Below are 126209 nucleotides of genomic sequence, written 5' to 3'. Positions count from 1 at the left end.
TAAAACAGTGTCCCCCCCCCCCCCCCGAGAGGTGATTGTTAAACATTTCTTACCAGCACACCCCACAGTGAACTGCTACATTGCAGGTTGTGAGATGTGGAGAATTTTAGATGCCGTGGTCTGAAAATGACAAAAATTTAGTGGACTCTTAGTTCCCGTCTTGCAACCTCCTAGTGACTAGCTGAAACAATTATCCAGTGACTAGCTGAAACAATTTCATCATATCAATGAAAAATGCAACAGGTTTACTACAGTACATGATGACATAGATCATCTCTGTGTTCCTTTCTTACAGCTTCTGGAACCTCCTTTGGAATGGATTCAAATCCTGCCTGTGGTATTTTTACAACCTATGTATCTGGAAGAGTCACTTAACCTCCTTATGCCTCAGTTGCCACAGTTGCTCAATTGCAAAATGAAGGATTTGGATTAGATGGCCTTTGAGGTCCCTTCTGGCTCCAGATCAAATATGTTCCTCTGGTTTTTAGATAGTTATAAAATGTCATCACCTTACACAAAAAAGAATGAGGAGAGTCCAGTAGGGTACCCAAGCTAAGAAGGAGAAGTGACTGACATAATAGAGGAATGTTTTATGGCCAGAGACTGTTAATGTAAGAGAGTAGAAAATGGGAAATGAAGAAGGCTCCATAAACTGTCAAGAATTAGATAGAGCAAAGAGAAAGGCAAAGAAGGTTGGATTGAGCAGGAAATTTTAATTAAAGGGAAATAGTAGGGACTCTAGTGAATTTGGAAAAATGAAAAGGAAGATGAGGTGTTGTTTAGTCTTTTTCAGTTGTGTCCCACTCTTCATGGCCCCTTTTAGGGAGTTTTCTTGGCAAAAATACTGGAATAGTTTGCCATTTCCTTCTCGAGCTCATTTTACAGATGAAGAAACTGAGACAAAAAGGGTTAAGTGACTTGTCCAGGGTCACACAGCTAGTAAATGTCTGAGACCAGGTTTGAATTTAGGCCCAGCACCCTATCCATTGCTCCACTTAGCTACCCCTAGGATAGGGTAGTGATGTCCATATCAATGGGAAAGAAAGACTAGGGTAAATAAGAACATGATAGCTAAAGGCTTAGAGAGTGTAAGAAAGATAAATGGAGAAAGATCAGAGAGAAATGGGATTATAAGTACAATATCTAGGGCATTTTCACATGTGTGAGTCCCTTGAATAACTTAGTTCACATTCAGGATTTTTGGTGAGACAAAATGATAATCGAACTACCTAGATTACTTTTATTTTTTTATTTTTAGTGAGGCAATTGGAGTTAAGTGACTTGCCCAGGGTCACACAGCTAGTGAGTGTGTAAAGTGTCTGAGGCCAGATTTGAACTCAAGTCCTCCTGAATCCAGGGCCAGTGCTCTATCCACTGTGCCACCTAGCTGCCCCTCTTGATTACTTTTTGTTAGTCACCCAGAGGACATATGTAGTTCAAAGAAAGGGCATTTAATGAAAGATCATTGTAAAATCTGCAGTAAAATATTCCAATTAGGGGCAAGCCCAATTCAGGCCAGTATCTTGTTATTTCAGGTTTAATAATGGAACTTAAAGAAGCACTCATAGGTCATTCAGTAGTTAAATGGAGAGTTGTTTCATCATCGCATAGAATAGATATTCAATAAAGATATTCAAGCACTTAGCTTGAGTAGCTGCAATCCTCTTCATCTCCATACAGACAAAACCTGGTCAGCATGGCAAAGTTTGGTAACAGCAACCTTAGTACCTTCTAAGTCTGAAAGCCTCCGAAGCCACATAGGTGGGCCTTTTTATGTCCTTAGGTGACTAGGAAGTCATATCCATATGATCATAAGCTACCAGGAAGCTGCATCAAGGGAGGCACAGGTTGAGCTTAGTCCCTGGCCAATCAAATCCCAGGGACAGCTTTGTCAACTTTCATGGAAAAACCAGCCTAACCTATGTTGGGTGGGGTAGGGCAGAAGAAGAAACCCTGGTAGACAGTGGTCCTATCACATTTCCCATCACATAAACCAGACAGAATGCCCACAGTCCAAGATTAAGCCTTTTCTTTTTCACTCCTATGTCTAGAGAAGAAGCAAAATCTTTTGTTAGAGATAACTAAATTAAGGTACAATATTCTTAGATACTCCCATGCAAATGAATTAAAGATAAAGCAAAAAGTAGGTTAAGGAGGCTAATGTTATACCCACCTAGTCTCTGTTCTTGTCTATGAGTGAATGAAAGAAAAAAGTATTTAGGCATTTGCTAGATACTGTGCTAAATTCTGAGGAGACAAAAAAGTAAAGACAGTCCCTTCCCTTATATTCTAATGGAAGGACACTTTGGTCCAGAAAGTTAAAGGGATGGCAAGTGGGGCTATAGGAGAGTAGGTCTATAATATGTCCCATTCAGGAACCATGTTATAGTTGATTCAGTCATCATTCATAGTGCCAGGCTATGCATCTAGGTGATGCAGTGGATAAGGTGCTGGGCCTGTAGTCAGGTAGACTCATCTTCCTGAATTAAAATCTGGCCTCAGATACTTATTAGCTGTGTGACCCTGGGCAAGTCACTTTTTGTTGTTATTGTTCCTCATCTGTAAAATGAGCTGGAGAAAGAAATGGCAAACCACTCCATTATCTTTACAAAGAAAACCCCAAATGGAGTTACAAATCACTTCATCCATCTGTGAATTTAGCATTCTATACATTAAAAAACCAATATAGAGAAACAATTATACTTTGAAATTCTCATTTATGCAGTTTATACAGTTTCTAAGTGTATCAGTGTGTTTTCCATTAAGGTCTGAACACACACACACACACACACACACACATAAATATAAAGCATATAGGTAGACATACAGATACATATATTATCTAACTTTAAATGATATCACATTATAATTTAGTTTTAGGATGAAATAAAATAAAATATGGATTTAAAATCACAAATGACATTATTCAAAACCTCAATTTCCCCAAGGGTCATTAACTACCAGCAATTTAAATTATAGACCCCACTTTTTTTATCCTTTTCACTTTTTTTTCATTTAGCTCCATTCCAAAGATTTATTGTGACAGCTTCACATTCTCATTTCCCTCTTAAAGTATTTCAGCATTTTAAAAATCTAACGCTAATTTGGAAATTTACAGCAAAGACATATTTCAGTTAAAAATTTAGTCTCTAATTAGCTTATAATACCATAAGTATCTACAAATCAGGAAAAAGGTTTCCTTTCTTTGCTTGTCTGTCTTTTATCTCTGTAACTCCAGTCTGCCCAGGGCTGAAATGACAGAGAGAAGGTAGCTTGCAGGTTTTTTCTTTCTTTTAGGCAAGTTTAGCATGAGAATATAGAAAGCTGCGAGATCTGTTTCAAATATGAAACTTCTAGGAGGTGAAGCCAAGATATCAGAGAAAAGGCAGCGACCATTCTGAGCTTTCCTCCGAATCCCTCCAAATACCTTTAAGCAATGCCATAAAATGATTCCTGGATGATTTCAGAAAGGCCTGGAAAGACTTATATGAACTGATATATACTGAAGTGAGCTGAACCAGGAGAACTTTTTGCACAGTGATAGCAATATTGTCCAATGAAGAACTGTGAATGACTTAACTATTCTCAGCAATACATCGAACCAAGACAATCCCAAGGGCTAATGATGAAGCATACTTTCCATCTCCAAAGAAAGAACTGATATTGATTGAACAGACTGAAGCATGCTATTTTTCACTTTTTTTCATTTTTTTCTTTTATTCAAGTTTTCTTATACAAAATTATTAATATGGTAATGTTTTACATAATTACACATGTATAACCTATATTTGATTACTGGGAAATGAGGAGAGGGGAGGAAAGGAAGCAGGAATAGAATTTGGAACTCAAAACTTTAAATAAAAATGTTTATTATTATTTTTAAAAAAACAGTTCCTGGAGCAGCAGAACTCACAAAAGGAAAGGGTGAAATTATTTTCCAGTCAAAGAAAATTTAGAAGGTTGGCAGGAAAGGTCTGTCCCAACTGAGTGAGAATGGAGCACAGCCCAGCTCAGGCTTGCCATCACAGACCAGGCCCTAGCAAACCAGAAGCAGGCCTTGGGAGCCACTGAATTAGCTATGGCAACGGCTGCATCCAGATCTCTCAGCCCAAAGATGGTAAGGGGGTCAAACAACTGATCAAGAGATTATAGGGCTCTTTGCTAGAACTGAGACAGGACTCTTGCTTTGCCCATACTCTGGTCTGGGTCATAGTCCTGGGTGGCAGTTCCAGGGTGAGGAGAAGCAGTAGCACATAGAGCTTGTGGCTGCAGTGGAAAAGGGACCCTTCTCACAATTCCAGGGCAGAATATAGTGCTTGTGGTCACTCACAGACCACAGGACAAGCCAGAAAAATAGTAAACACATCCCTCCTTAGATCATACCACCTTGGAAGAACTGAAAACTTACAGGTCCCTAGAAGTATTTATGAAAACAGATGCACAAAAGCCCTAAAGCTTGGGACAGTGCACCATTCACCATGGAAGCAGAGCCCTACTTTAACAAAGAGATAAAAAACAAGAAATAGACTGGGAATATGAGGAAACAACGGAAAAAATTCTGACCATAGAAAGTTACTATTATGACAAGGAAGCTCAAAACACTCAGAAGAAGATGACAAAGTCAAAGTTCCTATATCCAAAGTCCCCAAGAAAAATATGATTGGTCATGGAAGAACTTAAAAAAGTTTTTCAAAATCAAGTAAGAGAGGCAGAAGAAAAAATGGGAAGAGAAATGAGAGTGATGCGAGAAAATCATGAAAAAGTATCAACAGATTGGTAAAGAAGACACAAAAAATACTGAAGAAAATAATACCTTAAAAAACAGACTTGGGGTGGGGCCAAGATGACAGAGAAGAGACTGTGACTCCCACAAGCTCCAGATAAACCTGTCCACTCACACCCAAACAATGCGGTAACAAAAAACAAACCCAAACAAACAAACAAACAAAAACCAGAGCAACCTAATGCACATAAGAACAGAGTGAGACTATTTTGACTATTTTTCAGCAAAAGAGGACAATTGTGATCACCTACTGACCAGGCTGAACAGCTCAGCATGCAGTCCAGACCCATCCAGGAACAGACAGTGCTTCCAGTGCCCATCAGAGTCTTCAGCACCAGCAGTTTCTGAGGCTCCAATCACGGACTGGTGAGGGGGTTTGGCTGTAGGCTGGGGTGAAGTGGAGGCAGTCTCTGCTGGAGTTGGGGCAAAGCGCCCTGGGTCTGAACCAGTGGGCTGAATTGAGTGGTGGTGACCCAGTGGGGGAGGGGCACAGGCATGCCAAATTTCCTACCATAGAGAATCAGAGTTCAATCAGACTTCTGTTTCTGGGTCAAAGAGAAAGTGGCCGTCGTTACTCACAGTCCAGGCAAGCTTAGAAGAAGCCCAATCACCCCCTGGGCCACGCTGTAGCTTGAACAGTGTGTCTTGGAAGCAGCGCTACACTTTAAGAAGGAGTTAAAAGCCAAGAAATAGTCAGCCAGGATAAGTAGGCAGAGAAGGCAGAAGACCACTGAAAACTTCTTTGGGGGAAAGGTAGACCACAATACACCCTCAGAAGAAGATAATAACAGGGTCAAAGCTCTAACATTCAAAGCTTCCAAGAAAAATATGAATTGGTCTCAGGCCATGGAAGCTCTCAAAAGGAACTTTGAAGAGAAAGTAGGAGAGATAGAAGGAAGATTTAGAGAGATGGAGGGAAGAATGGAAAGAGAAATGAGAGCAATGAAGGAAAGTCATGAGAAAAAAGTCAACAGTTTGAAAAGCCAATTGGGAAAAGAAATAGAAAAACTCTCTCAAGAACATAATTTCCTAAGAATTAGGATTGAACAAATGGAAGTTAGTGACCTTATGAGAAATCAAGATACAGTAAAGCAAATCCAACTGAATAAAAAAATAGAGGGTGATATGAAATATCTCCTTGGAAAAACAGCTGACCTGGAAAACAGATCCAGGAGAGATAATTTGAAAATCATTGGACTACCTGAAAACCATGACCAAAATAAGAACTTATAAACTATCCTCCAAGAGATTGTCAGGGAAAATTGCCCTGATATTCTAGAAGCAGAAGGCAAAATAGAAATTGAAAGAATCCACTGATCCCTTCCTGAAAGAGATCCCGAGGAGATCTCCAGGAATATCATAGCCAAATTCCAGAGTTCCCTGGTCAAGGAGAAAATATTACAAGCAGCTAGAAAAAAGTAATTCAAATACTGTGGATCACCAATAAAGCTAAAACAAGATCTAGCAGCATCTACATTAAAGGATGTGAAGGCATGGGATATGATTTTCCAGAGGGCAAAGGAACTGGGACTATAGCCAAGAATCATGTACCCAGCAAAACTGAGTATACTCTTTCAGAGGAAAAAGTGGGACTTCAATGAAAAAGAGGTCTTTCAGGCATTTGTGATGAAAAGACCTGAACTGAATAGAAAATTTGACTTTCAAATACAAGACCCTGGAGGAGCATAAAAGGGTAAACAGGAAAAAGACTTTATGAGGGATATTAAAAGATCAAACTGTTGACATTTCTACATGGGAAGATAATACTTCAAATTCATAAGAACTATCTCAGTAAGGAATTCACAGAAGACACAGGTCTGAACTGAATATGAAGGGATGATATCTGTAAAGCATTTATGTTTTGTTCTTTGTGGGGCAGACAGGGTGGGGTATCTTGTGTCTGGAGCTGGATTTGGGCTTGGGACCTCCTGGGTCCAGGACTGGTGCTTTGTCCACTGTGTCACCTAACTCACCCATGATGACATCTTTAAAATAGGGTTGAGGTGTAAGAGGAATAGACTGGGGGAGGGGGAAGGGGAGAGATGGTCTGAGGAGAGGTAGTTCACATGAAGGAAACAAGAAAAAAGCTTATAATGGGGAGGGGAAGAGGGGGAAGGAGTTGGGATGTGAGTGAACCTTAATATCATCAGAATTGGCTCAAAGAGGGACTAACATACATACTCAAGTAAGTATAGTAATATATTTTTGCCCTGAGGGAGGGGAGGGAGATAAGGGGAGGGGTGTGGAAGAGGGGAAGGAGGGAAGGGCAGATTGGGGGAGAGAGCAGCAAAAAGCAAAACACTTTCAAGGAAGGTGAAGATGTTCTGCATTACTGCACAAGTATAACATATTGAGTTACTTGATTTCATAGGGAGGACTGAGGAGGGAGGGATGAAGAAAAATTTAGAACACAGAATTAGCTCAAAGACCTTAATCTCATCAGAGTGGGCTCAAGGAAGAAATAACATTCACACCCAATTGGGAAGAGTAATATATTTAACCCTACAGGAAAGTAGGAGGGGAAGAGGATGAGGAAGGAAGGGTGAAAAAAGGGAGTGCAGAGTGGGGGAGGGGGTAGTCAGAAATAAAACACTTTTGAGGAGGAATAGGTAAAAAGAAGATAGAAAATAGAGTAAATATCATTGGAAGGGACTAGGATAGAGGGAAATAGTTATGATGATTGATTATAATGGCAAAATGTATGGTACCTACTTTGCTGGGCTATTATGAAGAAAATTCTTTGTCAAGTTTAAGGTATTTTATTCAGGTTATGATGAAGAGGATACTATCTGAAAAACCTGGAAAGACCTACATGAACTGAAGCAGAGTGAAATATACTGTATACAAAATAACAGCAATAGTGTAAAATGATCTGCTGGGAAGCATGTGGTTATTTTCAGCAAGGCAATGGTCCAATCTAACCCTGAAGGACTTATGAAAATTGCAACTCATCTACAGAGAAAAAACTGATGGTATCTGAAAACAGATGGAAACACATTAAAAACATTTTTTTTCTTTTTTGACAATTCCTTAATCTGAAGTTTTGTTTTTTGATTGTTTAGTCTCACAACCTAGCTAATGTGGGAATGCTTTCCATGACTACTCATGTATAGCTTATTTTGAATTGCTTGAGTTCTTGGGGGGGGGGGGGGAGGAAAAGAAGTTGGAACACAAAGTTTTAAAAAATTGATGTCAAAATTTGTTTTTACATATATTTTGGAAAATAAAATTCTATTCAATTCATAAAAAACAAGAAAACTATCTTTAATTAAAATCTTATAAAAACTATATACATAACTGGAAAATAATAAAATACTTTTATGATAAAAAAGAAATACTTGTTGAGTGGCTGACCATTAAACACAGATCGGTATATCATTGAAATAAGGACTGTGAGTTTTATGACAGCAGATGGATTTAATTTAATTTAATCACCCCCCCCAAAACAACAACAACAAAACAAAACAACAAAACAACCCCAAAACCCCACCAGACTTGGCTAAATGGTAAAATAAGTACAAAAGGCCAATGAGAAAAATGCCTTAAAAAACAGAATTGGCCAAATGGAAAAAGAGGCACAAAAATTTACTGATGTAAAAAAACAAAACAAAACAAAACAAAACACACGCAAAAAAAAACCCCTCCTTAAAAATTAGAATTGGCCAAATGGAAAAGGAGGTACGAAAGCTCACTGATGAAAATAATTTCTTAAAAATTAGAATTGAGCAAATGGAAGAAAATGACTTTATGAGAAATAAAGAAACAATAAAACCAAATGAATGAAAAAATAGAAGACGATGTGAAATATCTCATTGGAAAAACAAATGACCTGAAAAATAAATTGAGGAGAGATAATTTAAAAATTATTGGGCTGCCTGAAAGCCATGATAATAAAAGGAGCCTTAGACATCGTATTCTAAGAAATTATTAAGGAAAACTGTCCTGATATTCTAGAACCAGAGGGTAAAATAGAAATTGAAAGAATCTACCAATCACCTTTTGAAAGAAATCCCAAAATGAAAACTCCTGGGGATAGTATAGCCAAATCCCAGGACTCCCAAGGCAAGGAGGAAATGTTATAAGCAGTCAAAAAGAAACAATTCAAATATCATGGAGCCACAGTTGGGATAACACAAGATGTAGCAGCTTCTATATTAAAGGATCAGATCACTTGGAATATGATATTATTAAGGGCATAGGAGCTAGGATCACAACCAAGAATTACCCAGCAAAACTTGAGTATAATCCTTCAGGGTGGAAAAGAGGACTTTTTAGAAATTTTGACTTTCAAATACAAGACTCAAGAGAAGCATAAAAAAGTAAACAGGAAAGGGAAATCGTAGGAGATTTAATAAGGTTAAATTGTTTACATTACTACATGGGAAGATGATACTTGTAACATAAGAACTTTCTCATTATTAGGGCAATTGGAAGGAGTATATATAGACAGAGGGCACAGGTATGAATTTAATATGAAGGGATGATATCTAAAAAATAAAATTAAGGGGTGGGAGAAAGGGAAAGGAGAGGTAGAATAAGGTAAATTATTTCATGGGCAAGAGGGGCAGCTAGGTAGCACAGTGGATAAAGCACCTGTCCTGGATTCAGGAGGACCTGAGTTCAAATCTGGCCTCAGACATTTGACATTTACTAGCTGTGTGACCCTGGGCAAGTCATTTAACCCTCATTGTTCAGCAAAAAACAAACTGACTAAAAAAGGAGAAACTTTATTTGCTCCACATTGCCATAGAATAAAATATAAACTTTTGGGAGCAGCTAGGTAGCACAGTGGATAAAACACCAGCCCTGGATTCAGGAGGACCTGAGTTCAAATCTCGCCTCAGACACTTGACACTTACTAGCTGTGTGACCTTGGGCAAGTCACTTAAACCTCATTACCCTGCAAAAAAAAAAAAGATGCAAGAAAAAACTTTTATAGTGGAGTGGGAAATGGGTGAGGTGGGGAGGGAATGAATGACCCTTACTCTCATCAGAATTGGCTCAAAGAGAGGATAACATACACAATTGGCTATAGAAATCTATCTTACCCTATAGGAAAGTAGATGGGAAAGGAAACAAAAGAAACAGTGTGTGTGATAGAAGGGAGGGAAGATTGGGGGAGGGGGTAGTCTGAAGTGAAACACTTTTGAGATGGATATGAAAGTAGAGAGAGAATAGAATAAATGGTGGTGATGGGGGGAGCAATACAATCATCCAAGACAATTCCTGAAGGACTTATGATGAAAAATGTTGTTCACCTCCAGAGAAAGAACTGATGGAGTCTGAATGCAGATTAAAGCATAGTTTTTTCCTTTCTTTATGTTTCTTGGTTTTAAAAAATTTTTTTGGTTTGTGTTTTTTTTCATAGAATGACTAATATATTTTACATGTTTATCAATTTACTTGCCTTCTCAATAAGAGAGGAGGAGAACAAGGGAAGGAGAGAATTTGGAATTCAAAATTTTAAAAAACCAAATCTTAAAAATTGTTTTTACATGTAATTGGGGGAAAATAAAACCTTAAATCAATTTTAAAAAAAGATATGTTCAGTATGCAAGCAAAACATAATGATCTCAAAGACAGAATGAGAAGAACATGACAAGATAAAAAAAAACATACACCATAATGCAGGAAATACAAGAAAAGAATTGCCCAGAACTTCTGAACATAGAAAATTTTAAAAAACCAAACAAACAATTGAAAGAATTAACAGATCACTTCCAGGGTGGAAAAACCCCTCAGGGTCACAAACTCCAAAAGATAGAGTGACTAACTAACAATTAAATTCAGAAACAAGTTCTTTAAGTCATCAGGAGAAGAACTTTCAAATACAAAGAAAAGAGCTTTCAAATAACAGAAGATTATACTGTGCTCATTTGAAAATCTAGGAGGAAATGGAATAATAAGTTCAGAAAAGGAATGGAATTCAGGATGCAGCCCAGAATGACCTACCATAGGTAACATCAATCTTTTTTTTTATGTATGGTTATGAACTTAACCATACATGAAAAAAAGATGGATATCCAATTATAAAGAGGAGTTTGAAATATTGTTTTTCACAAAATAAAATTTTATTTATTTATTTTTAAATATAATAAACATTTTTATTTATACTTTGGGGTTCTAATTTTTATCCCTCCTTCCCTTCCCCCCACCCAGGTGTCAAGCAGTCAGATATGAGTTATACATGTATGATTATGTAAAACATTGTCATTTTGTACAAGAAAACTTAATTAATAGAAAAAAATGAAAGTGAAAAATGGCATGCTTCAGTCTGTTCCATCAATATCAGTTCTTTCTTTGGAGGTAGATAGTATGTTTCATCAATAGTCCTTTGGGATTGTCTTGGATCATTGTATTGTTGAGAATAGTCAAATCACTCACAGTTCTTCAACAAACAATATTGCTAGTGCAGACCCAGCCCCAGCAAACCAGGCCTAGGAGCCTTTGAATCAGCAGGAACAGCAGCTGCTTCTGGAACTTAGCCCACAGATGGTGAGGGGATCAAGTGTTTAGCCAAGGGGAGATTACAGCGGTTTCTGCTGGTGTGGAGGCTCTGTTGTTTTGCCTATGCTCACATCTAGGTCACAGTCTTGGGAGGCAATCCCAGGCAGGGGAGGAGCACAAGCACACCAGAGCTTACAGCCACAGTGGAGGAAGACTCTGTTTTGGGTTCCAAGGCAGAGAAGTAGGTCTGTAGTTGTAGCCAGGAGAGTGGTGAACATACCTCTTCTTAAATCATACCACCTCGAAAGAACTAAAAACTTACAAATACCTAGAAGTATTTCTGAAAACAGCTGCACAAACACCCTGAAGCTTGGGACAGTGCTCCCTCCACCCTGGAATCAGTGCTCCACTTTAACAAAGAGTTAAAAGTCAGAAATAGGCTAGGAAAATGAGCAAACAGAAAAAATGCTGACCATAGAAAGTTTCTATGGTGACAAGGAAGATCAAAATACACCATCAGAAGAAGATAATAAAATCAAAGCTCCTATAGCCAAAGCTACCAAGAAAAATATGAATTGGTCTTAGGCCATAGAAGGGCTCAAAAAGGACTTTGAACATAAAGTAAGAGAGGTAGAGGAAAAAATGGAGAGAGAAATGAGAGTGGTCCAAGAAAGTTATGGGAAAAAAAGTCAACAGCTTGAAAAGCTGAATTTGTCAAATGGAAAAGGAGGTCCAAAGCTCTCTGAAGAAAATAATTCCTTAAAAATTAGGATTGAGCAAATGGAGGCTAATGACTTCATGAGAAATAAAGAAACAATAAAGCAAAACAAAAAGAATGAAAAAATAGAAGGCAATGTAAAATATCTCATTGGAAAGACAACTGACCTGGAAAATAGATCCAGGAAAGATAATTTGAAAATTACTGGACTACCTGAAAACCATGATCAAAAAAAGAGCCTAGACATCATCTTCTAAGAAATTGTAAGGGGAAATTGCCCTGATATTCTAGAAGCAGAAGGTAAAATAGAAATTGAAAGAATCCACCAATCACCTCCTGAAAGATATCCCAAAATGAAAACTAGGAATATTATAGCCAAATTCCAGAGTTCCCAGGTCAAGTAGAAAATATTGCAAGTAGCCAGAAAGAAACAATTCAAGTACTGTGGAGCCACAGTCAGGATAACACAAGATCTAGCAGCTTCTATATTAAAGGATCAAAGGGCTTGGAATATGATATTTCAGAAGTCAAAAGAACTGGGATTACAACCAAGGTGTTATACCCAGTCAAACTGAGTATAATCCTTTAGGGGGAAAATTGTTGTTGTTTGTCCTTTGTTCCTGAAGAGGACCATGGCATTGGGGTGATGTCATGAGTTGGAGTGAATTGGATTTAAGTTAGGGAAGGCTGTGCAAGGTCACCAACCTCACTCTCTCCTCCAGAGCTATCTAGATTCAGGGGCAAAATATATTTCAGGATGACTGGAGATGGCCTCAGATGTTTGAGGCAATTGGGCTTAAGTAACTTGCCCAGGGTCACACAGTTACTAAGTGTCTGAGGTTAAATTTGAAATCAGATCTTTCCAACTTCAGGCCCAGTGCTCTATCCACTGTGTCATCTAGCTGTTCCAGGGATAAAATGAATATTCAATGAAATACAGAATTTTCAAGCATTCCTGATGAAAAGAATAGAATTGAATAAAAAATTTAACTTTCAAATACAAGATTCAAGAAAAACATAAAAATGTAAACATGAAATAGAAACCATAAGATGTTTAATAAGGTTAAAATTTATGCATTTCCTACATGGGAAGATAATATTTGTAACTCCTAAGAACTTGATCATTATTAGGGCAGTTAGAAGTAGCATACATAGACATAGGGTATGGGTATGAGTTGACTATATTGAGATAGCTAAAAATAATAAAAATAATGGGTAAGAAAAAGGGGTGACTTTGATGGGATATCTTAAAAATAAAATTAAGGGGTGAGAAGAGAGATGCACTTGGAGAAGGGGGAAGGATACAATGGGGTAAATTATTTCACATAAAAGAGGCACAAAAGAACTTTTACATTAAAGGGAAAGAAGGGGTAGGGTAGACAACACTTGAAATAGCTCAGAGAGGGAATAATATACACTCTCAGTTGAGTATAGAAATCTATTTTACTCTATAGGGAAGTAGGAAGGCAAGTAAAGGAGGGTGCTGATGGAAGGGATAGTAGACCTATTTGCCTCAGTTTCCTCATCTGTAAAATAAGTTGTAGGAGAAAATGGCAAATCACTCCAGTATCTGGGCTAAGAAAACCCCAAATGAGGTTATGAAGGATTTGACATGATTGAAACGACTGAACAACATCCTATTAGAGTAATTGTGGTAGATTAGAACTTAATACAAATTGCAATTGCTTTTGGCATTAAGAAATATATTGGTTGTGTGACCTCTGTTTTATCCCAGTCTATTAATCTCTAAAATTTACCCTGTAAACCCTACCTTCAATTCATATCTCTGTGCACTATACCACATTACCCTAAGAGTCAAGAAACCTTAACTTAGTATATTAGGTAACTGTTCTAAGAGTAAAAACTACAGGGCAAACCATGTGAATCTGTAGGAAGAAGAAGCTGTTTAGACTGAGTTAACATAATGGGATATGGGTTCCTAAACTTGCCATTCAATTGCTAGTAAATACACAGGTATCCTTGAAATATCTCAGAAATGATAAGGGAATAATAATGCAGATGTGAAGTTTGTGGGGCAAATATATAAATCTATTAATTAGTAAGGTTAAAATCAGAAACATCTGTTTTGTTTTTAAGGAAAAGAAATTCAGTGGAATCAGTTATCTTAGAGGAGAATAACTGAACATTTTTCAGTCTTTTGTTGTCTGTTACAGTTGAAGCTAAATAATCATCTTTTAGTTAAATCCACTCACCTCTCTGGGTTGCTTGTGAGAAACAGACTCGGACACATAAAGTTTTTCTTTTTAGCTCTGTGTGCACAATTCTTATAGAAGCACAGACATACAGGGCCAAGAACAAGCAGATTGCTATTCTTAGTTTGGCCACTAGATGTCTCCAAAGACCAGAGTAAAGAGAGAAACAGTCACAAAGAAAGAGCTAACAAGGAAGAAAAAATTACGCTATACTGTATTTTGTTTGCCCTCTTTTGGCACAACTGGGAAGATTAACTTTCCTAACCTTTAATAGGAAGTACCCTTCTCAATTTTAAGATTGAGAGTCTCCTTGAAGAAGGAAAAATTTCTTCAAGGGTTTAAATAGCCTCTTGAAACAGCCCACCTTGAAAAAGGAATTCTTCAAGGTTTTAAACTCCTAAGGAGGATGGCTTGGACTTTATATTGCCAATTATCTCCAAATTATCACACCGAACACGAATAGCACCACAAGACAGACAGAAAAGCTCAATCTTTTCTCAACAAGGTGCTTACTGTTTCAGCTCGAAGAAATTGAGGCTAGAAGGCAGCCTAGTTCCTGGTTGTCTTCATAGGAAAAGCCCAGGGTGGCAAATTTCAACAGCGAGCTATGTGACCCTTGGCAAGTCATTTAACTCTGTTTGCCTCAGTTTCTTCATCTGTAAAATGAGCTGGAGAAGGAAATTGTAAACTACTCTTTGCCAAGAAAGATCAAATGGTGTCACAAAGAATCAGACATGACTATTGAACAACAAGAAGCAGTAATCAATAAATCGGGTCAATGGCCTCTCTCAATGACTAAAGACTTTGAGATAGGACTCACTAGCCTTAATATAGTCTTGGGGAAGATAGAGTTGGTGAAGACATCGTAATTGGTTACGGACCAACATGATTGGTTACATGAAAGAAAGTGAACTAGCACTCATGTGGGGCTAATAAACACTCCTTTCTGTCATTAAGGACATCTGGGACAGTGCATCCTGAGGATATTGAAATTGATCCATTTGATCAATTCTGCTTTTTAAGAAGTTCTTTCCTTTAGCAAATGTGCCTCTTTTACAATTAGGTAAATTTTTTTTTAATTTAGTATCCCTCTCTCCAATTACATGTAAAAACAATTTCAACATTCTTTTTTTTCTTCAAATTTTGAGTTCTATATTCTCTCCCTCTCCCCTCCACCCCCACCATTGAGAAGGCAAATAATTTTATATAGGTTATACACTTGTAATTATGCAAAACACATTTCCATGTAAGTTATGCTATGAAAGAAAACACAGATCAAAACCCCAAGAAAGAAGAAAAAGTATCCTTCATCTGCAAGTAGACTCTACCAGTTCTTTCCCCAGAGATGGACAGCACCTTTTATCATAAGTCTTTCATAATTGTCTTAGATCATTTTATTGCTGAGAATAGCTAAATTATTCACAGTAGATCATCATACAATATTGCTGTTACTGTGTACAATATTCTCCTGGTTCTGCTCATTTCATTTTGTATAAGTTCATGAAAGTCTTTCTAGATTTTTCTGAGAGTATTCTGTTTGTCATTTCTTATAGCACAATAGTATTCCAACACAATAATGTAGAAGAACTTGTTCAGCCATTCTCCAACTGACAGACATCCCTTCATTTTTAAATTTTGCACGCATTTTTGTTTTTATATCTTTGGGATATAAACCTAGTAGTGGTATTATTGGGTCAAAGGGTATGCACAGTTTTATAGCCCTTTGGGCATGGTTTCAAATTGCTCTCCAGAATGGTTGAATCAGTATACAACTTTACTAAGAGTGTGTTCATGTTTTAATTTTCCCATATCCTCTTTAACATTTATCATTTTCCTTTTCTGTCATCATAGTCAATCTGATAGGTATGTAGTTATTTTAATTTGCATTTCTCTAATCAATAGTGATTTAGAGTGTTTATATATTGATATATGTATATATATTTCAATATGTATATATGTATATCAATATGTATATGTATATATGTATATCAGATAGCTTTGATTACTTTGAAAACTGCCTGTTCATATTCTTTGACCATTTATCAATTGAGGAATGGCTCTTATTTCTATAAATTTGAATCCATTTTCTATATAATTGAGAAATAATGGCTTTATCAGATAATTTTGCTTTAATTTTTTTTTACACAGAGATGATGGAAATGTATTTCCCTCCATCCTATTTTCCCCTTGTTCATCCTATTCTTTCTCCTTTCACCCTGTCCATTCTCATAAAACCAGCTTCTAGTTTTATCTATTAATTCTATGATTTTCTTGCTTTCGATTTTATTAATTTCTCCTTTGATTTTCAGGCTTTCCAATTTGGTGTTTAGTTAGGGATTTTAAATTTGTTCATTTTCTATTTTTTTTTTAGTTGCATGCCCAATTCATTGATCTGCTTTTTCTCTATTTTATTGGTGTAAGCAGTTAGGGATATAAAATTTTCCCCTCAGTACCACTTTGGCTACATTCCATAAACTTTGATATGTTGTCTCATCATTGTAATTTTCTTTAATGAAATAATTATTTCTATGATTTGTTCTTTGATCCACTTGTTTTTTAGGATCAGATTATTTAATTTCCAATTGATTTTTAATCTCTTTCAATTATCCTTTATTAATGTAATTTTTATTGCATTATGATCTGAAAAGGATGAGTTTACTATTTTTGCTTTTCTGCATCAGGTTGTAAAGTTTTTATGCTCTAATATGTGGTCAGTTTTTGTTTAGATCCCATGTACTGTAAGAAGAAGGTATATTCCTTTCTATTCCCATTTAGTTTTCTCCAGAGATCTATCATAGCTAAATTTTCAAGAATTTTATTCATTTCCTGAACTTCTTTCTTGTTTATTTTTTGGTTAGATTTATCTAGTTTGGGGGCAGCTAGGTGGTGCAGTAGATAGAGCACTGGCCCTGGATTCAAGAAGACCTGAATTCAAATCCAGCCTCAGACACTTGACACTTGCTAGCTGTGTGACCCTGGGCAAGTCACTTAACCCCAATTGCATCACCAAAAAAAAAAAAAAAGATCTATCTAGTTCTGAGAGGGGAAGGTTAAGGTCCCCAACTAGTATAGTTTTATTATCTTTTTCCTTCTGTAACTCTTTCATCTTTTTCAAAAGTTTAGATGCTATATCATTCAGTGCATATATGTTAAGTATTGATATGACTTCATTGTCTAAGGTACTTTTCAGCAAGATATAGTTTCCTTTGTTTTACTGTTGCTTGATGTCTCATGGGGGCATTAACTTCTACTTTCCCAATTCTAATTTTTAAGGAATTATTTTCTTCATTGAGATTTTGTACCTCTTTTTCCATTTGGCCAATTCTGCCTTTTAAGGAATTTTCTTTGGTAAATTTTTGTACTCTCTTTCCATTTAGCCAATTCTTTGTGCCTCTTTTACCATTTGACCTATTCTGTTTTTAGGGTGTTATTTTCGTCAATAATTGTTGCTCCTCCTTTACCAAGCTATTGACTCTTTTTTTCATGATTTTCTTGCATCATTCTCATTTCTCTTCCCAATTTTTTCTCTACCTCTTTTACCTGATTAAAAAAAAAATCTTTTTTGAGCTCTTCCATAGCCTGGGGGCCAATTTATATTTTTCTTTGAGGCTTTTTGTTGTTGTTGTTTTCAATGTGGTGCAATGGGGGTTAAGTGACTTGCCCAGGGTCACACAGCTAGTAAATGCAAGTGTCTGAGGCTGGATTTGACCTCAGGTCCTCCTGAATCCAGTGTTAGTGCTTTATCCTCTGCGCCACCTAGCTGCCCCCCTTTCTTTGAGGCTTTGGATGTAGGGGTTTTGACTTTGTTGTCTTCTGAATTTGTGTTTTGATTTTCCTTGTCGCCATAGTAATTTTCTATAATCAGGATCTTTTTTTGCTGTTTGGTCATTTTCTAGTCTATTTCTTGACTTTCAACTCTATGCTAAACTGGGGTTCTGGTTCCGGAGTGGTGGAGGCACTGTCCCCAATTTCAGGATTTTTTGTGAATCTGTTTTCAGAGGTTTTTCTGGGAGACTGTAAGTTTTCAGTTTTTCCAAGGTGGTATGATCTAGGGGTAGGTATGTTTACTACTCTCCTGTACTGTGCACTGTTCAGTGAGCAACCACAAGCACTCTTTTCTACCCTAGAACTGTGACCAAGGTCCCTGCTGCTCCTCTGTGGCCACAAGCTCTGGCATGCTAGTGTTCCTCCTTGTTCTGAGATTGAGAGCCAGGTCTGTGACCCAGATCCAAGTATGGGCAAAGGAACACCTGTAATCTCCTTCTGACAAGTTGACTTACCCTCCTACCATCTGTGGGCCAAGAGGTCTGGAAATTGCCATGGTTGCCACTGATTTAGTCACCCCCCAAGGCCTGCTTCTGGTTTGCTTGGGCTCAGTCTGCACTGGCACAGCCTGCACTGGATTGTACTCCATTCTTACCTTGGTGTGACAGACCTTTCCTGCTGACCGTCTTGGTTGTCTTGGGCTAGAAAATTGTTTCACTCTGTCCTCTTATTTTTTTGTTTTTGATGCTCTAGAGTTTGTTCTGAGAAATTATTTAAGTGTTTTTTGGGGGGGTTCTCAACTGAATCTCTGCCTTTTCTCTGGCACCTTGGCTTCACCTCCCAATTCTGTTTTTAAGGTGTTAGTTTCTATTTTTTTTGTGCCTCTTTTATCCTTTTTTTGGTGAGGCAATTGGGGTTAAGTGACTTGCCCAGGGTCACACAGCTAGTAAGTGTTAAGGGTTTGAGGCTGGATTTGAACTCAGGTCCTCCTGAATCCAGGGCTGTGCCACCTAGCTGCCCCTTGTACCTTTTTTATCAAGCTGTTGTTTCTTTTTATAATTTTCTTGCATCGTTCTCATTTCTTTTCCCAATTTTTACTCTATCATTCTTATCTCTTTCTTTAGGTCTTCTTGCAATTCTTATTGTACTTATGTCTAAGTTGCATTTTTCTTTGAGGTTTTCCTTATAACTGTTTTCATATAGTTGTCCTCTTTTGAATTTGTTTCTTGATCTTCCCTGCCACCATATCTTTTTTATGATCAGGCTATTTTTGTGTTGTTTTCTCTTTTTCCCATTCTATTTCTTAATATTTAACTTTACATTAAAGTTGGACTTTGCTTACCTGGGTGTAGGGAGGCATTTTTCCAAACTTCAGGGTTTTTTTTTTTCCCCCTGCTATTTTCAGAGATAGTTCTGGGTGGGTTTCTGAAAGTTTTTAGTGCTTCTAAGGTAGTGTTATCCTGGGAGAGGTGTGGTAACTGCTCTCCTGATTTGCACTCCAGGAAGAATGCCTCTTTACCTGCAGTCTCAAGCGCTAGTGCTCCTCTTGGCCTTGGAAATGTGACCGGGGCTCTTGCTTTTCCATGTCTGACCATAATCTCTTTTCTCCACCCTGGAACTAGGACCCCAAACTGCATATGGGCAATGTAATTGACACACAGTGCCTAGTCCTGTGCCCAGTGCTAGCTCAGGGTCCCCTGTCATCTCTTTCTGATCAGTTGTTCAATCACCTTACTAATATTTGGTCTTAGAGCTCCTAAAGCTGCTGCTGCTTCTGACACAGCCACCTTCAAGACTCACCTCTGGTTACTGCTACATGCACTCTGTACTGGCTCCCACCTCAGTTTCACAGACCTCTTCTGCCCTCCTCAATTGTCTTGGGATGTCACCCTTATATTTTTTATATATTTGATGAATTATTTTAAAGTTGTTTGTAAGATAATGTTGGGAGAATTCAGCTGGGTTGCTGCCTCTAGTCTGCTATTTTGGCTTTGCCCTCACATATATGGTTTAGATATCTAAACAAGGGAGGGATAAAACAGAAGAAAAAACCATAAACAGATTTCCAAAATAAATATTGAGGCAAAAATTTGTTAAATAAAATATAAGGAAGGAGATTATAGCAATATGTCATACAATGATCATACACTATGACATTATGACATACTATTATACAGATTTATACCAGGAATGCAGGGATGGTTCTATATTAAGAAACTTATAAGGATAATTGACCATATCAATAACAAAATAACAAAAAATCATCTGATTATATCAATTGATGTAAGAAAAAGCTTTTGACAAATAGGTCCTTTTCCTTTTTTAAATCTCTTTGGGGTACAGATCTAGTAGTAGTATTGCTGAATCAAAGTGTATGCACAGTTTAATAGCTTTTGGGGCTATTTGCTACCCCAAAAAGATGAAAAGAAAAGGATAATTTTTCCCCTGAAGATTTCCAGGATTACTATTGTAAGTAGCAATCTAACATTAATTGGAAGTCTTGACTCACTATTGGATGAGGGTCCTCAAAGAATAGAATGGGGTTTGTCTTGTTTTGTTGTTTCCACATTACTATGCTTTAGATTGAAATAATTTTTCCCATTTATTAAGAATAGTACAAACTCAATAGCATTGAATCACACAGGTTCTGGAACATAAATTTCATACCAACAAGATACTGGATTCTTTATGTCCCTAGAGATAGCTTTGAATTTTATTTGATGAGTTTTCAGGAATCTTTCTATAGGAAGCATGTTAAAAGAAAGAAATTGTTATTGTAGATTGAAAGAGATATTATATTGATGGCAACAAGCAAATTAGAGTAAAATAATTAAAAGATAGAAAAAGAATATTAATCAAGCAATGTATTAGATTGTTGTTCATATACATTGATCCATAGAGATTATATTTTGTTTGCCTTGTAGGGTTTCCTGGACTTGTCCTACTGGCTTCAATCTTACATGAACTAGAAGTCTCTGGTGGCAATTTGATGAACCTCCTCAAAGAATTAAATGAGATTTAATTGCCTTGTTTCCCAAATTATATTCTTTTGCTTGAGATGAAAACAATCTAGTCCATTGATGAAGAGCAATGCAAATACTACGGAAGTTAATCAAGCAAGCCTTAAGACCATTTATTTGACTCCAAGAAACTACCCAATATCTGCTTCTATATCTATGTCCCTAGACATTGTACTGTGCTTTATTTGCTGAGATATCAGGAATAATCATATAGGTAGTATTCTAATAAAAATTTCATTGACTGCAATAACAAGCAAAGTAGAGTAAAAGATGTGAAATGTATTTAACTAAAGGAATGTAACGGATTATTGGTCACATATATCAATTCCTACTAATTATATTGATTTTCTGGTATGGTTTTCAGTGTCACTATTGGCCATAATCTGATATGAACTGGAAGTCTTAACTGATTATGCCATGAGTAGTTATACTATTACTTTCCTTTAGTTTGAAATAATCTATTTCATTGATTAAGTAGAATAAATATCATTGGAAGTAAAATAGGTTCATACCAGATCATTTATTTGATTGCAGCAATGTAATGTATCTCTAGGTCTTTTTCCCTAGAGGTAATACTGTGCTTTATTTGTTGAGATAAAAGGAATGTTTAATGAGCCCCAGTCCCATAGAACAGAAGATTCCATTCCTGTTGAAAGAAAAGATTCTATCAATATATAATACTAACAATCAAACTGGAATAAATAATATGGAATGAAATTAAAGTATATTTCTGAGGAATGTACCAAATCACTGTTCACATATATTAATTTCTATGTATTATGTTGGTGTTTTTGTCCTGTAGGGTTTCTATAAATCATCTTATAGGCTCCACTTATATGAATTGGCAGTCTCTATAGGCTATAGGATGAAAGAACTCAAAGAATTGGATGGAATCTGTTCCTTTTTAATTGTAATAATAATATTTCCCTTTAGATTGAAATAATGTATCTTGGTAATTAAAAACAATATAAACTAAATAGGAATGAATCAAGTGTCATCTAATAATTTATTTGATTCTAGCAAAGGACCAGATTTCCAGTTCTTTATCTTTATTCTTAGAGATAGTACAGCTTTATTTGCAGAGATATAAGGAATCTTTTCATAAGCAGTATTCTCAAAGATGGAAAGATTTCATTCTGGTAGATTGAAATAGGCCGCATTGCCATAACAAACAAAATCCAATGAATAATGTACACACACACATCATACATATATATACCTACATACATACATCTTTAATTAAATTAAATTGGAATTAAGGGTCACATACATTAATTCCTATAGATTTTGTGACTTTCTGGTGGAGTATCAGTATTTCTATTACAGGATATAATATAATGATGATAATGTGATAAAATAATGGAATTTGGCAGATGCCCAGGGGTCCCACGTGATTGATTTAGTATTGTTTGAGAAATGGACTAAGTACCTACTTGGGATGATTAGATAGATATAGGCCACACCTGGCCTGCCCTGAGTGATGTACACTGCTGGCATCACTCTCAGCCATGCTGCTTGAAGGACCTCCCTTTTTAGGGGAGGGAAAGAAAAGGTAGAAAAGAGAACGCTGAGGCTGAGAGCCCTCTCTCCTGTTCATGAGCTTCAGAGAGGGGACTGAAAAGGGGCTGCATAGCTGACTCCCATAGAAACTATGGACCCCAGGTGGTGAGTTAATAGAAACGAGGCCAGTTCTTCGAATTAGCTGAGCTGGAAGCAAGTTTGGGGATTGAGTCCATCTTTGCTAGAGCCAGGGAACTTATCCATTTTTCTCTTCCCCTATTCTCTTGTCACTGGCTTTATTAATTTTACCTTTGTTATATATTTTATTCCCATTAATAAAACCTGATTTGTTTGTGGAAAAAAGACTGTTAATCCCCTTTCTTATTAGCCTGGGAGAAATAACTAAAAAAGGCAGTTTGGAAGGAAGGAAACTTTGGACCTAGAGGTCCCTCATTATTTTCTGAACCCCAATATTACGGGCGGGCGAACCATCCAATTAACTCTTCTCTTACTAAATTTGGCCCCTACGATAAAAATACTTAGTATTTATATAGCACCTACTATTTGCTAAGCACCATGCTAAGTGTTTTACAAATATGTCTCACCCTCAAGATAGTTGTTACTTACAGTTAAGACACTGTAAACTAAGGCAAATTGAGGCTAAGTGACTTGCCCAAGGCCACATAGCTAGTAAATGTCTGAGGCCACATTTGAACTCCGGTTTTCTTGACTCCAGATTCAGTGATTGCTATCCACTATACCACCTAGCTACCAATGAATTAGCACCTTAACTGCTATCTATAGCCAATCAGGGCTCAAGGAGAGTTTAGATACCCCTTAAAGAACAAAACTATCCTAATGTGAGTGGAAAAGGAAGCTCAGCTTACATGGACGGGTCCTAGGAAATATTGCTCTTACCAGAGGGAGTGACATGGCTAGATCTGTGCATAGGAAAAAGTCATTTTTGCAGCTGTGTGGAGATCAGATTGGCATGGAAGAGATATGAGGCAGGTAGACCAATTAGGAGGCAATTACTATAGCAAAAGGTGATAAGGGGCAGAACTAGAGATTTGTGGAGGTAGAATCAGAATGGAGTAGCAATTGTCAGTCAAGGAGCAATGAGGCACAGGTAGCTATAGAACAGCAAATCCTGACCTTAATTCTTCTTTGGGCCCCATCCAAGGCAGTAGTGTAGGTAATGTGGACTAGGGAGGATGACTGACTAGTAAGAGACTGACTGGCTGTGTAGGACATCCACTGGGAATGAGGGAGGTCGTTTCACGATCTACTGGAAGTTTGTCTCCTTAATCAGTGCAGTTGTGCTTATTATGTAATCCTTGTAGAAGGCAGGCACCTGCTGGAAAGAGAATTCCTGTTTATCTGTGGGATCAGTTGCAAATTCTATCTGGGTCCTTTGCTATATTAACCCAAACCTTTTCTATGTCTGATGCCTTTGAGCTTGAGTCCTTACATTAAGGAGCTGATGGTCATCCTTTAAGGAAGTGCCACTTGGGCATGTGCACAGGTGGTACCTGATGGGGACCAAATAACTATGTTAGATAGAGAAATAAATTGATGGACATCCTTAAGGGTGTGCCACATATTGAAATTCCCAGCTTCACTTAGGTGGAAGCAGGAGAACCAGAAAGAAGTGAGGGGCCCCATCAAAATACACTGGAACTTTCAATGTCAGAAGTCTCTGAGCATAAATGCTTTCCCAAATGAATGCAGGTAGTTTTGTTCAGGGAAATCTTTCTATTACTCCAGGGCAGGGCTATAAGCCTTACTGCATCAATGCATAATGCCACACTGGATTTTCTGAACGTGGAGAGAGCCTTGAATGAGTGTCTCTGTATTCTATTTCTTGCTAGTCTCATCTCCATCCACCACAGGGTACTAGTGTAGGGATATACAAACAGTAGGCGTTCTGCGTTCCTCTCTCCTCCAGTGTGGCTGTCTGAGATAACTTGGTAATTGTTTTACTTAGACTGTGGGCTCAGTTTGGGCAACCGTTCGTGGCGCAGGCTGCCAGAACAGATCACCCAGTTTGTACTCAACCCCCTCGAAGGCCAGATCCGGTTGAGCGGAGGAGAGAGGCTGAACCACCGAGACGGAGATTCCTAGAGAGACCTAGAAGTGACTGGAGCTGCGTGGGCTGGCCACGGATTGGAGAATTCAAGGCTGGGGCTATTGAGTCAAGGCCTCTGCAGGTCCGAAAGCGTGTGTCCCAACACTTCTGTCCTTCCTCGTACCTGCACCGCCAAGGTAAGTGGGCTGGGGGCTGAGGCAGAGGGGGCTCGAGAAGGAAGGCAAGTCAGCTCAGCCACGGACCCGCGGGTACTCCAGACATCGCCCCCGCCAGCTCCTCTGCCTTGGCTGCTGCAGGAAGTTCATATTCGCGGAGAGACAGAAATAGAGAGTTGGGAGAAATCCGGGATTCGGGGACGCTGGTGGGGCTGCCTGCAGCTCCCGCTGCCCCTCCAGAAGCCAGCTAGACTCACATCCTGGGCTCGGTTCTCCTAGGAGGTCGGTGGAGCCTCTGGACGTGGTATGCGCTCTGAGGAATCCTCAGTGACTGCAGGCGCCGAAGTCGGTCGAGCTGCTTTGCTTAAGTGACGTGGCAGCCCACTTTTCCGCGGGGAAACCTCTGGTCTCCTGGACCTTGAAGCTTCCCTCTCGTTGCGTTGTCCTGCTGCTTCATTTCCTCAACATTTTCACAGAACAAAACTGCAACCAAACAAACAAACAAACGAGAGAACCTCTTCTGTGAGTTTATTTCTCAGTAGAACCAGGGCCCGGTAATGTCACGATCTTTTGCCCCAATTTCCCATGATCAGCATATTATTTATCTTTTCTAAAGTTTTACTCTTAGTTTTTAGAACCCAAATTTTCCATTCTAAGCAAGGCAAAATATATAGTACCTATGATTTATTCTTTTTCCCCCCTTTGGCATTGTGTTAAGGTGTTCAAAACCTTTTTCCTCCCACAGCCTTGTCCTACTGTTCTGGCCTGGACAGATCTCTCATTTTTTTAGGCAACCCCATTCCACACTTGGCTTCATACTTAGAAGTTATTCGTATGCACTCGTGTATTCTGTAATTATTTCATGTTAATCTCACCAAGAGATTATAAACTCCTTGAGGGCAAGAATGAGATACTCTATTTTCATTTTATCCCCCCCCCAACACACACACACACACACACAGACTATTTGACAGAAGTGTTAGTATATTTGTTGGTTGGTTGGTTTTGAATTACTTTCCTTTCCTCTGAATTGCTCTGACTGACCCTTATTTTATCAGTTCTAAAGCATCATTTGTCAGTTCGACAAGTTAACAATGATTTCTTGTGCTTTAGGCTGTCGCCTATGCAAAAGGATATACTTGAGTTAAATCTTCCCAAAGTGTAGAACTCAACTGAATAAGCCTTCTGAGCAGTTGAAGCTCAGGATGGCTACTAGATTGATGGAGGCTGTAGCCATGGACAACCAAGTTTCTGAAGAGGAATTGGGACTTTTAACAGTGAAGATAGAGGAGGAAGATTACTCTTTGGACCAGGAATCCAGCTTAAGAGGGGACAAACCCTCTCCTCAGGAAATTTTCCGTCAGCGATTCAGACAGTTCTGCTACCAGGAGACCCCAGGACCACGTGAGGCTCTGAACCAACTCCGGGATCTTTGTCATCAGTGGCTGAGGCCAAAAATGCACACAAAAGAACAAATCCTAGAGTTACTGGTGCTGGAGCAGTTCCTAACCATCCTGCCCAAAGAGGTCCAGTCCTGGGTGAGAGAACACCATCCGCAGAATGGAGAGGAAGTGGTGACTGTATTGGAGGATTTGGAGAGAAAACCTGATGATCCAGGACAGCAGGTGGGAATGTGCTAGGGGAAGATTATGTGCTACATTCAGAGAGCAGGGTTGTGATCTCCAGGTCCAAGCACAGGGAAGCAACACAGCATTAAGAGGAGCACTGAGGCTGGCTGGAGCTATTAGTCTCTGTATCTTTCTTTTTCATTTCCCCCCTCTACTTCATGACCTTGGGGATCGAAAGGAACTGTGGGGTATATTCCCTATGGTGTCATCTTTAAGATGTTATTTATGGTTCCAAGTTCCTCATGAGTACAATCATACCTAATTGTTTCTAGGTCCCAAACTGTGCTTACAGACAGGAGGTCCTTTCAGAGGAGATGGCACATAAGGTACAGGAATCATGGCATGGCAAGCTCCAGACCATGGAGACCCAGGTCAAGTGTGAGTTTCCAGAGCTTCATGCCCTACAAGAGAAAGGTAAGTATTAGAACTTGGAACTTTTGAAGTTTCTAGAAGGTGGGACCCTAATGGACTTTTGAGGCTTCTCAGATGGATTAATTCCCCCTTGATAGGCATATATATTCAGGGATAGATGAAATCATGTTTCTAGGCATATGTAAATAAAGATCAGGATATAAAAAGTCTGCTAAGAGTTGCAACGCATGTTAATTTAAGCTTTTCTCTCCCTTTTTTTTTTTGTTGTTGGGGCAATGAGGGTTAAGTGACTTGCCCAGGGTCACACAGCTAGTAAGTGTCAAGAGTCTGAGGCCACATTTGAATTCAGGTCCTCCTGAATCCAGGGCCAGTGTTTTATCTACGTGTTACCTAGTTGCCCCCCAGGCTTGAACTTTTGGCAGAACATGGATGAAAATTAAATAAAATGAGCACACATATATGAGTTCACATCTGCATTGTTAGGAAAAAACTCCCAAATTAGGGAGAGCACAGTTCCATTCGCATATTTGAGTACTTTTGAGTGGCATTCAAACCGGAACCCTACTTCACTTCATTTTAACCTACTTATTCTGACCCCTCTGATTCTAGACTCTATCATGTTCTCCAGGAAAATCACTTGGAGACTAGAAGAGTAATTTCTATGTTCCCCGATTATCTTTGCAAAAACAGACTTTCAGTAATATATGTATATTATAAATTCAGAAAAAGTAAATGTAATTGAAATGTAGTGGAAATGTCAGTCATGTCTTTTTTTATTATAGAATCATAGATTTAGAGCTGGAAGGAACTTCACAAGTCATCCCCATTTTACAGATGAGGAAGGAGGGGTTAATTGACTTGCTCATGGTCTCACTGAAGTAGTAAGGACTTAAACTCAAGTCCTTTGACTCTAAATTCACCATTCTTTCCATTATACCCTATCACCTTCTCACTAGTAATGTCCAAACTTTTGAAGTTGAGATACTTTAGACTGTTTGACTTAACATTCTCCTTCTTTCTGAAAATTATATATAATATATGTTTAAGAATAAAATTAATTTTATTTTGAGAATTTTGTGAGCTTCCTTGAGGAACACTTTTGAAATGCTACAAAACCAAGGTTAAAAACACAATCTTATCCTATAAGATTTGAGAGTGATGACATTATGGATAATCAATATTTAATGAATGCTTATAGTATTCAGTATATAATGACAGGGGAGGAGGTTAGAAAGCAAAAGAATTGGAAGAAAGTCCCTGTCCTTAAGAAGATGACAGTCTGATTTCAAGAGACTGTCCAACTATGGAACAACTGGAGGACTAATTGACAAAGAAATAAGAATTAATTAATGAAGTACAAATAGTAGAAATAATTGAGTGGTTGTGGGGCAGAGAAATGAGTTGTCAGGCAATGTAATCATAGACAGCTTCTTAGAGGAAGCATTTTTCATTTCAAGATTTAAAGGATGTAATGATTCTTAATTGATGAAGAGGACCGGGTAGCTAATTCCAGGCAGAGTGTCATGTGTTACGGAATAGCAGTATATGACTAATCATCATTGGATCTTATAGTTGAGAGGAAGGTGACCCTCCTCTGCTAAAGTTAACTCATCTACTTCTGTTCTTGATCTTATCCCCTTATATTTCCTGATCTTGCTCTATCAGTTATCCTTTCCCACATCTCCAGTATCTTTCTCTTCACTAATCTCCCTCACCCTACAATCATTTTCAGGTCTCTTCATATCAAAAAAGCAAAAAAAAGTCTTCCCCCAAATCTTGAACTTGCCACCTTTTGTACTGTTGTTTTAGCTCTCCCATCCGTATCACTGTACTCTTTGGAAAGCTGTTTCTTACTTTCACCACCCCCTTCTTAGCCTTGCAATCTTGCTTCTGGCACCACCACTCTTGAAATTGTTCTTTCTGAGATTACTAATGACCTTTTCCTTATCAAAATTCTTTTTTTTCTTGTCTTGTTTCCTTGCCCCCTTCGGCATTTTATTCTGTGTATCATCCCCTCCTTCTGGGCAATGCTTCCTTCCTTGGCTCTTATGATAGCAGTCTTAAGTTCTATGTTTAAAAAAAATTGAGCTTAAAAAACACCAAATCAAATTATTATTGTCGTATACTAAGTAGAGTAGACAAGGAAGATAGTATATGAAAGCATGAGTCTTTATTACTCACAGCTTGTTTTTCAAGTATTTATAATAAACTCAGTATGTTACTTTAAAAGCACTTTTGCTAGTTTGTTTCATTCTGAAATTCTGTTCACTTCTGTACTTTAAAAAGAATGTTTCGGCATAAAAAAAATTAAAAAGCACCAGCCCTGGATTCAGGAGAACCTGAGTTAAAATCCAACCTCAGACACTTGACACTAGTTGTGTGACCCTGGACAAGTCACTTAACCCTCATTGCCCCAACAAAAAAAAAATGCTTCAATGACTCTCTTTAATTTCTTTTCTTTTGGGGGGGACAATAATAGTCTCCCTTCTATTGTTTCCCCAAATTGGAAAAAAAGACAAAAGACAAAAAAAAGACAAAGAAAATCCTTGCAACAAATATTAGTTAACCATAGTAAAGCAAAACAAATTACCATACTGGCCCCATCCAAAAACAAATGTCCATTATCTCTGTCAGATGTACCATCATCTGTTCCCTGAAAGAGTTGTTGGTCATTGCATTGATTAGTCCCTAAATCTTTCAAAATTGTTTGTCTTTAAAATATTGTTTTTGTATAGTTGTATAGTTCTGCTTCTCACTTCACTCTGTATTAGTTCAATAAATGTCTTCCCTGGTTACTCTGAAACCATCCTTTTAATCACTTGTACAATCATATTCCATTATATTCATAATTTGTTCAGATAATCTCTAATTGATGGACACCTCCTCAGTTTCCATTTCTTTGCTAAAACAAATAGATCTGCCGTGAATATTTTTTGTATATATGGGTCTTTTCCCAAAACTCTTTTGTTGATCCCTTTGGGAGTACAGACCTAATAGATATATCACTTGGTGAAAAAGTATATACAATGTAATGACTTTTTCAGCATAGTTCCAAATTGTTTTCCATAAAGCTGGGACAATTTATAGTTAGTTCTGTCAATAATGTATTAGTATGACTGCCTTTTCCACAACCTCTTTCACAGTTCTTATTTTCCTTTTTTGTCATCTTTGTCAGTATTGATAAGTATGAAATGGAATCTCAGAGTTGTTTAGTCATTTCTCTAATTATTGGTTATTTGTAGCATTTTTTCATATGGGTATGAATAGGTTATGAACATAAGCTTGTATTCCTTTGAGAATTTACTGTTTATGTCCCTTTGACCATTTATTGGGAAATGACTCTTGTTCTTATAAATCTTATAAATCTAACCAGTACCTCACAACAAAATCTGATAATTGCAACACTTTTGATGAGACCTTTGTCAAAGAAACTTGCTGCAAAGATATTTTTCCCAGAAAAGGTTTCCCTTTTAATTTTCATTATATTGATTTTATTTGTGAAAATGCTTTTCTGTTTTATGTAATCAGAATTATTTATTTCTGTTATCTTCCGTATTCCTTGTTTATGAATTCTTCCCTTATTCATAGTTGCAAAAGGTATTTCTATTCATACTCCTTTAATTTGTTTATAATGTGACCTTTTATATCTGTCATGTATACATTTGGGGCTTATCTAGGCATATGAATATTTTAGTTGACTACTTAGAATTCTCTTAACAGGACATCATATTCTCAAGAAGGGATAATTTTGCGTCTTTTTTTTGCCTTTGTTTGGTCCCTCTATTTCTCTTTCTTGTCATTTTAGTATAATTAGCCTTTCTCACAATATATCAAATAGTTTTTGACAGATATTGGTTTTAGATAGATATTTAGTTTAGATAAAGATTTGGTTTTAGATAGATATTTTTTACCATATAAAAAAACCATTCCATTTATTTCTATGCTTATTAGTGTTTTTAAAAAATAAAAATGGGTGTTACATTTTGTCTAAAGCTTTTCATCGTTGATTATAATATTGTGATTGTTATTGTTATTAATATGGTATATTATGTTTATAGATAATCAATCTTGATCTCATAAATACCCAACCTGATTGTAGAGTATAATTATCTTAATATATTGTTAAAACTTCTGTGCTAATTTTTATTAAATATTTTTGCATCAATATTCATGAAGAATATTGGCCTATATAGTATACTTTCTATTATTTCTCTTCCTGTGATTTTACTATCAAAATTATATTTGTATCATAGAAAATAGTAGGATCCTTTTTCCTAATTTTTTCAAACAGTTTTTAAAAAATTAGAATGTGTTTTTCTATGTTTATTTGATAGAATTTATTTTTTAAATTCATCTGGACCTGTTTTTTTTTTTTCTTTCTTTGGAGTTCATTTGTGGTTTGTTCAATTTATTTTTTTGATATTGAGTTATAAAAATTTGCTATTTATTCTTTTTGTTTGTTTTTTTGTTTGTTTTTTGAGGGGCTGGGAAATGAGGGTTAAGTGACTTGCCCAGTGTCACACAGCTAGTAAGTATCAAGTGCCTGAAACTGGATTTGAACTCAGATCCTCCCAAGTCCATGGCCGGTGTTTTATCCATGATACTATCTAGCTGCCCCCTTATTTATTCTTTTAATCTGAGTGTTTTACACTAAAGCATTCATCTATTTAATCTGTTATTGGTTTTATTGGCATATGATTGTAATATAAAACTTTTTCATTTTTTGTTAGTTTTTATGTGATTTTTCTTTTTAAACAATTTGTTTACTTGTTTATTTTATCATTTCTTATGGTGCAATAATATTCTATTACATTCATATAGAATTAGTTGTTTAATCATTCCTTTCCCATTTATTTAATTAGTCGCTTCCAATTTTGGGATGCCATGAGAAGAGCTGCTATTAATATTTTTGTATATATAGATCTTTCTCTTCTTTAATCTCTTTGAGGCAGAGCAGGGTCAAACTTTGGGGCATAGTTCCAAAATTCTTTCTAGAATATCTGAACCTCTTCACAGCCTGTTTTCTCATAACCCCTCTAACACTAGATATTTTCCTTATTGATTATCTTTGATAATTTCATAGGTGTAAGGTAGAACTTCCAAGTTGTTTTAATTATAATTTATTTAATTATTAATTATCTAAAGTATTCTTTCATATGTTTGATGGATTTCTGGATTTCTTCTTTTGAAAGCTGTCTGTGGAATGGCTCTTAGTCTTATAAATTTGAATCCATTCTTTATGTATCTTACCTAGCAGACATTTATCAGACAAACTTGCTGCAGATTTTTTCCTGTTTGTGCAAAAACTTTAAAATTTTATATAATAAAAATTGTCCATTTTATCTTATGTGATCCTCCTGATTGCTTGTACGGTCATGAACACTTTCCCTGTCCATAGATCTAATAGGTAATTTCTTTCTTGCCCTTCTCATTTATAATGAGACCTTTTATACCTAAGTCACATATCCATTTCAAGCTTATTTTGGTATATGTTGTAAAGTGTTGGTCTAAACAGTTTCTGCCAGTACTTCATTGGAAAAAAAAACCAACCCTGACTAGCTAACTAACTTTTTAAAATTAGGTTTTAAAAAAATCATTCTTAGTTTTATCAGTCAAATCATGGTTTCCCCCATTTTTTATTGTTAACTAGAAAATCACCAACAAGTATGAACATTTCAAGATAGAAAAGTCAGAAAAAGAGGTTTGTATGTGAAACAGTGCAAGTATTACTTATACATGTGTGTGTATTTGTGAAATTTAACATGATAGTATCAAGATTGCCTTACTTATCTGTTAGCTCATCTGAACTTCCTTCTGCTCTTTTACGTACATTTTTAAATGTTTCATTATTCTTTTCTTTCTCCTTTAAAAGATACATACATAACTTGCCTTTTCTCCGTGCTGTCACAATATCCCTTCCCCCCAAGTTGAGAACAAAGGAAAAAACAAAACCCTTGTTATTAACATATATAGTCAACCAAAACAAACACTACATTGGCCATGTTAAATATACATATATGTGTGTATACATATATATTTTTATATATGTATACATATACACATATGTGCGTATGTATACACATATCTCATTCCATATTCTGTGTCCTTCACTTTGCTATCAGGAGATGGGTAGCATGTTTTATCATTAGTTCTCTAGAATGATGGTTAGTGATTACACTGATCAGAATTCCTAATTCTTTCAAAGTTGTTTGTGTTTGCAGTGTTGTTGTTTAAAATATTTTTCTGTTTCTGTTCACTTCACTCTGTATCAGTTCATACAAATCTTCTGTGAAATCATCCCTTTCATCATTTCTTATAGCACAATAGTGTTCCATTACATTTATGTACCATAACTTATTCAGGCATTCCCCAATTCCTCAGATTTCCATTCTTTGCTACCTCAAAAAGAGGTCTATATCCTTAGTTAAAGTTTATTATGCTTAGGACTTTTAAAATTTATTCTCCTAATTCTCCCTTCTCTTTTCCCTTTTATTTCCCTTTTGAGTGAGATGTATTTCTGTACTGTGTGTGTGTGTGTGTGTGTGTGTGTATACACACAGATAAGAGTGTGAGGTTCAGGGGTCAGCTGCTATTCCACCACCTTTTAATTATATCTACTTGTGCAACTTGATTATGAGATAATTTCCCCTAATCTTCCTTCCCCTCCTACCATTCCCCCCTCCCCCGTCCCTGTCCTTCCCTTCTTTTTCTATTCTAATCTTCAAATCAACACATGACAGAACCACTCTCAAGCCTTGTCTGTGTAGATTTTCTCTAAGACCCTTGATAATGATGTAAGAGGACAGTGCATGCATTATCTCCTCATATTAGAACATAAGAAGTTTATGCTTATTCAGCACTTTATAATGTCTTTGTTTGAATTTACCTTTTTGTGATTCTTTTAACTCAATTATTTTAACTCCAAAGTTTTTCTACACAGCTCTAGTGTTTGAGTCAGGAATGCTTGGAAAAAAGCCTTTTGTTAAGAGTCATTTTTTTCCCTATAGGATTTCATATTTAGTTTGGCTGGCTAAGTTTTTCTTGACTATCTTTTTGCCTTCTGAAATGTTGTATTCTAAACTCTTTGCTGTTTTATAATGGTGGCCGCTAAATCATGCATGAACCTTGGTGAAAGAATTCTTTCTTTCTTGGCTGCTTGCAGTGTTTTTTCTTTGACCTGGAAGCTCTAGATTTTTGGCTGTCAAAACTTCCTTGTCTCAGTTGCCCATAGTCATCCACCATCCAAGGATCTGAGAGTGCCTGGTGGTCTTCATGCCTGTTTTGTACTCAGGTGATCAAGAAATTATGTCAACTGTCCTTAGTACTAGAGACAGCCAAGTCTCAAGGATAGTATCAATACCTATCAAGGAGAAAATAGCCTAACATAAATTGGGCAGAGGTCAGGATATCATTCCTACCACACTCAAAGTCTTCTGGAGGACCTTCTACCACTTAAATGACCTTAATACTATTATTGTTCAGCCCTGACCTAAGACATTAAAAAAGCTGGATATAGACACTTACATGGGGCAGCTAGGTGGTTCAGTGGGAGCATGGGGCCTAGAATTAGGAAAATCTGAGTTCAAATATGACCTCAGACACTTACTGGTTGTGTGACCTGGGCAAGTCACTTCATCCCTATTTGTCTCAGTTCTTCATCTGTAAAATGGGGACTCACTGGAAAAAGAAAAGGCAAATCACTCCTGTATTTTGCCAAAACAAAAAAGCCACCAAAAAACCATGGATAATGGGGTCATGAAGAATTGGACATGACTGAACAACTGAAAAGGGAGGAAAAGGAAAACTGAAACAGAAACATCAAAAACAAAATAATGCCACAGCTCCCCAAAGGAATGACTGAATCTGTGAGAATCCTAGGAATAATTGAGTCTAGTCTAAATTATTAACTCTAGGTGGTAGATGATGCTTTGCATTTGTAGTTCACAGTGTAAAAGGTGTAATTAAAAAATGTGATCATAAGCAGGAGCAGCACTGGAGATCCCAGGATGGGGTAAAGCAAACATGCTGACACTTCCTGCATAGTCATTGATCCTCATCAAAGGTCAGGATAATTGCCCAGGAGAAAATTGTATGAATACACACTTAATTGTCCTTGGCCCAGCAACCAACATCTTCCTTCCCCTGGCTAACTCCAAGGGGAAATAAAAAAATCTTCATTCTAACTGTAGGACTCCTCCCTCCCTCTTCTCTTGGAGAACAGTTAGACACTTTCACTCCCTCCTTGTTGCCAGAAAGCAGTCTCCCTTTCAAAACTCCCACCCCTTGTCCCTCTAAGCCCTCCTTGTGGAGGAGTTCTACAATGATAACTGGGTATTACATTGACAGCAATGTGGAGTTTAGTCAATTGCACATTACAGTAAGCAATGGGCTACAGTGCGCCTGCTTCTTACCATTGCATATCCTATTGCTCACTCTTTTGCCACTGAACCCCTCTGCTCTTCACTGTTACTGGGGCCCATGCCTCTGCTCACTGAATATTTATACCCACCACCATGCCAGATGCTCCTAACAAATGATCACGCTATCCATGTTGGTATCCAATGACCCTTAGGCCAACCCAACTTGGGCCTTGTATCTGTGACAGGTGCCAATGGGACTTGTGTCTCTGCTTCCTGGCATCTCCAAAAGACTCTAAAATCATACCAGGGCTTTGGTTCCCCTTTTTGTTGGTAGTAATCCTCTCAAATATAAGAAATTCTCCCTATTGCCAGTGGATCCCCACTGAGGGGATTAGTTCTAAGCAAAACAAACTCTAAGGATATAGGCCTCTTATTGAGGTAGCAAAGAATGGACCTCTGAGGAACTCATAAATTGGGGGATAGCTGAATAAGTTATTGTATATAAATGTGATGGAATACTATTGTGTTATAAGAAATGATGAAAGGGATGGTTTCAGAGAAGGCTTATATGAACTGATGCAGAGTGAAGTGAACAGAATCAGGAAAATAATTTAAATGACAATATAGTAAATACAAACAACTTTGAAAGAGTTAGGACTCCTGATCAGTGTAAGAGACATTTTTAGTTTCATGTATAATTATCTCCTTATGTTTTGCAATGTATGTGGAAATGTTCATTTTATTCGGTGTTTTTTAAGTTTATTATTTTAAAAATCAAACCAGACACAACTGGCACATGCCTGTAATACCAGTTACCAGAGAGGCTGAGCCTGGCAGATCTCTTGAGCTCACGGTTCTGAGCCAGGAAGGCGTCGGCCCATATCTTTCCTACAAACCTGCTCTTTTAACTTGTCTTTGCCATTTCTATATATTTTGCTATTGTATTAAATTTATACATACCAAAAAAAGCAAGAGATTTATGGTTTCATATATCATTCACCTCTGTACTTAGAAATGTTCAAGATTGTTGATGTTTATCAAATTCACAATCATTTTTTAAAAATTTATGTGTGTATATATATATATTTGCCAATTACATGTAAAAGCAATTGTTAACATTCTTTTTAACAAGTTTTGAGTTCCAAATTCTCTTCCACCCTCCCTCCTCTCCACTTCCTGCTCAGCGAGAAGGCAAGCAATCTGATATAAATTATACGTGTTGCTATTGTCCATGTCAGACGTTGTAAAAAAACCCAAACCCCAAAATAAAGAAAATACCAAAAAGTATGCTTTGATCTGCACTCAAGTTCCATCAGTTATTTTTCTGGAAGTGGATAGCATTTTTTTTTATCATGAATCCTTTGGAATTGTCTTGAATCATTGTATTGCTGAGACTAGCTAAGTTATTCACATTCCATCATCATACAGTATTGCTGTTACTGTGTACAATGTTGTTCTGGTTCTGCTCACTTTACTTTGTATCAGTTTGTATAAATCTTTCCAGATTTTTCTAAAATTATCCTGCTCATCATTTCTTATAGCACAGTAGTATTTCATCACAATCATATACCACAACCTTTGCCACCATAAAAAGAGCTGCTATCAAGTATTTTTGTAGTTATAGGTCCTTTTACTTTTTTAGTGATTTGAAATTTTAATAGTGATATTTCTGGGTCAAAGGGTATGCATATTTTTATAGCACTTTGGGCATTGTTCCAAATTGCTTTCCAGAATGGTTGGATCAGTTTACAACTGCACCAACAGCATTGTCCCAGTTTTCCCATATCCCATCCTTTTGTTACAGTAGCTAATCTGATTGTGAAGTATACTTCAGAGTTGTTTTAATTTGTATGTCTCTAATCAAAAGTGATTTAGAGCATTTTTTCATATGACTATATAGAGCTTTGATTTCTTCCTCTGAAAACTGCCTGTTTATATCCTTTGACAATTTATCAATTGGGGAATGGTTTATATTCTTATAAATTTTACTCAGTTCTTTATATATTTGAGGAATGAGGCCTGTATCGGAAAAATTTGCTGTAAAAATTTCCCCTCAGTTTTCTGCTTTCTTTCTAATCTTGATTGTATTGGTTTGTTTGTTCAGAACATTTTAAATTTGACGTAATCAAAATTACCCCTTTTACATCTAGTAATGCTCTCTACCATGCTCCCCTAATTTGCTTATTATGTCACCCTTTATGTCTAAATCGTGTACCCATTTTGACCTTACCTTGGTATATAGTGTGAGATGCCCAATCCTATTTTCACACTTATTCCATCTTTTTTCAGTGTTGCTAACTTATTCTCCTGTGTCCTATGCCATATTGGTTCAGGGAGAATTGTCATAATCCTTGTATTCCACTAAAACTAAAAATGATGATAACTAACTTTAAAACTTGCAGAGTGCTTTATCTCACTTGATCCTCACAAATAACCCTGAGAGGTTCTGTTTTTATTCCTATTTTACAGATGAAGAAACTAAGGTTAAGTGTCTGAAGACAGATTTGAACTTGGGTCTTCTTGACTCCAAGTCCAGCTCTACCCACTATGTCACCTAGCTGCTTTTCAGACCTTCCCCTCTTCCACCAACATTTGGAAACATTTCCTAGTTTGAAGTTCACTCCAGCTGTTTCTATCATCCAGTCCAGATGTGTTAACCTCTAAGTTACCCTTCCTCCCCAGTTGTTTTTTTTTTGGTACCAGGATCACACTCTTTCTTTCCAACACAACCCCTCATACATGAGAAACTGCACCTTGCACTCCTTATTTATTTATTTATTCATTCATTCATTTGTTTGTTTATTTGTTTTTGTTATAATAGGTTCTAACATTTATTTAATTTTTTCCAGTTACATGTAAGGTTAGTTTTCAACATTCATTTTCATAAGATTTAGAGTTCCAAATTTTTCTCCTTCCCTCCCTCTTTTTCCTCCCCCCTCCACAAGACAGCAACCAGGTTATATAAGTACAATCCACAAGTACTCTTTTTATCAGTTCTTTCTATGGGGGTGGATAGTAAGCTTCGTCATTAGTTCCCTGGGATCATCTTGGATCATTGCATCGCTGAGAGTAGTTAAGTCATTCACAATTGCTCATTGAACAATACTGCTGTCACTATGCATAATGTCCTCCCAACTCTGCTCACTTCACTATACATCAGTTCATGAGTATTTCCAGGTTTTCCTGGGATCATCCTTTTTGTCATTTCCTATAGTACAATACCATTCCACCACAGCTTCTTCAGTCATTCCTCCACAAAGTCATTCACCACAAAGAATTGCTATAAATATGTTTTGTACAATTTCCCCCCTTTTCTCTTTTTCATGATTACTATTGTTAACTGTTTCCCTTCCATCCTATTCTCTTCCCCATGATATTTATTCTATTATCCATCTTCTTTCATCCTATCCCTCTTCAAAAGGGATTTGCTTCTGTCTGTCCCCTCCCCCAATCTGCCCTTCCTTCTTTTGCCCCTCTTTCTTTATCCCCTTCCCCTCCTATTTTCCTGCAGGATTAGAGAGATTATTCCACCCAGTTGAGTGTGTATGTCATTCCCTCCTTGAGCCAATTCTGATGAGACTGAGGTCTTTGAGCCAATTCTGATGAGTGTTAGGCTCATTTACTGCCCAGATCAAATAGATTACTCCACCCAGTTGGGTGTGTGTGTGTTAGTCCCTCCTTGGGGCAACTCTGATGAGTTTAAGGTCTTTGAGCCTTTTCTGATGAGTGTAAAATTCATTTACTGCCCTGCCCCTCCCCCATCTCTTCCCTCACTCCATAAGCCCTTTCCTGCTTCTTTCATGTAGGATTTCTCCTCTACCCTTTCTCCTCCCCCAGTGCATTCCTCTCATCCCTCAAATTAACCCTAAAGATGTCATCATGGGGCAGCAAGCTGACACAGTGGACAGAGCATCCACCCTGGACCCAGGGGGATCCCAGCCAAAACCTGGCCTCAGACACAAGACAGTCACCCACTGCATGACCCCAGATGTCCCCCAACTCCAATTATTTATGGTTCTCTAGGGTCTTGTATTTGAAAGTCAAATTTGCCATTCAGTTCAGGTCTTTTCATCACAAATACCTGAAAGTCATCTTTTTCATTAAAGTCCCATTTTTTCCTCTGAAAGATTATGCTGAGTTTTGCTGGGTAGGTGATTCTTGGTTGTAATCCCAATTCCTTTGCCCTCTGTAATATCATATTCCATGCCCTCTGGTCCTTTAATATAGAAGCTGCTAGATCTTGTGCTATCCTGACTGGGGCTCCACAGTACTTGAATTCTTTCTTTTTGGCAGCTTGCAATATTTTCTCCTTGACCTGAGAGCTCTGAAATTTGGCTATAATATTCCTAGGAGTTTTCCTTTTGGTATCTCTTTCTGGAGGTGATTGGTGGATTCCTTCAATTTCTATTTTACCTTCTGCTTCTAGAATTTCAGGGCAATTTTCCCTGACAATTTCTTGGAAGATGATGTCTAAACTCTTTCCTTGATCATGGTTTTCAGGTAGACCAATAATTTTCAGATTATCTCTCCTGGACCTATTTTCCAGGTCAGCAGTTTTTCCCAGAAGATATTTCACGTTGCCCTCTATTTTTTTTATTCATTTGGATTTGCTTTATTGTATCTTGGTTTCTCATAAAGTCACTAGCTTCCATTTGTTCAATCCTAATTCTTAAGCAATTATTTTCATTGGAAAGTTTTTGTACCTCCTTTTCCATTTGGCCAATTTGACTTTTCAAGCTGTTGACATTTTTCTCATGTCTTTCCTGCATCACCCTCATTTCTCTTTCCATTTTTTCTTCTACCTCTCTAACTGTATCTTCAAAGGCCTTTTTGAGCACCTCTGTGGCCTGAAGCCAATTCATTTTTTCTTGGAAGCTTTAGATATAGGGGCCCTGACATTGACATCTTCCTCCGAGGGTACACCTTGATCTTCCTTGTCACTGAGAAACTTTCTATGGTCCTCACCCTTCTCTGTCTGCTCATCTTTCCTTTCTTTTACTTGACTTTTAGCTCCTTAAAGTGGGGTACTGTTTCCAGGCTGCAGTATCCCAAGCTTCAGAAGTCCCAGGTGGTATGATTTGAGGAGGATCAGGTTCTTCACTTCCCTGATCTGTAGATGACCCCAGACCAACTTGCTAATCAACCAGCTTTGTGTGTTGTGGTTGTCAGCTCTGATGCACCTGTACCCCTCCCCCACCTGATCCACTGCTACTCAAGCCTACCTCCTGGTTCCCAGCAGAGGTGAAAAACCCAAGTTCTGCCTCAGCACCAGCATAGACCCCTATAGTCTCCCCCCTGCCAAAGGCTCAGCCCTCTCACCAGACTGTGAGCTTAGTTCCAGATGACACTGGTGCTTCAGCTGATTCAGAGGCTTTGGGAGTCTCCTTCTCTGGTGAAGCCTTCCTGGGACTGGATCTGTGTCAGGGTGACTGTGGGGTTGGGCTCCACTCCTGTCTCAGCACAGCAACTCCCTCTTTCTGACCTTCCAAGCCGTCCTTGGTTAGAAGATGATTTCAGCACATTCTTCTGTGGGTTTTGTTGCTCCAGGCATTGCCCTATGGCATTTTTTTTCGATGTTTTTTAGAGCGATCATGTCATGAGTTTGAGAGCTCACTGCCTTTCCTCTGCCATCTTGGCTCTGCCCCGGAAGTCTCCACACCTTGCACTCTTAGTTCATCAATGTTCTCAATTCACATGACCTAGAGCTTTACTTTACCTTAGCCCACGGGGATAGTCATACCAAAGATCTTATGATTCTAGCATTTCCATGATTTTGAACTTAAAATTTCTCATTCTAATCATAATTTCCTATCCTATATTTCTCCCTCTGCCTTACTCCTCCTAAAACTCTTTTTTGTCATGGACTTGACCTCTGGTCATGCCATTTCTCCCTACTTTCCTTTACTTCTTCCTGCTCTGGCTACACTCTCCTTCCTTTATTGTTTTAATCTTACATTTGAATGGTTCAGTTATACATTATCCTCCACCATTAATTCTCTTGTCCCTTCATCCTGACACCATTTATGGCCTTTAAATCCTGGATGACCCCTTGTACGCTTGCTACCATGTTGACTGAATTCACTACAGATTTATATTATCTAATTTAAATTGGGCCACCAGTGCTATATATTAATACTTTTATTCTTCCTTGACGAATTCTTCCTGTTCCATTCCTCCTTGGCTGTTCAAATATTCTTTTCTTTCTTAAACTTGTGCCTTCCCCAAAGCCTTGAACAGTTGTATTTCTTTACTGAGAAAACAGACCATCTGCAATGAATTCTCTCTTTTCTACTACTTATATCACAACTCCTTTATGTTTTCACCTGTCCTTTCCTCCTTCCTTACTGTCTCTGAGGAAGAGGTGACCCTTCATGCCAAGACAAGCTTCCTTCCATTTTTCTTGTGCCCTCATTCCTGTGTCCTCTAGGACTTTGACTCATCTGTATTTTCTTGCTGTCTCTGTCTTGACCTCCCTCTCTCCTTCTCTCTCCCAATTGATCTCTTGAACTCCAGTTATACACCATGAGTTGCTTCAAAGTGCAGATAGCATCAAAAACTGAACATATCAGAAATTAATCTCACCTTGCCTGATAAACCTACCTCATGTCCAAACTCCTTTATTTCTATTGAAGGCACTGATATCTTCCTAGTTATAAACCAACTTTGATTTGTAATTTTAGAATCCTAGTTGACTCCTTTCCCTTATCTCTTATATCCAGTAACTGTATATAAGCCATGTTGATTCTACCTCCACATACCTCCCATCTAGAATCCCAAAATCTAGAGTTAGAAGGGACTTCAGCCTTCAAATACTCCAAGACATGCCCAAAAAGGAATTTTCACTATAATGTACTTGGCAAATTGTTACCTAGGCTCTTACTGAGGAAGTCCATTTCGTTTATGGATAGTTCTTATTGTTTGGAAGTTTTTCCCAACAGGCAGCCTAACTTTTTCTCTCATAATTTTCACCCACTGCTCTTGGTTCTACACTTTGAGATCATACAGGACAAATCTTAAACCTCCTTGCAGTACAGTACTGTGTATTTGATTTTTTTGTATCCTTAGCCCTTAGCATGGTGCCCTGCACATAGCAAATGCTAAAATAAATGTTTATTGATTGACTTCTTCAATAGTTGGCTCTTTGTATTTTTGAGTCAATGATTTCTTGAATTGGCTGTAATGGCTTCTCTGAACCTGCTTTCCATTAGACTAAATATTCTTAGTTCTTTCAAACAATTCTCCTGTGGTAAGGATATTTGCATTCCTATTGAAAGAGATTTGGGGCAGCTAGGTAGTACAGTGGATAGAGCACCAGGTCTGGAATCAGAAAGCTCTGACTTCAATTTTGGCCCCAAATACTAGCTGTGTGACGCTGGGGAAGTAATTTAACCTCTCCCTTAGTTTCCTCATCTATAAAATGAGGATAATAAGAACATTTATCTCTCAGGATTGTTGTGAAGATCAAATGAGAATAGTGACTTGAGGTATCAAATGAGTTAACAGTGACTCGAAGATCAAATGAGATAACAGCTTAGAACAGTAACTGTATATTAGATGCTATATAAATGCTTATTCCCTTCCCCTCCTTTCCTCCTCTTAATACAGCTCTAGTCTGTTAGCTTTTTTTGGCTGCCAGGTCACATTTCCAAAGATACAAAGATTAGAATAAAATAGTGACTTTTCTCAAAATGCTTACATTCCACTGGTGAGGTATAACATGAACACAAATATAGTTACAAAGAAAGTTGAAAAGAGTGAAAGTATTGTCGATTGAGGGATCAGGAATGAGGTGGATCTTAAGTTGAGCCTTGAAGAAAGACAAGGATTCTGAAAGATGTATAGGTAAGGAGGGAATACATGGCAGTCATGGAGAAAGTGTCTGCTATCTGGAGGAATGTATGGAGGAAAGAGAATGGAGTGTTAAATTTAGGGAATTTAATTAGTTGTTCAGTTTGGCTAGAATGTAAAGTGAATGAGAGGACAAAGTATGAAATAAGCCTCCAAGGTTGTGAATGACTATTTAGAAAGATGATTGGTATATAGGTGATGATAGAAAAACTTAGATGGTGATCCTAAGAGGTGAAGTATCATATTTGAGGAATTTCAAGTAGTTGGAACTTAAGGGTGTGTGGAGGGGAGTAAAGTATGAAAAGAATGGAAAGGTAGGAATGGGTCAGGTTATGAAGAGTTTTAGATGCTAAATAGAGGAATTTATATTGAATACTAGAGGAAATAGGTAGTTACTAGAGCTTATTGAGCAGGTGAGTGATGTGGTCAATCCAACCCAATTCAACAAACATTTATTAAGTGCCTACTATGTACCAGACACTGTGCTAGGCGCTGGGGATACAATTGATAAAAAGACAGGGCCTTCTCTCAAGGAGCTTACACTCTAATAGAAGGGAGACAAACAAAAGTAAGAAGGAAATTAGGGGATATGGGGAGAGACATCAGGAGGTACTGGTGCAGGGCATCTTGTTCCGTGGAGTTGAAACCAGGCAGCACAACAGAAAAAAAATGGTCAGAGGTATAATGTAGAAAAATCACCTTGGAAACTGACTGGAGGATGGGTGAAAATGAGATCATTGAGAAGGCTAATAATGTATTAGTCCAGGTGAGAGATGATAAGATCTTGAACCAGAGTTGTGACTGTTAATGGAGAAAGGAGTGTGTACAAGAAAGGTATTGTGAAGGTAGGAATGATAAGCTTTGCAACAGATTGGCTATATGGAGTGAAGGGTAATCAAGGATGACACTAAAGCAGTGAATGTGGGTGACTGGGAGGGTCATCCCATCTGAGATGTTTAGGGGGTGGTTTTTGAGTTGGTGATGTGTGACTAACTTAGGAGGGAGACCAGGGCTGGATAGATAGATCTGGGAATCATCCTCATTAGAGGTGATCATTGAACCCATGGTAGCTGATATGATCATCAAGTGAGATAGTATAAAGTAAAAAGAGAAGAAAGCCCAGGATAGAGCCTTGGGTGACACTCATTAGTGGGCATGACATGGATAAACAATCAACAAATGAGAAGGAGAACCAGCTGTATCAGAAAAACCTAAAAGGGGGCAACTAGGTGGCACAGTAGATAAAGCACCAGCCCTGGATTCAGGAGGACCTGAGTTCAAATATGATCTCAGATACTTGACACTTACTAGTTATATGACCCTGAGCACTTCACTTAACCCTCATTGCCCTGCCCCCCCCCAAAACAGAGTTGCCCTCAATATTATGTAAACATAACATTGAATGTAAGATAAACTTATAAAAAACCTAGAGAGCAAAGCAGACTATATTAGCGATTGATATATTGTATGATTTATAAATACTATAAAATTTTAGAGTTTCTGTGGACTGAAATAATCAGCAAAGGGCACATGGAGGACATAGGACTTGAAACTGGGCCTTGAATTACATATAAGATTTATGGTGGATAGTAATGGAAAGTTCATTCCAGGAAGGGAGGTTCGGGATAAAGTGTCAGACAAAACCAAAACAGTTTCTGCCCTCAAGATGCTTACATTCTACTGGAGGATATAATATATACACAGATAAGTAAATCCAGTATATATACAAGAAGTGCAATTTTCATTGCTATGTAGTTTACATATACATTTTTAAAGAAACTTCTGTAATTTCTGTTGCAACTTTTTAAAACCTTAGGTACTTACATTTATGTAAGAGTAAATTTCAGACCCCACTCACCCCCTTTGGGCAATATCTTCATAGAAACACAGTTATTACTTTGGGGAATAAAACATTTTCTTATTGTGTCCTAGAGTTTGAAGGCTCATGATGCTTATTTTATCCACAGATGGTTCATTTATTGATTCAGCAATTATTTATGATTATCTTCTATGTCTAAGTCTCTCTGCTAGGTGTTTGGGGAATAGTGATATGTATATGACAGACATTGTCCCTTTCCTCAGCAACCTCAAATCTCATAAAGGAAATAAGACATTTATACAAGTAGCTATAATATAAAGTAACATGTCCTCAGTGCCATAAGAGTGGTGTAAAAGGTACAATATATAAGTTCAGAAAAAAGGAGAAAGTTGCCCATTTCCAGCATAGAAGAATGATAATATTTACATGTCATATTTTTTTTCCAGTTAATGACACCAAGTCCAAGTTAATTGCTGAGGAGAAATATTCAGAAGAAATGGAACCACAAAGAAAGATATCTGATAGTCTCAGCTGTGAGATTTCCCAGGTCCTACAGTATGGAGAAACCTGTGGACATGATGAAAAGTTAAAAACACAGCAGGGAAACCCTATAAGAGAGAGACGACATAAATGTGATGAGTGTGGGAAAAGCTTCACTCAAAGTTCGGATCTTATTAGACACTGGAGAGTCCACACTGGAGAGAAACCCTATGAATGTAATCAATGTGGGAAAGCTTTTAGCCAGAGTACAGGTCTTATTCTACATCAGAGAATCCATAGTGGAGAGAAACCTTACAAATGTAATGAGTGTGGGAAAGCCTTTAGTCACAATTCACATCTTATTAGACATTGGAGAATACATAGTGGGGAGAAACCTTATGAATGTGATGAATGTGGGAAAGCCTTCAGTAAGAGGTCAGGTCTCACTGAACATCAAAGAATCCACAGTGGAGAGAGACCCTACAAATGCAAAGCATGTGGGAAAGCTTTCTGTAGGAAAAGTGACCTTGCTGAACATCAGATGATACATACAGGGGAGAAAGCCTATCGATGTGATGAGTGTGGAAAAGCCTTCTTTCACAAGTCAAGTCTTATTCGACATCAAAGAATTCATACTGGGGAGAAACCTTATAAATGTGATGAATGTGGAAAAGCCTTTAGAGAAACATCAGTCCTCATTGAGCACCAAAGAATTCACACTGGTGAAAAACCATATAAATGTGATCATTGTGCAAAAGCTTTTAGAAAGAAGTCACGACTTATTGGACATCAGAGAAGTCACACTGGAGTGAGACCATATAAATGTAAAGAATGTGGGAAAGCTTTCAGTGGCAATGCTGGCCTTATTGAACATCATAGAATTCATACTGGGGAGAAACCATATAAATGTGGTAAATGTGGTAAAGACTTTAGAAAGAGGTCTGGTCTTATTGAACATCAGAGAATTCACACTGGAGTAAGACCCTATAAATGTAAAGAATGTGGAAAAGCCTTCCGTGGTAACACTGTCCTTACTGAACATCAGAGAATCCATACTGGTGAAAAACCCCACAAATGTATTAAGTGTGGAAAAGCCTTCATAAAAAAATCAGGTCTTACTGAACATCAGAGAAGTCACACTGGAGAAAGACCCTACAAGTGTAAAGAATGTGGGAAAGCCTTTAGTGGGAGTACAGGACTTATCCAACATCAGAGAATCCACACTGGGGAGAAAGCATTTCAGTGTGATGTGTGTGGCAAAGAATTTATTTGGCGATCAAGTCTTATTCAGCATCAGAGAATACACACTGGAGAGAAACCTTTTCAGTGTGATGTGTGTGGTAAAGAGTTCCTTTGGAGGTCAAGCCTTATTCAACATCAGAGAATTCACAATGTAGAAAAACCCATTTCCATATAGAATGAAGGAAGTCTTTTATTAATTTTATTTAAAAAATATTTTTTTTTGCGGGGCAATAGGGATTAAGTGACTTGCCCAGGGTCACACAGCTAGTAAGTGTCAAGTGTCTGAGGCCAGATTTGAACTCAGGTCTTCCTGAATCCAGGGCCACTGCTTTATCCACTGTGCCATTTGGCTGCCCCTGAACTATTATTTGTTTGTTTGTTTTTTTCTGGGCAACGAGGGTTAAGTGGTTTGCCCAGGATCACACAGCTAGTAAGTGTCAAGCATCTGAGACCGGATTTGAACTCAGGTCCTCCTGAATCCAGGGACGGTGCTTTATCCACTGCGCCACCTAGCTGCCCCTGAACCATTAATTATTAATCAGGAATTGTTCATCATCTGAGAAACCACATGTGAAAATAGACTCAAGATAATTAGGACTCTATTTTGAAAAGATTCAGTCCAAGAAATAGGATCAAAGTCTAAGAAATCATAAAGAATTTTGATATGGTAAATATGGGTTTAAAGGAAGCACTATATTGTATGGGAGTAAAAATTCATTACCCCAAGAAAATGATATGTAGTAATAAATATAAATTAGCCCAAGTAGGACTTAGATGAATTATTAGGATACTAAAACTAGAAATGTTTAGAGATCTAACCTTGCCTTTCCTCACAACAGAGTCTCACACATTAGTGACAATCAGAGATAGAATACAAGGCTGAACTTGTCTGTATTGTTTTAGTATTTAGAGTGGTGTACTAATTACTTGGGACAAAGTAAAATAAACATACTAACATACAATAAACCTTACAACTTTTTATATTTTAAAAAATTTAATATGCATTGTGTTCTCATTTTGTTAGTAAATTTTTTTTACATGGTGGTGACATTTGAGTTTACAAAATTTTGACAAACGTTCTTTAATTGATCATCATAAAACTATACTTTTATCATCCTGGATATTAAGTATACCTTTGATGACCAATCCATTTTTCCAAGTCTAACCGGGATATAGCCCAGAGATTTTTTTTCAGTCATAATGATTATTATTATATTGAGAAAAAAATTGTGTGACTTGGTAATCAAGATATGGACCTTTTGTAATTGACATCTTTTAATAGAGTCACCACTAGGTTTTATTACAACTAAAAAAGTACAATATATTCCAAAAAACACCAATAATAAACCCCAATTAGTCATGGGAATTTATTATATAGGAGAATATCAGATATTTATCTTTTGTTTTATAGCATTAACACTTCATGATAATAATCAGAAAATATACATTTTTAAATGATAGTCAAAAGAAAAGAATAATTACATATATTATAGATTACAGAACTGTGATTTGTATTTAAGCAAAGCGGCACAAAAAAGCTGTTTTTCTGTATTCACAATGAGTGAACGTGGTATTTTCTGTGTAAAACAGCAGCAACTGAAATCTAATCAAGTACCTTACAATAAAAAAAAGAGGAATATGAGAAATTATATTTCGGGTGGATACCATGTCTGGTTGTAAACCTATTTTAAAATATTTCCTCTTTCCATATATATATATATATATATGGAATATATGTATACACACATATATACATACATATAATGTATGTATACACATACATATACATATATACATATAATGTGTATATTTTATTGCCATTATATCTCTGCTGGTTTAACATAATATACTAAATAGTTATCTGCATTTATTTTGGTTTCTAAAAAAATATATTGAAATAGCTACTGCAGCTTTCAAGTAATCACTATTAACACTGAAAGCTTCATTCTGAAAACATAAAGCAGTAAGTAGTAGTGAATAGTGATTGTTTTGTCTTCTCCATACAGTTGATGGCCTTTATCCAAAATGTTAAAATACTGTAGCAAATAGTATAAACATGCAGTGTTTCTTTTTTAATTAATATAATATAAAATTAATACTTCTTTGCTATTTTAATACAATATAGGCTATCATAAACAACTTGGGAATATGAAAACTATTTTATTTACATAGGTAATTAAAGCCCAACTATATAAAGGTAAGGAACACTAGAAATTTGTCCATTGGCCCACTTCCTCTGCACCCTCTGAAATCAAAAGTTTTAGGTTATTTCAGATCAATCATATTTCTAAACCTGGAATGATGCTCACATCATTTTATTTAAACACCATTTGTTTTTATTCACAAAGAAAATTACCTTTTGAAGCAGGTACCATATTTAGTTGTTAAATGGTCTCAATTTTTGCTCCTTCTTGAACACATTTCTAATTTCAAACCACCAAATCATTATTCCTTTCGTTAGTCTTTTTCCACTGTAAAGAATGACTCATATGACCTACTGGCTATTAATACTGATGAACAAGGGATTTGTATGTGCAACTTCTATTAATGCTAACTGAAATTACATGTGTCCCCTGTGCATTGAAAGGAAAAGGAGATGCTGGTGAACTAAAATCTCTTATAAGCACAACAAAACCACTTAGGCACATGTATTTAGCCCATAGATTTTCAGTGGGTGTTAAATCAGAAGAATTTCCAGTCCATTGAAGCATTTTTTATTTCCATCTCTTGGATAAATTTCTTAACCTTTTGTAAGTATGGGGGGGGGTGGGAATGATGTATGGCATAGTACAAGGAATTCTGTAATTGTAGAACAATTTTGCTTTATAGTATATCAATATATTTTTCAAAGTTCATTATTTCTTCAATGGTGACAAGACTTTTAGGCCCACTGAAAGTAAAAAAAAATCCCCCAAACATTTTTTGGGGTGGATGTTTCACAATCTGTGATGATGTCCAGGCTCATCTGAACTTCTGACAATGGTTTTGGTATCGCCTCAAATGAAGAAGTGAATTTTATCAGTACAAATGATATTTTTCCAATTTTAGTACTCCAATCTTTGTATTGTTGTGTCTATGACATGCATTATTTTTTCATAGAAAAAGTTAGTAGCTTTAAAAAAACAACTGTGCTCATTCTTCAAACCTCATCAAGCCTGAAGATAAAGGGTTCTGAACCTTTTTTGTGTTATGAACCCCTTTGGCAGTCTAGCAAAATCTATAGACCTCTTCTCAGAATAATGATTTTAAATGCATAAAATAAAATACAGAGGATTACAAAGGAAACTAATTATATTAAAATGCAATTATAAATTAAAAAACACAAACAAACCGCAAGTCAGTCCCAACTTAAGAACACCCCCCCCTTTTTTTTAGAAGAATCACTTAACTGTCCTTCCAGCCATCAGGCTTCTCTGAAGGTTTTTGATTGTTTTTGAGGACTATACATAAGGATTATAGGAGGATTATTAAGCATAGGATTATTCTTAAATACAGGAGGCTGTATTACAGTATTAGTTTACAGCATTAGTTTGTTGGTCTTTTCATTTTCAGTAGCACTTTGTGTTTCATTGTGATCCTGGTTCATTTTGAGCTTGAATGATCCTTGAAATACTTGATTTCTCTACACCAACAGTTCCTGTCATTTCTCTAATAGTCATGGAAATGTGCCCTTTAAGAGTTTCCTTGGAATAATATGCATTCTTAAGTACATAAGCTAAAAATACACAAAAAGAAAGCAATGAAATCTGTGTCTAGCACAAAATCTAGTAGTCATCTGACTGAATTAACAAAAAGTGGGGAAACCAGTTCAATCTGGTATCTTCTGATGAATGTCAGATGTTCTTAGCTTACAGTTAGAAGTACAAACATTTTTATTGCTGTCACAAAATGAAACCATATCAAAATTTTGCTTGCCCAAATAATTCACACATCATTATGTTTTAATAATGACTAGTATTTATGTAGTGTTTTCAGGTTTTCAAGGTGTTTTACAAATAATAGTCTCAAACAATCCTGGTAAGTAGGTGCTATTATCATCCCCATCTTACAGAGGAAGAAACTGAGGTAGACAGATGTTTGAGTTGTCCAGGGTAATACAGCCAATAAACATCTGAGGGCAGATTTGAACTCAAGTCTTCCTGATTTTAGGTGTAGCTCTTTATTCACTGTGATACCTACCTGCATAATTTGTGAACAGGATATGTAAATGGTTGCTGATTAGGGGAGGGGGAACAGGTCTTAGGGTAGATGAAGAGGGTAGTGGGCAGATGAGTGGCAGATAAAGAGAACAGGAGGAAGTTTCTAAAACATCACTGGGAGATGACAGAAGAGTAGGAAGTGGCTTGTAATTGGATTCAGATAAAAATGCATTCATCAACAATAAAAACCAAACAAGTGTCTGTTGTATGGCAGGCACTATACTAACTGCTGTGGATACAAATTTTAAAAAATGAAACAATCCTGCTCTTACGGAACTTAACATTCTACCAAGTGAGACAACATATGTAAAAAAAAAAACAAAACCCTATAATATATATCAGCTGTGCTCAACTGTAGTTTGTACTAGACCTTTGGCAGGAAGCTTCTAATTACTAGCCAAAAACTATTGAGCAATTTAGCTTATTTTCATTGAAAAAGGTAGGAAGACTGTTATAAACCTAAGAGGTTAAACAAATATGGCCAACAGGCAGTTAGTTACCTTGCAGTGATTTGCTACTAGAGCTAGTCTCGAGCTACTACCAAGAACAACTGAGGGATGATTACCTCACTTCTAAAAAATATGGAGAGAGCAAGAGGAGAGTGGCAGTGACTTGTTTAAATGTAGATATTTGTCTTTTTTTGGTGGCCAAGTAATTAATTACTTTATATGTACAAAGTACAGGTTGATTTCTCTCCTAGAAATGATGTAGAAGTACTAGAGGAATACATTTCTACTTTCCAAATTATTAGGGAGAATTAAAATGAAAGGGCTCCCAGGTAAAAACAAAGAAAACCAAGGATCTGAAAAGGTAAAAGGAAATACTAACATGTTTTAGAATGTGACATATAAAGAACTACTGGACACTTAATAAGTACTAGGTATGAGACTTTCCACTGACTAGGGGCCTGGATGCTTCTTGTTTTTTAAAATAGATTTTTATTTTTGCATCCCTTTGTATCTCTGCCCCTTCTACTCTGAGGAAGCCCTTGTTTATGACATAGAATTTTTTTAAAAGAAAAAAATTCAGCAAAACCAGTCAACACAATCAAACAGAAACAACAACAAAATCCTAACATACATCCTGTTACACACCCTCTCTTCTCCAGAGGAAAGTGTCTTCTTATATCTATTTGGGGGGATTAATCCATGGTCTTTATAATTCTACAACATTCAATCTTAAGTGTTTGTGGTTGTCCTTTTCATTTATACTACTGTAGTAATTGTGTATATGTATATGTATATGTATATATAGATGTCTTTTAATTCTTCCCTGTAATCATCATATTTTTTCTTGGGTGAGGCAGTTGGGGTTAAGTGACTTGCCTAGGGTCACCCAGCTAGTAAGTGTTAAGTGTCTGAGGCCAGATTTGAACTCAGGTCCTCCTGACTCCAGGGCCAGTGCTCTATCCACTGCGACACCTAGCTGCCCCGATGTAACCATTCTGAAAAGCAAATTGGAATTGTGCAAATAAAATAACTAAAATCACTTTGTGGAACCCAGAGTTTCCACTGCTAGGCATATACTACAAGGAGATCATTGACAAAAAACAAAGGTTCCATATACACCAAAATACTTATAGGAGTATTTTTTGGTTTAAAAAAAAGAACTGGAAACAAAGTAAATGCACATGAATCGGTGAATAGCTAATCAAATTGCGGTACAGGAATGTAATGAAATATTATTATGCTTTAAAATACAATGAGTAGGGGCAGCTAGGTGACACAGTGGATAGAGCACTGGCCCTGGAGTCAGGAGGACCTGAGTTCAAATCTGGCCTCAGACACTTAACACTTACTAGCTGGGTGACCCTAGGCAAGTCACTTAACCCCAACTGCCTCACCCAAGAAAAAATATGATGATTTCAGGGAAGAATTAAAAGACATCTATCTATATATATACATATACATATACACAATTACTATAGTAGTATAAATGAAAAGGACAACCACAAACACTTAAGATTGAATGTTGTAGAATTATAAAGACCATGGATTAATCCCCCCAAATAGATATAAGAAGACACTTTCCTCTGGAGAAGAGAGGGTGTGTAACAGGATGTATGTTAGGATTTTGTTGTTGTTTCTGTTTGATTGTGTTGACTGGTTTTGCTGAATTTTTTTCTTTTAAAAAAATTCTATGTCATAAACAAGGGCTTCCTCAGAGTAGAAGGGGCAGAGATACAAAGGGATGCAAAAATAAAAATCTATTTTAAAAAACAAGAAGCATCCAGGCCCCTAGTCAGTGGAAAGTCTCATACCTAGTACTTATTAAGTGTCCAGTAGTTCTTTATATGTCACATTCTAAAACATGTTAGTATTTCCTTTTACCTTTTCAGATCCTTGGTTTTCTTTGTTTTTACCTGGGAGTCCTTTCATTTCAAACAAACAAACAGAATGGTTGCATCAATTCACAGCTCCACCAACAATATATTAGGGTGCCTATCTTTCCACAACCCCTCCTACATTAATTCCCATTTTTGCACATTTGCTGAGTGTGGAATTTCAGTGTTGTTTGGACTTGCATTTCTGTTATTAGTGATTTGGAGCATTCTTTTAGTTTGGTTGTTAATAATTTGTATTTTTTGAGAACTGTTCATATTCTTTAACTACTTACCTATTGGGAATGGCTTTGGCTTTTATATTCGTATTGTCTACATATCTTGGATATCAATCCTTACCTGAGATACTTGGTAAAAAATATTTTTCCCCAATTTACCATTTCCTTCTTAACTTACACATCTTAATTTTGTTTGAACAAAAGGTGCTAAATCAAAATGATCTATTTTATCTTTTGAAATTGCCCTATCCCTTATTTGGCAAGAATTCCTTCTTTACCCATAGCCAGCCAGCGGTTTTTATACTGTAAAGCATAAAACAAAACTGTTTAGCAGAGTGTGACAGCCCAATATAAGTGAGATAAGACAAACTCCATCATCAGTTCCAGAGTATATGTCCTAGGTTACTGAAAGAACTGGCAGATGTGATTGTGAGCTGTGGGCTTTAAAAGATTCTGGAGAACTGAGGTGTTAAAAGATGAAATAAACTATAGGCCAGTAAGCTTCTTCTATTCCTGGTAAATTTTTACAACATTATTAAAGGAATGGTTTGTAAGCACCACTTAGGTTCATCAATTAGGTGTAGCATCGCATGGAAGTTGTCCTGCATTTTTGAAGGCTATACTGGTAGCATGGAAGCTCTTGTAAATCCTGCTACATTTAAAAGGCATTGGGGGCCTTGTCTGAAGACTAGCTAAGGTCAGAGAAGCTTATCATTAGGTTGGTCTCAAGGTGATAAATCTTTTCAGTTCTAACAACCAACTCACAAAAGCCTTCTAAGATTGTGATTGTTGTTGTTTGTCTTTTGTTCTCAAAGAGAAGCACGACATTGGGATGATGTCATTACTTGCAGTGAATTGGATTTAAGTGAGGGCAAGGTCACCAACCTCACTCTCTCCTCCAGAGCCATTTGGGTCCAGTAGCAAAAAATAAATCAGCACAACTGGAGATGGCCCTGGATGTTTAAGGCAACTGAGATTAAGTGACTTGCCCAGGGTCACACAGCTAGTCTGTGTCATTGAAGGAAGTATATTGATAAATCACAGACCCTTGATATATTGGTGGGGTGTTGGATTGGAAGCACTTAAAAGGAAACAATGATCACTAAGAGCTAGCAGGGATTCATCAAGAATATGATATGCAAGATTAAACTAATTTCCTTTTTTTTGGCAAATCAAGGTATACTTAGATTTCAGCAAAGCATTTGACAATCTTCAGTGCTATACTTGTGCACAAGATTTGTGGGTTACTGGTTGAATTGTTGGATTTGAAGAATGGTCCTTAGTGGGTGAATATCAACATAGAGACAGGTCTTTAGTAGAGTTCCCCCAAATTTGGAAGTGTTTATCTTAGGGAAAAGAATACTGAGTTGGGGTGGGACCTAATAGCTGTCTTCAAAATTTTGAAAGGCTATGATGTGAAAGAGGCATGTTGTATTATATGGCCCTGGAGAACAAAACTAGGAACAATGGCTGGAAGTTGCAGAGAGGCCAGTTTTGGCTTAATGCATGAAAAACTTCCTAACAAAGCTATTCGGAAGTAAAATGGATTGCCTCAAAAGGTAGGACATGCTGTTTATATATGTAGATAGAAAAAGAACTGGATAAGCATGGTGGATATCATTGGGTTCTCTATTATTATTACTTATCTACAAACTACAACTTGGCCAAATAAATGTTTTTGGAATGCCTAGATGTAGAATCATAGAACCTTAGTGGGGGAAGGGAGCATCTACTATTCTAATTTTAACTTATCTAAATGGAGGCACTTAGAGCACTGGACTTGAAGTTCAGGAGATCTGAGTTCAAATTCAGTCTCAGACACTTATTAGCAATGTAACCCTGGGGTAAGTCACTTAACCACTGCCTGCCTTAGTTTCCTTAATTAACTTCCTTAATATAGATAATATTATCTACTTCCCAGGATTGTTGTGAGGATGAAATGAGATAATATTTTTAAAATCTATTACAGATCTTAAAGTGCTATTTAAATACTAACTACTAATCTCATTAATAATTTTCTCCTATAGATGAAGGAATTGAAGCCCAGAGAGTTTAAAGGCCCTATCCAAAGTGGCACAGCTAGCTAGTGATTATCCATTGTTCTATCCACTATTTTTATTCATTCTACCAATGTAATCCATTTGGCCAAACACACGCTTTTAATATCACAAAACTTTAGGACCTATCAGAATTGATAGTGTTGGGAAAAGCACTGAATTCAAACCCTCCAGGCCCAGCTTCTACAAGAAGCTTTTCTCAGCCTTCTTTAATCTTAGTTCCTTCCCTCTGTGATAATTTCTAATTTATCCTATTTATGTAAATAGCACCTATATACCTATATATGTGTGTGTATATGTAATGCATGTATCTATCTTTTTTGTTTATACATAGCAATTTAAAGGTGGTCTTCCCATTAGCCTTTGAGCTTCTTAGCACAGTGTTTGGCACATAATTGGTTCTTTATAAATGTTTGTTGACTGGTGATGGATTTTTCTCACGATATTGTTATAAGGATAAAAAATGAGACAGTAGATTACTTACAAATGAGAAATCTTCCTATATTATCTGTATTATCTCTCTTTTTATCTAGATCTCTATGTTATCTATTATCTGACACCTGTATCTGTTTTTTATTTTATCCATTCTACCTAGATTACTTGTTGGAACAATATAGTCTTCCTCTTGCATATGGACCGCCTTCCTCCAGGTTAAACCTACTTAACTCCTTCAATTCTTCCAGTTATCATTTTATCATTTATAAGTCACTTAGAGTTTTCCTTTCTCCACCAGTTTCCCTCATTTTCCTGTGAAAAGTGGCAGAGAATCTGACCCAAACAGCACACCCTTCTTGGCATTTTGGACCACATTCTCATTGATCACGCTGGAAAAACTGCTTCATGGGGATGATCCTCAGGTTTACACTGTATTTATTAATGCACATCACATTTCAGCTTTCTCCCCATTTGGAACCTTCAGAAATCCCATCCTCTCCCTCCCAGTACTTACAAAATAATTTTTGTACAATTTGGACATATTCTTGAATACCTGAAAAGGAGAAAATATATAAGATTAGGCCAGTTAGCTGTGGAGACCAGAAGACAATAGTTTAGGGTAAGTTATATTGAAGGAAGAGAGTTATAATTGTGTCTGTACATGCACAGAAATAATGGCAATTAAACTTTGATATGATATAATAGATGGGAACATCACTAGACTAAAAGAATGCTGCAATTCATTAGAGAAAAAAATTTTTAATTAGCTTCAGCACATGGCTATGCAGTTCTAAAGAATAGTCTGTAGATATGACAGCATCTTGTCAACTGGGCAGAACTGGTTGACAATCTGAACCTGTACACTTCAGTGTGCATATATGGTGTAAATATCCCCACCAGTGATTTTTACATATTTGTTGGCTTCTATCAATAAAATGCTGTTTAAATGTGATTTTATTATTAAATGACACAGTCACACCATTAGTTGTTGGTGGGGGTAGAGTGTGGAGAGACAAAAACAGGTGTTTGTCAAGCAGTCAATAAACACTTATTAAGGGCCTACTATGTGTCAGGCACTTTGCTAAGTGCTAGGGATGCAAAAAGAAGCAAAAGACAGCTCGTGCCATCAAGGAGGTCACGATGAAATGGAGACCAGTAACTGTACAAACAAAGCTATATACAGGATAAATGGGAAAGAATTAAAAGAGTGAAGCCTTGAGACTTAAGAAGGGTTGGAAATGGCTTCCTGTAGAGAAGATGGGGGAGGGGGGGAGGACCACGAAGGGAGGGAGGCGGGGAGACAGAGAGACAGGGGACTTGAGAGTGTGTCTCTGTGTGTCAGCTCGCGTGTAAACAGACGAGAAAAAAAATGGGGTCGGGCACTGGATGAGCTTCCTCTCTCCCCAGCCAGCTAAAACGGAAATCATAGAGATGCCTGAGCCTCCCAAGGTTCCTAGAGAAAGTCTCCGGAAGTGCTCTCTAGGGGTCGGCTGCCTGTGATCCACTCCCGGGTGCGGCCCTAGGTGTACTGAGGCCTCTTTCTGCCTTCAGGTTCTCTTTGGGGAACGTTTCCCGGTCAGTCGCCTTCCCTCCTCCCGCTCTCCCCCTCATAGTCATCACGCAATTCCGGCTGGGCCTGGACGTTCACGGTGAGTCGGGGCCGGGGTCCGGGCAGGGGAACGGGCTTTGTAGGCAGGCAGAGGCCGGTCCTGGGCGGGTTGCGGAGGAGGAGCCCTTCTTTCTCCATCGCCGGCCTTGGCGGCTGCAGAAGTACCGTGTCCTCAGGGAGAGGGGTCCAGGGAAAACCCCCACTGAAGTGCGGGGGGCTGCGGAGGACACAGCCGCCTCCTTTTTGGCGGACAAGGCCCGGTCTCTGGCGCTGGATTCGGCTGCGCTTGTCCCGGTTGGCGCCTTTGGACGTTGAAGAAAAATTCATTTAGGGCATCTGCTTTCAAAGCGATTTCGATTATTATTTCGATCCAAATAACAAAGTAGGCAAGGTAAGTTATTAGCCACTTTTTTACAGGTGGGGAAACTGAGGCAGAGCGCTATCATTTAAATGACTTGGAAAAGGTTCTCCTAAGTGGCTCAGATTTTCGACTGTCTGGTGGTCCGTCCTAAGCAGCTGCCCCTCTCCAGAGAGTGTGGATTCTCACAGGTACTGATTGGATTAGTGTTATGCCAATAAGCTCCATTTTTGTGCTCACCTGTTTTCCCACTGGCCAAACTTCATGTCCAGAAAGTTTTACAATATTTTTAGCTTCACGGAGAGTTGGCATGCTATCCTGACATATCTTTCTGGTTATTTTTTTTAAATGACATTAAGAACTTTAAGTGTCAACAAAATCAACTAAACATACTTTATACCTATTTATATTTGAGTACAGAAAATTTGGGTAAAGAAAATATCGATGTTATCAATTCTTTAAAAAAATTTTTTTTGGTTCTTTCAATAAATCAGATGTTTATTAAGTGCTTGCTATGTGCCAGCCACTGTGCTGAGAGCTGGGGATCCATTTCACTATGTTTTATATACTTTTTTTTTTTTGCGGGGCAATGGGGGTTAAGTGACTTGCCCAGGGTCGCACAGCTAGTAAGTGTCAAGTGTCTGAGGTCGGATTTGAACTCAGGTCCTCCTGAATCCAGGGCCGGTGCTTTATCCATTGTGCTACCTAGCTGCCCCCTGTTTTGTATACTTTTTAAAAAAATGTATTCTACAAGGGATTGATGCAAATGGAGGAAAAACCCAATCCCCAAGGTCAAAGCATATGAATTACAAATTGTAGATAATCACCCCAAATAAAGTTCAACTTCACAAATACAGAAATGGAAATTAAAACCATTTTAAGGTACTATCCTTACAACTACAGGGAAACTTTAAGTTTATCAGTTACCTTATATGGTTTTAGAGAGCACTTTACATACCTTATCTGATTTTAGCCCCACTATCACCCTGTAAAGTAGTAAGGTAGCTTGTTTTGTTATCCCCATTTTAAAGATAGGAAAACAGGCTAGTGTCAGTGTGGCATTTGACCTGTTCTTTCTTCCTTTCTTCCCTCCCCTCCCCTCTCCTTTCCTTTCCTGGCAATGGTGGTTAAGTGACATGCCCATGGTCACACAGCTAGTTAAGTGCCAAGTGTCTGAGGTCAGATTTGAACTCAAGTTCTCCTGAATCCAGGGCGGGTGCTTTATCCACTGCACCACCTAGCTGCCCCCTGAACTGTTCATTATTAATTCCAACTCTGTTGCCTTTTCTCCTACACCCTCATATATTTGTTACAGATACACACATATGTTTATACATAGAGTCATATATATATACACACAGACTTGCACACATGCATAGACAGCTCAAATGTGCAACAATTAGGAAATGTTGAAATCAGTTATTCTATATCAGTGGAAGAGAGGACAGTGTCCTCTAGTGAATAGAGAGCTGGCCTCAGAGCCAGAAGATCTGGGTTCATGTCTTAGCTCTTGACACATACTGGTTGTGTGATCCTGAGCATGTCACTTAATCTCTTAGTGCCCTAAATAGTTCCCTAAAACTGAATTGCTAAGAAGGTAGTGAATTGTATTGATAGAGTAAGTTTCCTCATCTCAAAATTTCCTGTAGCAATGATACCAAGCATAAGAAATATATTAAGATCTATGTGAAATAATGCAAAGTGAAGCTCCAAAAATATAGAGTAGGTGCCAGCCCTGCCCTCATTGGTTGTTCCTTATAAAAATGAAATCACAGGCTTCATACATTTCCCCACTCCTACCCTCCAATGGATCAAAGCTAACAAGAAATGTAACATTATTAAGAGGAGAACCACCCCTTATTTAATAGGTAATCATGAATGTTTGGGCATTGTTTTTCTCTTACTGTAGTAGGACAACCATGTCTAGCAAGAACCTGCAGATATTTAAATTGTTTTCTTCCCAGAATCATTAAACTATTCTTCAGTATCGTGCTTGGTTATTTTAAGAAATTAAGGATCTATATTTTAAAAAATTTCTTACATTTATAAATTTAAAGTGTTGATCAGTTTAAGGGAATTGTTGCTACTTTAAAATCTTTTATTTATTTATTTTCTGGATAATAAACATTCTTATTTAAAGTTTTGAGTTCCAAATTCTATCCCTTCTTCCCTCCCTCCCTTCCCCCTCCCTGAGGCAGTAAACAGTCAGATATAGGTTATACTTGTGCAGGTATGTAAAACATTACCATATTAGTCATTTTGTACAAGAAAACTTGAATAGAAGAAAAATGAAAGGAATAAACTAAAAAATATCATGCTTCTGTCAGTGTTCAGTCAATATCAGTTCTTTGGAGGTAGATAGTATGCCTAAGCTCCATATTGGGGAAGAGAGTGACTCTTTGTGGCAAAGGTAAGGATGATTGAGTGCATTTTCCATCATGCTTTCCCAAGAACCTCATCTTCCTGGTTGATCCCAGGAACCTGGGAGCTCATAAGTAACCTCTTCCCCTGGATCTCCTCCCAGAGCCTCCATTTAAGGAGATAAATGGACTGGCCATCTCTGTATTTCCCACCTAATACATTCTTTCATACTTCATCATTCCTGCCCCTGACCTCACCCCCTCACTGATTTGCTGCATCCTTAGTCCTTTGGGATTGTCTTGGATCATTATATTGCTGAGAACAGTTAAGTCATTCACAGTTCTTCATCGAATTTGTTGCTATTTTAAAAAATAACCAAAGTTTAATTCAGTTTAGTCAATATGAGAAATTAAATATTGCAACTTGGGCTTTACTTTCTGTTTATTCATAGTCTGAAAAAGAAAGATAATTTGTATTTTTCCACTTCCAAATATTTTCTCAAATTATAATGAATTCAATTTATAATTAGTTCAAAGTAACTAACTTTTTTATCTGTAGAAAAGGTAATGCTTTTAAAAGCTGGGATGTATATGACTTCCATAGTTAATTAATAATGTAATTAAGTTTATAATCTATTTGGGGGTGTGTATGTATATATATATATACATACATACATATATATATACACACCTACCTCCATATATATACATATACATATATGAATTTAAGGGCCTATATACTACACAAGACTGCTGTTTCAAGCACATAAAACAATTTTTAAATAATGTGCTAATTATAAAGGCCCTGGAACAGAACAATCTAGAAGGAGTAAGAGAGAATGATGTAGATGAGTCAGCAAATGTGATTGATAGGAGGACCAGTAAAAAGTAGTGCCACCAAAAACCCAGAAGGTGGTTTTTGTCATTGTGTCCTGGACCCCTTTGACAGTCTTTTTTTGTGGGGCAATGGGGGTTAAGTGACTTGCCCCAGGGTCACACAGCTAGTAAGTGTCAAGTGTCTGAGGCCGGATTTGAACTCAGGTACTCCTGAATCCAGGGCCGGTGCTTTATCCATTGTGCCACCTAGCCGCCCCAACCTTTGACAGTCTTAAAGCCTATAAACCCCTTTCTCAGAATAATGGCTTTTAAAAAAAATCTTAACTGAAGGATATACTCATTTCTAATCACAGGTTATTAAAAATAAAGATGTAATTTTTTCCCTCTAATGTTGAATGTAGTCGCTAGGGTGAGAAGGATGAGAACTGAGAAAAGACCAGTTAAGAAATCCTTGGTAATTTTTCAGAAAACAGTTTCAGTTGAATGATGAGGTTGGAAGCCAGAGTGCAAGGGGTTGTGGAGTGAATGAAAAAAGGAGAAATAGTAGTTCAGTCAGTCAGTAAACATTTATTAAGTGCCGACTATTTGCCAGGCACTGTACTAAGTGTTGGGGAGCCAAAAAAGAGGCAAAAGACAGTCTGTGACCTTTAAGGAGCTCACAGTTGAATGGGGGAAACAACAGTCAGACAACATATATGAATAAGCTATATACAGGAAAAATAGGAAATAATTATAAGAAGGAAAGATCTAGAATAAAGAGGGATTGGCAGAGGCTTCCTGTAGAAGATGAAATTTTAGTTGGGACTTGAGGGAAGCCAGGGGAGGCAGGATGTGGAAATAAGGAGGGAGAGAATTCCTTGCATATGGGGACAGCCAAAGAAAATGTCCAGAGTTTAGAGATGGAGTGTCTTGTTTAAGACAGAAAGTATTACTGGATTAAAAAGTTCATGGTGGGGAATTAGGTATTAGAAAACTGGAAAGGTAATACATATGTTGTTATTCAGTCATTTTTCAGTTATGTCTGACTCTTTGTGAGCCCGTTTGAATTTTTCTTGGCAAAGATTCTGGAGTGGTTTGCCATTTCCTTCTTGACCTCATTTTACAGATGAGGAACTAAGGCAAATAAGGTTAAATCACTTGCCCAGGGTCACACAGCTAATAGGAGCCTTAGGGCAGATTTGAACTTGTAGAGATGAATTTTCCTGATTTCTGAGCCTAGTGCTCTATCTGCTATGCTGCTAGCTTGCCCTTATGATAAGTGTATGTAGCTTTTTCTAAGAGTTTGAGAAAGAGAAGAAATTTAAGATGATAATCGGTCAGGTAAGGTTTAAATGAAGATTTTGTAGAGCTAGTTTGAAGGCAGTAAGAAAGGAACCAAGAGGATGATTGAGGTTGCAATATGTTGGAGAAGAAAGGGATGAGATCAAGGGTACATAATGAGAAATTGGCTTGGGCAAGGAGAAGGGCTGCTGGAGGAAGTAGCAGCGAGGCAGTGAGGGGAAGAGAATAAACATTTATATGGCACCTACTATGTGTTAGGCACCATGCTAAGTGTTTTACAATTATTGTCTCATTTGATCCTCACAACCACGAATCAATGCAGGTGCTACTATTTTCCCCATTTTGTAGTTGAGGAAATTGAGGAAAACAGAAATGAAGTGGCTTGCCTAGAATCAACTAATAAGTGTCTGAGGTCAAATTTGAACTCCGGCCTCTCTCATTCCAGACACAGCCCTCTATCCACTGTACTACCAGTACCTTTGTGGAGAAGCTTGAGGAGGGGTTTGGAATAACTTCTTTGGGGAGTGAGACAGGGGATGAGTAATGGGGAGGAATAAAAGGATTTCTTTGCTGTAGTGAGAGCCCACTTGAAGTTAGAGAATATGAATTTGTAATGTATCCAGTAAAAACAGTTGTGTTACTTCTGGCTCCATTCAGCAGTACATTCGTAGGACCAGAGAAGGCCAGATGGTGGGAATAATTCAGGTCTGAGATTTTGAAAAGGATAAGCAATGATAGGACAAAGTATTGAGAGATTTAAGAATAAAGCACAGTATAGAATTGGCTAACTATAGGGTTGAGATTGGAAAAGAAGGAAAATAAAGTCAAAGCAGGGGTAAATGGCCTAAGTACTGTGGAGTGGCAGGATTGGAGATCATGATGGAAGTAAAGAATTGGTATAGGAAGGTGAGAAATAGGTTCAGAATGGTGAGATGGAATAATAGGAATCTATGGTAAGATAGAGGAATGCTTTTAATTAGGAGTTTTTTATTTAGAGAAGTGGAACACTTAATAGATGATGGTGAGATAAAGGGTGGAATGAATTAGTAGGTCATGAGGTATTTCATGAAGGACATAGACTTGAGCTAGGGGCCTTCCACCTTAGTCAGAAAATTTAGAAAGGGCTTCTAGGTCAGTTAAAGTAGCAGAAGCAGAGTTTAGAATGATCAGAGTATGTAGATGGATCAGGGGAAATGGTGGCATAACTGGAACAGGTTTGTTTTGGGGAGTAATGGAACACAATGTTGGATGGGTGTAGTTAGTTTAGGGTTAAACATAGCCTGGATTTGAGATTTTTGAGTTTAACCCAATATGGAATAGAGCACCATTGTAAGTTTTTGAATTGGGCTGTAACATGATGACAATGGCATTTTAAGAAGATTAATCTATTGGAGGGGGAAAATCTGAAGGCAAGGAAGCTTAGGTGATAAATCAGGTGCTTGGTGATGAGGGCAAATACTGGTGACAGCATTTGGTAATTAATTAGATGTAGTAATACCCTGATTTCGTTAGAACTTAAATGGATTCAAATGGTTTGTACAAGACTTTAAAAAATAGCATTAGAGTTCTTTATTTAGACTTAGTTCTGACCTGTTTTGTAGTGGGTTAATACTATGGAGAAACAATTGTGATAGCTAATTTTTCAAAAGTTAAATATTGATCCTTATTCTATTGTGACTGTTGAAAAGATTATCAAGAAATTAGCTGAAGATAATACATATGCTATATTTATGAAACTTCTCAAAAGTTTATATGTCCATAAAATTTCAAATACTATGAAATTACTGGTTGTCCTTATTCCATCATGATCTTTGAATTTTAGCTTGTTTTAAGTTCAATTGCATAATCTTGGCATTTTGCTTGCAAAAAATGTATATTAAGGCACTTTAATACTAACTTTAAATTTTGTTTTTTAATTAAAAAACAATTTATACAAATTGTTATTATTACAGCCTTCTTGCCCCTACTTCAGATCCATCCTTCTGCAAAAATTTTCTCTCTTCCCCAATTCAGCCCAGTTTGTTCTTGGCAAGTACCTGCGATCATCACTGCCTCTTACTCAACTTTACTCTTCCCACACACTTCTTAGGGCCCCTACTTTGCACTACTCCCAATAAAGTCAGTGCTCATTGTCATCTCCTTCTTTGCACAGAGTAGTAAGTGTATTCCTCAGATTGTTACCCTGATTCCTGAAGTGCCAAATGCTGAAAAGGAAGAGATCTACAAAGTCCACAAAGAAACTGAATTTCTTAACTGTTGGTCACTTACCCGACTTTTATTTATTCATTCCACTATAGACCATTTAAAATAGAAAAAATATATTTATGTAATATATAAAATATGTTTATATTGCTGCATAAATAGAATTTATTATTATGTTTTAGGCATTTAAATGCCTCATAAGAGCATCTGAAGAGGAATCAGTTTCTTTTCTAAAGGAGCATACAATCTGGTACAGGAGTTACATTACAAATAGCTAATAGAAAAAGCTAATTATTAGTACCATAAAAATGAAGGTTTTATTTGTAGAAATTGAAATGTATGCTGTAGAAATTCAGGGAAGTCAAAAATCATCCATGGTGATCAGGGCCATCATGGAGGAAGTAGAATCTGACCTGGGCCTTGAAGGATTAGCAGGATTCTGAATCATGAAGATTAGGAGAGAGGACACTTTTGGAAGAGGAAATGGCAGCCAAGGGGCAAAGGCAAGGCAGTACATGTTATGTTTGAGCACCAGCAAATCTACTTTGTCTGGAATGCATGGTATTTGCTGAATAGAGAAGTTAGGAGAACAAAGAAAATACAAGAAGTCATGGGTTAAGTGTGTTAAATATTACAGTCCCAAATCCTGTAGAGAAATCAAAAGGAAAGTAGTTGATAGTAGAGTTTAGAGGATTATTGGTAACTTTAAAAAGAGAGCAGTTGGGGGCAGCTAGGTAGCACACAGTGGATAGAGCAGTGGCCCTGTATTCAGGAGGACCTGAATTCAAATCCGGTCTCAGACACTGGACACTTACTAGCTGTGTGACCCCGGGCAAGTCACTTAACCCTCATTGCCCTGCAAAAAAAAAGAGAGAGAGAGAGTGAGGTAGTTTGTACAAGCTGTTCTTTTGAGAAATTTTGTGGTAAAAGAAGAGTGATAGAGATGACCACAGTTTGAAAGGTATGAAGGTCAAGGGAAGGTTTCATTTAGGATAGGAAAATCTGAGCTTGTTTGGAATAAAAGTAAGAGTAAAAACAATAATAATAAATGCTTATTGTTATATTTGTAAGCAGAGGGAAAAGAGCCAGTGGACAGGAGCATTAAAAACATGAGGGAGAAAGGGGATAATAGATGGACCGCATAAGCCTTCAGAGGATTCAATTTAATTCAACATTTATTAAGCACTTAAGGCATTGTTCTGGAAGCTGGGGATACAAAGACAAAATCCAAACAGTCTTTTCTTTTACATTCTATTGGCAAAAGATAGATGTGTTTTAAGTTTTGACTTATATTCTCTCAAATTTATTTATTAGAGGTCCATTAAACTAAACCAGCCAAGCAAAGCACTTACTCTAGATCTAGCTCATCTAAGGACAGAAGTGTTAAATATATCAATTATAATTCCCTAGTTTAAAAAGTCAGCTGAATTTGCAGATTGAAATACAAGTTACCAAGATTTATCATAGAACTCTAGGCCTTAGAAGTACATTACTATATTGCTAATTTATCAGTATATGTTATATACTCAAATTAATCAAACAAAACACTACTATATAAATACCAAAATCAATGTAATATCTCTCAGTGCCTTTAACTATATTATAAATTATTTCCTATGACATCTTTTTTCCTAAAAGTTTGTTCTACCATCTGGTTTTCAGTTCCAATAAGCACTAAATGGTGGCTTCCCAACAATTTTCACGACAAATGTCTCTGATAAAGGCCAGGTTTCTTAAATATATAGAGAACTGAGTCAGATTTATAAGAATAGTAGTCATTTGTTAAATGGTCAAAGGTTATGAACAGGCATTTTTTTTTTTTTTTTGGTGAGGCAATTGGGGTTAAGTGACTTGCCCAGAGTCACACAGCTAGTAAGTGTCAAGTGTCTGAGGCCAGGCTTTGAACTCAGGTCCTCCTGACTCCAGGGCCGGTGTTCTATCCACCGCGCCACCTACCTACCCCTAACAGGCAATTTTCAGAAGAAGAAATTAAAACTATCTATAGTCATGAAAAAATGCCTTAAATCACCATTGATTAGAGAACTGCAAATTAAAACACCTCTGAGGTAATACCCATTCCTATCAGATTGGCTAGTATGACAGAAAAGGAAATTTATAAATGTTGGAGGAGTGTGGTAAAATTGAGACACTAATGACTAGAGTTGTGAACTGATCCAGTCATTCTGGAGAGCAGTTTGGAACTATGTCCAAAAGGCAATCAAACTGTGCATACCCTTTGATGGAGCTACTAGGTCTGTATCCCAAAGAGATTGAGAAAAATGGAAAAGGACCTACTTGTACAAAAATATTTATAAGCTTCTCTTTTTATAGTAGCAAAGAATTGGAAATTATGGGGATGTTTGTCAGTTGTGGAATGGCTGAACAAGTTGTGGTATATGAATATAATGGAATTCTATTGTAGTATAAGAAATGATGAGCAGGGAGATTTCAGAAAAATGTGGAAAGATTTCCATGAACTGATGCAAATTGAAATGAGCAAAACCATTGTATGCAGTAACAGTAACATTGTGTGATGATCAACTATGATTGACATAGCCATTCCTAGTAATACAATGATCAAAGACAATTCCAAAGTTCTCATGACGAAAAATGCTGTTCACATTCAGAGAAAGGACTGATGGAGTCTGAATACAGATCAAAGTATACTATTTTCACTTTATTCTTTTTTTCTTTTGGCCTGTTTCTTTCACGACTAATATGGAAATATGTTTTACATGATTGTACATATGTAACCTATATAAAATTGCTTATTACCATCTTAGGGAGGGGGGTAAGGAAAGAGGGAGGAAATTAGGAACTCAGAAATTTTAAATGAATGTTAAAATTTATCTTTACATGTAATTATAAGAAGTAAATAAATGTGGCTTCCCAGAGGTAGGCCATCATAGGTCTTAGAGGCTCTGTGGATACAAGGACCCAGTATCTCCCAACCTATGCTTGACCCTAGACTGCTGGCACTTGTAAAGCCACAATAATTTTGGCTTCTCTATCCTCAGTCTCCTAAAAGCACAATACTTCTAAGATGACTCTTTTGCCATACTCACCACCCACCTCACCCCAGCTAAAAGTCTTTCATTTTTCTTCTTCCATTCTCCCCATGGAACTCTGTGTTCCCAAACCTTAGACCTTCCTCCATAAATCTCAGTTTTGGAAATGGCTATCCAGAAGGATTAATAAGGTGGAAGGGAAGAAGACACTTTATTTTCTCTGAGGCAGAAGGGAAAGGAGGAAGTTGAAGAAGCTCATATTGATAGGCCTTTATCGACTCAGTATGAAAAAAGTTTCTATTAACTTTTATGGGGAATGTGAAAGGGATTCAAGTCACACAAGTGAAAAAGTTTACTGAGAGGCCATGATGCCCCACTTGAGATTATATGACAGGAGTTTGTAGTGCATCAAATTAGCACAGTATTAATTTTTCTACCAGTGTGTGGTAACCTGAGAAAGTGGGTGTTGGGGATTACCAAAGGTTAGAGATTGTCATGAGAGTTCAAGGAGGTAAGCAATTCTCAGCTATAACAAGGGCATCCTTAAAATGATTACCAAAAGGGCTAGAGTGGGTAACGAGCTTTGTTAAACTGGTTTTGTTGTAATTGTTTTCTGGCTAACCTTAAATAGCAATATGTCATTTTCTTATACCTTAGAAACAAGACCCCGAGAGAAGAGTTTCAAGAGGATCTTTCCTGTGAAAAGAACCCAATTAAAGTAAGCTTTCTCCCAAGCTCTTCCAGCTCCAGATGGCTGTAGAATCCAGGGAGACAGTAGGCCTAGCTCCTCTGGTTCAGTCTCCAGAGGAAGGTCTTGTGATAGTAAAAGTAGAGGAGGAAGACCACAACTGGGACCAGGAATCCAGCTTCCATGAGCCTAACCCTCATGGCCAGGAGGTCTTCCGCCAGCGCTTCAGACAGTTCTGCTACAGGGAGACACTAGGGCCTCGTGAAGCTTTGATCCAGCTTCGAGCTCTTTGCCATCAGTGGCTAAGACCAGATTTGCACACAAAGGAGCAGATCCTAGAACTGCTGGTGCTAGAGCAGTTCCTGTCCATTCTGCCGGGGGAACTTCAGACCTTGGTGCAGGAGCATCATCTAGAGAGTGGAGAGGAAGTGGTAACTGTGTTGGAGGATTTGGAGAGACATATTAATATACTAGGACAAGAGGTAAGTAGAAGGAATTCTGTTTTTTCTAAGTAAAGGATCCTGGAATTTTGAACTGAATTGAGCAAGTTGAGAATTGCTAAATGTTAGTCTCCCCTGTATTGTGCTGCAGATAGCAATAATAAAGTAGCATACATACACATACACATACACACACAGAAAGGAAGGGAAAGAGAATAAACATTTTATATAATTCCTGCTATGTTCTTAATGCTTTTTAGAAATCCTCATAATAACCTTGTGAAGTATTATTAATCCCCATGATTAATTATTAATCCCCATTTAACAGTTGAGGAAATTGAAGCAAATAGATCAAGTGACTTGCTCAAGGTCATAGCTAGTAAGTGTCTGAGGTCACATTTGAAATCAGTTCTTCCTGACTTCAAGCCCAGTACTCTATTCACTGTAACACCAGCTGCTCTGTGTGTGTGTGTGTGTGTGTGTGTGTGTGTGTGTCTGTCTGTCTGTCTGTCTCTCTCTCTCTCTATATATATATATGTAAGCATACATGTAAATATAATGCTTTAAACTTTATTGGAATACTTTAATAAATGTCATACTAGTCAACTTTATAGCATCCCTCTGAAGCTTTTTCCCCATCAACACACTGACAAATGAGCAGATACCAAGAGGCTAATTGATTTTCCTAGGCTTCCATTTCTAATTAAATCTAAGAGTAAAAGCCTTATCTCTTGATCACCAATCAAGTACTCCTCTCATAAAACTGCCACCTTTATATCTCTTTCCTATTTTATTTCCCCAAACAGAAAAAAAATTGTATGCCTAGACAAGTGTCGGGGCACTACCAAAGCTGTGGGATTTAATCTATACTGGACTGGACTGAATTGTTTAGTCTTTGTCTCACTTGACTTCCTCAGTGCCCTGGGATGCTTTCTTGGGTGTAGATTGTAACTTATCCATAACTTTGATTTTTTTCAATTTTTTTCCATGTTATTTTACAAGTCCTTTACAGAAAGTTCACCCAACATTCTCAAGAGCCTTATTTGATGCCTCTTGACATTGCATAAGTATCAGTGGAGCATATTGGCCAGCCATTTGATATCTTTTCTTATATGGTTGATCTACCTCCTCTTTCATTGGTACATTTTTTTTCAATTAGCTTATGCTGCTTTTGGTGTGTTGTTAATATACTGCATCTCATTCTTATTCAGTGTATATCTCTCCATTGTGCTCTGGATTCATGAGTGACTGGTATTTCATTATTTGTAGCCATGCAGCATTGCCAGAAAAATATTGAGGCTAAAAAGTTGGGCCTTTGTTTTTTCCCAGGGAGAAGTTTGGTATCATTAAAAGTATGGCAATTTCCCAAATGCAATCTATTCTGCTTTCTTCCTATTCAATTCTGGATCAAGTTCATTATCCAACTGTAGTGTCTATCCAAGATATACAAGGTATCCCAAGAGTCTTAGTGCAGTTTTAAGCTTATTTAGATTCAGTTAAACTTAAAACTGAACTAAAACTTTGGGGATACCCTGTCATATACTGATGAACTAGATCTATGGATTTTTCTATGTAACTGTCTGGAAAGTGGGAATTTTTTTGTCCACTTGGTTTTTCCTGTTTTGTGTAGTTAAACTCTTGAATATTTTTGGATCTCATCTAGGAGGCTCTGCAGTGTTCTGGGCTTGGTGTAATCAGTAAAACATCATCTACAAACAGAATCATCAGGAGTACCTCATCATCTATAGGGAATCCTGCTTCCATTTGAACATCTTCCATGGCACTGACAAACACATTTGGCAAGCATATTTCTCCCAGGTTTCTTTTACTTGGTACTAATAATGAGAGGTTCAATGTTATTTCTGTCACTGCATCTTTAGAAGAACCTTTTTGACTTTGACATATGCACAGGAGCTCCATGATTGGAAGAGAAACCTTAAAGATAGCAGTTTGTTTAATCAAATTAAATACTTTTTTTTATACTCAGCAACCAATAAGTGCAGTGGATTCTTGTAAGCTCTGCACTTCTTATTTGATTGTGTTGTAAAGCTTTAGCATGAGCTTTTGCAAACAGACCTGAAGCCTACCAGTACTCTGAAGAGGATGGATCACAAGCCTCTGCAAGCTCAGTAATTAGCTACCTGAAGCTGGGTCATAGCCTGTCAAAACAGAAATAGGTGACAGAACTAGTACTCATATATAGTTCACTGCACTGGGATATACTGTAGAAGGAAGGCAGGGCCAACAGTACATGAGCACTGTTGCATGGGGATGTGTAGGAGGCTTGAAACAAGTATGATCTCAGTTTCCCCTTTGGGACCTGTTAGGGCCACAGCAAGGCATGGATTGGAGAACTTGTAAGAAGACAGAAACTGGTCAAATCCAGGACCAAAAGTGGATCACCAGGATACTGAAAAAGGAGGCATGGATTAAGGTTTAGTGGTAGCATGGAGCAAATAGAATTCAACAACAAGAAATAGTAGAACAAAGTCAAAAGATGGAAAAATAGAAGAAAATTTAAAGTATCAAAAACAATTGTAATATTATATAAATTGCAAAAATGAGAAAAGAGGAAAAACTACTGAAATTTCTCTGGCCCTCTGTGGTTATGCTGGTTGACTTCGGACTTTTTTGCCTGTGACTTTTCTTCTGGACTTTGTTTCCAGTTGTCTGTGGTCTTCTGGCTAACTTTTTTTGCACTTCTTAAGTGGAATAAATTAGTTATTATAGTTACTCATTATATTGCTTGATAATTATTTGGTTTGGAGTCATTTTTAGGGTTTTATTGAAATATTGAAGATCTGAGCTGGCTGTCTCTTTTCAGGCTGCGTTGTTATTCAGAAGTCCTTGTTGTTGCTTTCGTTACCACTGCTATCAGCCTTCTCCGCACCAACAGAGCTAATTACTCCACACAAGTGGTATCTTATTCTTTGTTACATTCTCTACACCCCAGAAGACTCCTTGCTACAGGGTGTCTCATTGTTGTAGCTGGCTTTTTGATCACTCCTCCATATTCCAGCTATTGACTGTTATGATACATTGGGGGCTGGGCCTAACTCAGACTGGTCCCTTGATAGTTTACATCTGATCTTTGAACAAAATGAGACTTTTGTAAGTCATTCAGCAGTTAAAACATCAATTTTCACATTGCTAGTCAACAAGCATTTATTAAGCATCTACTTACTATGTGCCTGGCACTGCGTTAAGTGCTAGAGATACAACTAAGGACAAAAAAATTTATTATCTGTCCTCAGGGAGCTCTAATTCTAATGGGAGAACAACATGAAAACAACTGTTTACAAGCAAAATATATACAGGATAAATTGAAGGCAATCATCAGATGGAGAGAACTAACATTAAGAGAAATTAGGAAAGGCAGTCTTATAGAAGGTGAGATTTTCACTAGAACTTGAAGGAGACCATGAGACAGATGAGGAGGGAGAGACTTTCAGGGAAAATAGCATAGCATAGAAAGGATTCTTTTTTTTTTTTAGTGAGGCAATTGGGGTTAAGTGACTTGCCCAGGGTCACACAGCTAGTAAGTGTTAAGTGTCTGAGGCCGGATTTGACCTCAGGTCCTCCTGACTCCAGGGCCGGTGCTCTATCCACTGTGCCACCTAGCTGCCCCATACAAAGGATTCTTAACAGAGAGGTACAGCACTTTGGTCAGCAGGTTCAGGGTATGGTAACTTGTGAGACATTGTGACATCCACCAAGTCTGAAGGGCCTCAGCTCCATGTGAGTGGGCCTTCAGGTGACCAGGAAGCCATGGCAACACAGCCTGAGGCCATTAGGAAGCTAGGTCTATGACTTGGCTCCTATGGAGCTTGAGCCTGAGCCAACTAAGTCTTGGGGACAGCTTCTTTTTAGGCAAAGAACTAGCTTTTCTACATGGTGGGGAGAGGAAGTAGTGCTGGTAGGCATTAATCCTATCAAAGACTTAAACAAATGGATATATGTTAATTACCCTTGGTTGACAGTACTATCTAAATTAATTTGTAGATTCACTGCTGTACCAATCAAATTGCCAGAGTTACTTTATAGAAATATACAAAATAACAAAATTCATATGGAGGAACCAAAAGGTCAAGAATTTTAGTTAGTCAGTATTCATTTAAGTGCTTTTTATATGTTAGGCAGTGTGCTAAACCCAAGGGAAATGCTAACAAAGAAAAAAAGTTGGAAGAAATGCAGCCTAGCAGAAGCAGATCTTTAATTACAGTACCCAGCATGTAATCATCAAAACTCTTTATCACTGGTAAAAAAAAAAAAAATAGAAAGGTTGATCAGTGGAACATTTTAGGTACACAAGACCCAGAAGTAATTGAACCTAATAGCATAGTATTAGAAACTCAAGCATTCCCACCACTGATATAAGAACTGTTAGACAAAAACTTCAGGAAAAATTGGAAAGCAGTATGACAAAACAGATTGAGACTACTATTCCATATACTCCAAAAAACTCTAATGGATGTAAAAATCTAGATTTTGAAAATGTTATAAACAAATTAGAAGGGGCAGTACAGAATATGTCTTTCACCAGTATGGATGGAGGAAGAGTTCTTGACCAAACATGATAAATTAGATAAAATGGATTATTTTTATTACATACAACTGAATAGTTTTTGTAGAAACCAAATCAATACAGCTAGAATTATAAAGGAGACAGTTAACTGGGGAAAACTATGTAGGATATTTTTCTGAAGAAGTTATGATCTCCAGGATATTTAAGGAATTATCGTAAATTTATATGAACAATAGCCATTTTCCAAGAGTATGTGGACAGGCCTCAGAACAACACAAACAAAGCTATCAGCAATATGAAAATATGCTCCAGATCACTAATATTAACAAAGTGCAAATTAAATCACTCTGAGGTTCTACCTTACCCATAAGATTGGTAAAGATAAAGGAAAAAGAAAATTATAATTTGTGGAGGGGTCAAGCACATACTTTTGGTGGAGCTTTGGACTTGTGTGACCACTCTATAAAACAATTTGGAGCTGTATCCCCCAAATCACCAAAAATGTTGGACATTTAAATTTTCTGCTGCTAAATTTGTTTCTCTTTGTCATAACATTTCATCATCTTTAGTCTTTGCATAAGACAACATTCCTCAGTGTTAAACTCTTTTTATTCCTTTGTATTTCTTTATTTTCTGCTTCCAAGGTGATAAGTGATACAGCCAGGTACTAGGTGCTTTTGGATACTTTGGTACTTCAAAGTTTATACTTGTTGCTGGAGACCCAAATGATTATCATTACAAGAAACAGGATTTTTCTCTGATAAAGACTGTAGTGCAAAAAGTAATTCCTTTGTACAAAATTATTACAAAAAAAGATATTGCTGCCCAGGTTGATCTGGAAGCATGCATTTCTGAGGAAACAGCTGGAGGTATTGAGAACTGTTAAGGAGATTATAAAATAAAAATCCCTAATGTTTTAGCTGATTAGCTCTTATAGCCCAACAGATGATTCTAGAAGTCTGTGGGGCCTTTTTTTGTTTGTTTTTTTATGTGGGGCAGTGGGGGTTAAGTGACTTGCCCAGGGTCACACAGCTAGTAAGTGTCAAGTATCTAAGGCTGGATTTGAACTCAGGTCCTCCTGAATCCAGGGCCTGTGCTTTATCCACTACAGCACTTAACTGCCCCATGTGGGGCCTTTTTTGGTAATAATGCCAACAGGAAATTTTTGCGATATAAAAATATTTAACATTTGAAGATACAACCATCAGTGCTCTTCCACTTTGATTCTCTGACATTATCCTAATTTTCAGTGGAAAAGCCTTTAAAATGTCTGTGGCCTAAATGTTAACTTTTGGTATAGGAGTTAGTGACCTTAAGCTGTGAGAAGGTAAACTCTACTTCATTCAGAAGTGGGCGGGGCACCTAGGTGGTACAGTGGATAGAGCACCGGCCCTGGATTCAGGAGGACCTGAGTTAAAATCCGCCCTCAGACACTTGACACTTACTAGCTGTGTGACCCTGGGTAAGTCACTTAACCCCAGTTGCCTTACCCCCCCCCAAAAAAAAGTGGGCTAACTTCATTCTCTACATTATAGGCTTAAGGGGAGTATATATAAGTTGCATCGTTTTCAGTTAGACTTTACTTTTGTGATTTGTCTTAGATTGGAGTGAGCTGTGTGAGGTATCTTTTGCCTCTTTGGAACAGTTTTAACTGTAGTGTCTTGTTTATATTTTTCTTTCTATACATAGTATTGATTTTGGTAAATACTTTGATAATGCAAAGCCTTGCCAATTTGCCAGTGACTTCAAAATTAGTAACCAATCTGTTAAGATATAACCAACTTCATGTTTTGTTTTATTATGACCTTAAGCATCAAATACAATAAGCATTTCCATACATAGAAGAGAAAAAAGGGATTGTATATGAAACTTTAATCTCTTTTAAGTACAGCTTGCTTTTATTTTAAAATGTACAATTTGGTATTCCTTTTTTATTAATTTTTTTCTGTTAACAAGCATTTATTTTTTCTCTCCTATTCTTTCAAAAACAAAACAAAACCCCTCTAAGAAATATGCATAGATTAAAAAAATAGGAAAAAGCCCCACAAATATGCGTAGGCATACAAATTCTCATACTGTCCTTGTCCAAAAATGTGATTCTTATTCTACATGTTTAGTTTGTCATCTCTCAATATCAGCCCACTGGAATTCTGGTTGGTCACTGCATTGATCAGTTCTGATCATTGATAAGAGTTGTAAAAACAAAATTTTTGTTTTTACAGTATAATTCCTGCATAGGTTGTTTTCCTGTTCTGCTCACTTTACTTTGCATCAATTCATATGAATCTTGCCAGGTTTCTCTGAAACTGTCCTTCATCAATTCTTTTTTTAAAAAATTCTTTAATTTGGGGCAGCTAGATGGCGCAGTGGTTAAAACACTGGCCCTGGATTCAGGAGTATCTGAGTTCAAATCTGGCCTCAGACACTTGACACTTACTACCTGTGTGACCCTGGGCAAGTCACTTAACCCCCATTGCCTACAAACAAACAAAAAAAATTCTTTAATTTGAGGACTGAACAATGCTTCTGAATGAATATATTAAACAGCATAGCATATTTAAAATGTCAGGTAATATTTTTTCAACACAGGAGGTTTCTGCATGATATCCAAACAAATGATCAAAAGAAGGGGAAAAATCAGTGAAACTGTTTCTTTGTTGCTTTATAGACAAATTAAAATAATAGTTACTGACCTTTTCCTTCCTAATCTTCCATTGGTTCTTTTTTTTCTCTTTTTTCCCCATTTATTTAGAATTTTATTTTTTCCCAAATTACATGTAAAAACAAATTTTAACATTGATTTTTAAAACTTTATATTCCAAATGCTCTTCCTCCCTTCTCCCCCCTTAAGAACTCAAGCAATTCAATATGTTATACATGTGTAGTTGAGCAAAACATTTCCATATTAGTTGGGTTGTGAAAGAAAACAGACAAAAAACTTTTGAAAAAGGAACTAAAAAAAATTATGCTTTACTCTCTATTCAGACACCATCAGTTCTCTCTCTGGAGATGGACTGCATTTTTCAAAAGTCCTTCAGAGTTGTCTTGGATCATTGTATTTCTGAAAATACATTCACAGCAGTCATTCACAGCAGATCATCTTACACTATTGCTGTTATTTTGTATCCAGTACATTTCACTTTGCATCAGCTCATTTAAGTCTTTCCAGGTTTTTCTGATAGCATCCTGTTAATTATTTCATATAATCTCATCCCACAATTTTTCAGCCTTTCCCTAATTGATGGGTGTCTCCTCAATTTTGAATTCAACTTTTTGGTTTTTTTTAATCTCATTTTGGAAACTGATTTAATAGTGGGTTTTGGATACCAACCTAGTAATGGTCATCAATTCTTATAGAACAATTACATACAATTTAATTAATATGTCATAATTTTTATTATCCATTTTCTAATTGATGGCTTCCTCCTTACCTTCAAGGTCTTCATGCTTATATAGTCTTCAGGAACCCAGAGTCTTCTCCATATTATGATGATTTTATTTATTTATTTATCATATTATCATATGATTTTTTTTAGGAGTATATTAACTTTTCAATTGCTTTTATATCTATGTAGTATTTTGGGGGATAATACCCAAGTTATATGTCTAACTCTCAAAGTGATTAACTCTTATGAGTCTATCTGAACCTAATTTCTCCAGGTCCCAGCGCATGCCAGTGGAATGCCCTGGGAAGAGAGAACAACTCTGGGAGCAGCACAAGAACCACCAAATATCCAGCCACAGCCTATGGGACTCAAGTGTGACTCTTCAGACTCTCAGATTCTTCAAGAAAGAGGTAAGGAATGAAATTTTATTCAGGAAGTGACTTAAATGGTGATAAGTATTTACAGAATAGTTAGAACAGCTGTGGATTTCTTCTTGTGTATAAGCTTCTCTATATTTGAAAAGAAGCAAGACATAAAATCACTATTTATGGGCCAGTCCAAGGAACTATGATTATAGCTTAGTGGTTAACTCAAGAGAACTGCAAGATTATCTGGTTATCTGGTCCCATCTGAACCTTTCTTCTTTAAGGTTTTTCTTAGTTGAGGAATAAAGGACTGAATAGGAGACAAAGTGCTTTTTTTTTTTTTTTAAAGAGAGAGCTTTAGGGGCAACTAGGTGGCGCAGTGGATAGAGCACTGGCCCTGGAGTCAGGAGTACCTGAGTTCAAATCCGACCTCAGACACTTAAATACTTACTAGCTGTGTGACCCTGGGCAAGTCACTTAACCCCAGTTGCCTCACTAAAAAAAAAAAAAAAAAGAAAGGAAAAAAAAAGAAGAGAGAGCTTTAGTGTCCCTCAGCTTGGTTTTCTTTGATAACCAAGGGTACACATGGAATTAGACTGTTATATTTTCACCAAGAAGTTTTATTACATAAAAAATTATTGTGTATTCAGGGTTATTTACCTCAAGAAACCTATTCTTTAGGTCTGAATACATAGAATAGGTCTGTCCAGATCCCTAGATGTGTAAGAGTGTGTGTGTGTGTGTGTGTGTGTGTGTGTGTGTGTGTGTGTGTGTGTGTGTGTGTATTTAAGAGAGGCAAAACAGTATAATAAGAAGAATGCCAGACTTAGGATCAGAGACTTGTCCCACTTCTGACACATATTAGTTTTGTGACCATAAGCAAGTCAGTTAACCTCTCTGAGCCTCAGTTTCTTCAGTCTCTAAAAGGAGGATTTAGTTGAATCAAATTCAGTAAACATTAAAAACCTTACAATAAATATACTGGCTACTGGAAGTATATAGACAAAAACTAAACAGTCCTCATCCTCAAGGAACTTATATTCCTGGTGAGGGGAAACAGCATGTACATGGTGAATTAAATCCAAAATTATATATAAAGTGATTTCCTAGGTTGAGGGTATTAATATCCAGGTTGAAAGGGAACTGGATAAGCTTTCTCCAGGAGGTAGCTCATGAGTTGCGTTTTGAGGAAAGTGAAGGATTCTAAGAGGATAGTGATTCTAAGGGACATTTTCTGAAGATCTGACATCCTTAGCTTTCTCTTAACTCATTATGTTACTAGTATCAATAAATTACTCTTTGAATCTATTAGTATATTTAGCCTGAATACCCTTATTGTATATTTATAACTTATTCCAAGGTCTAGTGTTCTTAGCTTCTCAATCTTTATTCATTTGTTAACTTCTTTGTCTATATTTCAATTCCACAAATTTATTTTTTATAAGTCATCATGCTGTGTAACATGGAATATGCAAAAGATGAATAAAATACAGTCTCTGCCTCCAAGGAACTTATAGTGTGGTAATATGAAATAGTTGTTCTGGGGAACATAATTGGGAGCTAGTAAATGATGAATAAAAAGGATTGCAGGAGGGGCAGCTAGGTGGCGCAGTGGATAGAGCACCGACCCTGGATTCAGGAGTACCTGAGTTCAAATCTCAGACACTTAACACTTACTAGCTGTGTGACCCTGGGCAAGTTGCTTAACCCCAATTGCCTCACTTAAAAAAAAAAAAAAGGATTGCAGGAAAGCAGTGAAGGTACATATAAGGTTAGATAGTAAGCATATATTGGTTATTTGGCATACACTTATGTGGTTTTAAGTAACAGCTCTTAGAAGTCTGAGATGTAGGACAAAAAGTAGATAGGTGCTGGGGTTTATCCAAATTTTGATAAAGCAGATACAGCAAAGAGTAAAAGCGGCCAGGAATTCTAGGATGTTAGTAAAAGTATTGTTGAAATGACTGACCACAGGGTCCAAGCTGAGTAAGGAAATAAGAAATGGGGGCTCATAACTCTGGTAGAATTGGGATGGTTGAGGGACAGGAATTCCCAACAAGGATAAAAAAGTGAGAGAATCAGAGCAAGCAGGAATAACTCAACTCAGCAACCATTTTAAAAATGCTACTACATACAGTTAGTCTGCTGGTTGAAGGGACAAAATAAACTCTAATGTTTTGCCTACCAAAACTATGCTGCTTATCTGTGCATATTTTGAACTTCTTCAGTTCTTTTCTCTGTATTTTACAAATGTTTCATTGACTCTGTTTTCTTTCTTTTTGGAATAACTATCATTATCCCTACTCTTCCTACTATAAGAGGAGATGATACATTGAAGTCCTGAGGATTAGAAGAGGGTTTGGGGTGGAGAAGGAAGTCTGAAAATTAGGGACTAAACCTCTTGAGAAGGGAGAGACAAGAAGATGACAAGTGTATAGGATCTGAAAAGTGTGATATAGATGAATTGAATGAGCTTCAAAAGAGGAGTACTTACTGAATAATGCTAATATGTCAAGGATCTGGAAGAGTTAGTAAAGACCAAGGCCATTTTGTCATGAGAATGAGAGAAGGAACACCCAATACTTGAGAAGGTGGCCAAGTGTGAACATTCTAACTCTCCCCTCTGGTGACTCCCAAGGTAAACCAATGTAAAGGATCCTGGACCTTAGAATTTTATATAATTTACACAATTTCAGCATAAGATGTGAGAAAAACCTATGCTGAATACTATTTCCTCAAAAATTATAAATAATTTATTTTACTTTCCTTCTCCCTTGACCAGTTGTGTTGTTCACAGGCATTACTCCTCCCTTATTCTTCAAGTGTTACTTTTTACCACCCTCTCAAATTTGTCTCCTGGCTCTGTGGGGCCAAACAGGCTAAGTCTAATCATTCTTCTGCATGGGAATATTTCATATACTTTAAGACAACTGTCATTTACTTTTATTCCCTCAATCTTCCTCTCCTCTTCACCCCACAACCCCTTTCCAGGCTAAATATGCCTAGTCCTTCAGGTGAGATTTAATGGATTCAAGACCTTTTACTATCCCACTTGCCCTTTTCTGGACACTCTCCAGTTAGCCAACATCCTTCTTAAACTCTTTTGCCCAGACTGAACACAATACTCTAGATGAGGTCCGACAAGGACAAACTATCGCTTCCTTTTTCCCGGAAGCTATGCCCTTCTTAATATAGCCCAAGATTTCATTAGATTTTTTAGCTACTATATCACACTCATTGAGTTTTGAGTCTACCAGATTGCTAATTTAAGAAAAGCTACTATCTAATTATGTGTCCTCCATAATATACTTGTGAAGTTGTGTTTTTTTGTGTGTGTGTGACCAAGTGTAAGACTTTCCATTTATCTTTACTGAATTTCATCTTATTGGATTGAGCCTAATAGCTAAACCTCTCAAGATATTTTGGATCGTTATCTGTGTTTATCCTCTTTTTAATGGGTAGTCTCACTAATTCCTCCTTGTTGCATACTGGCAATTTGAGTGGTTGCATTTGGGCATGCTTCTTCAATCAGGGGTTTAGATTTCTTAGGTCTTCATTGTGACCATTCCTTTCTCTTGGGATCTTCCTTTATCCAGCTGTCCAAGTGACTTGGTTTTTATTCTGGGAAAGAACTCCTTCTTTTTCTTCACGTTATTGCAGAATGATGCTTGACACATTTTTTTTCCTTAGCCTCCCAAGGCTCAACAATTATTCTTAGCATTTAAACTCAGCACTCCCTGAATTTGTTTGTCTCAGCATAATATACTCTATGTTGGTTACATGGTTCTTTGCAAGCCTAATATACATTTCAGTGCAAAGATGGAAAAAGAGAGGAAAGTAGGGTAATAATAATAACCAGCATTTGTATACTGCTTTAGGGTTTGCAGAGTGCTTTACAAATTTATTCTTATTTTATCCACCAACAACTCTGGGAGACTCTCTGCTGACTTCCAGTTTCACACCTCCAATTGCTTTTCAGATATCTCAAAATGGTTATTCAGTAGACATCTTAAACCCAATATGTCCGAAACAGACTTTATCTTTCCTCCTAAACTCTCCCCCATCCTAGATTCCTAATTACTGTAGAGGGCAACAACACCATTCTCCCAGTCAATCCCTCAAGTTTATAACCTAAAATTCATCCTAGATTCCTCACTACTCCTCATCCCCTATATCGTATCTATTTCTTAGGCCTTTTGATTTTACCTTTGCCACATCTCTTGATCACACCTCCTTCTCTCCTCTGACACTGCCACCATTCCAGTTGTGATGTTTAAAATCTGTGTTGTGTGATCGCCTTAAATTAGAACCTTTAGCACCAGTCTTTGGGCATTAAACATTTATTAAAGCATACAGGTATTCACATGGAGTTCAGAAAGTTAAGAAAAAGCCTAGCTAGCCTAGAGTTCCAGCCTGGTTGGGTTCTTCTTCAAGTCCTCCGCCACAAGCCTGCTTTAATCAGGAACTCTAGGCTAGATAGACTTTTTCTTAACTTTCTGAACTCCATGTGAATACCTGTATGCTTTAATAAATGTTTAATGCCCAAAGACTGGTGCTAAAGGTTGTAATTTAAGGTGATCACACAACATAGATTTTAAACATCACACAGTGAAACCCTCATCACCTCACTCCTGAATTATGCAATGACCTGCTAGTGGGTCTGTCTGCCTCAAGTTTCTCTCCAATTCATCCTCCAGTCATCCACTAAAGCGCAGGTCTAATCATGTCAGCCCACTGTTCAATAAACTCCAGTGTTTTCCTATTGCCTCCAAGAGCAAAACAAAATGCTTTTTTGTTTGGCGTTCAAAGCCCTTCATAACCTAACCCCCTCCTACCTTTAAAGCCTTCTTACACCTTTCTCCTAGCCACATAGTCTTCACTCCAGTGACATTGGCCTCCTGGCTGTTCCACAGACAAGACATTCCATATCTTAGCTCTAGGCATTTTTTCCTGGTTCTTCCCCATGCCTGGAAAACTCTCTACTCTTGACTACAGACCTCCCTATCTTCCTTTAAGTCCCACCTAAAATTCTCCTTTCTACAGGAAGCTTTCCCCAACCCTTCTTAATTCTAGTGTCTTCACTCTGTTAATTGTTTCCTGTTTATCCTGTACACAGCTTGTTTTGTATATATTTGTTTGCATGTTGTCTTCCTTCTTAGATTGTAAGTTTCTTGAGGAAAGAGACTGTCTTTTGCCCCTTTTTGAATTCCCAGTGCTTTGTATAATTCCTGTCATATTGTAGGTACTTAATAGATGTTTATTGAGTAACTGATTGATTGGACTTAATCTGCCCTATATCTGTCATTACTGCCTGGCAAATCAGCAGTGCCTCAGCTCACTTCAACTACAAATTACCTAGATAGGTGAGAGACACTATTGACATCTAGACCCCAGCAGGACCTGCTCCGACCTTTATTTATTATCACTGAACCCAGGAAGGTGGTGTCCAATCTGAGTTCCTCCTAGAAACTGGATTTAGAGAACTGCCATTAGAAAGTATTGCCACATGACTAAGTGAAAAGAACAATGCCTCAGCCATCCATAACAAACATCCATATGGGGCTTCTTGCCTCCAGGACCAGTCTAGGACCATATCAATCAGTATTATCCATTTCCTATGGCTTAACACTTCTACCTCTTTCTCTCATTATACCTATAACTCAAAAGTCATTCTCTGCTTAGGCCAAAAGCCAAATGATACTATTCCCCTTGCCCTTCCTCAGGCAATCTCATACCTATTAAATAATTCCATTACTCTTTGCCATCCTCACTTATTATTACCCCATAATCCTCCATTTTATAGTTAGATTCCTTATCTACTACCTCTGGAGATGAAGAGGTAGAAGTGTTAAGAAATGGATAATACTGATTGATATGGCTCAGTGTTGTATAACAGTGGATGGTGACAGCCTGTTTTCTCCCCAGATGCCAAGGAACATGAGACAACAGTCTCCTGACTGGGTTGTACATTCTAGTTGGTAACTGTATTTCTAGGTCTGACTGAATTTACAATTGATGCCAGTTCCTTTGCCTCATCCCAAGAGGTATACCCAGAAAGATACTGTATACATGTAGAAAATATATTGCACTCTCAAATATTCCTGATGTCTAAAGGCCTGATCCTAGACTGGTTACTGGAGTCAGGAAGACTTGAGTTTAAATCTAGCCTGAGATACTTTACCTGTATAGGTTCTAGACCTATAATGTATAGACATTTGACCCTGGAGAAGTCACTTAATCTATCTGCCTCATCCTCTTCATCTGTAAATTGGTCAAACAAGTTTCATTTGAATGATGAAGTCAGAAACCAAACCTGAGTGAGAGGAAAAGAAGTACGTCACCACTGTAGATGACCTTCTCAAGAAGTTTAGGCAGAAAAGGGAGAAGAGATATAGGGTAATAGCAGGGGTGGAAAGATCAAGTGCATGTTTTGCTTCTTTAATGTTATTTGCTTGTGGTATTTCTACTTTGTGCCTTTGTCCTGATTTTTATTTTATTTTATTTTATTTTTTGTTTTTGGTGGGGCAATGGGGATTAAGTGACTTGCCCAGGGTCACACAGCTAGTAAGTGTCAAGCGTCTGAGGCCGGATTTGAACTCAGGTACTCCTGAATCCAGGGCCAGTGCTTTATCCACTGCGCCACCTAGCCGCCCCTGTCCTGATTTTTAAAAAGGGGAGGAAGGCACATATTCATACAATGCATGTATAAAATATACAAAATATATAAAGGATCAGCTCATAAACTATTGAAAGAGGAACTAGTCACTGTGAGTTAGCAAAAGTTAGATTTTGGCTCATTAGCAGAAAAAAAAGTTCTTGCTCTGTGTCACTGAACTGAGAAAAAGAACATTTCAACATTCTGTTACCATTGGTAAGGGCAATTAATAACATCAGGGTTCCTGCCCTAACACTCATTTTGCTCATTTTGCCATCACCAGCAAAAAACAGGTAGGATAACCTTCTAGGTGGTGCTATAGTTTCTACAAGCAAACATCTCCCTTATCTTCAAAAAAGAAAAGAATTGGGGCAGCTAGGTGGCACAGTGGATAGAGCACCGGCCCTGGAGTCAGGAGTACCTGAGTTCAAATCTGGCCTCAGACACTTAACACTTACTAGCTGTGTGACCTTGGGCAAGTCACTTAACCCCAATTGCCCCGCAAAAAAAGAAAAAAGAAAAAAAAAGAATTTTGCTTAAAAAACTGATTTAGATGTATGACTTAGAGATACCATAGTGTTTTTGAATGAGGTGAGAATTGGAGTGCTATATGGTAAGCATTTTAGAGGTTACTTATGGTATCTAAGGCACCTAATAATAAGAGTCATAGAGTATAATTTTAAAATAATCTTTTCAAATAATCTTTCTTAGCATATGAGGAATATACTAATTTTGACCCAGAAACCATGATTGGTTCATAAGAGAAACTTATTTGGCCCTTGATAACTCTATTTTTGCCAGTAAGAAAAATAAGAAGCAAAGAAATTCTTCGTGGCCCTTATTAGATATACTCCTGGTCAAATGTATTTTATACTATGGTCTAGAAAGTTGAATCTCATTTCCTGACATCAACTTCTTAGTGACTTCTTCATAACATATCCTACTTTTTCCTTTTAAGGTTTCTTATTTTCATTTGGGGATAAAAGCATTACCCACAGGTCTTCATAATCCCTAGAGTTTTTCTAGATTCCTACTGACAATATCATTTGTTTTCATATGAATCACCATTCTTCAAGTTTGATAATTCTCTTGAATGAATGAAACTCACTTCCTGTATATTCCAAATAGCTTATTTTCTAATCTGATCAGTCATGCTGGGGGTTATCATTATACCTCTTAGGAAGAAGTCACTTACTACCAAGACACATTTCTTATTTCTGGAGCCAGGAATGGATAATCCTCCCTATTTTTCTGTGGATTACAAGAAACTGCTTCCTCCTCAGCAGATACAGATCTGCCCTCTGTAGCTAGAATCTCATACCTATTAAATAATTCCATTGCTCAGAGATCCTTTTGCCTTTCTTTTTCAGGGTCAGATTCCATCTATTTTCTGACTACCTGTCTCCTTACCTTTGTTTTCCGTTTTAGTTGCAGCTCCAATCCTTTAGATAATGAATTATGGTTGCAGAGGCAGATTTAAGCTTCATATAGGGAAGACTTTCCTACTAATTACAGCTATTAAAAAATAGAAGATTGGAAGTTATGGGTTCTTTTTTACTGGAGATCTTTAAGCAAGGGTATTTTAGTCACCTGTTGGGTATATTTTATGTTGTTGTTCAGGTACATGTGGGAGAACAGCTATTCCTTCTAACTGAGATTCTGTGATGAGCTCTGAATCAGTGATCATTTTTTTCACTTTCTATACCTGCTAAAATTGAGCTCCAATGCTTTTATGACTTTCCCTAACTACTCTTAAAGTGTGCTTCCTATTTATTTGTTGTTCCTGCTTGCTCTGATCTGAGTTCAGGAGAACCAGCTTTAAAAGTTGTTGGGTATTCTTACTCATGAAAACCTCTCTTTATTCTATAATCATCCATAGTTATGTGGAATTTGAAAACATAAGCATCTGTATAATATCTCTCAGATGACAGTCTCTCCATGAGCTTTCATTTTTGTCCTGTGTTAGAATTTCCCAAGTGTCTGAAAACATACACTGCCAATTCTCTTGTTGCATCTTTAAGTGTGGATACATAAGAAAAATTGAATATTATTGGATCTACTCCATAACCCAACTCTAGAGATGAGGAAAAATTCATACTAGACACTATGTATATGAAACATTAATCAGCTTTTAACATAACTAAATTTTCATGTATAATTATTGAAATTATATTTAGCAGAGAACAGCTACACTGGATAGGGCATGATAAAAATTGAAAATGCAAACAGCTGTAATAAGTTTAATGAACTAGATAGAATACTTCTATTTAGTACTTGCAGTGGAAAGCTAGGGAATTTAGGCCTCTAAAGTAATTATAAACTTCTGACTGTGTGATATCATAAAAATAGTATGTGAATAAGATCCTTCAACTGAATACTGTAATCCAGATATAGTCATTTACTAGCTGTGTGACCTTGGGCGAGTCACTTAACGCCCATTGCCCTGCCAAAAAACAAAACAAAACAAAAAAACAAGAATATGTCTACAGTTTTCAGTGTCCAGGTGAACCATATTTAGAGTATACTTAATCAGCCAGCATAATGTAAACATCTCAAATTGTGGAATTACTGTATTAACTGTATCAAAGAACATTTATATACACTTTAAATTTCCAGTCCCCATCCTTAAAATGATTTTTGTAGAACTATTATGTATTGAAAATTGTTTATTTTAAAACCCATCTTTCATTCAGGAATTTTTGTTTAACATGAACAGTATTTAGATTTAAGTTCTGAACCAAACACTTTTTTTGCTATGCATATTTACAGTGCAATAAGTCTTTTTAAAAACAAAGGTATTTCAACTGTACAGACATATAGTAGTGTGTAATTCAAATGCAGTTTCTTCCTTTTCAGAAACAATAAGATAATATATCCCCTCCCTTAATAAAGATACATGTATTAAGGCCCAAGAGGTAAACAAACACTTTTGCTATGCAAAAAATTTAGTGAAGAAACTGCATGTTCATTTTTATGTATACAATCTTACAATAAATCCGTGTATCTTCAAATCTAAAAATTGAAACATTTACATCCAGAATGTGTATCTAAGACACATTATTTCATGTAAAAATTAGCAGAATTTTTAATCGATCAGTTTGTTGCAATTTGCATTGCTTTTGTTGGAGACAAAATTGCATCGTCTCTAAAAGATGCTGGCGATATGTTGTAGAATAGATTCTTATTTCATACAGTGTAGTTCTCTCCTTGAATTACATTCCTGTAGGAGGTGCAGCTGTTCCTGTGCCATGAGTAGAAATGTTTGACTGACCGTACAAGGTGGTCTCTTTACATATAAACCAAATATTTCCTCCCCAAAGTATCATGTTCAGAAAACCAAAGATCACAGATACATTCAGAGATCCTACATTGATCACAGATTTTCACCTGTGGTCATCTTAATGTCTGTCAGAGCTTTAGCCCAGGCTGAAGAACTCACCAACCATAAGAAAGTAGCAATAAGAATAATAAGTCAATTTTCGATTCTCCCAATACAGGGACCAATAAATATAAAGTACAAGTGCAGCAATGCAGTATAGGAAGACCCTTCACAGAGGGTCCAGTTGCATTAAGTGAAACTTGATTCAACCTGAATGGATAGACAAAGGCAGCTTCAACTCTCTCATTTTTAGGAGGACTCTGACTTGAGCAGGAAACTTGTTTTCCCCTTAAGACCTTCACAAGTGGCAAAAGAAAAAAATGGAAGCTATCCACTGGAGAATCTTGATAAAGCCAAGTGGCTCCTTAAACAGGCTGAATTTAGTCTGGAGGCCCAGCATCCTAGGAGGGAAAGAGGACAAGAGTCAGGGAAGCTGGATGGTGGGAAACAGCAAGACCCAGGCAGTCCAGTGATGGAGGGAAGGAAAAAGGGAGGGTTTAGGCCAAGACAGGGTGGGCCTCTCTTTCCGCCATAGAGAGGAGCCCAGTACCTTCCTTTTTACTTCTGAGCAGACTGTACCAAGAAGAACTTGAAGATAAATACACATTTCAGTCTAGCCTACTGACAGGTATATATAAACACACACATGCACACACATGTGTAAGTAAAATCACATATTAGGGAATATTGATAGCACACAGAGTTAAAAAAAAGCAATAAGAATAGCATGAAGATCTCACCCCAGCTCTTTACACTCATGTACTTTTACAATAGTGCATGTTTAGCATTTATTCATTACCTTTGTTAGATCTTTTCACCATGGAACCATTTGATTTCACTCCTTTCACTCCTACTCAGAATACCAACTCTGAACTTGGTAAAAACTTGCTAAAATCTGAACTTGGCAAAAGCTTTGAAGCTTGAAACTCTAAACTTCATAGACCTATGTTGATTTTGGTGATAAGTTTTATGATAGGAAGTGGGCATTGGAGGTCAAAGGAGTCATTCCAGAAAGCATTAATTAAGTTAAATCAGTCTTGCAAGCAGGTTTCCTGGTTAATTGGATAGGTAATCAAAGATCTGCATCCAAGAGATACACTGAGACACAAGAAGTAGGGGCTGTTTTTCACACTTGGTCATGCTATTAATAGTAATGAAGAAATTGAAAAGTCTTATTTAAAGTATAAAGGAAGTTCTGTAGAGCATTCAAGTATGAAGTGGGAGAAGCCTGAGATATACAATTAGTTTTAAACTATCCATTGTACATTTTAGAAATATAGGAGATAGGTTTGAAATTGAAATTGGTGGGTAGTTAATTCAGGATCCCACAGGCTCCTGGGGAGGAGAGGCCTGAGGATGAGGCTAATATTATTTATGGCTTCTTTCTCTTCTTGTAGCTCTGTCCATTCCCCAGGCTCCTGCTTCATCCCAGAAGGGAAGCCCACGAGACCAGGAGATGGCAGCTGCACTTCTCACAGCTGGGTTCCAGGTGAGCTGTGGTCTGCTCCACCCCTCATTAATGCTTAACAGCTGCTGCTTGATTCTTTCCCATCATCCTGAAGTCTCTAGTAGGCTCCACCTAGGGCATTCACCCCAAATATTTCTTCCTGGAGAAATCCATTCTGGTTTTCTGATGGTCACCTTTTCTGTTTCTCTCCCCATTTCAACCTACCACTCTACCCATTTCATCAGAGAAACTCTCTCTCTCTTTTGTTCTACGCTGACTCTGCTGGTTCATTTCCTTACTTTGGGTTAGAGTAGTGGGACTGTACCTTTTGGGGCAACAGGCCTCAGTGGGGATTTTGTGTTGTTCCAGACTTTGGTGAAGATCGAGGACATGGCAGTATCTCTTATCCAGGAGGAGTGGGGACTTCTTGATCCAGCACAGAAAGACCTGTGTAGTGATGGCAGGCCGGAGAATTATGGCCACATGTACTCTTTAGGTAAGGACTAATAGAGAATTAGCATATTTTTAAAACTTATTGATTTATTCATGGAATAGTAGTAATGAAGTGTATGAAGGACTCAATTGAGTTTAGGCTCAGGTAAATAAAACATTAAGACCCTTGTAAGAACTTGAAATAATGTTATCTCATTTGTTGCTCACAACAGCTTTATGAACTAGATGGTATTATTCCCATTTTACAGATAAAGAAACAAGCTGAGAGAGATTGAGTGACTTGTGTCTGAGGCAGGATTTGAACTCAGGTTTTCTTGAATCCCAAGTTCAGTACTCTAACCACTGCCTAACTTGCCTGCAATATATTCTTGCTCCCTTATTCCAAAGGACATTTTGTTACTTTTGGTTGGACTCTGTATGTTTGGAAACAAATTTCTGTTTTTTCATCTTAGTTTTCGCCTTTCCTTATCTTTCCCAGTTCACGGACAGATACCTGATATACAGATTTCAAATTTAATTTACTTTTGTTTATCCTTTTTTATCTTTTTTTAACCACTCTTGGCATCTTCCCTTTCTTACTACTTTTGCTTGATATTCTTACTATAAATAGCTATGGAATTTCACTTAGCAACTCTCTTTTCATTCCTTCAATTCTGCTTTTCCTCTATTCCTTATTCAAACCAAAATCCAACTTATACTTTTTTTCTTGCTTGAGCCCTTTACCCAGCTTTAAGATCACAGATTTAGAACTAAAAGGATCTTGAGGTAACCTAGTTTAATTCCATAATTTTATAAATGAGGAAAGTAAGGCTGAGAAGTTAAGTGACTTGCACGTCACACAGATAATAGCTAGAATTTGACTACAAAAACAGTTTTCTTTCTTCTATAACATTCTGCCTAACATTGGGATCAGGGTTAAGGAAGAATGGGGGGAAGCCAAGGGAAGCCATAAGGCTATAGGGTAAAAAAAAATTTCTATAATGATAGAGTGAAAAAGATGCTACATTTAGAGTCAGATGACCTTGTTTGAATTCTGGCCTGTGAGGTAGGTGCTATTATTATTCCCATTTTACAGATGAGGAAGCTGAGGCAGACAGGTTAGTTGACTTGACCAGGGTCAAGTCTAAGGCTGGATTTGAATTCAAATCTTTCTGATTCCATCTCCGATGTTCTAACCACTGCACCACCAACCCTTAGATTAAGCCATTTCCTCTGTTCCTCATCTCCTCTATAAAACTAGGAGGTTGGACTAGATGACTGATTACCTTTACAATCCATTCAAGTTCTAAATCTATCATTCTATGCCCAAGCCCCATTATTTGGCTCACTGGTACCAACCTTTTCTCATTATTCAACTTAAGTTAAAAAATCACAGGTTGTAGGGGCCAAAAGGACCTCTGAGATTATCTATCTTATTTCCTCATTTTATAGGTAAGGAAATTGAGATCCAAGGAAATGAAGTGAATTTCCCAAAGTCACACAACTCAAGTGACTCAAATCCAGGTGTCTTGTTTTTATAACAGCTATTTTTCCTTATTCCCTTGTGTTGCTTTTAGAAAACAGCACCCAGCATTTCTTTAGGGTGTATTATTTTAAAAGAGTTTTTGACTAGATTCTAGAGGAGACATAAAATAATAACTTCAAGAAGAAACTTACAAAGTCACAGAATTCTTAAGAATGAATGAATGCCAGCTAGGCTTCTGTCAGGACTTGTTCTTAATCAAAAGTTAATTCTAGTTCTCTTTGTTTGTGGTTTTGATCTCGCAGGACTGGTTTATGGTTCAGCCTCTGCAATCTGCTTCTTTCAACCCTTTGGTCTGGGAGTAGAAACTTAGGACTTGAGATAGACAACTCTTTTCTGTAGCCTCCCCAGTTCAGCTCATCTTCATGAGCCCAGGCTTCTCTCACATTAGACTTACTAAGTTGCATTGTAGTAATTGTTTTTTTCTTTTGTGGTTTTGTTGCCTTTGTACCTTCTATACTAGTTTGGCCCCAGTCCCTGTGCTTCCAGAAGTCAGAGTCATGAGGGGAAGCCTCCATGCCCCTTTTGGGCTAGCAGCTTCAGCTTCCCTTCTAGACTTATCCTCTCTGCTAGTCTGACCAAACACCTTTTTAGTGTCCTGACCCAAATCAGATGGTAGATTTCCTCCAAGAGCCAGTGAACACCCAATGCCTAAAGGTACTTCAGACCCCAACCTGGCTGCATTGCTCTGAACTTGCTGAACATACCTTTTGCCACCTTCTGTCCTCTGTTCTTTTCAAGGGAGTGGTTTATTAGATCCCAGTTTACAATTAGAAAACATTCTTAAATAGTATACATTAACAGAGCATCTTTCATTCTTCCAGACTCTTCCTATTCTTCCTTATCCTTTTCATGCTAAAATGAGAAAGATAAGATCTAGAAGTATTAGGAATGAGTAAATACATAGAATTACTCATCATTTTCTTTGATTAACTCTGGCTGGGGAACTTTGTCCTCCCTATCTTCTAACTCTACATCACTGTTATTCCCTGGTATTTTGACTTGAAGCCTGGTACTTCCATTCCTATATTGTGATGCCATTTGGCTCTCAAGCTCTGGACTCCTAATAGATGTCCCATTTGAATTTTTCTATTCCTTTTCTAGTAATCTCTTCTCTCCTATCCCAGGGGATACATACTATTTGGTTTCTTTGGTTTGTTTCAGGTGGTGAGACCAGGAATGAGAACAGGGATTTAACTCAAAAACAGGTAATATCTGCTGAAATGGAATCAAATGGAGAGAGAACTGCCAAGCGTAATGGGAGTGTTCCTGAGAATGTTGACCACGGACAAGCTAGTGAATATACGGGCAGGTTAGACCGACGGCGAGGAAACCCTCCCAGCGGAGAGAGACGACATAAATGTGAGGAATGTGGGAAGAGCTTTGCCCAAAGCTCAGGCCTTGTACGACACTGGAGAATCCACACTGGCGAAAAACCATATCAATGTAATGTGTGTGGTAAAGCTTTCAGTTACAGGTCAGCCCTTCTTTCACATCAGGATATCCACAACAAAGTAAAACGCTATCATTGTAAGGAGTGTGGGAAAGCCTTTAGTCAGAACACAGGACTTATTCTACATCAGAGAATCCACACTGGGGAAAAGCCCTATGAATGTAATCAGTGTGGAAAGGCTTTTAGTCAGAGTGCAGGCCTAATTCTACATCAGAGAATCCACAGTGGGGAAAAGCCCTACGAATGTAACGAATGTGGGAAAGCTTTTAGTCATAGTTCTCACCTTATTGGACATCAGAGAATCCACACTGGGGAGAAACCCTATGAATGTGATGAGTGTGGAAAAACTTTCAGGAGGAGCTCACACCTCATTGGCCATCAGAGAAGCCACACTGGGGAGAAACCCTACAAATGTGGTGAATGTGGGAGAGCTTTCAGTCAGAAGTCAGGCCTTATTGAACATCAAAGAATCCACACAGGAGAGAGACCCTATAAATGTAAAGAATGTGGGAAAGCTTTCAATGGGAACACAGGCCTTATTCAACATCTGAGAATCCATACTGGGGAGAAACCTTATCAGTGTGGTGCATGTGGAAAGGCCTTTATTCAAAGGTCAAGTCTTATTCGACATCAGAGAATACACAGTGCAGAAAAATCTGAATCCACATAATATGTATGAAAGCTTTCAGTCACAATTCAAGCATTATTCAACCATTAGAGAATTAGATGCCATCCCTCAGAGCCTAGAAGAGTGCTTTGCAACTAGTAGGTTGCTTAATAAATGTTTGTTGAATTTGAATTGAAACTACACTGGAGAGAGTCCCTATCATTGTAGTAAATGAGTGAAAAGTTAGTCACTGTTATAACCTTATCTAGTATCTAGTATTATAGAATCCACATGATATAGCCACACTATAATAGCTCTTCAGAGCAAGTTGGGCAAAATTTACTGATATTTTGGCCCATTATGTAATGGGATAGAGCTTTTAAGTTGCCTATTTATCCTCTGAAAGTGAAAAATGTGTTTGAATAAGCTGCTTATTTACCACCCAAGGAATTTAACTATGGTTCTGGCTAAGTGACTATGGATTTGAGAGCTGCTACTACTCCTTTCACCACTGCATCTTGTCTTTCCCATTGTTTTCTTTCACATATTCTTCATTGAAATTACTGTCATGTCCTTAATTGGATGTACAGTGCTACTTTAGAATATCATGAAACCTCATGAAAAACTTCAAGCTTTATAAGACCATAGGAAAATTTTGAAAAGTACTTAATACTATCATGCTAATATACCCACATTTTATTGTAAATGCTTCTGTGATTGTCTCCACTGTTTGTGAATTCTTTATTGCTTTTTGAATTCAGAATGCTTTATTTTAAAAACCATACCCAAAGGGTCTTTCTTTTTGTCATGTCATTTTATTGACTCCTTTGGATGCACAGACTATATTATGTCCATTACTTTTGGCGAAGTCATCAGAGGAAGTGAAAGCAAAATAATGATGGTAGGAGTAAAGCAAAAAAATAGGTGAACAGAAACTTTGGCCTAGTTTTTCTGTCAAAGTTCAAATAACTGTCCTTTATGGCTTCCATTCCTTTATATAGTACCATCCACCTTTTCTAAACCTTTTAAACAGACCCATACCATACAACCCTCAAGATGTCACAGATTGGGAAAAACAGAGGCTCAAGATAAAATAGATCTAAAGGATATACATTTCTTCTGAACCATTATTTTTCTGCTCTCTCTAATGTTCTAATCTGTCTCTATTATCCAGATTGTTAATTGGGCTGTTTGTCACTACCCTGGAGTCAACTTCCATAGACAACATAAGTAGATGGTACATACTGTTCCTTTTTGCTTTGTTTCTGGCTATTAACTTCAGTGATTTCAGCATCTGATTTGATAACCCAGGCATAACCTTAGTTTTAAAGGTTCTTTCTCTCCTGGACTGTATTGACCTCCATCTCTACTCTGTGTCAGGCCGACTAACCACCAGGCACACACCATGAACTTTATGATTCTAAATAACTGCTCTGTTTCTGAGGTTTCCAGGATATGGGCTGTGACTATAAAGTGATGAGGTTAATATTTTAAATGACCATACCAGAACTCAGGAAGCCATATACTTTTTCTAATAACATTGTCATTCCTCAAGATTTCCTTGGAACTCCTTATTTTTAGTTAGCTTTAGAGCCAATTTAAAAGTCATGCAAGAAACTCATGCCTATTACTTGATAGTTATAACTCAATTTTTTTTTCTAAACTGTATTTTCCAATTTGATAATCCTCTTATTAGTAGCTTGGATACAAACTCCTCTGGGTTGTTTTTAAAAACCAGGTACCATCAGTCCTCTAAAAGGTTAAAGATTTTCCACCTGTGAAGATATTAAAAAAGCATGTGATATGGGATCTCAGTGTAATTCCAAAGAAACCCTAAGAATGCTTTGAGGATTTACTTGGTTGGAATGATTATAAGGTCTCCTAATGTAATCGCTTTACAAGGATAACAACTGTTTGCAGGTATGAGAGAGGCAATGTGGAATAGTAGATAGAATGCTGGACTCTCGGAGTCAGGAAAAGAGCTTCAATTCTTGCTTCTGACAATAACTTTATAATGCTGAGTAACTCACAAGCAATTATATGTGATTTAATCAGTTCCCTAGCACTTATCTACGACATCATAGATGGCTTGCAATCTGTGGTAGTGGATGGGAGTTTCCAAAACAGGAGTTCCCTACTTACACTTACGAAATCAGATTCTTATGTATGTTTGGTTTTTGAATCTCATCACCTTATAGGTCATATGTTATAGTAGAGCAATCTCCCTCCTTTCACCCACCCCCCCCACTAAAATTTCCTCCCACATGACATCTTTATAACATCCATCCTTAATTAAATTTCCCCTCACCAAACTGTGTTTCAATATTATATTCAGTCTCTCAGCTCATATTGCTTGCCTTCCTTACACTGGCCCTACTCCATTAGTCACCTAGAACCTCATTGTCAAATACTTTAGCCTTTCCACCTTTCTCACTTCACTTCTCTTAGTCCGTTGTCATACTAGTCCCAGATTGAGATAATCTCCTGCCATAGATAATTCCCTAGATAACTCCTTTCAGATGTATACCTGTTAACTAATGATTTAGAAAATCCCAGAACCAAGCCACTTTAACCTACTAAAGATTCTTCCTCTTCCTCTAGTTTCTGTAAGATATAGATTTTGCTTAGGACATGTTTTGTGCATACACATGTTCCTTAGGGTGAGATTTCTGATGGACGGTAAAAACATCTGTTACGTGGGCTCTATCGTGTCTCTTATCCCTCCCCTTTTCATTTATTCAACAGACATTACTCATGTGCCTTCTGTAAGGAGAGCTCTTTACTAAGGTTCAGGGGGAGATTTAAAAAAAAGTTTAGAAAATAATACTTGCCTTCATGGAGCTTAAATTCTAAAATGTTACAGTTATGGTTATGGGATCTCAGAGTTGGAAAAGACCCAGGGGCCATCTTCTTCAATTCATTCTTGACCAAGAGTGCTTTTCAAAACATCCCCAACAAGTGACCATACAGTCTATACTTGATATTCACTAGTAATCTAGTGAGTAATCTACCTCTTCAGATAGGCACTCCACTTTTAGATGGATTTAATTGGTAGGAAGCCTAAATCTACAGATTTTAATCATTGCCATAGTTTTTCCCACTGAGAACAAGCAAAAAATGTCTAAGGACTCTTCCACCTAACAGTCCTTTGGCTACGTGAAGATAATTATCCTGGTCTTTGAAAGATGACTAACAGTGACTCATCACTCATACCTGGCAGTTTTTTTCCAGTATCTTTGATGTGTAGTTATTTGGAACAGATGACTTGAAGTCAGAGCATCCAGGAGCTTTCTTATTGTATTCTTACCTAGGATGTCAAATCCTTATTAGGCATTAAGCCTTTTTTCTCCTTCGCAGAGAAAATAGAAGCAAAATAAGAGTTAATGAATTTATCCTTTCCATTCTTTTTCATCCTGTAATTCACTCCAAGACTAGGCCTGTCCCTTTTTGGATACTCTAACAAAGTTTTTAAGAATTTAATTTCCTACCTATCTAGTAGCTCATTCTGAACTTTAGTCCTCCAGACACTATATAGTATCATGCCATGTTTTTTATTCATCCTGTTTTCTACCAAAGCTAGTCTCTTTAGACTCCCCTTACTCAAAATTATTTGTGTGTGTGTTTTCAGAATTTTATTCTTGAGATCTTTTTGGGCTCATACTTTTTGGGCTTACCCTGTTGAATTTGGGCCTTGGGATCCTTCCTGTTCTTTCTTTGAACCTTTCAAAATCTGCCAAAATCTAGAGTGCATTTTAAACTTCTTGGCTAGCTTCTTTGCTATCATGAATTCTAAAAGGCTTCTCATTGTTTCTTTGTTGGTAAGAATCAGGTCCAAAATAGTGGTGTCCCAGTCTCTCTATGTCCTTCTCCCCCTCCCCCTGCACTTCTAGGATGAATGCCAAGGCAAAAATTGATTTAGCATTGAGAGTTTTGGCAGATACTCACAGATAATCAGAATCCTGAATCACTATATTATGTTCCTGTGTTCTCTTTCATGAACTCTTTATCTATTTCCTCTTCCTATTCAAGTCGTCTGTAATATACTCTTATGACAGGATTGCTGCTGTTTCTCCCTCTGCTGATTTTCACCCAGATACTCTCAAGCTTTCCCACTCTGGTTTCTGGAGTTTTTCATGCAAGTATATTTTCTTTATATTTAGTGCTGCTCTGCTCCCTTTTAATCTCTTCCTTTTCAAGTAAGATATTCTAGAACCATAATCCAGGCATAGGTCTTAGGCCACAAAATCTTTCATTAGGGTCTCTAGTTGATCTTGCTTATTACCCCTACCTTGAGATCATGGGTTGCTTAAATTTTACTTCCTTTGAGTTATTCTTCCTGTGTTATAGCTGCTGCTTGCTTTGGTATTTTGCTTTGTAATAGAACTTAAGCAGTTTTCTCCCTCCCTTTTTAGTGTAAAGTCAGTTCTCTTCTTCTCCCAATCAATGACAAACACTCATGAGGAACAACTGCTTTTCCAAAACCACTTTTTTTATTTCAGCAGTATATCAAAATCATAATATTTTGGAGCTATAAGGGATGGATTACTTATTTTACAATTGAGGAATCCAAGGTCCACAGAGGTTAAGTGCCTTGCCACCCAAAAAAAATGACATTTTTCTACTTTACTTTTGGTGTAAATCTTGGATCTTTGTGGATATGGGGTGAAAAAACCAAATCTTTATAATTTTGTGTTTCTCCATTCAGGAGAACTGTGCAGAGCATAAAATAATGTGCAAATATTATATGGAGTTTAAGAGAATAACTGCATAAATAAAGCAATTATCTTAAAGCATCTAATGCTTCTCTCGGCTAAGGAGAAGTGAGATATGTTAAGCAGAGTGAATGAAGGTGGAGGTTTTGTCCCTCAGCATAAGAGATGAAAAAAATAGGCAAAAGTTCTAGCTCACCCACTGGGTGATATATGAAGACCCTTCTCTTAATCCAGATACTTCTTCCAACTACAATCCTATTTCCCTTCTACCCTTCCTGGAATGGAGGAAACCAGTATTTATAAATGCTTTCTATGTGCCAGATACTGCGCTAAGTGCTTTTATTTTATTTGATTCTCACAACAACCCTGGGAAGCAGGTGCTATTATTATCACCATTTTACAGTTGAAGAAACTGAGTCGGACAGAGGTTAAGTGACCTGCTTAAGGTCATATAGCCAGTAAGTGTCTTCAGCCAGATTTGAAAACAAGTCTTCCTGACTTCAGCCCCAGCACTCTTTCTACTGTGCCACCCAGTTGCCTCTTAGTTTCTCAAATTGCTAATAGCCCCATTTCTTTGCTACCCTTTTTGCCTTTTCAAATGAGTTATCTATTCCTCTTTCCATTTTCTCAGTCCTTAAACTATAACTTAGCTTCTGTTCTCACCATGTAGGTGTAGTCATTAAAAATGATCACCTGACAAAACCAAAAGGTCTCTTTCCAGTTTACCACAAGTCCATTTAACAAGTTTGACCACCTCTACCTTAAAGTTTCTTCTGTGACTGTATTTCCATGATTCTTCTAATATGTTCTACCTTTTTTGTGGGTCTTTCTCACTAACTTCTCTTTTCCCCATCCTTTGAACTCTGGGTATCAGGGACTAATTTTTGAGCTTCCATTCTTTTTTTTTTTTTTTTTTTTTGTGAGGCAGTTGGGGCTAAGTGACTTGCTTAGGGTCACACAGCTAGTAAGTGTAAAGTGTCTGAGGCTGGATTTGAACTCGGGTCCTTCTGAATCCAGGGCCAGTGTTCTATCCACTGCGCCACCTAGCTGCCCCACTATACCCATTTCTTAAGGGATAAGTTGCCTGTTGCACAGACTCATGGGAATATACCTAACAGGAACACTGAAATTTGATATGAAAATTGGATGTCACTGTTCCTCTCTCTTTCTTCTCCCTATTTCCCAAAAGGCATCACTTCAATTTCCCCATTACCCTGTGCAACAGCATTATCCTCTAAATCTACTAGTACCTCAACCTTGTAATTCTTTTGAACTCTTCTCCAATGCCATGTACTTAGATTCTTACTAGATTTTTATTTAAAAATTTGTCTCGTTTCTGCAGCCACTCCTCCCATCAAACTGGCCCATTATCACATGCATGAATTATTTTAAGTCTTTTGGATGCTCTCCCTATCTCTTATATCCCTCCTCCAATGTATTCTGCACAAATTAAACATCATTTTCATGGCATCTTTTCCCTTAAGAACCTAAAGTGATTCCTTATTTATCAGATTTAATCTAAACTTAGCCTGCTCTCCCAGGTTCTCAGTTTGCTGTCCCTTGTTACTTTTAAAACCCTCTTCCATATGTTCATTTTCCTTTTTTAAAATTAATATTTTGTTCATCTTGTTTTCGTTGCTTAGGAATTTGTCTAGCATAAAATCATTCCATGTCTATTACTTATATTAAGATGGAGCTCAACTCACCTATTTTCAGTTAGCTTTCCATAACTAATCTCACATAACTTACACTGATTACTCATAGTTTATGTTTTATTATCTTGTGCTTCTTAAATGAAAAGAGCTAGCTAATATTATAGATTTGCTTTGTATGGGTTGTCTTACAGCTAGATTGTAAGCTCCTTGCGGGCAGGGGACAGTTTCTTTTACTTTTGTATACTATAGTGCCTAGTACAGTGCTGAGCACATGGTAGGAATTTAATAAATGTTTGTTGAATGAAAGTATGTATTTATCCACTATAGATTTTCTGCAATAATTTTTAAGATGGTTTCTGCTCCCTTCCTACCCCCTTCAACATTAGTTCTAGGATGGCTCTGAACTAATTGTGGGTTCAGGGAGTACGTACAAGGTAATTTTTTAAGGCATGGCTCCATAAGACAATATCCATTATTAGTAATAAGACCAAATAATTAGCCATTCTGCAATCTAGGAATACAAGGATTAAAAGAATATAAAATCACAAGCTTCTTACCTGTGAACCAATTTATCTCCCCTCTAGAATTATTTTGGGGTTAAGAAAGGAAATAGGAGTCTCTTTAATCCCTCAGTAATTGCTTGCTCACTTCTGCTTAAATTAGGAATGCTAAGGGACATGGGAATATAGGGTTGTTAGGCCTTAGGCTAGATGTATACAAAACCAGTGAAAGTAAGAAGAAAAGTAGAATCATTTGTAGTTTGCTCTTAGAAAAAGTACATATTCTTGGTTTTAATGGTGTATTGCATATGCATGTGGTCTGTAAGATTTTAAGAGTGAACAGCCCTTTGTTTGGGTTCACTCAGTAGTGTGTATGTCAAGGTAACAATGGAACTAGATATAATAAACTTGATTTTTCTTTTATCCTGAAGTATCTTTCAGCCCTAAGTCTGTCGAACATCACCTACATCTCAGGTGTACCTCATGCCATAAATGAGACAAGCTTCGGTTAATCCATCAAAATCAGTATTTATCTTGATGATTTTCACCCTAATGGTCTATTAACAGTAGGTCAACGGCATAGAGCGCTCCTCCTCCTCATCACTATAGCTACCAACACAAAGGCTGACCTAGCCTAAGTTATATCAGGCATCCCCAGGCCCACATTCTCCTCAGTAGAAAGAGTCTAGTGGGTGGCAATTAGAAGCTGGGGTTGTATCTTCCAACTCAGCAAGGGAACAGGTATTTCCAAGTAACACCCATTTTAATCTAACAGCCATTTTAATTTCATCCTCTGTCAGCCATAATTAGGAAGGAAAACCTTCAGAAAAAAATTACTCTATTAATGTTATAAAAATTAATGCTATAATATACTCTTCCTTTTCCAGAATCATAGAATCTAAGAGTTTCCAGGGGCAAACATAAAAGATGCATTTGAGACAATCACACACTTAACTAAGAATTTCCTCTATAGTATCCTCAGTAAGTGTTCATTCATATTCTGTTCGAAAACTTTTAGGGATAGAAAATTCAGTACCTCCTGTGGACTCCCATTTTACTTTTGGACAGCTCTATTAAGAAATTTTGTGTGTGTCAAGTTGAAATCTTCCACTGCAGACTTCCATCCGTTTCTCCTATGACTACTCTTTAGGGCTAAGCTGAGCAAGTCTAATTCCTCTTCTGTATAGCCCTTCAAATACTTGAAGTCTTACATGTCACCTCTAAGACGTCTTTCTGCTGTGAATAAACAACACCCAAATCCTTCATCTGATCCTCAAATGGAATGAGGCCCCTAATTAACCAGATTGTACTCCTCTTAATGCACCCCTAATTTATCAAGGCTCCTCCTACAATGGGACACAGTATTCCAGAAGTAGTTTTGACCAGGGCAGAATACAGTGAAACTTTCAACTCTCGAATTCTGAATACTGTGTCATTACAACTTAAAATCATGTTTTGTGAACTCCTTTGTTACACTGTGGACTTATATTGATCTTTGTAGTTTACTTAAACCCTCAGTATGCTGAAGTCTATTTTTAAGGTTTATCTCTCTTTTAATTAAAGATCACTGACCTGTAGTTTGCAGACTCTGGTCTTTTTCCTTTCTTTTTCTTTTCTTTTCTTTTTTTTTTTTTGAAAATTGGTACATTTGTCCTTTTCCTATCTTGTCTTCTGTTTTCCAAACTTTTTATCACTGATAATGGCTCAGAAAACACATCTCCCAATTCTTTCAGGTCCTGAGGATGTAACTCATCTGGGCCACATGACTTTAATTCATCAAAGAACGCCTTTTCTTACTCTTTCTTTACTTATCTTATGTATCAACTCCCTATTAGTCATTTTTATTCTGTTATCTCTAGGATAAGGGTCGTCTTTCTTGGCCAAGAAAATAGATGGAAATTAAGGATTGGAAAGCTCTGTTGCCACTTATCATCTGGATCACTCCAGGCAGAGGTCCCATTCCATTTTGATCATCCCTTTTCTCCCAATATAATTTTTTAAAAACATTTTAAAAAACCCTAAACAACTTTTGTTTGTTTTTAGCTTCCCTTACCAGACTTAGCTCATTCTGAACTTTAGAATTCCTGAAATTGTTCTTTTTACTTTATTGCCATCTTCTGCTTTTACATCACCTAGATTTTCCTCTTTGTTTCTCTGACTCCCCCTTCCAGAGAGTTGTCTCTTATAACAAATAATTTGAAAAAGAAAAAACCCCAGCTAAACTGATCAATCAGAAAAGGTTTGACTCTTCCCCGCCTCTGAAAAGGAATTGGGGGAGTTCTTGACACTATTCCTAGTGTCAAGACTGCCCTAATCTTATATTCATTTTCAGTTATTTAGATCTCTTGCTCTCTTGCTCTCTCTCTCTTTCTCACTTTCTCTCCCCCTCTTCCCCTTCTTTCCTTCCTCTTTCCCTCCCTCCTCCCTCTCTTCTTCCCTCCCTCCCTCCCTTCTTTCCTTCCCTTTTTCCTTCCTCATTCAGTCTGGTCATGTAGAAGTTGATTATCCCTCTTATGAAGGTCAGATGTTTGGCTTGCTCCATTTCCACCCTGGGCCAGTTTGTCCGTCCTTAATCATCCTGGTGGCTCCTCACTCCAGAGGGGAGCCATCATATTGGTGCCAGATTTGGTTTAAACATTGATCACTTTAGCTCACAGCAGCTCAGTTCTCCATACCTCAGATTTCCCCAACTCAGGAGATCTACTAGCCTTAGGTCTCCATTTTAAAAAAATCTGAATTGTCTGATGAATTCCCTATATCCACATCTGTCTTTTCAGACGAATCCCATTTTTCCTTTCCCTATCTATCTTAAGAACTTCATTCTTGAGCATCTATCTCCCATGCTTCCTAGGTTGACTTCTCCTTATAGCATTTTGGTTCATGGGATCCTTCCTCTGAAAAGGAAGGAAATCTATTTTCTCAAAATATAGGTCGCATATCAGACTATATCCAGATTTCCTTTCTTCTATCACAAATTGTAGCAGTGAGTAGTCATTTCCTAGAGTCCCTGTCATTTCTGTCCCAACAAGTAGTAAGAAATGGAGTTACACTTTGGTGGAATTAATAGTATAAATAATAGTATAAATGGTATCTAAGCTTAGTTCTTGCCTTATTTTAAGGTTCATGAGGTTCTAAGGTATGAAATTGTTAAATACTAGGTGTTGCCATGGAATAGAACAGAATAGAACAAAACACAATGTAATATAATGCAGCATGATGTGATACAAAATAGAAAAGAGTAGAATTTCCCTTTATTGGTTCCTCTACCTTTTGAAGGACAGACTTATCAGATACTAAGACAGGTCAAGAAGTAATAAGTTTATATGCTTTTGCCCTAGAGAGCTCCAGCAAATTTCTGGAGTTTCTTATTAACCATTTTTGTTACATCATTACCAGTCCAAATCTCTCATTTTCCCAAAGAAAACCAAAGCACAGTGAGTATTCAGTATCTGCCTTTCCCTTATGTTCATTATACCAATAAACAGTGTTTCTATCCCTTCTTCATTTACATTTTTTCCTTTCACCATGTGAGGTTTTTTTAAACTGAAAAACCCCACAACCCCTTGTTTTCATTCACATTCTTTGCCAGCTCATTCTGAGCATCAGAAGACCTGATGTTCTTTTTGGGGGGCTGGGAAATTGGGGTTAAGTGACTTGCCCAGGGTCACACAGCTAGTAAGTGTCAAGTGTCTGAGGTTGGATTTGAACTCGGGTCCTCCTGAACCAGGGTCAGTGCTTTATCCACTGCGCCACCTAGCTGCCCCTCCTGATATTCTTTTTTTTTTTTTTTTTTTTTTGGTGAGGCAATTGGGGCTAAGTGACTTGCCTAGGGTCACACAGCTAGTAAGTATCAAATGTCTGAGGTCACATTTGAACTCAGGTCCTTCTGACTCCAGGGCTGGTGCTCTATCCACTACGCCACCTAGCTGCCCCCCTGATATCATTCTTAAAGGACTGTGCCATGATCTTGTATTCATCTTCAATTACTATATATCTTATTTAAGTCAATGTTGATTAATGAATTTTCTATGTATCCATAATGGTCTTTTCACACAGTGTCCCTTTTTCCTTTCTCATGGGAATATTTTGTATTTTCAGAATTTCATTATTGAGAGAGCCTCCCATTCCTCCTGGGATGACTCACCCTAAAAACATTTAGGCCCATAAAAGGATATATATCCTTTCCCTGAATCTTCTGAAAGCTGCTCTCCCAGAATCTAGGGTATACATCAAGTATTGCCCAACTTTACTCTGTATCACAGATTTTGACATAGGAGCAGTGACCACTCTAAAAAACTCACCTTTTTAAATTTTTAATTGTAAGCAGCTAGGTGCAGTAGGCAAGAGCGTTGGATTTGGAGTCATGAAGAACCAAGTTCAAATCTTGCCTCAGACACTAGCCATGTTATCCTGGGCAGGTCATTTAACTTTTTAACTGTTTTCCAGTGAGAAGAATAAATAGAGAAAATGATAGTGCCTACCTCACAAGGTTGTTCATGAGGATCAAATGAGACAACATGTACAGCGCTATGTAGTTTTCAAAGTCCTTTGTAAATGCTGGCTATTATTACTATTTCAAGACCAATTCCTTTTCATTGGCCAGAATTATTTCAGGAACAGCAGTTCCCCACCTACCTTATTTCACCTTCAAAAGGATGAAAATATCATTAAAATGACCCAGAAATCATCAGCTGCTTTGTTTTTGGCAGAGAGAACTCTTTATAGCAGATATCCTTTCTTACTACTTAATCATGTATTGGCTGATTTGTTTCTGGAAGGCTTTATCTATTTCCTTCATTTGTCCTGGTGGTCAATCATGTATTTCCATAACAATGTTTTCCCTCTGCTGATCTGCACTCAAATGCTTTTCCATTATTCTTCCCCAATATGATTCCTGGATTTTTCTCATGAGTATATTTTCTTACTATAAGGTTTCTCTGCCTCCCTCCTTTATTTATTTATCTTTCCAATAAATTATATCCCTTCAGAACTGTATTCCAGTCATGAGTCCCATACTATAAAATCTCAGGGATATCTAATAAAGTAAAATTTCTCTAGTTTGCCTTGCCTGTACTTTGTGCCATGAATTTTATTTCTAGGGTGCTTTATAGATTTTTATCTCCTATTAATTACTGAATATTGCCATCATTTCCATGTCGTAGATATAATCCTTTGTGCTATCTGGCTTGGTGGATAGCTGTAGGAAGTTTTGACCTTTTCCTCTTCTCTTTTTCAGCTTATAGCCTTCTTGGAATTGCAAGTTTCTAGGCAAATACACACACACACACACACACACAAAACACATACATATGTATACACACATATGTATGTATGTGTGTACTTATTTATTTATTTAACCAGTCCTTGTGTATTACATCAGTCATTGCCTAAGAGTCCATCAAAGAGGCAGTATGGTGTGATGGAAAGAGTGTTGAATTTGGAGTAGGAGAATCTGGGTTTGAATCTGGGTTCTCCTTATTACTTGTATGACCTTGGGCAAATCTCAACCTCAGTTTCCTTGTTTATAAAATAAGGAGGGGTGAACTAAATGAACTGTCGGGGCTCTTCTAACTCTAAATTTATGATTCCTGTATTTTAAGATGAGATCCAGAAAACTCAGATCCTTTTTTTCCAAACATCATCTACCAGACCAACTCTCTTTCCAAATCTGCCTTTTCTTCCAAAGCTTCTGGCATTAGTTAGTAGTAGATAATACCATCTTTGCTTCTAACATCTATACTTTCATGCTCTGCACTTTATAATCCCTAGCAGTGCTATGTACTGTAACTTCCTTCTAGCAATGTTATTTGTCCTCATGAATTACCAATTTTGGGAAATGCTTAGCTTGTATCTCAGTTACTTACCTTATTAAAACAGTTGATTTCACTGTTGATAGTGTTAAGTGGACAGATAACTGCCTTGACACTCAAGTTACAAAGCACTTACCCTCAGTGGAATATCTCCCTGTGGAACCTTATTATCATTTAGTGGAGTGCTAGCAGTTGCTTCTTCTTCAGAGCATCCATCTTTCTGGTTTTTATAAAGAGGTTAAATAATACTTATGATTCAGCTCGAAGTGTTCTGTGGTCTTTCTTCCTTTCCGTTATCACATTCTTCAATTATCACTGCCATTCTGCTTCTTAGGATTTTTTTCTTGGATTTTACCTTGCAACCTAAGTTGCTATTACAGAAAAAATTATCACTTGGTGGCCAAGCCACCTATACTTAATCTGTTTGGACTCCAGATAATGGGCAGTACACCAAGAGGCCCATACTCAAAACCTTTCTATGACAAATACATGGCAGAGCTTGCATTTTGTTGTCAAAGCCTTGAGAACCAAGAGTCACTTCCACCCTTTATTGAAGCATTAGGGTAGGGGTTTAGTGTAAGTTTTAGCATACTGATAAAAAGTAGTATGTTCAGTCATCTTATTTTGAAGGTTCATGAAGACATGACTCCACAATGGTCTTTTATCCATATAGTACATGTGAATTCAAGCTTCACAAGACCTATAGTCTTTCATTTCAGAAAATGAAACATTTAAGAAACTTCTGTAGTTAGAATGGGTTTGAACCAACATGATGATTTTCACACAAACAGCTGAGCTGTGTAGAGAATATAAGATCCTCCATTTTTTACTGATTTGAATAAAATACTTAACTCAAAGCAAAATGAAGTCTTAAAGGTGCTAAGGTTTTTTCCCTCTTGTGTGCATATTAAAATCATTCAAGAAATGGGAGGGGGGGAGAATGGGAGAAAAAAAGCATTTAAGAATTTGACAGATCTGACTGAGAGAGGTTAGTTCAGCAGTCCTCTATTAGTTGACACCAAAAGATGGTATCTGCCATTATTATGAAAAATACTGTCCACATGTTCACTATTAGTAAGATTCTCTGTATTCTCTTCCCAGATTACATTGTCCTAATTGTACCAAAATCTCTGAACTGCTTTCTTCATGAAATCCATGGTAATGGCAGTCTAGCCATCCATATGCATAAAAAGTATGCAAAAAATGCATACAGAGGCTAACATGGAGTTGTTGGGACCAGTTGAATAATCAGTTGACTTACATACCTTCACTTTTATTTATTTATTTATTTTTTGCTAGGCAATGAGGGTTAAAAGTGAATTGCCCAGGGTCACACAGTTAAGTGTCAAGTGTCTGAGGCTGGATTTGAACTCGGGTCCTCCTGAATCCAGGGCTGGTGCTTTATCCACTGCTACACCTAGCTGTCCTCGAATTATGTACCTTGAAAAATTTCCAAAGATCAGTGAGCTAGGCCCAAAACTGAGCAGGAAGAGAATAAGGAGGTGGTGCTGATTACACGGGGAAATTGAGTACTGCTTTCAGTTATCCCAAAACTGTTAATTTCCACAAAAGCTCATCTGTGTGTAAAGTTAATACTCTCTTCATGCTATATAGTTACAAATTATAAAATTTTGAAATCCAAATTATACAATTCAAGGGACAGTTTAAAGGCTTATGGGTGTAGGCAAATAGCAACACATTAAGTATGACTTGTGCAAGAAATAGCATAAAGTACGTATGTGACATAAAAGTACATAAATTACCGAGGACCTCTCTGATGGGAAATGGTGGGGATTGTGGGGGCATTCAGAGAAAATGAGAGGCAAGGTGGGATAGAATTGTATATTTACATTGGTGAATGAAAGGGAGAGTTAGCATGACCATAGTCGATAGAGATTCTTTTTCACACAGCAAGGCCTCATTTTTAGTCCTGCCAGCTGTGAGGAGGCAGTTAGATGGCTCAGTGAATAGAGTTCTGGGCCTCGAGTAAGAAAGACCTGAATTTAAATACAGCCACAGACACTAGTTGTGTGACCTTATGCAAGTCACTTACCTTTTGTTTTCCTTATTCCACTGGAGAAGGAAATGGCAAATCACTCCAGTATCTTTGCTAGGAAAACTGTAGGGACAGTATGGCCCACGGAGTAATGATGAGTTGACACAACTGAACAACTAGTTGCTAGACCCTAGACAATTCATTTAACCGTTTCCTTGCTCCATGCAACTGTCAAAGGCTATATGATTTCTGAGTAGCTGTGGACCTACATTGTTCCCACAGCATCAAAAATCACAGGTCCAGTGGCAGGGGGAAAAGTGCTAGAGATCTTTCAGTCTCTTGCGTCTTATCCATTATGGAGAATTTATGGGAACGCTGAAAAGGCTTATAGTAGCATCCATCTTATAATGATAGAGATAGAAAATCTATCAACATAGCATGACAATTTCAGAGCTCCAACCTTGTTTTGTATGGGCGCATCGCCCTTAAATTACTGGATAAAATTGCAGTATTAATAAGGAGACTGTCAATAAGCATTAAGTGCACACATCCAAGACACAAGTAAGTGCTAGGGATACAATGACAAGCAAAATTAAAGTCTCCCATCTAAGGAGGTGGGTGGGAGGGGAAACAACAAATATACAAGTGGGTACGTAGAAGTTATTTACAGAGTAACTGGAAAGAAATCTGAGGGCATTAGCCCAGAGGGTGGCGGGGGCGGGGCAGTAATGCCTCCAGAAGTAGCTGGGGTTTGAGCTGAATTTTGAAGGACGTCACGTCACGCAAAGCAAGAAGATGTGAAGGCGGCAGAACATTCTAGATTCTAGATGTGGGAGGTAAAACTTCAGTGTACAATCATGAAGCCTGGAGATGAATTGTCTTGTTGGAGGATTCGCAAGAAGGCCAGTGTTGGCTGAAACCTAGAGTGCCTGGAGGAGTCAGTATCGGAAAGGTATTGAGAGCTTTGAAAGCCAAAACAGGAATTTATAATGATCCTGGAAGAATAGATGTGCTGGTAAATGTTTAACAACCAACTTAGTGGCGGGGGTGGAGGGTGAGGAGACAGGGACCCAAGACACTTTTTTAGTTTAATATGCCTTAAAGTTTTCTCCACCACTTTTAAGTCTAGACAATCAAAACGATAAATCAAGACCTGATTTGTCGTTTGCAGATTTCTAAGGTGTGAATGCTCACATTGAAAATTTAGCAAGCGAGAGCCTGATCTAATTTGGTTTCTGCACACGCCACTGCCTGGAGGTAATAGGCACTGGAATAGTCAAAACCTCAACACTGAAAAGATTTTAAAATCAACTTTGGCTAAAACTCGGGAAGAAAGTGGTTCTGAGAACAATGGGATTCTTTTACACGAAGCGGGCACCCGGGAAGAGAAACTGCGGGAAGGGGGAGGGAGCGGTCGTTTTTGCCCCCGCTCCTAATAGTTCAGCCTTCCTTCAGTCAACAAACATTAAGCGCCAAGTCCTTGCTATACCCTGGGGATACAGACAAAAATGAAACCACTCCTGGCCCTGAAAAACTTACTTTTTAATGCAGGAGACCAAGCGTCTGGGCAGCCGCTTCTTTCCTCTCCCTCTACTGGCTGCAAGGCCCACGCTGTGGTAAGAAAAGGCATGGTGCTCGGAAGTCCAAGAAGCCCCTAGGAATCCTAGATAGTCACCAGAAGCGCAAGCGTAAGGGCGAGGTTACGGGTTCACCTTGAGTGTAAGCTACGGGCTTCCATGCTATTGGTCCGTGAGTGTCCTTTGTTGTAGAGCGCAGCTCCGGAGTCCAAGACCACAGGCTGCCCTCCAGGACTGGAGCAGGGTGGGAGTGCTAGGAAGCAGGTGATCGTTAGGGAGCTCGTCCAGAGTTCCACAGTCTCCTCTTGAATAGCGGAGCAGTGGCCTGACTACAACCCACCGGGACGTTGTTTCCCTACCTCTCTCCCGCGGATATGGCCAGTCATATTCTTTTCCCATGATACCAAGACTTGTCTCTCCATGAAGAGCTTCCTGGCCCTAACCTAGATTCTACACCATTCAACCTGCTGTTTTGCTTCCTCTCGGGAATCATTTGCTGCCTCTAGTTAAGACTTACATGCCCAGGGACAGAAAAGTTTCACCAAATAAGAGCTAGAACATAGGTGTACTGATACCCTGGCCCCAGTCTGATGCGGCATAAATCCTAAAATTTATTTAAAAAGGAAACAATGTAAACATCTTTAGGGGCAACAGAGGACAAGCTTTCCCTTTATCTTTGCTTTTCTACTCAGTCTTTTCTGTCCCAAAATACATTTTCCTCCTTGCTCCATGTCACCTTTATGATACACCTTCCCAGCAGTATAGACTCAACACCTACTGAAGACCTCTGCAACACCATTATCTCATGGTACTCGCCTTGGTATGTGGAGCACGAAGATTCCTTCCAAAAGGACCAACTGAGATCTGTTCTCTTATCCTGCCACTTTTATATTGTCACTCTGATTAAAATCTGTTGTTCTCTTTAAATGGAGATGTCATTTCTCTTAGGAATATACCTAAAGAAAAGTGACTCAACCACAAACCACAGGTGAATGGAAGCAATTCCAGTGCAAAATGACTGGAGCCTTAGCCATTCAATATCTGAATGAGCAGAAGGGCCTTCTGATGGCCAAAGTGGCAGTTGATGATAATTCTTGGGGCCCAGAAAGCTTTTTAAACAGCAGGCAGTGCTGTTCCCAGGAGGCTCTTGAACCTTGTGAGGCCAACTCCAGGATCTTTGCCATCAATGATTGAGGCCAGAGATACACACAAAGGAACGAATCCTAGAGCTGTTAGTGCAAGAGCAATGCTAGAAAAATGTTGAAGAGCTTCAAATGTGGGGGCAGGACTACACCCTCCCCCCCACCAAGTCTCCCACCCCAATGGTGAACTGGTTGTATGTGTATTAGAGGACTTACTGTTGGCCTTAGTTATTTATATAGTACCTATTATGTGCCAGGCACTTTTTACAATCACTTTTTACAGTGATTTCATTTGTTCCTCACAACAACCTCATGAGGTAGATGCTGTTATTAACAAGTCTAGATATATTTAATTTCAGATTCCACAGAGGTAGGAAGTCCTTTGTAAGGAAATGGTATATGTTAATTACAGAGCAAGAGCCCCTCATATTATCTTCTGCTAGAGACTCTAGAAGAAAGGATTCTGTAGGAAAGAGGCAGTTCCTTTATTTGTTATCCAGATAAAGAACAAAAGATCAGAATAAGTGTGACAGGGTTTTTCAGGGTGAGTTTGGGAAGGGAGAGCAGTTTTCTGCTTTGTTCTAGTGTAAGAATTAGGTACTGAAACGTTTCTCCCGTGATTGGTAAGACGACAGATCAGACCTGAGCTATTAGGATTTAATGGGAAAACCCCAAGAATAGACCTAATAACTAAAGTCTCTAGTAAAGAATTACATTCTTAAGTTAATGTGGTACAAATTTCAATAATAAATGATACAGAATGAAATTGGAAAAAAATCAATTTACTGAGTAAGGGATTTAGGGCATTGAACTATTTGTGAATTATAAGTATTAATGAATCAATGAAAACTAAATTGAATTAGCTCTAAGAAAAATAATTAGTGGAATTTTAAAGCATATGAAATAGATGGGGAAAGGTTATAAATCATCCTTCTCATTAAGTAGTTTTTTAGTAAGAAAAAAGATCAAGATACATTGAGATGCCAAGACAAGTTCCTTTGCCTTAAGGTTACCCATATGAACTATACATTCATTCATAAATTAAATATATGCACTGCTTGGAAAGCAGTGCTGCTCTCTCTCCATCTGAATGTTTGTCAAAAGGACTCAGGAACTAACATGACATAGGAACTAACAGAGCCTTCTTTTTTAATGGGCCTAAAATATCCACCAATACATCTAATTTTGTATGTTGTATTTTACTACAGTCACAACTATTACTGGTATTCTCTCAGTCCATCTATATGTTATTGATATGTCATTTGGTATATAGGCTGTGGAATGGCAAATATATATTGCTATAGGTATCAAAAGAGCTGGTGTGGGAAGCCTCTAAAAAACAATAAAAGCTAAATTTGGTTCCTGATATTTACTCAAGTTTACTCTCTAAGACACACACTTCCAAGGAAGCAAGATCTAAGGCCTTCTAGCCTCTGGTCTTTGACACTGTTCCCAGGATCCCAAATTTTAAATAAACCTGTGAAAATAGGAATAAAACCATCCTGGAATGATATGATTGTTCTGTCAGAGATGTCATCATTCCTCTTGCTAGGCAAATACCTAGATAAGAATCATTTTTCACCTAGTGATTCAAGTGAAATTATCCTACTCCCTTCCCTCTCCAAGAATCTTATGTTTTTGAATTCTTGACAGGTTTAACTTCTGCAATAGGAAGTAACTGATATAGGAAGCCTAGAAAGAGGCTGTTATATTAGCAGATTTTATACTTAGAGTTGGTAGACTAGCCCCTGTGTTGGAAAAAAATCAGGTATGTAGAGATAAATCCTGTGTCTGTTTCACATAAGTCAATCAATGTTTTGTCAATTTTTAAGGCAGATTAAGGGTATGGATATGGTTTGAGAGTGTGAGGTATGAGGGGGTGGGGTATTGGGAAAAAGGAAGATAAGTGATGAGGACCTAACAAAAATCGCAAAACACTGTCAAAGAAGTATTAGAAAGATGTTGCAAAGGTGAAATCATCCGGGTTTGGCAACAGATTGGAAGTGAGAGATAGGAGTTGAAGATGACACTTGGAATATGGTGTTATCTTTGACAGTTACAGGGAAGTCTTGGGGGTAGGGGTTAGGGGGTAAAGATGACGAATTTAGTTTTGAACATGTTGAGTTTAAGATTACCTCACTCCCTGCAAATTTGCAAAGATGACAAAAGATGGGAATAATCAATGTGGGAGGGGTTGTGTGACATTGAGCACACTTATGTATTGTTGGTAGAACTTGAACCATTGCAACCATTTTGGAAAGGGATTTGGAATTATGTAAATAAAATGATTAAAATATCTTTGACCTAGAGCAGGCTTATAATCCAAGGAAGCCAGTTATAAGAATGAAGTCCTCATATACACCAAAAGATTTATAAAAGCACTTTTTGTGATAGCAAAGAGTTGGAAACCTGTGCAGTAGAGATGTCCATCAATTGGAGAATAGCTAAACGAATTGTGTTACATTAACCTAAATATTATTGTGCTGTAAATAATAACTAATAAGATGAATTAATATTCATCTGTGGTATAAGAAATGACACTATAGGGAAGCATAGAAAGAGATACATTATCTTTGGCTCTGCAGAGTGAGCTAAGCAAAGACAAGAAGACAAAATACACTACAATGCAAATGGAAACAAGCACAAAACAATCAAAAGTAAATGTTTCAAAATTACAAAACAAAACCTAGAATACATGGCTGAAAAGAAGAGATATGAGGAGAAACCTTCACTTCACCCTTTTGTGGATGTGGGAGGTACATGAATTGTTACATTGTACATATTTCCAGATTTTTTTAAACCTTTTTTTGTCTTTAAAAGTATCTCTTATAGGGGATGGCTCTCTGATAGGGAGAGCAGGAGGAACAATACTAGGGGAAATTATGTTGATGTGGAAAAAAGATAGCAATAAAACCTTGTTTATATATATATATACATATAAACATATATGTATGTGTGTGTGTATATATATATATATATATACATATAAAAGACCAAATCTCTTATGAATGAAATGGAATGATGTTTCACTTGTGTGAGAGGGGCGGCTAGGTGGCGAAGTGGATAAAGCACGGGCCTTGGATTCAGGAGTACCTGAGTTCAAATCCGGCCTCAGACACTTGACACTTACTAGCTGTGTGACCCTGGGCAAGTCACTTAACCCCCATTGCCCCGCAAAAAAATAAATAAAGAAAGAATGAGAGGGATTTTCTTAAAACTCGAGAAATATTAGTGTAAAGACAGTTTTATGGGAACCAAAGAGATGGATGACCATGTTGAAGCCCTCAGGAAATCAAGCATGGTGGTTACTTCAGCTCATTTGTATATACTGATTAAAGAGGGCAAAAAAGAGAAACCATAAAAAAAAATTTGGAGACTGGAGTCTTATTAGAAAAGGACTATCAATTTGATGGGAAATTTGGAGAGTTGTGACTTTACAATAAAAGGTAAGTCACTGAGAGTCAATAGAAACCATGCTATGGACAAACCACTTTTTTAGATCTATGGCAGTTAGAAGTAGTCAGTTTAGAGAGGGACTGAACTGGGTGATACCCAATTGGTTGGGGAGATAAATTACTTCTTTGACCAAAAGCTGCAGAGTTAGCTATTGTCCTTCAGTGCCACTGAGAGTTGGGGAAAGGTCAAGTTTCTCATAAAAGTCTTTTGTACTCTGCTGCCACCCTTGAATTGATGTGGAAAAACAGAGAGGATTTTGCAGCTGTTTTAGTATCCTTGTGACCTGCCTTAAAGAATTAACATGAACTATGTTGCTGTGATCTCCATTTTGATTGAAGCATTTTCTGGGTGAGTGAACGACTGGCAACACAGCATTGGCCTGATGTGGTCTCTATAGCCCAGAGATTGGTATTTTCATGAGCTTTGCAGTTCTCTAACTTTCACAATAAGGGTTAACACTTTCCATTTAAAGGTGATGGCTGATTGAAAGAGTTTCCATGTGTTTTGCTTGAGTAGAAAAGAGACTTCCCTACGATAGAGGGTCAAGCAGCAATCAAAGATGCAGTTTATATGGTACAAATATTCTTGAATAAATCATTAACACTGAAATCTAAAGTCCAGAGTTGTGGGTTGCCCTCCTTGCCAAGTTGCTCTGTGTACCCAATCATTGCTACATATATTGAGTGTGCTGTTAGGAGAATATGACTTGGGTTTACATGTATATTGTGATGCATTTTATTATATTTGCTTTAATATAAATAGTATCTGCAATATTATAATTTATTTTGCCATGTTAGTAAATAGTTATGTTGAAGATTTTACAATGTCATTATTATGAGTGGCTGGTTGTATAAGTTTTATACTGTGGGGCTGTTACTTCGTGAATGGCTGGTTTGTAGATAGTGAGTGCAGGATGAAGGACTCCAGAACTAGAGTGGTGAATGGGGTAAGTGAATCTCCGAGCCCCACCCCCCACTCCCCGCAACAGTTTCCCTAAAACTCTGAGAAAGGTTTATTGTAACCATGTGGTGGTGGTCTATTTCTGGGAACTTTGATTTGCTAGTGATGAGAGCAGCTTGGAGCAGGTCAGTTAACCCTGAGAAAAAGCAAGGAGTTGATGTCCTGTGAAATAGATGATATTTGTGGGATGTGTGAGGGATGTGAGGTGTCCCTTGATATAGACTTCTACAATGTCAAATAATATATAAAATGTCCTGAAAGTCTTACTGCAGTTTTAAGCTACCAAAGCACATACTGTGCAGAATATATACATGTGTGTTTATTCTGTTGTATTGTGGGGCTTAGCAATAAGTAAAACCATCATATTCAATAGACTGATCAAGAATAGGGATTCAAAAAGGAAGAAGAAAAGGGCAAGTACCTGTGATTGGTTTGAATTAAATAAAAAGAGGAAAGTCAATGGAGCCAAAGTGGATAATTACTCATCACTGATGATCTTAAACATAACTGTTTACTCTCTTACCACATTCCTCTACTTACTAAGGGGAAAGGGAGAGCTAAGATGGGTGAGTAGCAAGAAGAACATCGAACTCCTTCTTCTCTTCTCCCATTACAACTCCGAACAGATCTAGAAATCACACAAAGCAGAATCCTTATTGGGAAATAGAAGAAAGAAATCGCAGTGAGTTATTTTCCAAATGGGGTCAGGATAGGGAGACAGAGGTCTATGAACACTAGGGAGGGGGTTTAGCCAGGAGCATGCTACCCAGAGCATTCTAGAGCAGCAACTGAAATAGGACTGAAGCTATGTACTAGGACAAGAAGAGGTCTCAGACACACGCAAAGGGGCCCAACCTCGTGCAAGGTGAAGGAATAAATGCAAACTGGAATCTCCATCACTTTCTATATTGAAAATTATGCTGACTCAGTGACCCATTGTCTCCAGTCCTGCTTGTCAATTAATGTTGGGAGAGGAGTCACCCAGTTTGCAGCTTTGTATTGCTTGCTATTTATCATGTACCAAGTCACCCCCACGCACCTGTTTGTTAAACAACATGTCGCCCTTACATACAGGCAATTGGGAAGGTGCTGAGATGCAGTGGCCCATTCCCTTTTAGTGACATGGACTTATCCAAATTGTCTTTATTTCACTAGGTTATCAATAAAAGGTGGCACCATCTTGAATTCTTTGCTGATTTCCAGTGATCAGCCTGTAAATATGTTGCTACATTGAGGTACTTTCAATAAACTCCTTTCAATTATCTTTGTCCTAGGTTTTGCCTTTTTAATCAGGGCAAAAGCTGGAACAAAGAATCTTCCTTTCAGCAACAAACCAGTTCTAGATCCACATATCCACAGTGGCCTGAGGTTAGCAGCAATACTTAAGGGTGGCATTCCAAGGAGAGCAATGGTTTTAGATTGTAGGCTGAATACTGAGCAAGGAGCAAATTCGGAAGCAAGCAGCTGTTGTGTGATCCTGCCATCAATGGAGCAGAGTCCCAGTTCCAGTTCTTAGCCCAGTCTGAAACCAACTCACAGAGGAAAAATTGGGGCAAAAATACCAGATCAAAAGGGAACCTGGGGGCAGTCAAGATGCCTGGAGATGGTGATCTTGGTGTCTTTGATGTCTGACCAAGCTCTATGTGCTCCAAATCCCCGGCTTCCACCACCTTCATTTGCTGTTGGAACAAATTATTCTCATCTGCCCATTCCACCAGGGGAAGTCTTCTTATGTTTGGTGTAGACACTTCCCTAACTCAGTTGGGTTTGAAGCCCATAAGTTACTCTCACCCTGGTTTAGCCCATTTGCAGAGACAGTTTTCCTGGGGTGTGGCTGCTGTGCATGCTATGACTTCTTGGAGCCACAGGTGAGAGCTGAGTAGATACCAAAAGTAGATGAGCAAGCCCTCACACCAGAGGTGTGAGTCCTCCCTAAACACCCCATACACCTCATATAATAGCAACACTAACTGCATAGATTTGGCGTGGGAATCAAATGAGATAACAATTATAAAGTGCTTTGCCAGTCCTGAAGCATTACATAAGTGCCAGCTATTAAGACAAAGAGAGCAGCATATGTGATGAGTATTTTTCTTTTGTTACCATACAAGTTGATTTTATTCAAATGATTAAATGCTGTAAAGATAAATATGTTCTTGTTATAGTATAAATGTTTTAGGATCAAATGAAATTTGTCTTAATGGTAAAGAGAACTTCAAAGCAGTCATAAGAGAAACTACTGTAATACTCTTGTAACTTTTGTAAAATTATTTTAACTACTTATTAGGTGGCCTGATCAGGTTCAATTTGCAGATGAAATGAGAGACTCGTAAGTTATTGAATAATTACCAAAAGGAGATGTATTTATGACTAACCTAGTTTGGTGAGGCCCATATGTAGTTTGGAGGGTGTTGTGTGGCAGGGATATGAGGGACTCTGCTAGCTTCTCTTATCATGTTTTCACATTTCTTCAGCAACCCGAATTAGGGTTGGCCTCTTCCATATTCCCTCCAGAAACTAGAAGTTATTTAAAGAAGGTCCAAAGAAAAACTGAAGAAGGCTGGAGCTCTCCCACTTTTGTCAGCTCCACTCCTCCCTTGATTCAGGGCAGGACATTCACATCCACTAATGAAGAGAGAGTCCCATATCCATGGGCTTTGGGATTGAGGTTACAATAGTAAGGATTTGCAACAAGTTTGTGGTAATATTTAGCTTTTCTAGATGTGATGCCCCTCTCAACCCCATATGGAAATGTGTCTGGTCATCAAGGCAGAGTTTAGTGCCTCTAGTGGTCTTTAGAAATGTATCAAGTCAGAAGGGTCCAATTTCATGTGGGTGAGACTTTTATGTCCTTAGTTGCATCAAGAGAATCAGAGGCCAATCGGGTCCAAGTGACAGCTCTGCATGTTTTAGGGAAAACCAATCCCGGTTGGGGGGGGGGGGTGTTTCCTATCATACCACTGAAATGGCTGCTGAAAGCCAGGCTCTTTAAAGCTGAGGTCAAGTATTCCATTGTAAATGAACTTTTGATCCTATGGAATTTGAGGCAAAAAAAAAAAAATGGGTAGTAAAAATTGCTAGTAACCTCTTCCCTGTAAGAGGAGCATGTACAATGCCAATGGAAATGACTATAACTTACAAAAGTCTATCATTATCCAATTCAAAAGACTGTGCATTTATTTCATGCCTTTTTGCAAGGAAATGTGAAGTGTTTAATTGGAAAGATAGTTGTACTTACTGTTACATGTTTTAATATAGCACTTTCTACCTCAATGACCACAAATGTATCATTAAGAAAGTATTTCTGTGTACATACTGTTAAACAAAATGTCTAAAATGACATACAAATTATTATCATGATGACCACACTTTTCTTTATATTGGTGCCACATGACACTTGTGATCTGCAGAATCTAATATGAGGAAAGAAGGGAGATAGTTGGAAATGCAATGTCAGGGATTTGTAAATATCTCTTCTCTTAACAACTAGTTATTTCCCAATATTCTTTTTTAAAAATAGTTTTTATCCTTTTCTTTTTATGTGGGGCAATGAGGGTTAAATGACTTGCCCAGGGTCACATAGTAAGTGTCAAGTGTCTGAGGCCAGATTTGAACTCAGGTCCTCCTGAGTCCAGGGCTGGTGCTTTATCTACTGTGCCACCTAGCTGCCCGCTATCCTTTTCTTTTTTTACATCACCACAATTTCCCTCACTATGCTTGTCTCTTCTCCCAAAGAACCTGCCATTATAACAACTAGCATTTTAAAAAATACAACAAAAATGAAAAAGAAGAGGAGAGAATCAGCATAACTGATTAAAAATCAGAAAAAATCAAAGTATATGCAATATGGACCTCTCACCTCTGCAAATGGATGGGAATGAAAATGTCTTCTTATATTTCTTCCTTTGAGTCATACTTTACTTTAAAATTCTGAAACAATGACTTTTGGAATTTTTGTAGCTATTCTTTCAATTTATATTGGTGTGGTCATTATGTATGGTGTTTTTTAAAAAAATTTTTTTGCTCCATTTACTTAATTTTACATCAGTTTATCAAGATTTTTCCATGGTTCTCTTGTTTTTACCATATTTTTCATTTCTTATAGCAATGTAATATTTCATTACATTCATTTATTGCTATTTGTTTAGTCATTCTCAAATTGATGTTTCTAATTCTTTGCTATCCCCTCAAACTACCTCCTACATAGTTTTCTCACCTTCCCACAACCTCTTCAGCACTATTTTCATTTTTTGTCATCCTTGCCAATTTTCTGAGGATGAAGTGAAACCTCAGGATTGTTTTGATTTATATTTCAATCAATCCACATTTGTTAAGCATCTACTATTTGCCAGGCACTGTGTTAAATTCTGGGAATACAAAAAAAAAAGCATTACACAAGATAAATAGGAAATAATTAACAGAAGAAGGAACTGAAATTGAGTAGTTGGGGAAGATTTCCTAAAGAAGGTGAGATTTTATTTGAAACTTAAAGGAAGCCAGGGAGACCAGTAGTCAGAAAGGAAGAGAGAGAAGATTCTTGGAATGGAGAGCAGCTAAAGAAAATTTGCCCAAATTTGAGGGACAGAGTGTCTTGTTTGTGGAATAATCAGGAAGCCAGTGTCACTGGATTGAAGAGTTATGTGTAGGGGAGCAGTGTAAGAAGACTGAAATCCCTAAGTACAAATCTGGCCTCAGACTCTTATTGGCTATGTGACCCTAGGTAAGTTACTTTACCTCCATTTGTCTCAGCTTCTTCAAATGTAAAATGAAAATAACATTACTTACCTTCTGGGGTCATTGGAAAATCAAATGAGATATTTATAAGGAGCTTAGTGCCTGGTAAGCAGTAGGTGCTATATAAATGATTATTCCATTCTACCCCCTTTCACTCCCTCCAATGAATCAATCCTAGAAAGGTAATGCCTAAAGTCAACCAAGTGGGAAGAGGCAAGAAAAGAATCAACACATCTTATACCAGGGAAGAAAAAGTACACCTTTGTAGAGACCAATTTTTAATTGGGGAGTGTTAGCTAGGCAGCTCGCCTCAATATTGGGGCAAGGAAGGAGACCGGCAGCATCCCTCAAAACAGAGCAGGATTTATTTAACAAGAACGAACTTATGGGCAGCTAGGTGGTACAGTGGATAGAGCACCAGCCCTGGAGTCAGGAGTACCTGAGTTCAAATCCGGCCTCAGACACTTAACATTTACTAGCTGTGTGACCCTGGACAAGTCACTTGACCCCAATTGCCTCACTAAAAAAAAAAAGAATGAACTTAAAAAGAAAAAACAACACAAACAGGATCAGTAGGATCAAGGGAAAGGAAATAAAATGAGGAAAAGGGAAATTATACAACCTGAACAACAGCTGAGAACACAGAGCAGCATCCTGTTGCCTTCCAGCTTCCAGTTTCCAGCTTCCAGCTTCCAGCTTCCAGCTTCCAGCTTCCAGCTAGAATGGTGAATCTCTTCCCCTCTTCCCAGCAGGCCCCATGCTGACCACACATAGCCACCAGCCAATTGGCTGGCCACTCTAACAGTCACATGACTGCCCTCACTAGGCTTCCAATCATAATTTTTCCAGGCCCATTTAGGCATCGGTGAGTGGTGATGATGTGAGGTGCCAGCGCCATGGCGACAGCTACAACTAGTGGGTGGAGCACCATGCCATTTGTGGAGCCTCAGATGCCAGTGCACATGTTGAAGTTTTTTTTTTTTAAATTCTAGCCAAAAGATGGGGTCATAAAAACCTCGAATAACAATTAATTCTTTATACCTTGAACTAGCTTTGACCTTTACAATGAGGCATACTGGTCATAGGTAAGGATGATAAGCCCCAAAGGACCTACAGAAATTGCCTTTTAACCTCTTTGCAGGGTGTACTGTCTTTGTGATAGAAACAGAGGGCTGGGTTCACTAGGTCACCATCAGACACTTTAGGTCTTTAGGTTTCTGAGGTCTGAGAGCACATGTCTGTTAGCTCTTATTCAACCACATCATAATACCTAGAGACCTGTGTATACACTTTGATCTAGCAATACCAATGCTGTGTTTATATGCCAAAGACATCCCCAAAAAGAGAAAAAGATCTATTTGTACAAAAATATTTATAGCACCTCTTTTTGTGGTGGTTAAGAATTGGAAATCAAGGGGGAAGCTAGATGGCGCAGTGGATTAAGCACTGGCCCTAGATTCAGGAGTACCTGAGTTCAAATTCGGCCTCAGACATTTGACACTTACTAGCTGTGTGACCCTGGGCAAGTCACTTAACCCCCATTGCCCCGCCAAAAAACAAAAACAAACAAACAAAAAAAGAATTGGAAGTCAAAGGAATGCCCATCAATTGGGAAATAGCTAAACCAGCTGTGATATATGATGGTGCTGGAATATTATTGTCCTATAAGAAATAATAAGCAGGATGATTTCAGAAAGGCCTGAAATGACTTGTATGAACTAATATATAGTGAGATAATCAGAATCAAGAGGGAGTTTCATGAGTTATTAGACATAAGGCCAAAGGTCATGGCTTCTGTGACATTTAATTAAAACTGTGGTTCGTGCTTTTTCTGGTGTTGGTGGCCCAAGTGAAGGAGCAGAAATGTCACCTCGAAAGGGGAACAAAAAGAAGGAAGAGCAGGTCATCATCCTTGGACCTCAGGTTGCAGAGGGAGAGAATGTGTTTGGTGTCTGTCATATTTTTGCTTCCTTCAATGATACCTTCGTCCATGTGACTGATCTTTCTGGCAAAGAGACCATCTGCTGAGTGACTGGTGGGCTGAAGATCAAGGCTGACAGAGATGAATCTTCTCCCTATGTTGCTGTGTTGGTTGCTCAGGTTGTTGCCCAGAGATGTAAAGAACTAGGCATCGCTGCCCTTCATATCAAACTTAGGGCCACAGGGGAAAAAGAACTAAGACACCTGGCCCTGGTGCACAGTCAGCCCTGAGAGGCCTGGTATGTTCTGGAATGAAGATCTGGTGGATTGAGGATGTCACTCCAATCCCCTCTGACAGCACTCGCAGAAAGGGTGGTTGCCATGGGCACCATCTGTGAATGTCATTTGTTGGATTATTTAAAAAAAAGTTTTATTAAAGTATTTTATTTTTTTCCAGTTACATGTAAAGATAGTTCTCAACTTTTGTTTATACAAGCTTTCCAATTTCATATTTTTCCCCCTCCCTCTCCTCCTTCCCCCTCCCCTAGACAGCAGGTAATCTGATATAGGTTATATATACATATACATATATATATATGTATATATATATAATAACAAAACCTATTTCTGCGTTAGTCATGTTATAAGAGAAAAATCAGAGCAATGACGAAAAACCTCAAAATAGAAAAACAACAGCACCAAAACCAAAAGAAATAGTATGGTTGAATCAGCATCTATATTCCACAGTTCTTTTTTTTTTTCCTGGATTTGGAGATCTTCTTCTATCATGAATCCCCTGGAACTCTTCTGTACCATTGCATTGGTGAGAAGAATATAGTCCATCACAATAGATCAACACACAATATTGATGATACTGTGTACAATGTTCTGGTTCTGCTCATCTCACTCATCATCAGCCCACACAAGACCCTCCAGGTTTCTCTGAATTCCTCCTGCTCATCATTTTTTACAGCACAATAATATTCCATTACATTCATATACCACAATTAGTCCAGCCATTCCCCAGTTGATGGGCATCCCCTCAAATTCCAATTCCTTGCCACCATATAAAAAACAGCTATAAATATTTTTGTACATGTGGGTCCTTTTCCCTATTTCATGATCTCTTTGGGAAAAAGACCCAAAAGTGGTATTGCTGGGTCAAAGGGTATGCACAACTTTATAACACTTTGGGCATGATTCCAAATTGCTCTCCAGAATGGTTGGATCAGTTCACAGCTCTACCAACAATGCATTAGTGTTCCAATTTTTCCACAGCTTCTCCAACATTTATTATTTTCCTTTTTTGTCATTTTAGCCAATCTGATAGGTGTCAGGTGGTACCTCAGAGTTGTTTTAATTTGCATCTCTCTAATCATTAGTGATTTAGAGCATTTTTTCATATGGGAATAGATAGCTTTGATTTCTTCATCAGAAAACTGCCTGTTCATAACCTTTGACCATTTCTCAATTGGGGAATGACTTGGATTCTTATAAATTTGATTTAGTTCCCTATATATTTTAGAAATGAGGCCTTTATCAGAAGTATTGGCCATAAAAATTGTTTCCCAGCTTTCTGCCTCCCTTCTAATTTTGGATGCATTGCTTCTGTTTGTACAAAACCTTTTTAATTTAAAGTAATCAAAATCATCCATTTTGCATTTTATAATATACTCTATCTCTTGTTTGGTCATAAACTGTTTTTCTTTCCAAAGATCTGAAAGGTAGACTATTCCTTTCTCTCCTAGTTTACCTATGGTATCACCTCTTATGTCTAAATTGTGTATCCATTTAGATCTTATTTTAGTATAAGGTGTAAGATGTTGGTCTATGCCTAATTTCTGCCATACTATCTTCCAGTTTTCCCAGCAGTTTTTGTCAAATACTGAGTTCCTATCCCAGAAGCTGGAGTCTTTGGGTTTATCAAACACTACATTACTAGTGTCATTTACTGCTGCATTTCCTATGCCTAGCCTATTCCATTGATCCTCCACTCTATTTCTTAGCCAGTACCAGATAGTTTTGATGACTGCTGCTTTATAGTAAAGCTCCAGGTTTGGTACAGCTAACCTACCTTCCTGTGCATTTTTTTTTCATTATTTCCCTTGATATTCTTGACTTTTTGTTTTTCCAGATGAATTTTGTTATTATTTTTTCTAGCTGTATAAAATAATTTTTAGGTAGTCTGATTGCTATGGCACCAAATAAGTAAATTAACTTAGGTAGTATTGTCATTTTTACTATATTAGCTCTGCCTATCCATGAGCAATTGATATCTTTCCAATTATTTAGATCTGATTTGATGTGTGTGAAGAGTGTTTGGTAGTTGTGTTCATAGAGTTCCTGAGTTTGTCTTGACAAATAGACTCCCAAGTATTTTATATTATCTACTGTTACTTTAAATGGAATTTATCTTTCTATCTCTTGCTGCTGGACTTTGTTGGTCATGTATAGAAGTGCTGATGATTTATGTGGATTTATTTTATATCCTGATACTTTGCTAAAGTTGTTAATTGTTTCAAGTAATTTTTGAGTTGATTCTCTAGGATTCTTTAAGTATACCATCATATCATCTGCAAAGAGTGATGGTTTTGTTTCCTCCTTGCCTATTCTAATTCCTTTAATTCCCTTTTCTTCTCTGATTGCTAAAGCTAACATTTCTAGTACAATATTAAATAATAGAGGTGATAATGGACATCCCTGTTTCACCCCTGATCTTATTGGGAAGGCCTCTAACTCATCTCTGTTACATATATATAATGCTTGTGGATGGTTTTAGGTAGATACTGTTTACTATTTTAAGGAAAGCTCCACCTATTCCTAAGCTCTCTAGTGTTTTATTAGAAATGGGTGCTGTATTTTGTCAAAAGCTTTCTATGCATCTATTGAGATAATCATATGATTTTGGTTAGTTTTCTTATTGATGTGATTGATTATGTTAATAGTTTTCCTAATGTTGAACCAGCCCTGTATTCCTGGTATAAATGCCACCTGGTCATAGTGTATTATCCTGGTGATCACTTGCTGCAATCTCCTTGCTATTATCTTATTTAAGATTTTAGCATCCATATTCATTAGGGAAATTGGTCTATAATTTTCTTTCTCTGTTTTTGCTTTGCCTGGTTTTGGTATCACCACCATATTTGTGTCATAAAACAAATTTGGTAGAACTCCTTCTTCACCTATTTTTCCAAATAATTTGTATAATATTGGAATTAATTGTTCTTTAAATGTTTGGTAAAATTCACCTGTAAACCCATCTGGCCCTGGGGATTTTTTCTTAGGGAGTTCATTAATGGCTTGTTCAATTTCTTTTTCTAATATGGGTTTATTTAAGGATTTTATTTCCTCTTCAGTTAACCTGGGCAGTTTGTATCTTTGTAAATATTCATCCATTTCATTTAGATTGTCAAATTTATTGGCATACAGTTGGGCAAAATAATTCCTAATTATTGATTTAAATTCCACTTCATTGTTGGTAACATCACCCCCTTTGTATTTGTATTTATTTGTATTTGTTATTATATTCTTTTTACTGTTCCGTCAAGGAAATATTTTGTTTCTTGAGGAACAAAAGGGGGGAATGTGGTAAAAAGTTTTAACAGTTGGTTAGTGATAATGGAGAGACGCCAGTTTTTCTTTAAGGACCACCCTTTCGGGGAGGAGACCAACGGCATGAGCTACGCATGCCAGACTGCCTGCTAAGCACTTGACTTCCGGGGTGCGAGCTTAAAAGGCAAGGAGAGAACAGAAGTGGGAGCTTTTTCCTGCTCTGCTGGTCTCCTGACTGCGCTGCGCAGACAGATGCTGATGGGAGTTCGACTAGGCCCGGCTCGCGGTTAGCAGCAGCATGCGCTTGACTCTGTCTCTCTCTCTCCCCAAAGGTGGCCTTGGGCTTTTGGTGAGTTTTATACGGAATATAGACTAAGCTTAGACTTAAGATGATTTGTATTGTATTTCTACTTTCCTATCCCTCTAATCAATATCACCTGGTAACTACCATACAATAAAAGCTCTAACTAGAAAATCAGAAGCTAATTCCATTTACTAGTCTGGGAGATAAATTAAGGGAAAGGTTAAAGAGGTGAGATTTATGATCTAATATCCAATTTTTAGATCTCACGCTTTCTATCAGTCCCCTCCTTTCCCTTCCCCTTTTACTTCCCTAAAGAATAAGCTAAGTTTCTTTATCCCAATGAATGTATATGTTATTCCCTCTTTGAATCAAATCTGATGAGAGTAGGGTTGAAACAATGTTCACTTCAATGTTCATTTTTGATACTGGTAATTTGGTTTTCTTCTTTCTTTTTTTAGTCAAATTAACCAATATTTTATCTATTTTATTGTTTTTTTCATAAAACCAGCTCTTAGTTTTATTGATTAATTCTATAGTTTTCTTGCTTTCAATCTTATTAATTTCTCCTTTAATTTTCAGGATCTCTAGTTTAGTATCTAATTGGGGATTTCTAATTTGTTCTTTTTCTAGCTTTTTAAATTGCACGCCCAATTCATTAATCTCTTCTTTCTCTTTTTTTATTCATGTAAGCATTTAGAGCTATGAATTTTCCCCTAAGTACTGCTTTGGCTCCATCCCATAAATTTTGGTATGTTGTCTCATTATTGTCATTCTCTTGGATATAGTTATTGATTGTTTCTATGATTTGTTCTTTGACCCATTCATTCTTTAGAATGAAATTATTTAGTTTCCGATTGATTTTCAGTCTACTCTTCCATGGTTCTTTCTTACATGTAATTTTTATTGCATCATGATCTGAGAAGGATGCATTTACTATTTCTGCCTTTCTACATTTGACTATGATGTTTTTGTGCCCTAATACATGGTCAATTTTTGAAAATGTGCCATGTACTACTGAGAAAAAGGTGTATTCCTTTCTATCCCCATTCAATTTTCTCCAGACATCTATTATGTCTAACTTTCCTAGTAATATAGTCACCTCTTTCACTTCTCTCTTATTTATTTTTTGGCTAGATTTATCTAATTCTGAGAGGGGGAGATTCAGATCCTCCACTAGTATAGTATTACTGTCTAATTCCTCTTGTAACTCATTTAACTTCTCCTCTAAGAATTTGGATGCTATACCACTTGGCACATACATATTTAATATTGATATTGCTTCATTATCTATAGTACCTATTAGCAAGATGTAGTTTCCTTCCTTATCTCTTTTAATGAGATCTATTTTTGCCTGTGCTTTGTCTGAGATAAGGATTGCTACCCTTGCTTTTTTTACTTTACTTGAAGCATAATATATTCTGCTCCAGCCTTTTACCTTTACTCTGTGTGTATCTCTCTGCTTCAAATGTGTTTCTTGTAAACAGCATATTGTGGGATTCTGGTTTTTAATCCACTCTGCAATTCATTTACGTTTTATAGCAGAGTTCATCCCATTCACATTCACAGTTATTATTACTGTCTATTCCCCTCCATTCTATTTACCCCCTTTGTACTTTTCCCCCCTTCT

General features: G+C 37.6%; 1 protein-coding gene and 2 pseudogenes across 1 annotated transcript; 2 read left to right on the top strand and 1 right to left on the bottom strand.

Moving 5' to 3' along the window:
- Window positions 1–24591: 24591 nt before the first annotated feature.
- Window positions 24592–96482, top strand: LOC122754874. Its single transcript, XM_044003313.1, has 10 exons — window positions 24592–25212; window positions 25804–26315; window positions 26591–26732; window positions 45164–46607; window positions 57241–57592; window positions 68062–68514; window positions 76658–76793; window positions 88180–88271; window positions 88599–88725; window positions 91369–96482. The coding sequence occupies exons 2-10, from the start codon at window positions 25896–25898 to the stop codon at window positions 92325–92327; spliced, it is 4125 nt and encodes a 1374-aa protein (XP_043859248.1). The 5' UTR covers window positions 24592–25212; window positions 25804–25895; the 3' UTR covers window positions 92328–96482.
- On the bottom strand, window positions 86117–103554 carry LOC122752715 (annotated as a pseudogene).
- Window positions 103555–120669: 17115 nt separating this feature from the next.
- Window positions 120670–121124, top strand: LOC122754873 (annotated as a pseudogene).
- Window positions 121125–126209: the final 5085 nt, after the last annotated feature.

The sequence above is a fragment of the Dromiciops gliroides genome, chromosome 4, assembly GCF_019393635.1.
Source record: "Dromiciops gliroides isolate mDroGli1 chromosome 4, mDroGli1.pri, whole genome shotgun sequence".
NCBI lineage: Eukaryota > Metazoa > Chordata > Mammalia > Microbiotheria > Microbiotheriidae > Dromiciops > Dromiciops gliroides.
The sequence above is the reverse complement of the archived record's forward strand: the minus strand, read 5'-3'. Positions and strand labels throughout refer to the sequence as shown.

Excerpts from the sequence above, each read along its gene's own strand:
- LOC122754874 (XM_044003313.1), top strand. The coding sequence starts at position 25,896 with ATGGCTACTAGATTGATGGAGGCTGTAGCCATGGACAACCAAGTTTCT. Across the intron at positions 26,316-26,590 it reads CTGATGATCCAGGACAGCAG|GTCCCAAACTGTGCTTACAG; the intron begins GTGGGAATGTGC and ends AATTGTTTCTAG. Across the intron at positions 26,733-45,163 it reads TCATGCCCTACAAGAGAAAG|TTAATGACACCAAGTCCAAG; the intron begins GTAAGTATTAGA and ends TTTTTTTTCCAG.